This window comes from Stegostoma tigrinum, chromosome 34 (assembly GCF_030684315.1).
Source record: "Stegostoma tigrinum isolate sSteTig4 chromosome 34, sSteTig4.hap1, whole genome shotgun sequence".
Classification (NCBI taxonomy): Eukaryota; Metazoa; Chordata; class Chondrichthyes; order Orectolobiformes; family Stegostomatidae; genus Stegostoma; species Stegostoma tigrinum.
This window is the reverse complement of record NC_081387.1, coordinates 5,638,666-5,756,659: the sequence shown is the minus strand read 5'-3', so window position 1 is coordinate 5,756,659 and position 117,994 is coordinate 5,638,666. Positions and strand designations below refer to the sequence as shown.

At 42.6% G+C, this 117,994-nt stretch overlaps 1 protein-coding gene, 1 long non-coding RNA gene and 1 pseudogene across 2 annotated transcripts; all 3 read left to right on the top strand.

Moving 5' to 3' along the window:
- Positions 1-26,761: 26,761 nt before the first annotated feature.
- LOC125467708 (class I histocompatibility antigen, F10 alpha chain-like) lies at positions 26,762-34,580 on the top strand (annotated as a pseudogene).
- A 20,312-nt stretch (positions 34,581-54,892) lies between these two features.
- LOC125446358 (zinc finger protein 271-like) lies at positions 54,893-117,729 on the top strand. Its single transcript, XM_059639646.1, has 5 exons — positions 54,893-59,003; positions 64,444-65,727; positions 89,341-90,262; positions 109,762-111,833; positions 114,406-117,729. Exons 2-3 carry the CDS (start codon positions 64,777-64,779, stop codon positions 90,259-90,261), a joined length of 1,872 nt encoding a protein of 623 aa, XP_059495629.1. The 5' UTR covers positions 54,893-59,003; positions 64,444-64,776; the 3' UTR covers position 90,262; positions 109,762-111,833; positions 114,406-117,729.
- Positions 74,809-76,594, top strand: LOC125446359 (uncharacterized). Its single transcript, XR_009442921.1, has 3 exons — positions 74,809-74,844; positions 75,621-75,700; positions 76,481-76,594. It is a non-coding gene; the product is annotated as an uncharacterized LOC125446359 (long non-coding RNA).
- Positions 117,730-117,994: the final 265 nt, after the last annotated feature.

Genomic DNA, 117,994 nt, shown 5'->3' with positions numbered 1-117,994 from the left:
TACAGCCTGGTGTGTTGTCTTTTTGTTTCATTTATTATCAGATGTATTCAACATAAAATACAGCGAAAATGCTATACCATTGCCAAGCATAGGTGCCATTCCCGTTAAATTAAAATAAAATGAAAAATAAAGAAACATTTCTGAAAGAGAGTCCAACTTTTCCTTCTCCACCTCTACAGTCCCACTCCAGGCTCCACTCTTCAGCCAGAGGCCCACTCCAGCCCACACCATGTGCCACCTCCAGGCTTGGGGTGAAGAAGGAGCTCCTGCAATGTATGAGGGATAGTTTCCTTGACCAATGTGTTGACGAACCAACTGGAGAGCAAGCCATCCTAGACTGGGTATTACATAATGGGAAAGGATTAATTAGCAACATTGTCATCCAAGATCCTTTGGGGAAACATGACCATAATATGGTAGAATTCTCCGTTAAGATGGAGAGTGACACAATTAAGTCTGAAACTAGGATCCTGAGCTTTAATAAAGCTAACTTTGAAAGCATGAAGTATGCATTGGCTGGGATAAGCTGGCTGAGGATATTTAAGGGGTTGACGATAGATAGGCAATAGCAGACATTTAAAGAACACATGGATGAATGTCAACAATTGTACATCCTTGTCTGGCATAAGAGTAAACAGGGAAGGTGGCTCAACCATGTCAAACAAGGGAAAACCAGGAACAGTGTGAAAGCCAGGGAGGAGGCAAATAAACTGGCCAGAAAAAGCAGCAAACCCAAGGATAGGGAGAAGTTTAAAATTCAGCAGAGGAGGACAAAGGGAAAATAGAGTATGAAAGTAAGCTTATAGAGAACATAAAAACTGACTGCAATACTTCTATAGATCTGTGAAGAGAAGGACAAGTGAAGACAAATGTAGGTCTCTTGCAGTGAAAGAATCATTCAGTCATAGAATCATACAACACAAAAACTAACCTTTCAGTCCAACTCGTCCATGCTGACCAGATATCTTAAACTGATCAAATCCCATTTGCCAGAATTTGGCTCCATCCCTCTAAACCCTTCCTATTGATATACCCATCCAGATGACTTTTAAATGTGGTAATTGTACCAGCTTTCACCAATTCTGGCAGCTTATTGCATACACGCATGCACCACTCGCATGAAAAAGTTACCCATTAAGTCCCTTCCAATTCTGTCCCCTCTCTAAATTTGTGCCCTCTAGTTTTGGACTCTCGTACCTGAGGAAAAAGACCTTGGATATTCACCATATCTATGCCCCTCATGATTTTATAAACCTCTACGTCACACGTCAGACTCTAAATGAAAATGATCGAGCCCTTTATCCCAAGACGACATACTTGTTTTGTTGTCTCGCCAGCCCAGGGGAAGTACCCCTCGCTGTTTATCCAAGAAGGCTCACTGAGAATTTCATATGTTTCAATGAGATCACCTCCCATTATTTCTAACCTCGAGAGAATATAAGTCCGATCTCTTGAATCTAATACTGCCGCCAATTTATAGTCTGCAGATGTTCCCTTGATCCTGTCAAAGGAGTTATTTTTAAAGAAGTGATTCTGAGCTGGAGTAATTAAAAGAGAAAAAGGACAATCTGTGGTCTGCAGTTACATTCACTTGGGATCTTGGCTCTTTTTTTTAACTCTACTCTCAGATGGACCTGACTCATGGTTCACAGTGGGAGATTTTTATGTCATCCCCCATTTCCTGGCAATCTTCACCTCTCCCCATGGCTGGTGACTGCTTGAAGGGAGGATGGACAGACGTATACTGCGCTTTTTGTTGTGCAGGAGACCAAAGGGCTGTCACCACGGACCAGTTGTCAAGAATATCAAGTACCTAGGAGGGATGATCACCAACGATCTGTTCTGGTCCACACACATCGTGCGATGGTCAAGAAGGCGCAACAATGCCTCTACTTCCTCAGGAGTCTAAGGAAATTCGACATGTGCAGAAAGATTCTTACTGATTTTTAGAGATGCACCATTGCAAGCATCCTATCTGGATGCATCACAGCATGTTTTCCCAAGATGGCAAGAAACTACACTGAATTGTGAACACAGCCCAGTCCATTACACAAACCAACCTTCCATCCATTGACTCTATCTATACTTCCCGCTGCCTCGAAAATTGCAGCCAACACAATCAAAGGCCCGTCCCAGTCCAGCCAAACACTTTTTCAACTTCTTCCATTGAGCAGAAGACACAAAAGCCCAAAAACAGGTATGAACCAATTCAAGAACAGCTTCTTCCCCACCAAACAGACCTCTCAAATATTAATTCATATCTCTTTTTCTGCAACTTATCTGCAGCCATAACACTGCACTCTGCACTCCATTCTGCCACCTCAATCAACTCCTCATGGTATGAAATGCCAGCACAGTATGCAAAACACTCCTCACTCTCTCTCTCTCTCTCTCTCTCTCTCTCACACACTCACTCACTCTCTCCCTCCTCTCCACTCAACATCTCTCTTTCTCCCTTCTTTGTCTCATGAGCTCCAGTCATTTCCCCTTCCACCCCTGTGTTAGAACACAGCACAGAATCTATCAGATCCCTCACTTTCCATTTCTTTTGCTCACTCCTCTCTCTCCATCTCTCTTCCTCCCTATTGCTGGACTTTTTCTCTCTAATCTCTTTCCATCTCCCCACCGCCCCATCTTTCTTTTTCTCTCAATCTCTATCTCACTTGAGCCATTTCCTCTTTCCCCCGTAGCCACTCTTATTCTCTATCCTCTTCTTTCCATAAGAACATAAGAAATAGGAGCAGGAGTAGGCCATCTGGCCTATTCAGCCTGCTCCGCCATTACATAAGATCTTTTTCTGGACTCAGCTGCACTTACCCGCCCTCTCACCATAACCATTAATTCTTCCATTGTCCAAAAATCTATCTTTGCCTTAAATACATTCAATGAGGTAGCCTCAATTGCCTTCACTAGGTAGGGAATTCCACAGATTCACAACCCTTTGGGTGAAGAAGTTCCTACTCAACTCATCTAAATCTGCTCCCCCTTATTTCAAGGCCATGCCCACTAGTTCAAGTTTCAACCAGTGGAAACAAGCTCCCTGCCTCTAACTTATCTATTTACTTTGTAATTTTATAGTTTCTATAATATCCCCCCAATGATTCCAAATTCAGTGAGTTTTGTCCTAGTTCACACAATCTCGCTACAAAATCTTTCTCCCTTTTGAGCGTCACCCCACTTTTCCTCTCATCAATGACCTTGCTCTGAAGTTCCATCATTTGTTGTCTCTCCTGCTCTCAAGTTGTCCCTCTCTCTCTCTCTCTCTCTCTCTCTCTAAGGCCACACACATTTGCCCTCACTATGTGCTGGATTTAGTCCCCTGGTCTATGTTGGCCACAACTGAGGCCAATGGAGACAGCCCTGGGCTGCTACTGCTGTCACGTTCCCATAGGTTTATCAGTGCCTGTGTTTGTACATCATCTCTGTGTTTGTATCTCAGCCCCTGATCAGATATCACACTCTGAGGTCCATCATTGCTGTGGACACAGACAGCACAGCTTCCTCACAAATTAAACCCTGTCAAGCCTGGCATATAAACAAAGAACAAAGAAAATTACAGCATAGGAACAGGCCCTTCAGCCCTCCAAGCCTGCAATTACATGCTGTCCATCACAACTAATAACCCCTACCCTTCCGGGGACCATATCCCTCTATTCCCATCTTACTCATGTATATGTCAAGAAACCCTTTAAAAGTCATTATAGTATCTGTTTCCACTATCTCCCCGGGCTGCAAGTTCCAGGCATCCACTACCCTCTGTAAAAAACTTGCCTCGTACATCACCTTTTAATCTTGCCCCTCGCATCTTAAACCCATGGTCCCTGGTAACTGACTCTTCCACCCTGGGAAAAAGCTTCTGACTGTCCACTCTGTCCATGCCCTTCATACTCTTGTAGACCTCTATCAGGTCACCACCTCAACCTCCATCGTTCCAGTAAGAACAGCCCTAGTTTCTCCAACCTCTCCTCACAGCTAATGCCTTCCATACCAGGCAACACCCTGATAAATCTTTTTTGTACCCTCTCCAAAGCCACCACATCATTCTGGTAATGTGGCAGCCAAAATTGAACACAATATTCTGGCCTAACTAAGGTCCTATAAAGTTGCAACATTACCTGCCAATGTTTAAACTCAATGCCCCAGCCAATGAAGGCAAGCATGCCGTATGCCTTGTTGGCTACCTTTTCCACCTGCATTGCCACTTTCAGTGACCTGTGTACACCTAGATCCCTCTGCCTGTCAGTACTCTTAAGGGTTCTGCCATTTACTCTGTAATTTTCATCTGGATTAGACATTCCAAAATGCATTACTTCACATTTTTCTGGATTAAACTCCATCTGGCATCTCTCTGTCAAAGTCACCAACCGATCTATATCTTGTTGTATCCTTTGACGGTCCTTATTGCTTTCTGCAATTCCACCAACCTTTGTGTCATCAGCAAACTTACTAATCAGACCAGTTATATTTTCCTCCAAATCATTTATATATATTACAAACAGCAAAGTCCAACATTGATTCCTGAGGAACTCCACTAGCCACGGCCCTCCATTCAGAAACGCATCCTTCCACTGCTACCCTCTGTCTCCAATTACCGAGCCAGTTTTTTTATCCATATTGCAAGCTCACATCTGACCCCGTGTGACTTTACCTTCTGTATCAGGCTGCCATGAGGGACCTTGTCAAAGGCCTCACTGAAGTCCATGTAGACAACATCCATTGCCCTACCCTCATCGATCATCTTCGTCACTTACTCAAAAACTCAACCAAGTTGGTGAGGCGTGACTTACCCTTCACAAAACAACGTTGCTTCTCACTAATATACCCAGTAATTTCCAGGTGCGAGTAAATCCTGTCTTGAAGAATCCTCTCCAATAATTTCCCTACCACTAACATAAGGCTCACAAGCCTATAATTAGCTGGATTATCTTTGCCACCATTTTTAAACAAAGGGACAACATTGGCTATTCTCCAATTCTCTGCGATCTCCCCTGTAGCCGTGAGGTTACAAAGACTTCCCTCAAGGCCCCAGCAATTTCCTCCCTTAACTCTCTCAGTATTCTGAGGTATATCACATCAGGTCCTGAGGACTTGTCTACATTAATGTTCTTCAAGGCCCCCAATACCTCCTCCCTATCTGTATTGTTTGTCCATTTTTATCTGATAAATGGCTCCTAGGAAAGACTCGGGAACATTTTCTTCTCTTAAATTAGAATCAGGTGAAATCATAATGGACAACAAGGAGTTGGCAGACCAGTTGAACAACTACTTTGGATCTGTCTTCACTAAGGAGGGCACAAATAATCTTCAAGAAAAGCTTGGGAACAGAGGGTCAAGCATGAAGGAGGAACTGAAGGAAATCTTTTGTCGTCAGGAAGTGGTATTGGGGAAATTGATGGGGTTAAAACTCAATAAGTCCCCAGGGCCTGATGCTCAGCATTTCAGAGTACTTAAGGAAGTGGCCCAAGAAATAATGGATGCATTGGTGATCATTTTCCAGCCTTCTATAATTCCAATGGACTGGAGGGTAGCTAGTGTAACTCTATTCTTTAAAAAAGGAGACAGAGAGAAAATGGGGAATTATAGGCTGGTTAGCCTGATGTCAGTGGTGGGAAAATGCTGGAGTCAATCCTTAAGGATGTAATAACTAAGCATTTTGAAAATGGTGTCAGAATTGGTCCAGGTCAGCATGAATTCGTTAAAGGGAAATAATGCTTGACAAATCTTTTGGAATTTTTGATGATATGACCTGTAGAACAGGCAAAGGTGAATCAGTAGATGGTGTGTGTCTGGACTTTGAAAATGTTTTTGACAAGGTTCCACACAAGAGATTAATAAGGAAAATTAAAGCTCATGGCATCGGAGGTAATGTATTGACATGGATAGAGAACTGGGTGGCAGACAAGAAGCAGAGATTTGCACTAAATCGGACCTTTTCAGAGGGGCAGGCAGTGATGTATGGGATACCGCAGGATTCAGTACTAGGATGAAGGAAATGAACGTAATATCTCCAAATTTGCAGATGATACTAAGCTGGGTGTCAGTGTGTGCTGTGAGGAGGATGCTAAGAGGTTATGGGGTGACTTGGACAGACTGGCTGAGTTGGTAAATACTTGGCAAATGCAATATGATTTTGATAAATGTGAGGTTATCAATGTTGCTCATAAAAACAGAATGTGGATTTTTATCTGAATGATGATAGTAGGAACTGCCGATGCTGGAGAATCTGAGATAAGGTGTAGAGCTGGATGAACGCAGCAGGCCAGGCAGCATCAGAGGAGCAGGAAATTCTGACTTCTGAAGAAGGGTCCAGACCCAAAGCTTCAACTTTCCTGCTCCTCTGATGCTGCCTGGCCTGCTGTGTTCATCTAGCTCTATATCTTGTTATCTCTATCATCTGAATGGTGGCAGTTTAGAAAAAGGTGAGATGCAACAAAAGCTGGGTGTCAAGGTGGAACAGTCACTGAAGACTGGCATGCAGGTGCAGCACGTGGTGAGGAAAGCTAATGGCATGCTGGCCTCATGGCAAGAGAATTTGAGTATCAGAGTAAGGATGTTTTGCTGCAGTTGCACAGGGCTTTTTCGAGGCCACACCTTCAGTATTCTGTGCAGTTTTGGTCTCCTAGTCTGAGGAAGGAGATTTTTGCTATTAAGGGAGTCCAATGAAGGTTCACCAGACTGATTCCTGGGATGACAGGACTGACATATGAAGAAAGTCTGGATCTGAAAGTCTGAAACTCTGGAAAGCCCAAGTCTGGGCTTGAAAGAGTTTAAAAGAATGAGGGGGAAATCTCATAGAAACATAAAGCCCTCATGGGACTGGACAGGCCAGATGCAGGAAGAATGTATCCAATGTTGGCGAATTGCAGAACTAGGAGTAACAGTCCAAGAATAAGAGGTAAGCTTTTCAGGACTGAGATGAGGAAGAATTTCTTCACTCAGAGAGTTGTGAACCTGTGGACTTCTCTCCTGCAGAAAACTGTTGGGGGCCAGTTTATTAGATACATTCAAGAGGAAGCTGGATGTGACCCTTGTGGCTAAGGGTATCAAGGGATATGGGGAGAGAGTGGGAATGGGATACTGAGATTGCATGATCAGCCATGATCCAATCTGGATGAATGGTGGTGCAGGCTCGAATGGCCGAATGGCCTATTCCTACACCTTTTTATTTTCTATGTTACCATGTTTCACAGGCTGGCCAACTCTGCAGCCATGCTGCCTGTGAAGTTACCGCTGCTCCAGATGCCATCAAAGTTGCCCATGCTGCAGAAGGGCTCTCTTTAAAAGGTTAGTTTAAGCAAAAACTTAAAAAACTAAGAAAAGTGGATTGGGAATAAAGGAAAAGCAATGAAAAAGTGTGCAAGAGAACAAGCCTAGGCACAACAGCCCAAATGCTGCCTACTCGATCACTCATACCTTGGTTTAAGTTTGATTTAACAACAAATAAATCCCCAGACAATCTGTGTAGACATTAAAGGAGTGGAGGATGTACTTCTAGATATCATCTGGAGGTTAAGCGTTTGATCCATTTTAATCTGACCTTTATTTCATAACCAGTCTATTAATGACATTTAATTATTAGAACCCCTCCCTTCCCATAGTAACTATAAATCGGGGTGTCTGTCAATGTTTCCCACCTAAAGAGAGACATTTGCCAAAGATTTCCATCTTGCACTCATCAGAACATCCAAGACATTCATATAGATTCAAGATATTTGCGGGAGACAAGAAAATGTGTTGGCAAGTTAAGTAAAATCTGGGTACAATCATCCATTTTCCAGATTTTGGCGCAAAGCCAGAAACATTATAGCTCAAGTGAATATGTTAATCCTGTTTAAATGTTATGAAAGTTTCTGGCTCAATTACACCCTCAGGCAGAGCTCCAGATTTAAATTACCCTCTGAGATGAAACAATTTCCCTTCAATTTTCCTTGTTGTCTTCCACTTATTATTTTTATTTTGTAACTCTAGTCAATGAAGTCTTTGCCCTTCACAATCTTACACATCTCAATCAGGGGCCTTCCTATCCTTTGCTGCTCAAGGAAAATAGTCCCAAACTGTCAAATTTTCCTCATGGCTCAGACACTCCAGGCCAGGCAGCATTCAGGTAAGTCTCCTCTGCACCATCTCAAGTCCAATTACATCCTTTCTATAGCATGGGGCTCAACCAGTGTTTCATGCAGTTCCAACCTACCTTTCTTACCCTTGTATGTTTCAACTCATACACTAGTATGCTATATGCTCTCTTCATTGCCTGTTCTACCTGCCCTGCTACTTTAGGGATAAACGATGTGTACAAAAAGACCCCTCTGACCTTCGGCACTTTCCAGAATCCTTCTCTTCACAGTGTATTTCTTGTACCTTATTAGTCATCTCCAAGTGCATTGCCTCACACTTTTCCATTATGTAGATCGTAAATCATAGAGCACTGCTTCTTGCTCCCTCCACTAGTTACAGTTTGTCAAAGTGAAATTAATTCTCCTGACCCTCGGTTACCTATTATTGAGGGAGTCCCATATCCATGCCAATGCATCATCTACAACATTACATGATTTCATCTTGTCTAGTAAACTTTTATGTGACACCATACTGTCACTGTTTAACAAGATGTTATGGGGCAAATGGGGGCCATTTGGTTAATCTTGACTGCACCAGCTCTGTAATGAACATTTTGACTTACTTCCATTTTCCAGTCTTTTCCCCTTCCCCTTCCAGATCTTTTCCATTTAAATAATCATCTAATGCCCTCTTAAGTGCCTCAATTGTCTCTGCCTTTGCCAAATGTTTTTTGACATTATATTCCAGGCCTGAATCCCTAGAGTTAAAAAAAAGTTTTGTTTTTCTCATACCACATTTGCTTCTTTTGCAAATCACTTTAAATCCAAGCCAATCATTCTTGATTTTTTTTTACGATTATTAACAGATATCAGAGTTGCCCAAAGATGAGAGAATTGTAGATATAAGGTCTTTTTCTTCAAAAAAATTGTAAGGAATGTCCGGCAATTATAGACTGGTCAGTTTAATTTCAGTGGCGGGAACGTTTCTAAAAGTAATTATGTGGGATAGAATTAATAGTCAGCTGGAAAATGGTGGTTGGTTAGGAAATGCATGGATTTTTGAAGGGGAAATTGTTTTTGGAGAATGTAACAGAAATGCTTGATGTGATTTATATGGACTTCTAGAAGTTGTGTGATAGAGTGCCACACAACAGACTTGTGAGGAAAGGTGTAGGTCATGACATAAAAGGGACAGTAGAAATGCAGGTACAAAATTGGCCAGTATTTGGAAACAGAGGCGAATGGTGAATGGACAGTTTGGACTGGAGAAAGGTTTGTGGTGCAGTTCCCAAGTGGCACACTTGCTTTTCCTGGTGTACACATTAATTATTTAGATCTTGGCATGCAGAGGGCAACTTAAAAGCTTGTAGACAACACAGAACTTAGAAGAACTGCAACCTAAGGAGGATGTTGGAAAATACAAAAGACACAGACAAATTCGTGTGGTTGACCGATGGGTGGCAGATAAGGTTCAGTGCGGCGAACAGAAGTGATGCATGTTGGAAGAGGAATATTGAAAAGCAATATAAAGTATGGCATACAATGCTAAAGGGGTTCAGGAGCAGAGGGACCTGGGTGTATCTGTGCACAGATCATTTTGGTAGCAGGACAGGTGCAGATTGCAGCAAGTAAAACATACAATATCCTTAGATTAATAAGGGCACACAGAACAAGAGCAAGGAAGTGATTTCGAACTTGCACAGGACACTTGTAAGATTGCATATGGAGTATTGTGTACAGTTCTGGGTTCTACATTATGGAAAGGATATGAATGTATTGGAGACGGTGCATTAACAGTTTTCAAGAATGATTCCTGGAATGAGGAACTTCAGATATGAGGATGGATTGAAGAGGTTGTGACTTTTCTTGCTGGAAATAAAAAGACAAAGAGGAGATCTGACAGAGGCTTTTTAAACTGTTAAAGTGATTTGCATAAGGGTCAAATGCAACAAAAGAAAAAGCTTTTTCACACAAATATTTAGGATTTGGAATTTATTGCCTGAAAATGTGATGTAGGCAGGTTCAATTGAAGTATTCAAGAGGGCATTGGAAAATTATTTTTCTAAAAGTAATATGGAAGGATACGGTGGGAAAGCAGAAGCTCCCTCTTTGAAGTGCTGCTGTCCATTTGGTTTGGGTGGACTCTCTATAGACTCACCTGGCACAATGCCCACCAGACACCCTATCTTTTACTTGCCTGGCGTCATACCCATCTGGCACCATATCCTTTAGTCTCCCAAACCTCACAATGAACTTACCTACTTCACTTTTGACATCAGCTGTCAAAATGGCTCTCAGTGATTCTGCATCTTTAAATTTCAGCGTATAGCAGGTGACTGCTGAAAAAAGAAGTGTAGCTGTTTATTCTACCTCCCCATGACCACACCCCAACCCCTGGCAGTTGGACCGCAAGGATCCTGTCAGAAGGGAAATAAAGTTCCACATTTCTAAAGGATCCCTGATCAGAATCCCCTGTCAGAAATGTAGAGCTCTTTCATGTTGGAAATAATGAGCCACCCCTCAGAAAATCCATCCTCAGTTCCTCAAAAAAATCCAACAGAGACCAAGGACGAAGAGTTGACCAGTATCCTTGACCAACAAAGTGAAGAACAAGATCAAGACCAACAGTGAAACCACCAAAGAGAAACAATCTGTGGATTTAGAATAGAGAGTGAAGTAGATGGTAGGAATTGAAATGGATAAATAATGCTTTGAGGATTAAAACTGGGGGAGATGTGCAGTAAATGATTAATGTGAGACAGTGATCAGTAAATCAGTCAGTGAAAGGATGTTGCCAGAGTTTGAGCTACAAGGAAAGACTGAATAGGTATTTTTCCATGGAGTATCAGATGTAGAGGGGGGTGACCTTACACTGGTTTATATAATGATAAGGGGTATAGAACATAGAATGTAGAACATAGAAAGAACTTAGAGCAGTACAGAACATTACAGGCCCTTTAGCCCACGATGTTGTGCCAAACTTTTACCCGAAACCCAAGGTCAATCTAACCTCCACTGCTACGTTATACTGTCATCCACATGCCTATCAAATAGCCGGTTAAATGCCCCTAATGAGGCCAACTCCACTACCCTCTCTGGCAATGCATACCACGCCCCTACCACTCTCTGAGTAAAGAACCTACCTCTGACGTCTCCCCTGTATCTACCTCCACTCACTTTAAAACTATGCCCCCATGTAATAGCTACCTCCACCCTAGGAAAAAATCTCTGACTGTACCGTCCAAAGGACCTCTGATCATTTTGCATGCCTCTATCAAGTTACCTCTCATCCTTCATTGTTCTAAAGAGAAAAGCCCTAGCTCTCTCAACCTTTCCTTGTAAGACCTTCCCTCCATTCCAGGCAACATCCTGGTAAATCTCCTCTGCACCTTTTCCAATGCTTCCACACCTTTCCTGCAATGAGGCAACTAGAACTGGACACAATACTTTAGGTGTGGCCGAACCAGGGTTTTGGAGAGCTGGAGCATAACTTCATGGCTCTTGAACTCGATCCATCTATTAATGAAAACTAACACACCATACGCCTTCTTAACAACTCTATCCATCTGGGTGGCAGCTTTCAGGGAACTGTGAACACGAACCCCAAGATCCCTCTGCTCCTCCACACTGCCAAGAATCTTTCCATTAACTCTGTATTCTGCTTTCAAGTTTGTCCTTCCAAAATGAATCACCCCAGACTTTTCAGGGTTAAACTCCATCTGCTACTTCTCAACCCAGCTCTGCATTCAATCAATGTCCCTTTGTAACCTAGAACAGCCTCTGCCCAATCCACAATGCAACCCACCTTCGCACCGTCCACAAACTTGCTAATCCACCCTTCCACTCCTTCATCCAAATCATTTACAAAAGCCACAAATAGAAGAAGACCCAGGGCAGATCCTTATGGTATACCACTCGTAACTGAGCACCATATTGAATATTTTCCATCCACTACCACCCTTTGTCCTCTAAGGGTCAGCCAATTCTGAATCCAATCTGCCACGTTTTCCTCTATCCCATGCCTCCTTACCTTCTGCATCAGCCTACCATGGGGGACCTTATCAATAGCCTTACTTAAGTCCATGTATACCACATCCACTGCTGTTCCTTCATCCACATGTTGGGTCACCTCTTCAAAGAATTCAATAAGGTTTGTGAGGCATGATCTACTCCTCACAAATCCTTGCTGACTGTCACAAATCAAACTGTGCTTTCCAAGTGATCATAAATCCTATCTTTCAGAGCCCTTTCTAATAATTTGCCCACCACTGATGTAAGACTAACTGGCCTGTAATTTCCGGGGTTATCCCTATTCCCTTTTTTGAACAAGGGAATGACATTTGCCTCTCTCCAATCTTCCAGCATTATACCCGTGGACAATGAGGACAAAAAGATCATAGCCAAAGGCCCTGCGATCTCTTCCCTCGCTTCCCATAGAATCCTTGGATAAATCCCATTAGGCCCGGGGTGCTTATCTATCTTCAACTTCTTCAAAATTCCTAGCACATCTTCCTTACTAACAGTGATCTCCTCTAGCCTACGAGTCTGTTTCACACTGTCCTCCTCTACAACTAGGTCCTTATCTGTTGTGAATACTGAAGAAAAGTATTCATTAATGACCTCTCCTACCTCTTTAGGCTCCGTGCACAAATTCCCTTTACAATCTTTGATCGGCCCTACCCTTTCTCTGGACATTCTCTTATTCCTCACGTACGTGTAAAAAGCCTTGGAGTTTTCCTTGATCATATCTGCCAAGGCTTTTTCCTGCCCCCTTATTGCTCTCCTAAGCTCTTTCTTCAGGTTCTTCCTGGATGACTTATATACCCCTAGAGCCTTTTCCGTTCCTTGTTTCTTAAACCTTACATAAGATTAGATTAGACTCCCTACGGTGTGGAAACAGGCCCTTTGGTCCAACAAGTCCACACCACCCCTTGGAACATCCCACCCAGACCCATCCCCCTGTGATCGAATTGTTAAAATCACATTCCCAGAACGTGAACAGGTTAGGCATCACTCTACAATTCTTTCTGGTTGACGTCTCAAGGATAGTGTAGGTCTGGTGCACATTATACAATGTTCCCCTGCAGGAAGCACTGACCCTTCAGTCCACAGACTAGATGGTGCCAGAAATTGATGAAATGGAGGATCCCAATATGGATGTGACTGGAGCCAAGCGTCATGGAGCACCTGAGGAAAGCACAACTACAGCTGTAAAAGTGGCTCAAGAGCAGCTGGAGGTCAATGGATTTGGACATTAAGAGAGAGAAAATACCTTTCTCACCCCTAAGAAATCAGAGAGAAGAGCAGCGGAGAGGGAGAGGGAAACAAGGGACATTTTAATTCAGCAGCAAATCGACTTTACAGAACATTTGTGGTAGATATTGCTGAACAATGTCAAATTCATTCACTCAGATCCAAACCTTTCAGGTAATTTGTCTTAATGAGCAGTTTTTTTACTTTGTAAACTGTTATAATGTTTGAATGTTACTTAGAGTTATAAAGTCATTCAGCACGGAAACAGAGCCTGCAGTCCAACCAGTCCACACCAAACATAATCCCAAACTAAGCTTGCCCCGCCTGCTCCTGCATCTCTAGCTCTTGGCCCATATGCCCCCAAACCTTTCCTGTTCATGTATTTAGATTGTTTTCTAAGCATTCTAACTGCCCGCATCCACCACTTCCTCAGGAAGTTTTTTCCAGACACGAACCACCCTGTGCCTAAAATATTTGCCCTTCATGTCATTTTTTAATTTTTCTCCTCTCACCTTAAATATGTGCCCTCTAGGCTTGTAATCCCCCATTCTAGTGAAAAGACATCAGTCATTAACCCTATCTACATTGCTCATGATTTTATAAACCTCCCTAAGGTCAGCCAATTATTTTGTACGATTTGAAATGATCCCAGGCCAATTTGAAAATAATACAATTGAGTCCAATGGAACAGAAACAATTTTTAACTTAGAAATAGACCTCCCCTTAAATAAGACATTCCCTCAAAGGCGAACATTGAAAACCCAATCTCTCATCAATGTCTCTGCAGTGGAAGAGTGAGAATGAGAATGAGGAAGTAGAGAGAAGGTGGGAGCACTTGCACTTGCAGAGTGAAAAATCTCATTCACCTTCTTCTAGCACTGCTGTGCCTTTATATAATTGCACAGTGTAGCACTGACTTGGGGGATTATATTAATTCAGGCTCGCTTGGTTTGATGGTATGCCCTCCTTTACCAGTCAGCATGATACAGCACTGCCCTCCTCTCCACCACCTGGTCCCCCAGCAACTCCAAGTTCCTGTCAATGTAGCTTCACCTTGCTGGGCCACATCCTCTTGGATAACATTGGATCAGAAGAGTGAGAGGACAATCTCAGGCTTGTAGCATTTGAAGTGGTGTGGCTACTGGGTGTTAAAGATGACAGAGCACCTAAAGTAGCTCAAGGCCTCTGTGTAGTGGTAATTATCTCTGGTATTGAGCATTGGAGAAAACGGCATCAAACATTAATGAACAGCAGAGCATAGAATCATGTGACACAAGTCACCATCGATCATGCTGGAAAATTCATCACCAAACTCCCTGAAATCTATACTTAGCTTAAAAATGGGAAGCTTCAGCCCTATGATCTGTCCTGAATCATCTCCACTTCCTTAACTCTGAGGCATTTACTCTAGAAATACACATTCTCCTTTCACACTGCATCCTCAATTCATATTGTCCGTTCTGTAATACAGGAGAAAACTGATCTCCCCCCCATCTTATCTATGAATAAACACTGAGACCCAGTGACATGTTAGAATTCCCCAACAACTGCCCATTCCAGCAGGATCACAACCATCTCACCTGATTCTTAATCGTTTGATCACAAACCTGTCCCCGGCTCAGGTTGTGGTAATGTGGTAATGTCCTGAGATATGTAATCCTAAGGTTTAGGTTAACATTCAGGGACAGAAGTTCAAACCTATACAAAGCAGCTGGTGAAATTTAAACTCCATTAGTAAGTAGAGATTAGAAAGCTAATCTCAGTAATGGTGACCACAGCAACTGTCATTAACTGTTGTAAAAACTTATCCTTTAGGGAAAGAAATGGCCATCCCCGCCCAACTAATGAAAATATGACTCCTGATCTACATTCTTAATGGTCCAGAAAACCATCTCATTTGAATAGTCAAGGATGAATAATAAATATTACCTTATTTGCAGAGATAATAGGAACTACAAATGCTGGAGAATCTGAGATAACAAGGTGTAGAGCTGGATGAACACTGCAAGCCAAGCAGCATCATAGGAGCAGGAAGGCTGACGTTTCAGGCCTAGACCCTTCATCAGAAATGGGGGAGGGGAAGAGGGTTCTGAAATAAATAGGGAGAGGGAAGAAGCGGATAGAAGATGGATAGAGGAGAAGATAAGTGGAAAGGAGACAGACAAGTCAAAGAGGCAGGGAATGGAGCCAGTAAAGGTAAGTGTAGATGGGGAGGTAGGGAGGAGATAGGTTAGTCCAGGGAGGACGGACAGGTCAAGGGGGAGGGATGAGGTTAGTAGGAAGGTAATGGGGGTCCAGCTTGAGGTGGGAGTTAGGGAGAGGTGAAAGGAAGAACAGGTTAGGGAGGCGGGGATGAGCTGGGCTGGTTTTGGGATGCGATAGGGGGAGGGGAGATTTTGAAGCTTGTGACATCCATATTTTTGCCATTGAGCTGCAGGGGTCCCAAGCTGAATATGAGTTGCTGTTCCTGCAACCTTCAGATGGCATTGTTGTGGCACTCCAGGAGGCCTATGATGGACATGTCGTCTGAGGAATGGGAGGGGCGTTGAAATGGTTTGTGACTGGGAGGTGCAGTTGTTTATTGCGAACCGAGCATAGGTGTTCTGCAAAGCGGTCCCCAAGCCTCCGCTTGGTTTCCCTGATGTAGAGGAGGCCACAACGGGTACAGCGGATGCAGTATCCCACATTGGCAGATGTGCACTTGAACCTCTGCTTAATATGGAAAGTTGTCTTGGGGCCTGGGATGGGGGTGAAGGAGGAGGTGTGGGGGCAGATGTAGCACTTCCTGCGGTTGCAGGGAAAAGTGCCAGATGTGGTGGGGTTGGAGGGGAGTGCGGAGCAGACAAGGTAGTTACGGAGAGAGTGGTCCCTCCAAAAAGCAAACAAGGGTGGGGAGGGAAAATTGTCTTTGGTGGTGAGGTCGGATTGTAGATGGCAGAAGTGTTGGAGGATGATGCTTTGGAGCCAGAGGTTGGTTGGGTGGTACGTGAGGACGAGGGGGATTCTTTTTTTGTTGTGATTGCAGGGACAGGGTGTGAGGGATGAGTTGCGGGAAATGCAGGCGACACAGTCGAGGGCGTTCTCAGTCACTGCGGAGGGGACGTAGCAGTCCTTGAAAAACTAGGACATCTGAGATGTACGGGAGTGTAATGCCTCATCCTGGGAGCAGCTGTGGCAGAGGTGAAGGAATTGGGAATAGGGGATGGCATTTTTGCTGGAAGGTGGGTGGGAGGAGGTGTATTCTAGGTAGCTGTGGGAGTCGGTGGGCTTGAAATGGATATCGGTTTCTAGGTGGTTGCCCGAAATGGAGACTGAGAGGTCCAGGAAGGTGAGAGAGGTATTAGAGATGGTCCAGGTGAACTCAAGTTTGGGGTGGAAGGTGTTGGTGAAGGGGATGAACTGTTAGACCTCCTCGTGGGAGCAGGAGGCGGCGCCAATACAGTCATCAATTCAACGGAGGAAAAGGTGGGGTTTAGGACAGTGTAAGTAAAGAAGAGGGATTGTTCTACAAAGAGATAGGCATAGCTTGGGCCCATGCGGGTACCCATGGCCACTCCCAATAAACAACTGCACCTCCCAGTCGCGAACCATTTCAACTCCCCCTCCCATTCCTTAGACGACATGTCCATGCTGGGCCTTCTGCAGTGCCACAATGATACCACCCGAAGGTTGCAGGAACAGCAACTCATATTCCCCTTGGGAACCCTGCAGCCCAATGGTATCAATGTGGGTTTCACAAGCTTCAAAATCTCCCCTCCCCCTACTACATCCCAAAACCAACCCAGCTCATCCCCACCTCCCTAACCTGTTCTTCCTCTCACCTATCCCCTCCTCCCACCTCAAGCCGCACCCCCATTTCCTAACTACTAACCTCTTCCCATGCATGTCAATGTTAAGAAGGAGGAGATGTTGGGCGTCTTGAAAGACATTAGGTAGACAAGTCCTCAGGGCCTGATGGGAGCTATCCCAGGATACTGAGGGAGGCAAGGGAGGAGATTGCTGGGGTCTTGAATGAGATCTTTGTGCCCTCTTTAGTCACAAGTAAGGTCCCAGAGACTAGTGAATAGCCAATGTTGTTCCATTGTTTCAGATAGGCAATGGGTATAATCCAGGAAATCATGGGCCATACAACCTTACATCAGTGGTAGGGAAATTACTGGAGAAGATTCTTAGGGACAGGATTTACTTTGGAAAAGAATAGATGAGTGAATAAAGTGATAAACAAGGTGTACAGTATGCTTGCCTTCATCAGTTAAGGCATAAAGTATAAAAGTTGACAAGTCATTTTGCAGTTGTATAAAACTTTAGTTAGGTCTCATTTGGAATACTGTGTGAAGCTCTGCTCCTGACATTATACGAAGGATGTGGAAGCTTTGGAGAGGGTTCAAAAGAGGTTTACTGGCATGTTGCTTGGATTGAAGCAGATGAGCCAAAGGGCCTTTGTTTGTGCCCTAAAACTCTGTGGCTATTCAAAAGCTGTAAGGAGAGGTTGATAAATCTAGACTGTTTTCAACAGAACATTGGAGGCTGAGGGGTGACATTCAAAATATATAAAATTATGAGAGGCATTGATGAGGTGGATAGTCGGAGTCAAATTCCCAGGGTAGTAATATCAAATACTAGGGGTCATCGGTTTAAGGTGAGAAGGGAAAAGTTTAAACAAGATGTGCAAAGAAATTTTTTTACACACATCATGACAGGTGCCTGGAACATGTTTCCAGGGGAGCTGGCAGAAGCAAATACCATAACAATGCTTAGAGGCATTTAGACATACAAAGAAACAGGCAGAGAATAGAGGGATACAGACCACATGCAGATAGATGGGTTTACTTGCAAAATAGAATCATGGTTGGTGCAGATATGGTGAGCCAAAAGACTGCACTGTTCTATATTCTATGACACAACTTTATCAATATCTTGTTCAGGATAGAGAGAAGTAATAGAATAATGCTCCCTGTGATCCTAACTCAAGATGTGTATCACACCATTTGTCAAGGATCACAATCTGCTGTAGAACAATGACTGGGTACCTGTCCGGCACTCAGCAACCAGGACAGTCAATGACAGATAGTGCAACGCTCATCTGGTTCATGTTCCCAAGGTCCGTTCATGATTGGCCTATAGCCCTGCGCATTTTTGAGAATTCCTCACTGAAAATTCTGCTATGAATTGTGGCTTAGGGATCATCTGACGGATATTTATGATGGTCATAATAATCCACTGATCATTCCAACACTACTGAAGGCAGGAAAACCTTCAATGCCAGAGACTGCCGTGTATACCATAGTGAGTGCATTAGTGTCTGTAAAATAAAACAAAGAAAGGGTCAGGTTAATAACCATTCGCACACACTACCATCTGATCTAAGTGAGCCCCATCCATACATTGACAATCTCCAATAATCGGCCACTTTATCACACCATCAGAATCTTGGCTGACAGTATAAACAGGGAGATAGACAATCTGGAGCAAGATTATCACTTCACTGGACTTTGCAATCATCCCTTTGCACACGGTAGGAGGACATTAATGAGATAAGCTGACATATTCAACCATGACAGCATCACAGATGAGCCTGGGCTAGGTTAAAAATGGATTATTTTTCTCCTGCCCTGAATATTTAGAAGACTGTCAACAAGGAATGATGAATCAGTTTTGTCCTTCCAATTGAAATTCTTATGAAAATTAATATTATTCAAAAATCAACATCATTCCATGGGATGTGGATATTGCTGACTAGGACCACAATTACTACCAATTCCTAATTGTTTTGGACGGAATCTAACCATCGCCTCTTGATATGAAGTTGAATCTCCCACTATCATCATCTGGGCTTACCAATGACCAAAAACGGAAATGGATTTGCCACATAAATACAGTGGTTGCCACAGCAGGTCAGAGGCTCGGAATACTGCACTGACTAACTCACGTCTTGACTCACCAAAGCCTGTACTTGACTCACCAAAGTCAGGAGTGGGTTGGAATACAACCCACTTGCTTGGGTAAGTGCAGCTGCAGCTCTCCAGAAGCTTGACACCAACCAGGACAAAGCAGCCCACTCGATTTACGCCACATCCACCACCTTCAACACCTACTCACTGCACCACCAGCAATGTGTACCATTTGCAAGATGCACTGCATAAATTCATCAAGGATGTTCACCTAACAAACCACAGTAAAATGAGGAGAGTGAGAGAGGGGAGTAACACTAACAATAGGAGAGTGAGGGGAGGGAGTCACACTGACATGAAGTAAGAGGAAGGAGATACATTAATGGGAGGAGAGTGAGAGGATAGAACGATACTGGCAGAAGGAGAGTGAGGAGACAGATTCACACTGACAGGAGGAGAGTGAGGGGAGGGAGTCACACTGGCAGAAGGAGAGTGAGGAGACAGATTCACACTGACAGGAGGAGAGTGAGGGGAGGGAGTCACACTGACAGGAGGAGAATGAGGGGAGGGACTCACACTGACAGGAGGAGAGTGAGGGGAGGGAGTCACATCCTGTCTGTACTCGACCCATTCCATTAACCCCCACACTGGATACTATGCTCTTGAACCACACCATGAAATCCACACAGAAACAGAAATTGTTGTAAAAATCAGCAGGTCCAGCAGCATCTATGAGGACAAAGCAGAGTTAATGTTCTGAGTCCAGGGACACTTCTTTCAACCCTTTTTTCGTATTTCCAAGGCAGAACTGTACTAGGAGAAGTCCTTCACTGTCACAGGCACTGTCTTTCAGTTGAATATGGTTTAAACTGAGGCCCTGTCTGTTCTACCAGGTGGATGTAAAAGTTCCCACAACACTATCTGGAGAAGGAGAGCCTGAACCAGTCTTCATCCCTCAGCCGTCATCACTAATGAAATAGATAATTGGTTGTTATCACATTAGTGTGGTTGGGAGTTTATGTGCTTAATAAATTGCCTGTGGAGTATTCTACATTACAAAGCTGACTATACTTCAAAACATTTGTCAATTGTTCTCATGTGCTTTGTCCTGAAGCCACAAAAAGTACTGTACAAATTGCAGGTCCTTTAGAAATAAATGAATTGCGCGCTGTTTGGTTTTTTCTCCCCCACTCAATCTCCTTTCACCACCAGATGGCAGACTCCAACACCACCTAAGTTCAGGACTACAGATCTGAAGAGCACCTGTCATTTTCTGAGATGTTTTTACCCAACTTTAAGTGTTGCTATGCTCCAAGAGGAAATTACCATTTGCCCACAGCAGTTGAGTCCCTTCTGGTGGGCAAAATAGGGCCATTATACTGTTGCTTTTTCTTGCATGAGATATAAACTGAATGCTCCGTGTGTGTCGGAATCTGGATTAACTTCCATTGATAATTAATCAGCCAGGAGGCTAAAAATCAGAATCTGGAATGCTTTTGAAATCCTTTTTAATCCATGCCTCTGAAATAACAGATTTGGTATTTAAGCGCTACTACAAAGACTAGAGCACACAACATATCCCTCATCTGATATAGTTAGAAACAGAATACCTACAGTGAGGAAGCAGTCCACACTGACCCTCCAAAGACCATCTCACCTGGACCCATCCTGTCCCTGTAGCCTTACATTCCCATGATTAACCCTACTGTCCTGCACATCCCTGGACACTATCGGCAATTTAGTATGGTTAATCCACCTAGCCTGCATATCTTTGGACTGTGGAGGGAAACCGGAGCACCCAAAGGAAACCCACTCAGCCAATGGGAGATTATGCAATCTCCGCACAGTCACCAAATGATGATATCAAACCCAGGTCTTTCAACTCCTCTCATTTTCTTCAGGTAAGAGGGGTGCCCACGGGTAGCCGCATGGGCCCTAATTACGCCTGTCTCTTCATGAGGTACATGGAACATTCCTTGTTCCAGTCTTATTCCGGCCCCACCCACAATTCTTTCTCCGATACATCGATGATATCATCAGTGCTGCTTCCTTTTCTCGTCTGGAATTGAAAAACTTCATCAATTTCGCCACCAATTTCCAACCTTCCATCACGTTTACCTGGCCTATCTCTGGCTCCTCCCCTTCCTCAACATTTCTATTTTCATTTCCGGGGTTAAATTGGCTACCAAAATCCACTATAAACGCTCTGACTCCCACAGCTGTCTGGATTATACATCTTCACACCCCACTTCCTGTAAAGACTCCACCCCATCCTTTCAGTTCCTCTGTCTCTGTCGTATATGTTCAGATGCGGCCAACTTTTACAAGAGAGTCTCCAAAATGTCCACCTTCTTCCTCAGCCGACGATTCTCCAGCTCCATTTTCGACAGGGCCCTCAATCAGGTCCGACCCATCTCCTGCACTTCTGCCCTCACCCCTTATCTTCTGTCCCACAACAGTGAAAGGGTTCCCCTTATCCTCACCTACCATCCCATCAGCATCCACACCCAGAAGATCATCAGATGCCATTTCTGCCATCTCCAATGAGATGCAACCACCAGACACATATTCCCCTCCCCTCCCTTGTCCACCTTCCACTGGGACTGTTCCCTCCGGGACTCCCTGGTCCACACCTCCTTCATGCCCAACACATCCCCACAGCCCTACCGCACCTTCCCCTGTAACCAGCAAAGGTGAAACACCTGCCCATTTATCTCCTCCCTCCCCAGTGTCTGAGGGCCCAAACATACCTTCCAGGTGATGCAACACTTCACCTGCGCTTCCCAGAAACCAGTCTACTGCATTCACTGCTCACAATGTGGTCTCACCTACATTGGGGAAACAAAGCATAGAGTTGGTGACCGCTTCGCAGAACATCTATGTTCTGCTCACAAAGAAGACCCTGAACTACCTGTTGCCTGCCACTTTAATGCACCACCCTGCTCCCTGGCCAACATCTCTGTCTTTAGCTTGCTGAAGTGCTCCAGCCAAGCCCAACGCAAGCTGGAGGAACAACATCTCATTTTCCGCTTGGGGACCCCACAGCTCTCCGGACTCAATATTGACTTCAATAATTTTAGGGCCTAAACTCTACCATGTCCCAGCGCCCCCACCCCACATACCAGGCCTTGTAACCTCAGCCTGCCATTACACACCCCCTGTTGTTGGTCACTAACAGTCTCCATTAACAACTATTCACACGCCCAGCCTAATTCCTTGGCAACTCCTTTATCCAACTGTCTTTCTCTCTCTTTGGGCTCTATCTTATCACTTACTCCCTGCCCTACCCACCTCCCTATTTTCTGCAAATAAACTGATGTTTTCCCAGCCACCATCAGTTCTGAGGAAGGGTCACTGGACCCGAAACGTTAACTCTGTCTTTTCCATCACAGATGCTGCCAGAGCCGCTGAGCTTTTCCAGCACCTTTGTTCCTGATTTACAGCATCCACAGTTCTTGCAGTTTTTAGTCAGTCTAGTGGAGTCTGCCAGTGCAGTTGGACGTGTGGGACCGGTCTGATGAGTATCCTGGTTTTCTTCCTCCCCTGGTGGTCCTTACGAGTGGGTTGCTGTTGCTGATGGTGGTGAATATTGCTGGTGTTGCCCCAGTTGGTGTTTCGTATCTCAGAATGCCTTCAGTCACCTCCAGGCATCAAGTGGAGGTTTGCAGTCAGTTGTTGGTAATGAGTGGTTGGTATAACAGAGCTGGTCTCGCAGTGCCCCACTCACAGTGCAGGATTCTCAGTACACTCACTCTCTTTCGCTCACTTCTCTTGCCTTTACTTGCTTTTCTTTTCATTGCTTGCTTTTCTTTCCTTCACTTCTGTGCTGGGGCTCAGGATCTCCAGTTACACCCAACTGCAGCACCCCACCGCACCAGCTCCCCTTGCCCCACCAATCCCCTGCCAAATCTGTGGAGCTGTTGTTCCTCCTCTCGGAGCTGAAAGGGATTCCTGAGCACTGAAGTAGTGCTTTTCAGAAGCTTTGGCAGTTTATCCCGTCTCTCTCCCTCGCTTTCAGAAGACTGTTGAGGATAATGAATGTCTTAATGTTCCCTTGACTATTTCCCACCAGTCCACTGGCAACTCAAAGATGGGCTTCATGTTTCTCCGACTTGTGTAATCTACTTTGAGCTCCTCCATGTGTTCTTTGGTCAACAGTTTCACATTCAGCTTCCACGTTCCCTAGTCAACCCACCAGTCATCCTATTGGTGACAGTCAGAGGAAGTGGTCAGAAAAGAACACTGGCTCGACATCAGCGGATCTGACCGCGAACACTCAGGGCACAAACAGGAAATCTATCCTTGAGCAGATACACCTGTCTGGTCACGAACAGGTGTATCTATGCTGCGCTGCATCTGCAAGGATGCTGAAGGTAAGTGTAACTTGGCATCTTTAACCATTTCTATCAAGAATCTAGATGTGGTGTCCAGTTTGCTATCAGCCCCTCCAGATCTCCCACCTGCATTGATGATGCAGCTGAAGTCTCCAGCCAGAATGACCAGCTTGGACATTGCCAACAGCAATGGGAGCTACTGAAGATCAGCCAGCCACTCACTCTTCACCAACAGGCCATACACATTAATTAGACTCTCAGGAACATTTCTGTACATAACATCTGCTACCAAGAGATGCCCACCCACTGCCTCCTTAACTTTGGAGATATTGAAGTTGCCTCGTTGCAGCAGAATACCCAGGCGGGAGGAACAGCAGTCATTGCCCCTGACCAAATTGAAGGCCTATGGGCCCACAAGCTTGACCATTTCTCATACCTGCCGAGGTGTGGTATCCTGTGCTCCTGCAGAAACAGCGGATCCACTTTTCAGTTGGTCAGGTAGACCAAAATGGAGATGCATTGTGTAGTCAATTTATCATTACATGTTAATCCTAGCTATTTTTAAACCTATTTAAGATTTATAGAAATTGCCAGAAACCCGACGTCTGTTTACCCAAGGTCATGTCACTGTTGGAGTCTCTGCATCCCCATGGAGTGTGTGGCCCTCTCAGGGCGGAGGGAGTCTTGTTCCTCCCACCTCTTGTATCATCTGAAAAAGTGAATTCATTCAAAATACTGCATCACTAGCCTGATGTAAGTCCTGATCACCCATTTTTATCCTTATGATTGTTGATTTAAATTAGTTCATTGCTCTCAAGCACCACCATTTTAAAATTCTTATTGTCATGTTCAAATCTATCGGTAGCTCCCCCACTATTCCTGCACCCTTCTCCAGCCTTACAACTTTTAATATATTGTTGGTCTTACAGCTCTCTAAATATTCTCTATCTTCTTTTTGGGCTCACCAATGGTGGCTACCCTGAGCTCTGGAATTTCTATCCTTAATTCTGGGTGACTTTAATCCGCATATGGATTAGACAAATCAAATAAATAATACTGCAGAAGAGGAATGCTTGGAGTGTATATGGGATGGCTTTCTGCACCATTAGATTGAGGAACTAACTAGAGAACAAGCCAGCCTAGACTTGATATTGTGCACTGAGAAAGGAATGGCTGGTAATCTAGCTGTGTGAGGCCCTTTGGTGACCATAATATAAAATAATTCTTCATGAAGGTGGAGAGTGACATAGTTGATTTTGGAGACTAAATCGAAATAGAAAAAAATACAATGGTATATGGTTGTAGTTGGCTATGATAGATTGGGAAATATTACTTAATAGTGTGACAGTGGAAAGGTGATGGCAAACATTGAAAAGGTGTAACAAGTGTTCATTCCTTTCTGCACAAAAGTAAAACAGGAAGGGTGGCCAAACTCAAGCTTACAAGGAAAATTAGTAGAAGTATTAAATCCAAGCAAGTGGCATGCAAGTTGCCCAGAAACGAATACAACAAACCTGAAAGAGGGTAGCATTGGAGGGCTGTTTGTCAGACCGGAGGCCTGTGGCCAGCAGTGTTCCACAGGGATTGGTACTGGGTCTACTCTTGTTTGTCATTTATATACACAATTTGGATGAGAATACAGGAAGCATGGTCAGTAAGTTTGCGGATGACAGCAAATTTGGTGGCATAGTAGACAGTGAGGCAAGTTATCTAAGATTACAAATGGATCTTGATCAGTTGGGCGAACAGGCCAAGGAGTGGCAGATGGAATTTAATTTAGATAAATGATTTTGGTAAGATGAATAAGGGCAGGCCTTAGAAAATTGATGGCAGGGCCCTGGGGACTGTTGGAGAACAGAAAGACCTAGAGGTTCAGATTTACAGATCATTGAAAGTTGCATTACAGATAGACAGAGTGATGAAGAAGGTGTTTGTCACCTTTGCCTTCATTGCTCAGAATGTTGAGTGAATCGGAGTTGGGATGTCATGTTATGGTTGTACAGGATGTTGGTGAGACTACTTTTGGAGGGATGAAGGCCAAACACAGGCAAATATGACTAGTTTTGTTTGGGAAACTTGGTCAGCATGGATGAGTTGGACTGAAGGGTCTGTTTCCATGCTGTATGACTCTATGACTCAATAGCTCTTCCTCAATCACCCTCTGCTCACTGATCTACAGACATTCCTGGTGAAGCAAAGCTGCATTTATAAATTCTCGTCCAATTTTTGAAACTGCTCTGTGGACTTGCCTCTCCCTATGTTTGTAATCCCCTCCAACCCCACAGCACTCTGAGATATCTGCCCTTCTCTAATACTTTAAACTTCCAGAATTATAATCACCAGACAAGGAGTTTTCAGCTACTTGGGCCCTAAGTTCTACAATTCCATCTTGACTGTGTTCCACAACCTTTGCTGCTTGGTGCACACAGGTTTCAGAGAAAATGTTTTTGTCCAACATAATACTTACCCAGCAAAATCAGAAATTGTTGGAAAAACTCAGCAAGTCGGGTAGCATCAGTGGATAGAAATTAGAGTTAACATTTCAGATCCAGTCATTCTTCTTCAAAATGCGCAAGTCACTGTTAATGGACCCAAAACATTAGTTCTCCACAGATGCAGCGATTTTCTCAGAATTTCTGTTGCTGTTTCTGATTTCCAGCATCCGCAGTTCTTTTGGTTTTTGACTTGTCCAATACTTCCTTATATAGCACATTACCATACTCCGTTTCATAAAGCCTCAGGAAGTACTTAGACTATCCTCAGACAAGTGCGCCACACAAAGGTGAGTCGCTATTATTTCTCCACCTGATAATAAATCCCTGAGTTCTTCTTCCTAGTAACTGGTGACAGCCAACCGTTTACTTTTGCTGCTTGGCCTGCTGTGTTCATCCAGCTTCACACTTTGTTATCTTGTTTACCCTTTAATTGGTCATTTGACCAAAATTAACCAATCATTCACTCTCTGGTTCTGCTGTCACGATGATCAAAGTTGAAGTTTTAACAGTGAAGCAAAGTCTTGATAATTCTTTGATAAACTTCTTTGTTTCCTTCCAGTTTTATGTACAAACAGTTCATCCGAGTTTTAGTAAAATCCAGTAAACTCTCTTGTAATCTCTCAAGTCTCCAGGGATATGTTTTTGTTTTTTTCCAGTTTACAAACAACAATTTGTTCCCCCTCAAAGTGTTTTATTCCCAGTGTCTGGTTAGAATAGGGTGAGTGGTTTCCAGAATGCTGCTAATCCTTTTCTCCATCTCCCTGTGTTTTTCCTGGGTCTCACCTGGTAAGTACAGAATTCTGTTTTCCATTCTTTCCCTCTTTCTGGGGTGAATGTGAATCTCTTGCTGAGAGTTTGAAATGGGGGACAGTTCACCAGCCGCCCGTTTTACAGCCAGCCTGGTATTTTACACACTGAAGGCAGCACAGCCTGGGAGGCTCTGGTGGGATTTGTGTCCAGGTCTCCTGACAGCAGGATGTAGAAACCCCAAGCTCACAGAAGCTTGGGAAATGGTCCACATGGACAATTTTAAATTTCACATCAATTGGGAGAAGTAAACCCATTTCATCATTCCTGGTGTAAAACCTTGTAAAGGCTGCTGGGAGGAGAATGATGCTCCGTGTTTAACCCACCCCGGGCTCATTTGTGATGCCCTCATGGTTGAATAGGTCGGATTTTCTCAGTCACCAACCCCGTATTGACCATGTATAAAGGGGTGATTAAAAAGCTCAGTGAAGGACGGTGAGGATCCTGCTCTGGATTGTCTATTCCCGTGTTTGAAAGAGAGATTGTTCACACAGTCACTGTCTGCCATGGTCTCATACTTCATCCTCCTAAATATTCTTGTTCCTCTTCATTTCAATCTGGATTCACTCCCTCCCCATCTTATCTGGTTATGTTAATAAATCATAGACCTACTCTCAGGTTAACCTGAATTTCTCACTTCGGATGTTTGCTGGTTAGGAGGGTCACTTTGGTCATGTGATAATATGTGTACATGGTTATTGACTGTCCCATTTTTGTGGTTTATATAGGCAGTTAATACCTTTACAGTATGTTTCATGGCAGTCTTTGACAATAGTGATATTGCTGAGGTTTCTGTGCTTGTTATAGTCAGTAGAGTCCAGGTTGATCATGATGATGCTTATTTTAGTGTTTGGTGACCTCCTTTATTATCTCTCTTTACTGACACTAAGACGCACACAATGATATACACAATAGTATCGGGCATTAAAGATTTTCTTGAGGTGACATCTGTAGCGATGGTCAATGGAGTCCAAGTAGGTTACCATGACAGTGTGATCCGTCGTTGCATCCCCAGGCAACAGTTCATGGTTGACTATTTCAGCATTAAATTCTGGGACCATGTCTCAAATTTCGTGAACGCAAATTCAGAGCTGACAAAAGAGAATCTGAAAGCAATGATGACAATGACAAACCAGACGTCTGGTAAGATCAAACCTATAGAGAATGCACATTGATTATCTGTTTTCACCCAGAATCATTCCACTCTCCTTAAACCCCAGAACTGACCCTTGGGTCACTCCACTCAGTCAATCTCCTGAGGTGACTGTAACTCTAATCCCCCATTTCTATCTGATGCTAGGTCCTCTCTCCCGTCTGATCAGAGACTGTGACTCTAATTCCCCATTTCTAACTGAAACCCAACCTCTTTGCCCTCTTACCAAACAACTTGCAATGTTCAATTAGAAAATCTTTTTGTTTGTTTTTCTTTGTTTGGACACCTGCAGGAATTCACATTTTTCAGTTTATAACTATTGTTGAAATCTCTGATGATAGCTCTATTAAGAGATTGATGTGAGTTGGATTTGATGGAAGGGACTATCTGAGTTTCGAGCCAGTCAGAATGAAATGGATTGCAACCAATCATAATACAGTGAAAATGAAAGAGAAATGGAATGCCGATGAAACCTGGGACAAATTTTGGAAAACACATTTGGAAGAAGTTTTTGTTCAGGACTTAAATGTACATTTCCAAGCAGGAAAGAAATATTTTGAAAGGAAAGGTATGAGTTTCAGTCTTAATCCCATGTTCTTATCTAATTTCAGAAACAGTTCTCCTATTCCAGTCAATGTGTGTCTATTTTTTGTGTTCTCACCCTTTCCCATCACAGTTCAGCCTGAAGTGTTCATCTCCAGGAGTGAGCCCAATCATCAGGACAAGCCGCTCACTCTCTCCTGCCTGGTCACTGGATTTTATCCTGTAGACATCGAGGTGACCTGGCTAAGGAATGGAGAGGTCACGTCTGAGACACAATCCTCAGGGATTCGACCGAACCACGATGGGACCCATCAGATCCAGAAAGAGATTGAAATCAGTGCTGGGGATGGTGATCAATATTCCTGTCAAATTGAACACAGCAGCATGACAGAGGCCAAGCTGTATCAGTGGGGTAAGGAATTGGCTTGTGTGTGTGTGTGTGTGTGTGTGTGTGTGTGTGAGAGATTATCAATGTATGTGTACATATATTTAATATAGAAACAGGAGCTTGCTTTTCAGCTCCTCGAGTCTATTCCACCATTAAGTGAGGTCCTAAATAAAAACCGAAAGAACTGTGGATGCTGTAAATTAGAAACAAAAACAGAAGTTGCTGGAAAAGCTCAGCAGGTCTGACAGCATCAATGAAGAAAAAAAATCAGAGTTAATGTTTCGGGTCCAGTCCAGTTCTGAGGAAGGGTCACTAGACCCGAAACAACATCTCTGACTTTTTCTTCACAGATGCTGCCAGGCCTGCTGCACTTTTCCAACAACTTGTGTTCTTATTCAGTGAAGTCTTGTCTGACTTACCTCACTACCTTTACCCACTTCCTGCTCTTTCCATACAAAAGTCTCATGATCTCAAGTCTAGAAAAATTCAATGGAACCTCAGGGCTCATAGGGAATTGAGTTCCAGAATTCCACTCCAATTTTCATGAGGAAGTGTTTCTTGATTTCAATCCTAAATTATCTCACTCTAACTTGAAGATAGTTCTCTTTTGTCCTGGATTGCAGCACTAGATTTTTACAGCTCCATCAACAGAATCTTTAATGACTTCAATGGAGAGTGTAATTGGGCATGTCAAACTAGTGTTTCAACCAATCCCATCAATTCCTAAGGGGTGGGAATCAGTTAAACATGTACCCAGCTAAAGCTCAACTGAGAATAGATCCAGGAACAGACAGCATTCTGATATTATTGAATATGTTTCAGAAATCCCAGAAAACAGTATGGAACGTTCCCATCTTGTAATTGTGATTGGATTAGTCACTGCAATGGCTTCAATATTTGGAATAATCATCTGGAAAAAGCCTTGGAGGGATAAGAATAAGATGTAAGAACTCAGGGGGCAGACTGACTGTGGGGGAACCTCCAGCACTGGGAGTACAGAGCACTGTTTTGAATGGAACTGATGAATATCCACACATGCAAGTATAAACACATTTTGTTCCCTGTCTGACGTTTCTTTGTGTGATTAGCTCAGACCAAGTCTAATATTTTTCATTAAACCCACCCCAAAACACACTCACATCCTCATCAACTAAATATCGGTTGTATGGAAGAGATTCCCTAAATCTCCATAAAATACAAGAATGTACAGGAGTGTGGGAATGGGAATTTCTTACATAATCTGTGTTACCTCACACGTTGCATCCTCACTTTCTGAGAATGGATTAGTCCCCATCCTAACAGATATTTATTTTGTCTCTGCAGATTCTCCAAGTGAGACTTACACAAGAGCCTGCAGTTAGTGACTGAGGGGACAAAGTATTGGGAATGGTATAGAAGGCATTGGAAGCTGTAGAGTTACATTCTCTGGGTGTTACTCAGGGTGACGCATGTGCCACATTCCTAACTCTCTCGTCCCTCAACCCCCAGACTCCTATCCTCCTCTTCCTCAACTCGACACACCCCAGTCACTCACCTGTCAGTCCCTCATTTTTTTAATCTCTCATTCCCCACTCCCTCACCTTTCAGTACCTCACCCTCCACACTCTGTCTCCACACTCTCACCCTCCAATCCTTCATCCTCAATTGCCTCTGTATTCTTCCATATGAGTATGGTTAGTTAATGCAAAGGGTGTCTTGTCCAAGGATCAGACCAAAATATTTGATGAGCCTGCTCCATCCAACCTCCAGTAACTGATTAGACAACTCCTGCTAGCAAATTATCACTCTAAGGCATACTTTCTTATACCCTTTCTCCACACAAGTAGCCTGCATGTTCAAACCTTGACATGATCGGTCTTCAAGAAATGATCAGTTTGACTGGCAAAAATCACAAACATGTCTAGACAGTGCAGGGTACAGGGTGGAATATCGAGCTCCCCAGCAAGAGGAATGGAAATTTGTGTATATGTCCAATAAATCCAAATTCCTCACAATCCCTCGGTGACAGCCGCAGCAGGAGAATCAAGTGCAGTACACAGCAGTGACCAAGGTGGAGTGAGAGTTCCAGTGTCACTACATGTCCTACAAGTATATCTGGTAAACCTTTAATACTCTAGCTTTACTGGTATGATCCATCACTCACCTGGGACAGTTTGACTGAGATTGGAGCTGGTTTTGATATTGTTCCATACAGGATAAAATACAGAGAAGGAAAGGTAGTTCCCTTCAGCACTGAGAATGGACAATGGGACGGAATAAAGACAACAGTGAATGCTGTCCATTCTACAGTGTGCGACTGTCTGCTGACTGTGAAGAAGAAGGTTCAAGTTAACCAAGTTAGGAGGATTTCATTAAAACAAAATCAACCAAAAAATATTGAGAACATTTTCTGCTTTCTCCCACCATTCACACAGACACTGCAACCATCTAACACATCACACTTTCACACACACTCATTGTCATCAACATTCAGAAACACGCTGTCTCTCATACACACTTATTCTGTCACAAACTGCCTCACATACAGTGTTTCGCAGACACACACGCTGTGATGTAAGGTGAGAGATTTACATATATTTTAATATCAATGGTGAGGCGCTGGCTTAGTGTTCTTGTCACTGGACTGTTAATCCAGAGACCCAGTTAACGTTCTGGGTATCCAAGTTTGAATCCCAACATGGCAGATGATGGAATTTGAATTTAATAAAATATCTAGAATTAAAATTTAATGATGACCATGAATCCATCCTTGATTGTCAGAAAAACCTGTCTGGCTCACTGATATTCTTTAGGGAAGGAAACTGTCATCATTACCTGCTCTGACCTACATGAGACTCCAGACCCACAGCAATGTGGTTGACTCTGAATTGCCCTCTGGACAGTTAGAAGCAGGCAATAAATGCTGCCTAGCCAGCACGTCCTAATCCCATTAATGAATAGGAAATTATTTTTAAGTTTGGATTTTTTAATTTTGAGCTATGGACTCTGTTTGTTTAAAGGATTTTAAAGATCAACTCAAAAATATTTTTGTAGCCACAGTAATTTATTTTAAATGTTTGAGAGAGATAACTTCCAAGTGCCATGGGTTATTGTTTACATTGAGAGATTATGAGCAAATAAGGTATTCACGTTTCCTGATTGAAAATTCTAGACTTGTTTCTTTGAACTTAGGGGAAACACCCACAGTACGAAAAAAGATAAACTTTTTAATTAGCTGGGGGTGTGGCAGGTTTCTGCAGAAGCCTTGGCTTAAGGTAGATGTCAAAATTAGTTGCTCCTGACAAAGTACAAAGATAGTTTACACTTGTTAATAGGTTCCCTTAGTGTAAGGAATTAGCAATAGTTCAAGATCAAGACTGTTTGATTATGACTCTGAAGAGACTACTTGAAGCTGAGAAAGCTTAAGCACAGGCGTATGAGGGTTCCAGGAAGAGATTGTCAGATTCTCCAGACTGGGAGTTGAAGTCAAAGTTAATTTAATTCTATAGAAGTGATAGAGCAGGAGCTTCTCTTTATGATGAGGACTGTAAAAGAGTAGTTTTGGGATTAATGGGATTTTATCTCACCATGCATTTCTAAATCTTTAAGTTAGTGTTCCACATGCATAGTTTGGTTGGTTGTATTTTATCTTCATTTCAGAAGAAGGGTCCTGACCCGAAACATCAACTTTTCTACTCCTCTGATGCTGCCTGACCTGTTGTGTTCCTCCGTCTCCTCTGTGTTGTTTCTGGAGAGTGAATACAGGTTTATGATCACTTTATTCAAATGACACATGGAGAGTCTCACCTCAGTTAAAAATTCTAAGTGAAACATTGACGCATACAGAACATTGCATATCTTTATACCATAAGCATTTCATTATCCATTTTCTAATCTATTTTGCACTGATGTTACAAAAGCCAATATTTCTTTAGCGCTATCTGTTCACAAACTTTACACAAGCCACTCTTTGTGAAAAATCAAGCATATCTCATTTGTTCAATTCAGTCCTCCTGTCTTGGTACAGGTCCACTTTTTTTAACCACACTGACTTTGCAATAATCATTACAGAATCATCGTGGCCTGTCTGATTTTGGCACCATCATGACAGGGGAGCACCTGCTGCTATGACTCAGTTCAATAATGTCATATTCTTATTTTCTTCCCTCACTTGAGTGAATATCTCCAGATTGAGTGAGTATGGGTGTTGTTTTGTAAGTAACACATCCCTCCACATTAACATGATAAGCAGCCAAAATTGGTGTTGCTGGTTTATTTTATAAATTATTCTATAATTCTGCATTAGCCTTTGTATGTCACCTGAATAGTTTTCTGGAAGATAAAACACGATGCTGTCTATAATTTAAGCACTTTCTTGTTTTCTATTTGATTGTTGGTTCATGGTTTAAATTTTTTCTACACTTTTCTCTTACTGTCTTTGCCAATGATTTCTTTTCAACATGTTAACATGACACAAACATATATCCAAGATAGGAGAAACTGCCGATGCTGGAGAATCTGAGATAACACGGTGTGAAGCTGGATGAACACAGCAGGTGAAGCAGCATCAGAGGAGCAGGACAGTTTGACATTTCGGGAGGGGAAGGGGATTTTGAAATAAATAGGGAGACAGGGGGAGGTGGATAGAAGATGGATAGAGGAGAAGAGAGGGTGAGCGGAGACAGACAGGTCAAAGAGGCGGGGTTAGAGCCAGTGAAGGTGAATGTAGATGGGGAGTTAGGATGGGCATAGGTCAGCCCAGAGAGGACAGACAGTTCAAGGAGGTGGGATGAGGTCAATGGGTAGGAGATAGGGGTGAGACTTGAGGTGGGAGGAATGGTTAGGGAGGCGATGACTAGCTGGGCTGGTTTTAGGATGTGATCAGGGGAGGGGAGATTTTGAAGCTTGTGAAGTCCACATTGATACCCTTGGGTTGCAGAGTTCCCAAGCGAAATATGAAATGCTGTTCCTGCACCTTTCGAGTGGCGTCCACATGGCAATGCAGGATGGACATGTCGTCTGAGGAGTGGACGGGGGAGTTGAAATAGTTCGCAACTGGGAGGTGCAGTTGTTTGTTGTGAACTGAGTGTAGGTGTTCCACAAAGCAGTCCCCAAGCCTCCATTTGGTTTCTCCAATGTAGAGGAGGCCATAACGTCGCTCCACCCTCCAACAATGTCACTCTGCCCATCACCAACATTGTTCTGCCCATTGCCAATATTGCTCCTCCCCTCGCTGACTTTGCTCCACCCATTGAAGACATCAATCCTGGGCTCCACCCCAAGGCCTCCTACCCTCCCTCAACCTCTTCTTCTCTAATTGTCATCGATCGCCTCAACCTCTCCACCCCCTCACCGACTCAAACTATTCCCCACAGAACATGCAGCACCCAGCTCCAATCCCAACCTCACCATAAAACCCGCGGACAAGGGAGGTGCAGTCGTAGTATGGCGCACTGACCTCTACATTGCTAAGGCCAGGCGCCAACTCTCTGACACCTCCTCCTACTGCCCCCTGGATCATGATCCTACCCCCGAGCACCAAACCATCATCTCCCAAATCATCCACAACCTCATCACCTCAGGTGACCTCCCACCCAAAGCCTCCAACCTCACCGTTCCCCAACCTCGCATTGCCTGCTTCTATCTCCTTCCCAAAATCCACAAACCTGACTGCCCTCGTTGACCCAATGTCTCCACCTGCTCCTGCCCCATCGAACTTATCTCCACCTATCTGGATTCCATTGTCTCCCTCTTGGTCCAGGAATTCCCTACATACGTCCATGACACCACCCACACCTCCACCTCCTCCAGAACTTCCAATTTCCCGGTCCCCAACACCTCATTTTTACTATGGACGTCCGGTCCCTATAAACCTGCATTCCCCATACAGAGGGCCTAAAGGCCCTCTGTTTCTTCCTGTCCCGCAGGCCCAACCAGTCCCTCTCCACCAACACCCTCATCGGCTTAGCCGAATTTGTCCTCACCCTCAATAACTTCTCTGTCAATTCCTCCCACTTCCTACAGACAAAGGGGGAGGCCATGGGTACTCACATGGGCCCAAGCTATGCCTGCCTCTTTGTAGGGTACATGGAACAATCCCTCTTCCAAAGCTACACTGGCCCTCTCCCCCATCTCTTCCTCCGTCACACTGATGACTGTTTCGGCGCCGCCTCATGTTCCAAATAGGAGCTCGAACAGTTCAACCACTTCACTGACACCTTCCACCCCAACCTTAAGTTTACCTGAACCATCACTGACACCTCTCTCTCCTTCCTGGACCACTCTGTCTCCATCTTTGGCATCCACCTGGAAACTGATATCCATTTTAAGCCTACCAACTCCCACAACTACCTAGAATATTCCTCCTCTCACCCACCCTCATGTAAAAAGGCCATCCCCTATTCCGAATTCCTTCACCTCCACCACATCTGCTCCCGAGGTGAGGCATTCCACTCTTGAACATCCCAGATGTCCTCTTTTTTCAAGAACCACACCTTCCCCTCCACAGTGATCAAAAAATGCCCTCGACCGTGTCTCCTGCATTTCCCGCAGCTCATCCCTCACACCCACTATCTGCAATAATAACCAAAATAAAATCCCCCTCGTCCTCACATACCACCCCACCAATCTCCTAATCCCACGCATCATCCTCCGATATTTCCGCCATCTGCAATCTGGCCCCACCAAAGTCATTTTTCCCTCCCCACCCTTGTCTGCTTTCAGGAGGGACCACTCTCTCCGTGATTCCCTTGCTGCTCCACACTTCCCTCCAGCGCCACTCCCCCGGCACTTTTCCCTGCAACCGAACCAAATGCTACACCTGCCCCAATACTGCCCCTCTCACCCCCATCCCAGGCCCTAAGAAGACTTTTCACATCAAACAGATGTTCACCTGCACATCTGCAAATGCAATATACTGTATCTGCTGGTCCCGTTGTGGCCTCTTCTACATCGGGGAAACCAAACCGAGACTTGGGGACGGCTTTGTGGAACACCTACACTCAGTTTGCAACAAACAACTACACCTCCCAGTCGTGAACCATTTCAACTCCCCCCAACCACCGCGCCCCACCCCCCCCCCCCCCACCCCCGACTCCTCGGACAACATGTCCATCCTGGGCCTCCTGCATTGCCACAATGACACCACCTGAAAGATGCAGGTACAGCATCTCATATTTTGCTCGGGAACCCTGTAGCCCAAGGGTATCAATGTGGACTTCACAAGCTTCAAAATCCGCCCTCTCCCAATCACATCCCCAAACCAGCCCAGCTAGTCCCCAACTCCCTAACCATTCCTCCTACTTCAAGCCCCACCCCTATCTCCTACCCATTAATCTCATCCCAACCCCTTGACGTGTCCATCCTCCCTGGACTGACCTATCCCTCTCTAACTCCCCACCTACATTCACCTTCACAGGCTCTAACCCCGCCTCTTTGACCTGTCTGTCTCCTCTCAACCTATCTTCTCCTCTATCCATCTTCTATCCGCCTCCCCCGTCTCCCTATTTATCTTAGAATCCCCTTCCCCTCCCCCATTTCTGAAGAAGGATCCCAACCCGAAACATCAAACTGTCTTGCTCCTCTGATGCTGCTTGGCCTGCTTTGTTCATTCAGCTTCACACCGTGTTATAACAAACATATATCCTATGGCCTATCTGGATGACCTATTTTGTAATTGCTGATAATAAAATGTGAGGCTGGATGAACACAGCAGGCCAAGCAAAGTGCTCCTGAGATGCTGCTTGGCCTGCTGTGTTCATCCAGCCTCACATTTTATTATCTTGGAATTCTCCAGCATCTGCAGTTCCCATTATCACTTGTAATTGCTGAATTCAGTTTTTTATTGTTTTGATAGGGTCCAGTGAACCTAATTTTTAATAGTCCACAGATACTGGCGACAATGCTAACTCATTATCTGCTGCAACACAATTTTGATCTTCAGTTTTTTGCGTTGTTTGAGATTTTCATTGTTCATTAAGCCTCCTTTAGCTTTTTTTTACCAACTCACCTGTGTTGGAGAGGTTTTCCTTGGACGTTCAAAGCACAGATTGGAAGCATAATTTCTGGCCTTTGTTTATCAACATCAATGTAATTAATTGAGTTAATGTGATTTAAACTTCTCACCTCGTGTCAATATTATATTTCAAAAGGACTAAGTCCTCTGGACTCATTAGAAGCATCCCAAATAGGAAATAATAATAAAATAATTCCTTTATTCCACCCATCAGGATATTATGGCAATAATCTCTAATCATGGGCTTTGAAGTTTGATGTCATTTTCCCAATGCACCTTGAATTGTGGGTGATAAGCAGGAGATTTAAATTGTTCTTTATGCCAGTTTTAAGAAGTGATTTTTAAGAAGTGATCCGACACATTTCCATAGAGGACCAACCAAATTCTGATGAATGGTTCTTCAAAATCGGTTATTGGAAGGTGCAGGTTTAATTAAGGAGTGGGGTTTCATCACTATCTGACATTGATTTTCAAGAAATAATGTATAGGTTAGTTTCGATGTGGTCTGTTTCATCTTACACTTTTAATTCAGAATCTGCTTCTTTCATTTCTATCAGGGAAAATGGGCCAAATGTATCAGCCTCATTCTCTTTACCCTCACCCATTTTCATTACATTTTCCAAATGTGGCATCTGATAACTAACTTTCAATATCACCACTTGTTTCCTGGATTCTTTTTCTGTTTTTCCCTAGTCAGAACGGTCGGAAAACAATGTTCCCATTGTAATAATATATCTTTTTTCCTCCATTGGTTGTCTCACCACATCTTTCCCTGCTCCTGGGGCAGCACGGTGGCTCAGTCATTAGCATTGCTGCCTCACAGCACCAGGGACCTGGGTTCAGTTCCACCCTCAGGCAACTCTCTGTGTGGAGTTTGCACATTCTACCTGTGTCTGCATGGGTTTGCTCCGGTTTCCTCCCACACTTCAAAGATGTGCAGCTTAGGTGGATTGACCATGCTAAATTGCCCATAGCGTTCAGGGATGTGTGGGTTAAAAGGGGGAATGGGTCTGGGTGGGATGCGCCAAGAGTCGGTGTGTACTTGTTGTGTGGAAGGGCCTTTCCACACTGTACAGATTCTATAATTCTTGGTGAAGCCAATATTCTTGAACCTGCCACATCAATTGTTAATATAAACCAATACCTTCTATTGGAATTTGTTTCACACAACTTTACCACTTACCAAGCCACTCGTTAATTCTATACTGTATAATTAGACCAGTTTGTAACATCCATGCATTCCTCCAATTAATATTTCTCCTTTATTAACCTAACTGGATTAGACAAATACTATCTTCAGCCAGCATCAATAACTGACTTGCTCCAGCATCTCTCAGTGTCTATACTAGTTTAGCTACTTGATTTGAAACACCTTTCGAGATAAAATGAACTTACTCACCTTGCCAATGTCCAAAAAATAATTTTTATGACTGTCCTGAGCCATCTTTCAGTCCATAGATGTGAAGCTGGAAAAGCACAGCATGTCAGACAACAGGAGGAGCAGGTCTGAAAAGCAGGAACGTTTTACGAGAAACCCTTGCATGTTCCCACTGGACCGCAGCTACACTTTTAAAACCTATTTCTTTTCCTAAGGCCACCTTGTCTGAAGGTTCCTTGGATATTCTAACTCCTGCAATCAATCTCCCTTTGAACTTGCAGCTCTCAGCTTTCGTACATCCAATTTTATTACAATGAATGCATATTGACTTTTTACATCACTTCTCAATTCAGGCCTTTCTTCTTTGTTAATGTGATGCCACTCTGCCTGTTCTGTAGAACTAGTACCTTTTCCATCTCTTCTCATTTTGTTTTGTTATGAGCTATAGGATAGTTCTCGCATGTTCTCTTATCTCCTATCTCCTAGGAGTACAGATCTTTGAATGCCATTTCATATGTTCTGAAAACTATTTTCCTCTTTTTCTCTCACCCCTCTTCTCATTAAACCCTTTTTCATTTCTGCAATTTCAAGCCTTTTCACTTTTAACAATGTTTTGTCTAATTCCAGTGGTGACATTCCAATTTCACATTCTGTTTCTTCTAATTCTATAGCTGTACAATCATTTGAAGAATCTCATCATTAAAAATATCCTGTTTTTATTTCATGACAAATGGATGATCCCAGCCTCTTCGTTAGGTCCCCCATTTCAGATATCTGTCTTCAACCAATTCAATTCACTCTACATGATACAAACTAACAGATGTTGCACTAGATATCATCAAGGTTATATGCCCCAAACAATATTGCAGCAACGGTAACAAAGACTTATGCTCCAGAACTAGCCATGCACCTAGCCAAACTGATCCAGTACAGCTACAACATTGGTGTCTACCCAAGAATACAGAAAATTGTCCAGGTATATCCTGTACAAAAAAATCCAGTCTGTCCTGTTACCACCCTATCAGTCTACTCTCAATCATTAGCAAATCTATAAAATGTGTCATTGACAGCGCCATCAAGTGGAACTTACTCCACAATAACCTGATCACTGATGCTCAGTTTGGGTTGCACTAGGCCCACTCACCCCCTAAGATCATTACAGCCTTAGTACTAAATGGACAAAAGAAAATTCAAGAGGAAAAGTAAGGATGACTGCCAATGATTTCAATGTTTTACCTGACCAAGTGTAACCTCAATGATCCCTAGTAAAACTAGTCAACAGGAATCAGGGAAAACTCCTCACTGATTGGAGACATATCTAGTGCAATAAATGATAATTATAATTGTTAACGTTCACTCAGCATATCCAGACGACATCACTGTATGCGTTCCTCAGGTTATTGTACTTGGCCCAAACATCTCCAGCTATGATCTTGCATCAAATATAAGGTCAGAGGTAGGGATATTTGCTGATGATTGCACAATATTCAACAAAATTCAAGACTTTTCATACACTGAATGCAGCAAGACCTGGACATGATCCCAACATCTGCTGTTAAGCAGCAAGTAACATTCAGCTGACACAAGTGCTAGACGATGACGATCTCCAGAAGAGAATCCAACTATCATCTCTTGTTATTCAGTGGCCTTCCCATTCTGAATCCCCCACGATCAATGTTCTGAGGGTTACCTCAGGGTCAGACATATAAATACGATACTTACAAAATCAGGTCAGTGGGGTAGAAATTTTGTGATGAACTGCCTTCTTGAACCACTGCAGTCCACCTGCTGTGGGTTGACCCACGATACTATTATAGGGAGGGAATTCCAGCATTTTGACCCAGTAACAGTGAAGGAAAGGCAATACATTTCAAAGTCAGGATTCTGAGTGGCTTGGAGGGGAACTTGAAGGTGGTGGTGTTCCCATATATCTGTTTCACTTGTTCTTCTGGTTGCGGGTTTGGAAGGTGCTGTCTGAGGATCTTTGGTGAATTTCTGCAGTGCATCTTGCAGATAGTACACACTGCTACTAGTGAGCATTGGTGGTGGAGGGAGTGGATGCTTGTGGATGTGCCAATCAAGTGTATTGCTTTGTCCATGCTGGTGTCAAGCTTCTTGGTGTTGTTGGGGCTACACTCATCCAGGCAAGTGGGGAGTATCCCATCACAGTCCTGACTTGTGCCTTATAGATAGTGAACAGACTTTGAAGAGTCAAGAGGTAAGTTATTCACCGCAGTATTCCTAGTTTTTGACCTGCTGTTGTAGTCACTCTGTTAATGTGGTGAATCCAGTTGAGTTTCAGGTCAATGGTAACCCTGAGGATATTGATAGTGGGGGATTCAGTGATGGTAACACCATTGAATGTCAAGGGGCAGTGGTTAGATTGTGCCTTGTTCGTGATGGTCACAGCTTGGCATTTGTGTGTGGTATTAACCAAATAGCAGATTATAAATGTGCTCAATTATTGGACATTATGTAATTCCTGGCAATTATATCCTTTTGTTGAATTTTACAGTTGTAATATAAAGAAACTGTTTAACATTTTGTTCTGAAAGTACTATTGCTCTGGCATGGAATGTAAATTTCATGGTAATCAAAGGCTTGAATTCTATTCAAAAGTGTTTGAAGATAATTTGATTTCTGTAAAGTTTGAATAAATGTTTCCATCTTCTATTAGTTAACTGTACTTTATCAAGCAATTGGTTTTAAAACTGTACAAAATTTAATCAGCAAATAATCGCTTAACAATAAAAAATTTAATCCAGCTTTATGTAATCTTTAATAACAATTAAATTCTTGGATAAATTTCTGCAGAGAGGAAGTGACTGGAGGAAGGGTGTCTCCCTTTACCAAGGAATATTTCATAATGCTGTTTGAGTATTATGTGTTTAATATGTTTTCAAACTCATGCTTAGTGACAAATATCACTTCATTAGTGAACATCTCATTTCCCCCACTCCACTTCGGTCACTGGCCCGTGATAGTTCCCAGTTAAATAATTTTTGCAAATTCTCATACATATTTTAAAAGCCCTCCGTGATTTCAATTCTTCCTATCTCTGTCATATCCTCAAGCCCACAACCCTTCAGGAACTCTGCACTCTTCCAATCTGGCTTCTTCAAATTGCCTCAGTTTTAATCCTGACACCAATAATGTATGTCTCCCCAACTCGTTGGACCCAAAAGTATGGAATGCCCTCCCTGAACATCTCTATCTCTTTCTGTCTTCCGTTAAGGTACCCAAAACCACTTCTTTGACTGAGCTTGCAGTCATCTGACCATTTTTGAAAATTTATTCAGGGGATGAGGGTATTACCGGGTAGGCCAGCATTTATTGCCCATTGTTAATTGCTCAGACACATTAATTGACAATGGTTTCCTGGTCATCACCTAGTAGCTGCTTAAATGATTTGGTCTTAAATTGCATTTGTTAATTATTCCTCTGAAGTACCTATTTCCTAAAAGGCACTATACAACTGCAAGATATTGTTATTGCTTAAATACATTCTAGAGAGTGTGATGGGCTGAGCATTGCTGAGACAAACAGCTGTTGTAAATCAGATGCGCTGCCCCTAAGCTTGCATGAAATGTGATGTCTTAATGTTAGGTATGCAATTTGTCACTCCACTAGTCTCCAATAATGTGGAGGATGACAGGGTGGGGGTTTTGGAACAATCACCACCACTGCCACCAGCCACCCGCCCCCCCCCAACCCCACCGCCCACCCCCCTCCCCCCCCCCAACCCCACCGCCCACCCCCCGCACCCCTCAGCCTACTGCAGGCCATCACTATGAAAGAGACCATTCCCAGGCAACTGAACTCATTAAAGGTGCAATTGACTGCGTCCACCCCTGTTTTTAGTAGCTGCATAAGAAAAACCTGGCAAGTGATTTGCAACTTATGTACACATGGGCCACAAGGGTGGGGCCATAGCCACATATAGCAGCAGCAGAATCTGCTGCTGAAAGTGAATGTGTTTGGCTGTTATAGACAGGCACTGCAGATCGGGAGACATTGAGAGAGAAGATGACCTAGAGAATGGACACTCTATCCTGGAGGATGAGGACTTCAGCTGAGGAACCAGAGCTTACGGTCCTCAAGAGGATTGTGCACTCTCAGGACAAGTCAGAGGATGAGGAGGATGTCATGGTCCAACATTCAAGGTCATCTGCGATGAGTGCCAGATTTAATCAGAATGCTAGATAAAAGGAATGCTAACAGTGTGTGTCATGTGAATATGATCAAATGGTACTTGGATAGGGAAAGAAAGCAAAAGAAGAATGTGTCACTTGTTACAACTCAAAGTGAAGAACCAAATTCAGATCATTCTGATTTTGACATTCCTTTCCTTAAATTGGACAATGGAGAAGTTCTCTAAAATTGCAACAAATTATTGATGAACTTTGAGGAAAATCAAAACAAATGAAAGAGTTATTACAACCACACAGAAAGATATGTGGAAATAAACTTGGAAGAACTAAACTGACTACGCATGACGAAATGCTGTCCTAATGAAGCAGAATCCTTATAGTCGGAGCCCTCCAAAGTTGGCATAGGTTCAAAAACAGATTGAAAGCATGCTCAGAAATGACATAATCAAAGTTAGTTGCAGTGAATAGAGCTCAAGAATAACCCAAGGTCACAACTAAAGGAGGCACTATTTCAACAGTTTAAGGCTGTGTCTAAAGAATCCAGACAACAAAGGGCATAAGATGAGAATAGAAAATCTGATTGATCATTATTACATGTAAAAGTCACCAGGGCCATCTCTATCAAAGCCGAATGAACGAAATCCCCTTTGTTTACAAGATAATATTACTGTTCTTCAGGATGACAATTCTATCCATTAATGCTATAAAGAACATTTTGAACAGCTCCTCAACCATGAGACCCCAGGGGCAGCTGATACCCTCCAGACTATCTCTCAGTAAGTCCAAGATGGCAGTGTGATAGCTGCATGTGAGCTCCTGGCCTGGGACTCGTCCACTAATGTCTGCTTTCTTGTTTTTTTTTCTTGCTTTTACTTTTGCTTTTGCTCCCATTTTTTTCTCATTGGAAACGTTTTCGACATTTTCAGCAGGGAGAGAGCAGGCCAGGCTTCCTAAGCATTTGCAGATGTCGGCTCTTCGGGGTCAGCAAGTCCAGCACGGAGGAGATTGAGCCCTCAGAGAGCTTGCAACTGCAGCATGTGTGGGCCCAGATGCAAGAGATGTCACCAGAGCTTTGACATTGGTGGGCCCAGCGCAGGAGTCAAAGCGGTGGCAGTGGCACCAGTTCTTGAGACAAAGTTGATGACAGGGCAGCCTCTGCAGTCAGCAAAGGTTGCAGCTCTGGTTGCCATCAGTCAGCTGCATCAATGCAAATTGATACTCCTGGCAGATCAGTGGGAGCAGCGGTTGCATCGGTGGTCGTGTTGTAGGCCCAGTGTGGTGCTCCTGGTGGGGCTAGTGGTGGCCCCAGAGCAGGATACCTGAATGGACTATGATGCAGACGCATTGCTGTGAGACTGTTGCTGAGCAGAGCAACAAGAAGGGAGGAAGAACTCTGCCATTAGTTATATTTTAGGTTTATCTTAAAATCTTCCTTAATTCAAAATGTTGCTGGAGTATGGCAACATATTATGGACTTTGCTGTATTTATTTGTTTACTTCAAGTGAGAATAAATCATCCAATTCAATTCAGTTCAGTGTCTGATGGTAGAATCCATGGGAGAGTCACTATTGATGAGCGTCCATTCTCTAGGTCATCTTCTCTCTCAATGTCTCCCAATCTGCAGTGCCTATCTATAACAGCCAAACACAGTTGCAACAAACAGGGACAGTAAGGTCTGCAGCCCCAATGCTATTCAGCGGATGTTTTCACAGCTGGTGAACTTTTATTGCATCCATACCTCATGCCCTAAGTCATTGATTGGTTTATTGTCATGTGTACCAAAATAGAGTGAAAAGCTTTGTTTACGAGCAGTACAGGCAGATCACAGCAAGCAAAGGATGTAAAGATCAAAAAGACTTAGAGGCATTTGGAAGGAAAACAAATTAAACACTCCCTCTCCTCAACCCAACTTCAGAAATGTGAACATCGTAACTATCTTCAAGAAAGGATAAAAATCGCACCACAGAAATATTGCGAAATTTCCTTCTTGATCCACGGCAGGGAAAATCCCGAGAGTCTGAAATCACCAACTTTCTGTGGCTGAGGAATTCCCCCAGTGGCATTGTAGTATTTGTACACATGCAAACTATTCTGTGCATTCTGACTGCTTTGTTTGGCAATTGACCACAGGTTAAAATGACCTTTTTCAAACAATTGAACTGATGGTGGGGGGCATTTGAGACAGACGCTGCTGAGACACACTGCTTTGGAATGAGAGCCCCCACTATTTGCGCAACTGAGGTAAAAAGAGCAGACAACTCTCAGTGCAATGGAAGCGGGAGACCTGTCTCCAAAACCATGTGGTGATGTCAGCGTATGGTGAGGAAGAAGGAGAAACAATATTTGTACACATTACACTGGAAGGTTTGTCCACTGTGTGGCTTCACTGATGTTCCAGGAAGGTCTGATAACTGTGGGAAAACTTTTTTCATCAGAACACCAAATATTTTTACTGTTGTGTGAGTGTGTTGATGGACAAGGAAACACATGGACTTGTGAAGCCTTATCACACACCACACAACCAAATAGGTTCAAGCCAGTGTGAGTCTGCTTTTGCAGGTGAGTGGGCAGTAGTACTTTTTTCACAACCATCACAGCAGCTGTTCCATATGAATCCTGAGTGAGTCCAAGAGATCAAGAAATCTTTTTTTGAAAAGTATACATCTGAAGGACTACTCTTCTGTGGAGCAGAAGGTTTGATGATTTTGAGACGGATTTGCTACATCTCTCACATGGGAATGGTTTCTCCGTGGTAGGAACGTAGTGACGTTGCATAAGCTTCAACGACTGTGTGAAAGCACTTCCCTTCTATGTAGATGATCTGGTGTTTCAGAAGATTGGGGGCAAAGCCATCTTACAGCCGAAGGGTTTCTCCCCTGTGTGATTTCTCTGATGCATCAAGAGATTTGATGATGTCACAAAACTGTTATCACAAACCTGACACTTAAAGAGTTTCTCTCTGGTATGGATCGTTTATGTTGCAGGAGGGTCAAGAATTGTGTGAAGACTTTGTCACACATCTCACATGTGAAAAACAGCATCTCTCCTATGTGAATATGCACATTTACATGTAGGGTTGATGATTGTGAAATAATTAGCTGCACAGCTTGCATGTAAATGCATTTTCCTCTATTGTACATCTCACAATTGAACGGTTTCTTCTCTGGGTGCACACACTTATGTCGCATGAGCTCAGATGACTGTGTGAAGGTTTGGTCTGAGTTAAATGATTGCTTTGCCATGAAGCTATCCTTAAGTTACAGGTGTCTATCCTCTCTATGTACTTTGGTGCAGTGCAATACAATCCTGTAAAACAGGAAAAGGAAATATTATTTCCGCCAACCACCCCTCTCCACATTTGCTGAAGGGGCTGACTCCTCAGTCCAAGACTATTCCACAGTGAGTCCTAGTCTGCTATTCCCCAGTGTGGAAGAGTCCTTTCTTTATCCTCACTTGATTGTCATGTACCCTCTATTTCCAGCAGACACTGGATAGCAAAGTGAGGCAGACAGCACTGCCACTTTCTTTCTTCCACACAGACCCTCACCTCCCCCAGGTAGCACAAGGGCAATGGAAAAGACAGTTGGGTAGCATGTAAAAAGGTTAACAATCAGGTTGAATTATGTTGGCAAAGATCAGTTTTGCCTGTAGAGTATGGTTCATATATTTTGATTGGAAGAACATCATTGCTGAAGTATAGATAGACAGCACAGTTGACTTGTAGGAATTGTTGGGAAGGCCTGATATCTAAAACTCTCCAAAAAAGTTCCCAATGCTCAGTCAAACTCAAAAATTTGAGGAGTTACAATTTATTTAGTCAAATAGTTACCCAGAAAATCTTAAATAACTTGCTCTAACTCTGTGATAACTAATAAACTGAACCCCAAATTTCTACCCAAATCGCAACCCCCCAAACCTGCACAGAAACAGACCCTTGCCCAGACCTAGCCCCTCTCTGATCTGATTTCCTCCTCCATCTACTCTACCCCAAGACGTGACCAGACCTGACCCGACCTAACTCTAACCTCTAACGTGGCCCAACACCCAGAACACCCTGGAAATGGCCTGGCCCTGGATCCCCACCACAACCTGAATCAACTTCTTACACCTCACACCCTAACAATCTGAGCTGCTGACTCCCCCAATCCAATCCAATCCAAACTCCACCGACCCAATTCTACAATGGGCACTCCCAATCCTATCCACAAGCAGGCTCACAACTGCCCACCTGGGCCCATTACATCCACTCCACTCTGATCACAACAGGGTCTGTCCTAAAAGGCCCCAGCCTTCTCCCGCAACCTACCACTTACCCTCACCCACTTGTCTACCATCCTACCCACCTGGTCACCTACTGTCTGTCACCGATCCATCTGCCATCCTGCCTTTTGCTTCACTCAACCAGCCTCATTCACCAGGAATTGTTAAATAACAATTTAATAAAATAAAAAAGAAAGACTAATTACACTCAGAATTGCCAAGTAACAATGATGTTAAGTTCTAAAATAAATACAAACATTACACTTACAATTGGACAATTACAATAGCATTATGTATTTTTATTGCCCTTAAAATGCGTTTCCAAGTCCTCTGGTCACTTGGGGCTGGGGCTTTGCCTTACTTATGCTGTACTGAGGTCTGGGCAGTTGGCTGCAACCAAAGCACACAGAACTAGCCAGACTCAGAACACCACAAAGAGTTAAATAGCAACTTTTAAAAAAACTAGACAGAGATGGGCTATGCGTTCAATAGATAACATATTCATCAATGGAGATGTAATGAAATTTCTCCACTTGTTGGCCAGCAAGATGGTCATGTAAGACACTCCCAGGTGTATTTGTTTATTTACTGAACATTGAGAAAGAAGAGCTCCTTCTTCTATTTTTTGCAAAGCTTCCCATTGCTGCATAAAGCAGGAGTTGCTTTCCAGGAACAGTGGAATCGAGAGACAGCCATGGGAGTTAGAGAGCTGGAGAGGGAGCGTGGAGGCCAGGTTAGTCCTTGGGTTCAGAGCATTGTAAATGAAATAGCAGCGTCACACAGCAGCAATGAAGCAAGAGACAGAAAGTTTACCAAAAACTGCTCTATTGGCAAAAACTGTACATCAGCAAAAAACTCATTGCAGGAAACTGAAGTCAACAAAATGAAATTAAAAGTTCTTATCTGAATGGCGAAGCATTTTAAATATGTTATACAGAGATGCAAATTTATGGTATTACAAAGGATATTAGGATTATCAAGAATCAGAAAGCACTTGGTGGGTGCAATTTATAGGCCTCTTTAGAGTAGTTATACCATTAAACAATAAATTACTGGAGCTTGTATCAAAGGTGACGTAAGGATTGTAAGGTACTTTAGCCCTCATACAAACTGGTAAAATCAAATTGGCAAGGGTGGTTTAGCAGATAAGATTGTAGCATGTTTACGTGACAGTTTCTTGGGGCAGAAAATTAGGAAAATGATTAGTAGCAATAAATTTAGCAGAATTACATTCAACCACAATTTTTTAACCTAATGGTCTAATATATTCCCATTCAACCATCACCATCAAGTCAGGGAATCAACTCTGGTTCAAAGAAGAGTGCAGGAAGCGCAGCACCAAGCAAACCTAAAAATGCCAACATGTTGGAGTTATAACACAGGACTACCTGGTTGTCAAACAGCAGAAGCATCACCTAGGCTAAGCATCCCACAACCAACGGATCGGATCTAAGATCTGGAGTCCTGTCAAATCATGAATGGTTGCAAAAAATTAAGTAATTAATAGAAGAAAACTCCACAAATATCCCATCCCTAATGACCGGAGCACAGCACATCAGAGCAAAGAAACAAAAAGTGTAAGATCAAGGATTCAGGCCACAGTCGCAAAACATACGTAGTTAGTAGTTATAAGTAATTTTAAAATTGTCTACTAAAATACAATGGCTTAGATTGATAGAATTGCTAATTAGACAATTGAGAGTGATTCATTGATGCTTAAGAATGAACAGATGGTTGGCACAGAATGTAATGATCTCAATACCTTGCAAAAGCAGCACTCTGCTCTTTGGGTGGATTGATGGGGTCTTTTCCGTGGGACATTCTCTATTTTTCCTGGTCTACCTTCCAGCTAAAGGAGGTAGCTGCCTGACAAACAGTCACCCAAAGAGGGAGAAGTGCCTCTGAGAACTAGTTGACATGCCATTTCTTTTCTAGGGTCTTAGGGTTTATATGTCAATCACTCACCTGAACCCTTCTATCCAGTGCATACAGGACATATACTCCAGGCAAAGTGATAGAAGGAAACATTAACAGTATAACCAAGCGGCACTTATTCAACAATAACCTGCTCATTGACACCCAATTTGGGTTCAGGAAGGGCCACTCAGTTCCTGAACTCATTACAATCTTTGTCCAAACATAAGCAAAACATCTGAATTCAAGAAATGAAATGATGACAAGGCTGAATTTGATTGAGTGTGGCAATAAGGAATCCTAGCAAAACTAGAATCAATGGGAATCAGGAGAAAAGTTAGAATCATTTCCAAGCACAAAGGACAGTGGTTCTGATTATTGAAAGTCATTCATCGCAGCCACAAGGCATCACTACAGGAGTTCCTCAGGGTAATATGCTGTGCCTAACCATTTTCAGCTGCTTCATCAATGACTTTCCATCTATCATAAGATCAAGAGTGGGGGTGTTCGCAGACAGTTACGTAACATTTGGCAGCGTTTGCAACTCCTTCAAAACTGAAGTAGTCTGTGTCCTTACATTGCAAAACTTGAACAACATCTATGCTTGGGCAGACAAGTAGCAAGTAACATGCATCATGCAAGTGCCAGTCAATGTCCATCAAATGAGAGAGAATCTACCCCTTGACATTCAATGGCATTACCATCATTGAATCTGTTATTATTAACATCTCTGAGTTGACCATTGACCAGAAACTGAATTGGACCAGCGATATAAATGCTGCTTTTAAAAGTCAAGAACGGGGGCAAGGAATTCTTGCAGCACATAATTCACAAGGGTCAAAATCTTAGAAATCTATTGCAGCAAGACAAGAAGATACTTTAAACTTAGGGACAAGGTCAAAAATCGCACAACACCAACAGGTCCAACAGGTTTATTTGAAGACACAAGCCTTCAGTCTCGCTCCTTCTTCAGTTGTTAGTGAGAGACGTGCCATCAGATACAGAATTTATAAGCAGAAGCTCAAAGCGTCATAGAACTAATGCAAATGAGTTGAGTAAACCTAAGATGGCTACTAAATCAGTAATCAGTTAGAAAGGATTGATAAGAAAATTCTAGAACTTCTTTAAAGTCACTGCCCTGAGATAACTAAAGGTTTTATCACTTCCTTCAGTACGCCAGAGGTGACACCCCAGGTCAGACAATGCATTTTGGGTGTGAGGCCTTGTTTAGAATCTGGCTGTTTATTAATTTGGAGTCAGATTGATTTTATTTCCAAAGTAGGAATTTCTAAAATGCCACGTTGTGTACAAATTGTGTGTTTTTTGAACAAAATAGAATGTATCTATAATTACAAATCTGCAAGTGAAAATTCACCCCATAAATTTATATGTGTGTGGCGGCGGTGGGGGAGAGACAGCGTGTGTGTGTGTGTGTGTGTGTGTGTGTGTGTGTGTGAGTGTGGGAGAGAGAGAGAGAGTGTGTGTGTGAGAGGGAGAGGGTCTGTGTGAGTGCATTTGTGTGAGAGAGTGTGTGTATGTGTGAGAATCTATAGCGTGGTGGGGTCACCTGTGGTATGACATGAACCCAGTATCCCAATTGAAGCCATCCTCATGGGCTATCAGCTTCTACTCGGTGACGCAGCATTGTTAAGTATCCTGAAGTCTGCCTTGGAGGACATTTACCTGAAGATCCGATGCCACATCTCCTTGACCCCGGAAGTGTTTCCCCAGTGGGAGGGAACATTTCTGTCAGACAATTGTTACACAGTGTCCATTCATCTATTTTAGTAGCATCTGCATGGTTTCACTGATACGCCATGTGCCTCATGGCATCCTTGCCTGCAACACGAAGTAGACAACATTGAGTCATATGGGTATCTGCCATGCACATGGTGGGCGGTGTTCCCCCGTGTGATAGTAGTATCCATGTCAAAAATCTGACATGTCTTGCAGATGTTGCCATGACTGGGTTGTATGGTGTTGTGGTCGATGTTGTCCTGAAGGCTGGGTTGTTTGCTGTGAACAATGGTCTGTTTAAGGCTTAGCAATTGTTTGAAGGCAAGAACTGCAGCTGTAGAAAAGATCTTGGTGAGGTGCTCATCGTCATCGATGATGTGTTGAAGGCTGTGAAGAACATGGTGTAGTTTCTCCACTCCCGGGAAGTACTGGACAATGAGGGGTACCCAATCAGTCATATCTGATGTCTGTTTTCTGAGGTGGTCATTATGGTTCTTCACTGTCAGAACTAGTGATCAATGAGTTGGGCATCATATCTCATTCATGTGATGGCATCCTTCAGGTCTCTGTTTCATTCCTCCTCTTCATCTGAACAGATTCTGTGTATGCGTAGGGCTTGTCTGCAGGGGATGGCTTTTCTAATATGTTAGGGTAGAAGCTAGACAGGTGCAGCATCACGAGGTTATCCATAGTTTTGGGATAGAATGAGGTACTGTGGTGTTCGTCATTGATAGAGATGCGTATGTCTAAGAACATTCCTGATTCTAAAGAGTAGTCCATGGTAAGTCTGATGGTGGGATGAAACTTGTTGATATCATTAAGTAATTGTTTCAGTCATTCCTTGCCGTTAGTCCAAAGGAAGAAAATGTTGTCAATGTGCCTGGTGTATAGCATTGGTCAGAGATCCTGGGCAGCAACAAAGTCTTGTTCAAACTTGTGCATAAAAATATTGGCATATTGAGGTGCAAATCTGGATTTCATGGCTGTTTTGTGTGTCTGAATGAAGAACTGACTGTCGAACGTGAAGACATTGTGGTCAAGTATGAAGCAGATAAGTTGAGGATGGTGTCGAGAAACTGATAATTGTTGATACTGAATACTGAGGCTGTTGCAGCGATGCCATTGTTTTGGGGTATGCTGGTGTAGAGTACTGAAATGTCCATTGTGTCAAAGAATGTTCCTCGTTCAATTGGCTAGTGGTTGCTGAGTTTGTGTCAGAAATCTGTGGTGTTGCAACAAAACCTGGGGGTTCCCTCAACATAGCCAGAGAGGTTCTTGCCTGATATGATAGGACTTCCAAGTGCGTTGGCTTTGTGTATCCTCAGAAGGCAGTAGAAGTCCCCTAAGCAAGAAGTACATGGGATGAGAGCGCGTAAGATACTCTGAAGGACTGGATCAAAAGTCTTGATCAGTCTGTTGAGTTCTTTGGTTGGATCGGCAGGTAGTCGTCTGTCGTGTTCTTGGTTGTTCAGTTGTCTATATGCTTCCTTGCAGTAGGCCATTCCATTCTGTATGACGATGACTCCTCCTTGTCTGCTGGTTTGATGACAATGTTGCAAATGATCTTGAGAGCATAGATGGCATCACATTGTGCTTGGGTGATGTTTTGAGCTACCTCGTGAGAGCAGCAGAAGAATTTGGCATTTACACATTCGCTGATGGCTTGAGCATTCATGTCAAGCCCGGAGCAACAACCTCCAGAGGGGCAGTGACTTGAAAGAAATTCTGGAATTTGCATATTAATCGCTTCTAACTGATTAAAGATTTAACAGCCATTTTATGTTTGTTCAACACTTTCACATCAGTTCCATGACCTTTGATTTTTTGTTAATAAATTCTGTGTCTGATGGCACCACTTTCACTGACACCTGAAGAAGGAGTGTGATTCTGAAAGTTTGTGTCTTCAATTAAACCTGTTGGACTATAACCTGGTGTTGTGTGATTTTTGACCTTGTCCACACCAGTTCAACACCGGCACCTCCACATTCAGTTAGAGAAGTTAGGGATGGGCAATAAATGCTCTCCTAGCCAATAATTTCTACAACCTGTTAATGAATAACAAAAAAAGTAGTTTTTGTAATGAAACGGCTCTACCACACTTGGATACTGAACATCACTGTGGATATTTTGAATTACAACTTGTATTAAAGCTACTCCTTCATTCAGCATCTCCTTATTTGGTTTTCACTTGCTACAAATTGTGAAGCAGCTCTAGAAACAGAGGGGCAGAAAGTGGGCAGAATTACTCGGCTCTCCAATCAACGTCTCTCACAGCCTGTCAAGAACAGAAATACATTGAAATTCCAACCACAGTCAACGTGCAAATTAATCTATTTCATCATTATATGTGTTGTGCTGAAATTGGAAGTGCGCACCAGGAAATCCAGTGACAAGAACCCAGGCCAATTTTTTAAAGCACTCAACTCTGTCTCCCCTCCTTTGCACTCCCGTACCCACCTCTTTCACCCCACTACACCCTTCACTCCCTTATTAATGCTGAAACTCCTGCCCTCGTTTTAGCTCCCATCTCATTTTAGATTGGAGATCGAAGGTGCAATGCTTCATTGTATGGTCCTCAGATCGTTTCTCTCCCTTATGCAGTTTGTGCTTGCCAGTTCTTTCCAACTGATTTTGTTTTGTCCATTGGTGAGTGGCATTTCTTTCTGAGGTTAAGGTTATACATCTCATGTTGTCAAGTTTGAAAACCTCCAAGGAAGAATGCTGAACCAACACTAGGAATTTGTGACAAACTTTGCTTTTATTCCTGCATGATATGTGGGTGTTGCTTCCCATCCTGAGTTGCCCTTGAACTGAGTGGCTCATTCAGGCATTTCATAGGGTGATTAAGAGGAAACCCAATTGTCGTGTGTCTGGAGCCACATGTCAGCTGGACCAGGTCAGGTGGCAGATTTCCTTCCCTAAAAAACATTAATGAAGAATTTATGTCAAACAAAATTGGCTGCCTGGCTGCAATTAGGCTTTTTTTTAAATTACAAATTTTCTTGAACTTTCACCATCTACCGATGTGTGGGATTGAAAGCCCGTGTCTCAGAACGTTAACTCCAGACTACTGGTCCAGACATTATCACCTCACCACTGCCTCTGGCACGACTGAAGAAACTGTACGTGAGGTTTTATTCAGGCAAGACAATGACAAGTTTAAATCTCCACCCGATCTACTGCTTAACATCACCTTCATTTTGCCTATCAGCTTCCCAAACTGCCGGAAACTCATATTGCGCCCTAAAAATTTGGATTGGCTGTGAGAGGCATCAATCACAAAGCCCCATTCTGCCCATCCTCTCCTCTTCCTCTTCTAGAACTGGTTCACTTCCCGTAGGGCCTGAAAAATCAAGTGAGATGGTGAGTGAAGGAGTAGCCTTTATTCAAATTGTATCCCATAATATCCACACCAATCTTCAGGCAGTCTGACTGTCCTGTGGGTAATCAGGGGTGGAAATGTCCCTTATGCTTGTGAGAAGATCCAGCTGAGAGAGCTGTTTACTCAGTGCTTTGTACTGAACTGTTAGACTGGAGCTGTGTGTTGGATATTGAGTGTGTTTATTGGAAGCATTTCCCTTCTGATTTCCAGGCTGAGTCTTGTCGATGGCTCATTCCTGAATATGAGAAGCTGGGGTGTCATTTTCTGGGAGGTGCAATTTCTGAGGATTTGTCCTGTTTCCAGTTGTTGAGTTCTGTGTGTATATGTGTGTGGTGGGGGTCGTCTGTCTGCCTGTATGCGTGCGTTCATGCATGTCACATCGTCCAGTCGTATAATTGAGAATTGTAAACCTTCTCTCGACCCCTCCAATGCCAGCACGTCGTTCCTTAGATTCGGAGCCCAAACCTACTCGTACTGCTCCAAATGCGGTCTGACCAGAACTTTATAGAGTTTCATTCTAATACTGTCGAAATGAATGCTAACAATGCATTTGCCTTCCTAACTACTAAGTGGGCCGTTGTGGCAGGCACGACTTATGTAAGAATTACTCATGAAGTTTGATTTTTGAGCAATTCCCATTTCACTGGACTGTCCACGAATATCTGTGTCTTTCTGACAGTCATCTGGGTAGTTATCTAGCAATTGTTAGGCTGCTGAAAAGTTGATCTAATACCAGGGTAACTAAGTAAATGACTATCCTAATGTCTCCTGCACTCCTATCCTACCCTAGCCCAGCTAAGCCCCCAGCCATCCAAAAACGACTGACCTGATTAACTACCCCCCCCCCAACAAAACTTTCCAGGCACTCCCCTAGCCACCAAACTCCTAGCTAAACTGATCTAGATAACCCTCCTGGCTGGATCCCTGACCCAATCATGCATGGTACTCTTAACCACCTCATTCACTGATCCACAAAACCTTCTGCTTCTCCGACAGTGCCTTCCAAACCTGTGATGTCTACCATTAAGGACAAGGCAGATACACGGGAACAACACCTGCAAGTTCCCTTCTAAGTAAGGCACCATCCTTACTTGGAAATATATCATTACAGCTTATCGATACAGTGCGGAGCTGCAGGAAACCAGCAGGTCAGGCAACATCAGAGGAGTAGGAGAGTCGACGTTTCGGGCCTAGACCCTTCTTCATTCCTTCACTGGTGCTAACTCAAAATCCTGGAACTGTCTTCCTATCGGCACTCTGAGTGTTCCTACACTCTGCAGTGCATAGGAAGTGTGCAGAAGACCGCAGCATTTCAAGGGGACAGCTCACCAGCAACTTCTCAAGAGTACTTCAACATAAGCAAATCAATGGTGGCCCAGTCAGCAAAGTCTATGCCCCATGAATGAATTTTAAAAAGCCGCACCCACTTTCCCACCTCAGTCACCAATCTCACCCACTTATCAACTTTCCCAAGTAGCTATCTGTTCATTATATAAGACCAGAAGATAGAGGAACAGAATAAGGCTATTTGGCCCATCAAGTCTGCTCTGCCATGTTTTTCAACCTCATTCTCCTGTCTTCTCCTGAAATTCTTAAACCCCTTACCAATCAAGAATCTCTGTCTTAAATACACTCTGACTTTGCCTTTACAACCTTCTGCAGCGATGAGTTCCACAGATTCTCCACCCTCTGGCTGAAGAAATTCCTCCTTGCATCAGTTCTGAAGGGTTGTCCCTTCACTCTGAAGCTGTGTCCGCCCTCTCCTCCCAGTTGAAACATCTTCTCCACATCCACTCTATACAGGCTTCTCAGTATTCTGTAGGTTTCAACCAGATCCCCCGCTAATTCTTCTAAATTCTATCAAGTACAGACCCACAGTTCGCAACTGCTTCTCATATGACAAGCCCTTCATCCCTGGGATCATACTTGTAAATCCCCTCCAAAGCCAGCACATCATTCCTTAACCTAAAACTGCTCATACTCTTCCAAATGCAGTCTGACCAGAACCTTATAGTGTTCCAGTGGAACAGCTCTACTGTTTTATTCTAGCCCTCTTGAAATGAATACTAACAATGCATTTGCTTCCTAACTGCTAACTGAACCTGCATGTTAACCTTAAGAGAATCTTGATCTAGGACTCCCAAGTCCCTTATAGCTTCAGATTTCCAAAACCTGTACCTGTTTAGAAAATAGTTTACACTTCTAATTTTCTAACCAAATCACATAACCTCGCAGTCACCCATGTTGTATTCTGTCTGCCACTTTGCCCACTCTCCTAGCCTATGCAAATCCTTCTGCAGCCTCCCTGTTTTTCTGTGTCCCTCCACCTATCTATGTGTCATCTGCAAACTTGGTAACAATGCTCTCAGTTCTTTTGTCTGTTTCATTAATGTATAACATGAATAGTAGTGGTCCCAATAGCGACCCCTGTGGAACACCACTTATCACTGGCTACCATCCCGAAATGAAACCCTTTATCCCTACTTCCTGCTTTCTGCCATTCAGCCAATCCTCTATCCATGCCAGTAGCTTTTCCCTAACACCATGGACTCTAATCTGAATTTGTGGCCTCCTGTACAGCATCTTGTTAAAGGCCTTTTGAAAATCCAAATAGATCATGTCCACTGGCTCAGTGTTGTTTAATTCAATTGTTACCTCCTCAAAGAATTTTAACAGATTTGTCAGGCATGACCTCCCTTTGATAAAGTCTTGCTAACCGTGCCCTATTTTACTAAGTACTTCCAGGTACTCATTCTCAATAATAGACTCTAAAATCTTACTAACGACCAATGTCAAGCTGACCAGCCTACAGTTTCCAGTCTTCTGCCTCCTTCCCTTCTTAAACAGGGGTGTTACATTAATAATTTTACGGTCCTCTGGGATCCTCTCTGACTCCAGTGATTCCTCTACAATTTCCTCAGCTAACTTCTTCAGAACTCTGGGTTGTAGTCCATCTGGTCTGGGTGATTTATCCACCTTCAGACCTTTCACCCTCCCCCCACGCCTTCTCCTTCGTGATTGCCACTATCCTCACCTCCACCCCCTGACTCTTTTAAAGTTCTGGAATGCTGCTGGTGTCTTCCGCTGTGAAAACTGATGTAAGATACCTATACGGTTCCTCCATCATTTCTTTGTTCACCATTACTACTTCTGCAGCCTCATTTTCCAGCAGTCCAAAGTCCACTCTTGCTTATGTCTTACCTTTTGAATATATAAAAAAAGCTCGTGCAATCTTCTTTTATATTTTTGGCTAGCTTACTCTCATATATCATCTTCTCCCATTTATCGCATTTTCAGTTATCCTCTGCCGATTTTAAAGGCTTCCCAATCCTCTAGCTTCCCACCCACCTTCACCACATCATATACTTTATCTTTTGCTTTTATGCTGTCCTTCACTTCCCTTGTCAGCGTCCCCCTAGTATGTTTCTTCATCCTTTGGATGAACTTCTGCTGTGCCTCCTACATTACCCACAGAAACTCCTGCCATTGCTGCTCCACCATCTTTCCTGCCAGATTCTACTTCCAGTCAGCTCTGAACAGCTCCTCCCTCATGTCTTTACTCATTTGTGATACTTTTACAACTGATTCCAGCTTCTCTCAAACAACAAGGTGAACTCTATCATATTATGGCTGTAGTCCCCCAGGGTTTCCTTCGCCTTCAGCTCCCTAATCATATCTGTCTAACAACACGTCACTAAATCTAGAATTGCCTGTTCCCCAGTGGGCTGTTCACAAGCAACTCCAAAAAAAATCTCAGACATTCTATGAATTCCTTTTCTTGAGATCAATTACCAATCTGATTTTCCCAGTCTGTCTGTGTTGACATCACTCATCATTATTGTAGTAGGGCCTTTCTTATGTGCCTTTTCTATTTCCTGATTTCTTTCCTTCTCCACTGCTGCTAGGAAGCCCAAAAATAACTTCCATCAGGATTTTCTGAAGAAGGGTCCCAACCCAAAACATCAGCTTTCCTGTTCCTTTGATGCTGCCTGGCCTGCTGTGTTCCTTCAGCTCCACACTTTGTTATCCCATCAGGAGTTTTTCCGTTTTTCCTTTTCCTTTTTTCCTTTGCAGTTCATCAACTCTACCCAGACAGATTCCATACCTTCCGACTGTGTATCACTTCTTGCTATCGATTTAATTTCTTACAAACAAGGCAATCTCACTCCCTCTGCCCATCTGCCTGTCTTTTTGATAGGACATGTATCTTTGGTTGTTTAGTTCCCAGCCCTGATCACCTTTCAGCCATGCTTCTGTGATACCCACATTACACCTGCCAATTTCAATCTGCTGGTTCATTGACCTTGTTTTGTGTACTGTGTGCATTTAAGTACAGTACCTCAGCTCTTTGTTGACTGCCCCTGTTCTTTTAGTTACCCCCTTACCTGCTGCACCTGAAGTTAGATTCCTGACTCTTCCCATACTCTCTCTCTCCTATTATTTGTTCCAGAAATGTTAATAGCCTCTACTGGGCCATCACCCTCTTTAAATTTTCCCATAATTTTCCATACAACTGAACCCACACCTCCACTATTTAATTGAAAACCATAGCTCTAGTTCATGTGATTTGCCAGGACTCTTGTCCCAGCACGATTCAGTGCAGTCCACCCTATCAGAACAGCTCCCTCCTTCACCAGTTCTGATGCCAATGACCCATGAATTCAAAGCTGTTTGTCCCACAACAATCTTTGAGCCGCAGCACTTACCTGTAATCTTATTTAGCCTGTGACAATTTGCTTGTAGTTCAGACAGTAATCCAGATTATCACCTTTTTGATTCTGCCTTTTAATTTAGCCCCCAGCTGTTCATATTCCCTCAACTGAAGCACTTTCCTCTTTCTATTTTATCATTGGTACCCACATGGACCATGACAACTGGATCTTTCCCCGCCCACTCCAAGTTTCCTGACAGCCCAGTTGAGATATCCCAAAACTGAGTACGCAGCAGTTAACACAGCCTCCAGAACTGTTGATGCTGTCCACAAACATCAGTATTTATTCTCTTGATTATACTGTCTCCAATTATGAATACATTTCTGTTTTCCTCCCCTTCTTGAATGGCTCCCTGTACCAGGGAGCTATGGTTAGTTTGCTACAGCCCACATCCACAAAAGGAACAACAATCTCAAATCTTTTAGATAAGCTCAAGGGGTGAAGCTCTTCAGCAGTACCTTTTGGATGCCTCTACCTGCCTCCTGTCCCTGACCACTGACCAAATTAGTGCAATTTAATCTAAGGAGTGTGACTGTCTCCTGAAACACAACATCCAGGTAACTCTTTCCCCCACCTACTCTCAGCCAGAGTTCCTGAAGCAATCAATATCTTGAACCACATTGGAGTCCACCAGCTCCCACATCGTGCAGTTACAACATGTTGTCTGGCCCAGCATTTCTATTTTAATTCCTTAGTTCTTAATTTGATTATTCAAATTTTGTACTGGTCTTTTAATTTCTAACCTGTAAATATTTCCTCCTATTGACCTTCTGTCTGAAAGTAATCTAAAAGAGATAGCTATTAATTTGACTATCACCAACCAAAGAACTTACTGTTTACCCGTAATGTCATTCTTTTGTTCTGGGCCTCTGATCCTGGGCTTCAATTTATCTTCTCAAAAAAAACCTTACAAAGTCCAGGGGTTCTGCTATATCGCAATACTTGTGTTCCAGCGCAACATCACATGATAGGAAATCTTGCTGTAGCAATAATGGGGTCTATGGGAAAAGTGGGGTCGGGGCAGACCACCAAAAAATATCACTCAAAATCATTTAAAAGTCACTCAGAAATATTACACAAAGGACAAAGTGAGCTCACAAAATGAGAGGAGGAAAGTTTAAGGGAGATATGCGTGGAAAGTTCTTTACACAGAGGGTGGTGGGTGCCTGAAACACATTGCCAGTGGAGATGGTAGACGCAGACACGTTAGCGTCTTTTAAGATATACTTGGATAGATACATGGATGGGCAGGAAGCAAATGGACATAGACCGTTAGAAAGTAGCTGACAGGTTAGATAGAGGATCTTGATCGGCGCAGGCTTGGAGGGCTGAAGGGTGTTCCTGTGCTGTAATTTTCTTTGTTCTTTGACACAACAATTATATTTTCCAAAATTCTTCCTCACCTGTGTAGCTTCATTCTTATAACTACAGTTATAATTACAGTTTATCAGAGAAGTGATGCTGCAAAGAGGCAATACATTCATGAATCTGACATAGTATTTGCAATGAAGTGACAGCTGGGCTTCCTCTCTGATGAAGGGTCTAGGCCCGAAACATCAGCTTTTGTGCTCCTAAGATGCTGCTTGGCCTGCTGTGTTCATCCAGCCTCACACTTTGTTATCTTGGATTCTCCAGCATCTGCAGTTCCCATCATCTCTGGGCTTTAGATAGAGTTCTGTCACTGGAAATGCCAGCAGTGGTCAGTACTGCCTCTGGCGAATGCATGACAGTGCGAGCATGATTCAAAAGAGATGAACAATGCAAAATTGTGCAAGATAGAGCTCACAGCCAGCAACCCTCCATGAAACTTCCCCAAAATTGACACATGGGAATTTTACTAAAAATTGCCATCGATTTAAATGCAGATCTGACCTGACATTCCTTCGGCACAGACTTCTGGATAGATTTTCAAATAGGTGAAGCAAAGGAATCTGACCTTCCTTTCCTATGTAGCCCATTGGCATTGAAGTTAATTGCAGGATTAAAATGCATTTAAACCTGAGTAACATTGTATTCAAAATCGTGCTGGAAAAGAACATTTCGTAACAGACAACATTTGATATAAATGATTTACACAAACAAGTTCAATAGTTCTTACAAATGTAACAAAATCTAGGCAAAAATACTACACACAAAGGTGCATACTTCAACAGCACTCATTATTTTAAACTATATTTCATTTTTTACTTATACTGTTAATTTAGCATTTAAATAATGCTGATGCAGTTAGTGTGTTCAGCATAACTCTTTAATGTAAGACTCCACATATTTTTCTAATAAGGCAGTTGTTCTCTCGATGATATATTTGAGGTTTATGGCATACAATCCAATCACATTTTTCACATGAACTCATTATGACTTAGTGTGAACATTTACACCGTCTGCAATGATCAAAAGAAAGAAATTTTCCTTTGACAAAGCCTGTGATGTCGATACATGGTTGATGGAATTGCATTACAGCCAACACAATGCTTTACAAACAGCATTCCCCTGTTCATCAATCACATTATAGCCAAATCGCAATGCCTGAATATGTTATAACACCACACACCACCACCAACCCCCACCCCCAGTGTAAGCCAAAAATGGTTAACAAAAAGCACCTCATTCCCCAAACTGTGTAATCACTCTGGATGTGATCTCTCCTTCTTGACTGCACAAAGCTTCCTGACACATTCAGACTAAACTTTTAAACATAACATGTGACAGCAAGTGAGTAAAAGGGATTGTGGTTTATGGACCAATCCACTTCCCAGTACTCTGTTTAGCTTTCTGCATGAGGCAGTTCTTCAGGGTCCTGTGTCACAAGTACTTTTGGCATGCGGTCCCTGTTGTAATGTATCAAATGCGGCAGCCACTATGTGCACAGCAAGCTCCCACAAACCACTGCTTTTTGGGGATGTTGATCAAAAGATTAATGTCAGCCTGCAGACCATGATTAATTTCCTGATTCTTCTTCAAAATTGTGACAATACTCTCACGTTTCTTAGAGCAGAAAGGGCCTTGGTTTAACATTTCATCTGAAAAATGGGACCTGGGACAGTTCAGTACTTCCTTGATGATGCACTGTATTGTCACTTTCTTTACTCACATCCTGGAGAGGACCTTGATGACATAACTTGCTGACTCAGAGATGAAAGTATTACCTGTTGAGCAAAGGTGTTCTACAACCCTTTAAGATCTCTGCTCCCCTGCGATTTTATTCACCATTGATGACAGAGCCTTCAGCCCCCTAAGCCCTAAGATCTGAAATACCCTCACTAAACCTCCATACCTCTCTGCACTTCTTTAAGACATTTCTTCAAATGTTCCTCCCAGATCAAGCTTTTGGCAATCTGTCCTCATAATCGCCTTATGTTGCTTGCTGTCAAACATAGTCTGACAATATAATTTGAAGCATTTAGGGATATTTTACAATGATAAAGGTGCTATAGAAATCCAAGTTGTTCCTGGTGGAATATGGGGGACATTGAGGTCTGAAGTACTTGTTTCGATATATGAATATCTATAAACTGAGTTCCCATCAAATCAACATTAATTAAATGAAGATTCAAAGCAATTTTTGCAAGTCCTCGATTGTGGAGATTTGATCTTTACATGTATTGTTTAACAGATCAGTGTGGAAAAATAATGAGTCCGAGATTAAGAGATAAAAAGGTGTAGAGCTGGGTGAAGACAGCAGGTCAAGCAGCATCAGAGGAGCAGGAAAACTGACATTTCAGGCCTAGACCCTTCTTCAGAAATCAGAAATTTCGGAAACTTCAGATTCTCCAGCATCTGCAGTTCCTACTGTCTCGAGTTCAAGATTGATGTTGATGACACAACAAATGGTTTTAATCAAGCAGAAAGCTCTTAGTCAAAAACCTAACTTCAGCACAAATGCTTCTGGGATCTGATTGATCTCTCAATCTAGACTTCAAGATAATGTGACAGTGAGCTCCATAAAGCTCCATTAATCTTTTTGTAATCAACCAGGAGCCTGTCATCAACCAAACACTGACATTGGCTCACATAAGAATAATATTTTCACAGATTAGCAAAAAGAAATTGGGAAATGAGCTTGGAGGGTCTTGGACAAAGGTGAGATGGAAGGTGTTGGGAAGGAATTCCAGCGATTAAGGCCATGGCAGTTGAAGATACAACCAACAATAATGAAATGATTTAAATTGGGAAATGTTTAAGAAGCCAAAATTAAAGAGTATAGAGATCTCAAGATGTTCTAGAGTTAGAGGAAATTACAAAGTTATGCAGAGTGAAGCCATGAAAGGGATTTGAAAACAAGAATGTGAATTTTAAAAGCAAGGCATTGCTTGACCAAGAGTAGTATAAATCAGCAAGCATGACCGTTATGAGTGAATCATACTGGGTGTGAGTCAGGAAATAGGCAGCAGATTTAGAAAAACTTTGGATAGTATCATACTCTCTGAAAGATGAGGCTGTGATAGAGTCATAGAGACATACAGCATGGAAACAGACCTTTCAGCCCAACTTGTCCATGCTGTCCAGATTTCCTAAACTGAACAAGTCCCACTTGCCTGCATTTGGCCTGTTAATTCTCTAAACCTTTACAGTCCTTGTCCAAAGGTCTTATAAATGCTGTAATTGTACTCACCTCTACGACTTCCATATACACACCACCCTCTGAGTGAAACAGTTGCTCCTCAGGTCCCTTTTAAATCTTTTTCCTTTAACCTTCAAGCAATGCCCTCTAATTTTGGACTCCCCTAACCTGGGGAAATGCCTTGGCTATTCACCTTATCTGTGCCTGTCATGATTTTATAAATGGCTACCCCTCAGCCTCCTGCGTTCCAGGAGAAAAAAAGTCCCAGCATATCCAGCCTCTCCTTATAACTCAAACCCTTCAGTCTCATTAACATGCTTGTAAATCTTCCTTGCACTCTTTCAAGTTTAATAACATCTTTCCTATATCATGGTGAACAGAACTGTATGCAGTACCCCAAATCTGGCCTTACCAATGTTTTGTACAGCTGTAATACAACATCCCAAGTTACAGATACAATGCCGTTCTTCTTTCTCACTTGACTGTCAGACATCTAACGCCAATCTTCTGCACTCAATCTTCTGACTAATGAAGGCAAACAGTGCCAAACATCTTCTTCACTACCTTGTCTACCTGTGACACCAGTCTCAAGGAACTATGTACCAGCTCTTGATCCACAACACTCCCCATTAACTGTGTAAGTTGTGTCTTGGTTTGTCTTACCAAAATACAGCTCCTCGCATTTATCTAAATTAAGCTTGGTCTGCCTATCCTTTGGCCACTGGCCAAGCTGATCAAGATCCCATTGTACTCTTAGATAACCTTTTTCACTATCCACTGGACCACCAATTTTTGTGTCATGTGGCATTTGCACATGTAGCAATTTTGATGGTGATAGGCACAGTTTCAATTTAAGATTCCAGGTTGAGCCTCACCCAGTGCAAGTGGACATTCCCGTGCTCCCTGAGGACCATATTGTATATCATTTCGAGGGTAAAATTGTATAATTACTAGCAAGGTTTAGTGCCAGATTCTTCCTTTTTCTGCCAGTTACCTCCACTGTTGAAGCTGGATTGAAGTACAGATTTTGCTATTGTTTGTTGGTCCCTTCGTAAGTTATATATCTCAGGAACAAATTAACAGATTTAAGCACAGGACATGGACCAAGAAAGCACTGATTTGCCTTCAACAAAGATGTAGATCCAGATCTTTAAAAAAGACTTTTTTCACAGCTTTATAGTTAAAAATATTATTTGCTGTAACAATACTGAGATGGTGAAAAACGCTGATTGTAAATTTTATTGGCGTGTATTATAGGATAAAAATCTGGCGTTAGATGTCTGACAGTCAAGTGAGAAAGAAGAACGGCATTGTATCTGATTTCCTCCACACAGGGGAATATCAGACTAGCACTTAATGTGGAACACTCTCTAACTGAGGAGCAAGTATAGAAGAGAACATTGGAAGAAATCATGTTTTATTTTTCTGTCTTGCAGAAGGATTGCACCATACTATACAAGAGAATGCAGAAAGGACAGACACCACAGATAGATCCTCACTCACCCATGAACAACTGTACAACAGTGGGAAGTCCCTTCACAGCATTGGCGAACACAGAGAAGGTTGGGCAGTGAAACCATCATCTGGAAATCGGTCAGCTGTGGGTGATCGATCAGGGTGATACTGGGAAGAAGTGTAGTGGTTCCTAGTGTGGTGAGAGCTTCAGTCATTCATCAAAATGTATGAACTACTGACTCATGAAAGAGTCAGTTGAGAGGCAATTCAAGTGTCAAGTTCATTAGATCCCAGACTAACACAAGGACAGCCAGATGGAAGAGAAACAATTCAAGCAGGAGGTATGTGACCAAGACTTCACACAGTCATCAACACTGATAGATCATCAAAGCACTCACACTGGGGAGAAGTTGTTCATTTGTGAGGTCTGTCAGAAAGCATTTCCCCGATCCTGCGATCTTCTGAAACATCAAAGGATCCACACAGGAGAAAAACCATTCAAGTGTGAGGTGTGCGACCAGGCCTTCACACTATCATCAACACTTGTGAATCATCGACGCATTCACACTGGGGAGAAGCCATTCAAGTGTGAGGTGTGCAGCGAGGGTTTTGCACAGGCATCAACCCTTTTGTATCACAGACGCATTCACACAGGGGAGAAGCCATTCACGTGTGAAGTCTGCAACAAATCATTCTCACACTCATCTTCCTTCCGAAAACACCAGCGCATTCACACAGGGGAGAGGCCATTTAAGTGTGAGATATGCGACAAAGCATTCACCAGCTCAACATCATTCCTGATGCACCAAAGGAACCACACAGCAGAGAAACCCTTCAAGTGTGAGGATTGTGACATGGCTTTCACGCAATCCTCTGATCTCCTGAGGCACCAGAGGGTCCACACAGGGGAGAAACCCTTCAAGTGTGAGATGTGTGACAAGGCTTTCACACGTTCAGCAACACTTGTGAGACACCGACGCATGCACACTGGGGAGAAACCATTCACATGTGAGGTTTGTGAGATGGCTTTCACCCAATCCTCTGAACTCCTGATGCATCAAAGGATTCACACTGGACAGAAACCCTTCAAGTGTGATCTGTGTGACCAAGCTTTCACACGGTCAGCAACACTTGTGAATCACCGACGCATTCACACTGGGGAGAAGCCATTCAGGTGTGAGCTGTGCAACCAAGCCTTTGCACGGTCATCAACACTTGTGAATCACCGACGTGTTCACACTGGAGCAAAGTTATTTGTCTGTGAGGTGTGTAATGAGGGTTTTACACAATCATTGGCACTAGTCAGTCATCAGCGCAATCACACAGGAGAAAGTATTCCAATGTGAGTTGTGTCCTCTGAGCCATTGGTATCTTTGTGCACAGTAACATATTCACACAAGTGGAAACTGTTCATTTCTAAGCCATACCACAAAACTTTATAAAAACATCATATCTCATGCTCCATCACAGAATCCACATGTGAGTAAGTCTGTAAGTATGAGGTTTGCAATAAGACATTTGTTTTTAACCCTCCTGATGTGCAATGTTTGTGAAACAGTATTCACCCACTTCTTCAATCTGACAAAGCACCAGTTAATCCGCACCAATGAAAAATCATTCAAGTCTTACTAGACCTTGCCACAGGAAAGTTTTGTAAGAAAAATCATGTTCAATAATTAATCTGCAGTCTCAATACATGTAATGATTAAGTAATCAATGTATTTGAGTCAACCTAATGTTCTATATGTTTTGATTGTAATCAGCGTCACTGTTTCTACGATGACTGCACCTGTTGTCTGTGAAGATGCAACTGCAACCTGACAAGTGAAATCTCCTACATGACACAAACCTACGTGCTATGACTTATGCATTTTAATTTATTGGTATAGCCGTTGCTGTGAACTCAATCAACGTTGAATGGACCACAGAGTGCAGCCATAAACCTCTCAGCAATGTCCATTTATCAGTCATACTCAAGATGCAGAGGGATGTTGAAAATGTCCCTTTGTGTGAGAAAGCAGCTGTGAATTTCGAAGTTTTCAGTTCTGCATCCTGAATTACATCAGTCTTTTAATGTAGCATTAACTTGTAATGCCTAAAAGAAAAACACTTACTTTCCTTCAAATTATATAATAGCTGTGGTTCTGGAAGCTTACAAATGAAGTATTTAAGTAATTAGCATTGTGCAATTTTTGCTCTAGTTACTTATAAACATGTGGCAGTTTTTGTCAGTGAATCTTCTGACATCCTTACACACTGTAACTCTGCACTGACTTCTGCATGCTATGTATAACTTTTATGTATGAAATAAGTTGGTGGCTTTTCTATGAGTCTTAAAGCTGTGTGTGTTGTTGTAACTTTTGTTAAATTTCATTAAACCGTGACAAGTAGTATCAGTTGCTGTTGAACCCTACGTCAGTGAAACAGTACTTTAGGCCAGAACTCTATTAAAGGCTTATCTCAATGAGAATTGTAAAGGATCTGCAGGATTAAGACTTTTGCATCAATTAAACATTCAATTAAACATGAGGGGCGGCACGGTGGCTCAGTGCTTAGCACTGCAGTCTTACAGCGCCAGGGACCCAAGTTCGATTCCAGCCTCGGCTAACTGTCTGTGGGGTGTTTGCACATTCTCCCCGTGTCTGTGTGGGTTTCCTCTGGGTGCTCCGGTTTCCTCCCACAGTCCAAAGATGTGCAGGCTAGGTGGATCGGCCATGCTAAATTGCCCGTTGTATTCAGGGGCATGTGGGTTATAGGGGGGTGGGGTTGGGTCTGGGTGGGATGCACCCACACTGTAGGGAATCTAATCTAATCATTGAAAAATTCTGACAATGAGCATAGAGTCTATGATTAGCACCAGAAAGCACCAGCTCCCCCTTATCACAAAAAATGTTCAAGGAGACGATCATAAGATGTCTCATTTTTTGGGTAGAAAGATTGAATTAAAGAATAAATACATTGTAATGAGAGGAACAACTTGTGACTGGCATCGGAGGGAAATAGTCGGCACTAAACAGGCAGTGACATCAGTAGTGGCTCTTTGCTTCATAAATGTATCAGAGACTGATCAAACACTGCCTGACCCGATCAGAGACTGGTCACACATTGTTTAAACACCAGTCTTAATAATCGTCAGGCAATGCATTAAAAGCCAGTGGCTTTCTGTTGTAAAGATGCAGAGATTGAATTTGAGAACTCATACAGACTGGAAATTGTACACAGCTTTGAACAGGTGGTGTAATGACATGAGGGAGAAACATTTCAACTGACTCCCAAGGCTTAATCAAGTAGCAAGGCCTGTGCTAAGCCACAAAAGTCACAGTCTAACTTAAACTATTAACCTTTGTACTGAATAAATATTTCCTGAATTTATGAAATGGTAGATTATCTCATTATCTGCATCATCAAAGTCTTAAAAGGATAAATTAAGTGAATAAAGACTCAGAACTAGTGTTATAATGCCTAAAACGAACAGGTTTTTGCAGTGCATCAACATATTCACACAGGAAACACTATTGGTTTAAGTTCCATGATAAAGCCTTCACTCAGTTTTCAGATCTGGAACATCAGTGAACCTAAACAGGAGACAAAACCTAACATTCTGTTGATTGCTCACTCTTTCCATCTCACCACAGACTGATTTTTCCAGATGAACATGGAGCCAGGTTGACAGCGGCTGCTACGCTGAGAGTTATCTGTGTTGTCTTCACACAAGAGTATTGTTCCAAATCACTATCTCTCCCACCATCAGTCCAATAATTTCAAGGTCAATTTAATCTTTAATCTGATCATTATACATATTTAAGCTTCTGTGTAAACTCAGCATCCTTTTAGTGCAGCGTCAGGTACAAGTCACTCACCGACTCTCATTCTGACCAAAAAGACAATCAATTACTCTGTGGTTAGGAAGACTTCAGATTCTGATCTACTAGCACAAGCACCTGGCAGAGAAGCCATTCTTCAGGTAGCAATGGAGGTACTTCAGTTAGCCTCAGTGTCTCTGGTTTGTGCAGGGTGAGAATCAGCCCAGAATCCCATTCCTCACCAGCAAGTCCATCTGGAAAGTCAGGGTGAGGGCAGGGAAAACATCAGTTTATAAGTAGGACAAATATATACATATAAACTGACGTTTTCCCAACCACCATCAGTTCTGAGGAAGGGTCACCAGACCCAAAACATTAACCCTGTTTTTTTCTTCACATATGCTGCCAGACTCGCTGGGCTTTTCCAGCAACTTTGTTTTTGTTCCTGATTCACAGCATCCGCAGTTCTTTCGGTCTTTATTGAGGGCAAGAGGTGTCGGCTGTGACAGTCTCCTTTGTCTTACAACATTCACTGTCCATCTCTCCACATGCTGAATGGCCAATTTGAAAAGAGCACTAGAGGCTGGTCAATGTCAGCAGTTTGACTTCCACTCATACCTTGAGGACTGAAGGGAATGTGAAAGGACAATAATTCAATTTATTAGAGTGCCTTAAAGTATTAAAACATCCCAAAGTGTTTCCTAGAGATGTAACCTGACAAAAATTAAAACTGACAGAGAAGGAGATGTTAGGAGGAAATGATCGAAACTATATCAGAGGTGGGACTTAAGGAAGGTCCTAAAGGAGATAATAAATGTAAATATACTGAGATTTAAAGAGGGAATTGTAAAACATGGAACCTGCAAGGCATGGTTATCAATAGCTGAACAAAGGGAGTTGACTGGGTATATACAAAAGACCAGTTTGGAGGAAATCCCATGCAGATATCGAAGGGAGGTGGGACTGAAAGTGACAGGGAGAAGGAGAGTGAAAGACCAAAGAGTAATTTGTCTTGATAATGAGAATTTTAAATTGGAGGCACTGAGCAATTGAGAACTAGTGTAGGTGAGTGAGCACAGCATTGATAGATGATTGAAAGGACAGTTTTAGCGAAGATGATATTTATGGAGGGTGGATCCTGGAAAGATAGACAGGAGTGCATTGGCATCATTCAGTCTAGTCTAGAAGCAACAAAAACATGGATGAATATTTCAACAGAAAGTGGACTATTGTAGGGAGAGTTGGAATATTACGGAGAGTAGTCAGTGATATTTGTGATGGAAAGGATATGGGGTCAGAAACTCAGTTGGAGGTTGAAGAGAGTAGTACCAACTAACTGTTGTTGGAGCTTAGTGTGGAGAGTGCAATTGAGAAAAATTAAAGGATTGTAGGAACTGAAGTAGTCCTGTGAGCATGTCACATCATTAAGTTAGATCATGGCTCATCTGTGTCTTAGCATTATTGACCCGTCTTGACTATTATTGACCCGTCTTGACTATGTAACCCCCTTGTCTAACAATTACTCTAGCAATCTCAATTTTGAAATTTTCAATTGGCCATTGCATAGGTTTTTTAGGGGTGGGAGGTCGAGATTTCTTTTTTGTGAAGAAGTGTTTATTGAATGATCCTTCAACGGCCACACTGTAATTTTAGTGCTCTACCCCTTGTTCTGGACTCCACCACCAGAGGATTCATTTCTCTCGAACAACTCTATCAACTCATTTAGTCATTTAAAATACATCAAGTACGTAGTCCGCTCTTCTGGAAATATTGCCTTATGTGATGTGAGGTTAAAAACACAGCACCAACACTGAGTGTACATTGAAATTCAAAGTGACTGGCTGTTCTTGTTTCTTTTTGTGAATATCTGTAACCTGAGCTCCAAAAGCTGAAGAATAACTCAAAGCAATATTGGCAAGTTCCAAAGCACTTGATATTACATGTTCTGTTTAGTATCTCAGGCGTATCTTTGAACAATGTTTAAACAACTAAAATGGGAAATGCTCAGTAGAAAATTGGAAAGTTACAGAGATCTTGGAGGGTTGTAGTGCTGGTGCTGCTTACATAGGTAGGGAAGAACAAAATCACAGATAGATTTGAGAATGAAGATGAAACTTTTAAAAAGTGAGGTGCTGCCAGACTGAGAGCAGCTGCTTGGATGAGTGAGGATCTGGCCAACAGTGTTTTGGAAAATTCCATGATGTGTCAGTCTTCAAGAAAGATTTAACTTGCTGAATTTAATATGGCACCATATTGTGGCCCATGATTAAAATGTAAACATTGGTTGGATACCTATCCACCAAAACTTAGATGTCCTGCATCTGTTTTACATTAATTAGATCAAGTGAGTCTTTTGTTACCATCTGATGGACAGCTCTGTGGTCTCAGTACCAGGTTCAGGTTGTGACTGCTGAGATGACAGGTAGCTACCAAAGAAGGTAGTCTAGAATTCGGGATAATCTGGGTTATTGGTGGGCCCTTGTTGGCAGACCTCAGCTAAGTGGGGTGGGAGATCAGGTTTGAAAGACTAGTTATCAGGAAGGGGATGGTTGACTAAAGGTGGGGAGCTGTATGACGTTGTGGGAAATGCCTCCAGTAGATACAAGGGATCACAAAAGGAGGTTTTCCCTGTCTTGCCAGACATTGGGACACCCAAGAAAGGGAGCTGGGGCTGGTACTGCCCCTGCCATGAATAAATTAGACCATTAATTGGTCTTTTGAGGTCCTCAAAGAGCTCAATGGCAAGTAGGCTGCCTGGCTCTTCCACCTTCCTCTGCAAAATGAAAGAATAGTCAAGAGCTCAAAGGGTTGAATGGCATACTCCTACTCCTTGTTTATATATTGAGAGAGACAGGAGCCCAGTGTCTACAAACAATCTGGCAGGGAGAGAGAAGGGTAAAATTCAGCCTGCGGTTGTAGTCCTCACACATGCAGCAATCTTCCTGAAATAACTGCACAGAGGCCAGTATCCATCAAGTCACCCTTGATTTACACACGAACAGTCCTCATCTTTAGTACTGCCCCATTAAGAGCAATGTATCAAAGTATCTCTGACACTCACCCTTTTTATATGTCAGCCAGGGCTCCCTGACCAGATTAACAGTCCCAGAGAAGAAACTCATATTCTATGAGATCTGGGTCACTAACCATGATATAATCACTACATCCCTCTCCTTTGGAATCCGCAGACATAGGCAGGTCCCTTATCCTGGAGAGTTTCTGTGGCGTTGTAGCACTGGGTCAGGTACAGGCACCATGTAACATATAGGAACTCATCTCATGTGCTAGAAACAGCTCGGTAGAATTTCATTCTTTTCTTCCAGGGGCTAAATCCATCACGTCCAGCTCCGATTTTGAGGACTCAGTAACATCTGACAGAGAGTGAACACATGGCTTTCAGCAACTTTTCTGATGTTCCAAGGGACAGGGTATGTTTTTCTCTCACACCATTGGTGAGCTTGTAGCTTTCACACAGTCTATGTGCCTGTTCAGGAGTGTTGGATCCACCCAAACTTTATACATCACTGGTCCTGACTTTGTGTCAATCATGTCTCTTACCCATGCAGGTCTTTTTCCATGATTTTTACATCAAATTTTGTCACATGTATTAAACAATGTCACTTGGTGGACTCTTGTGTCCAGTATTGGCATTTCTGGTGCCATTTCACCCTCCTGCCCAGGAGTGGGAAGATCACACTTAACCTGGTATGGAGTCTTCCCCCCATTAGCACCTCTGCTGGTAGTTGCATGTGAGGTGGTTCTATAATCAAATAAGAACTGTGACAGCTTGGTATCTAGCACTATCTACCTGACCGTTTCTTCAAACCAGCCTTCCAAAGTTTGAACTGCTCTTACTTCTAGGTCATTGGATGTTGGGTGGGATGGAGCTGTCAAATGTCAAATCCCATTCGACTTTAAGAAATACCCAAATTCCCAGCTCGTAAACAATGGTCTGTTATCTGTGACCAACACTTCCCGGACTCTGTGTGTTGAAAGCGTTGTGCACATCTTTTCTATCATCGTCTCCATATTTGACGAATAGACCCTATGCACTTCCACTCACATTGAGTGCAGGTCTACAATGACTAAAGACATTGAACCTATGAAAGGACTTGCATTGTTGACATGTAACCAAATCCAAAGTTTACCCGGCCATTCCCACAGATGTGGGGAACCTGCTGGTGGTAAATTTTGTCCTTGCTGGCACTCTAGACACATCCATCAACACGGCTATTTCTGCAAACAAACTTGGCCACCAGACATAATTTCTTGCCAACATCTTCATTTTGGAGGCCCAAGAATGGCCCTGGTGGGATTCAGCCAATATTTGATGATGATCTTTGCTCAGGACAATTATCCATGCTCCCTATAACAATATGCCATCCTCTACTGTGAGTTGGTCTCTCTGGCTCCAAAAAGTTCTAGTTGTGAGGGCCGTTTGGTTTCAGCCATTAATACCAGTTGTTTTGGTTTTGAAAGGATTGGATCTTTGTGTGTCCAAAGGCTGATATTGTCAACTGTAACTGGGAGCATGTCTATAAAACTTAATATCGTTAGAGAATCTTCCACTGGGGGCACCACTTGTGGTGTAACTGCTATTGGGAAGCGGCTTAATGCGTCCGAATTCATAATTTGGCCTCCCAGACAGTATTCCAACTTGTAATTACAAGGACTTAGTATTAGACCCCACTGCTGAATGCAGCCTGAAGCGATGGGTGGCACTGCCTTGTCCTCTTTAAGCACAACAAATAGGGATTTGTATTCGGTGACTATCACAAATTTTCACCACTAAAAATATTAGTCAAACTTCCTGACTCCAAATACGGCAGCTTCTTTTTCTGTCTGGGCATATTTGCGCTTGGCATTAGCCTAAGTCTTGGGTGCATATGCTCTTGTGCATTTCTCTCCATCAGGCCACCTATGATCTAATACCACCCTGATACGTTATGGGGAGGCATCACACATCAATACCAGATCTTTTTTGGATCATGGTGTACTAACATCTAAGAGGATGATAGCTGTTTACTGACTTCATTGAAAGCTATGGCAGGTCTGTGCAACCATTTCCAAGACTAACCGTTTTTTTTAGGAGTTGATGCAAAGGTAGCAGGATAGATGCCAGGTTAGGTATGAGCTTTCCATAATAATATACCAGCCAAAGAATTGACCTAAGCTCCTGGACAGACATGGGAGCCATGGCACATTTGCTTTATATTAGTACAAGCTCATACAGCTATTAATTGTAGCATACTTCTGGGAGTCTTCATCTAAACACAACTGCAAGTAAGTGTGGTTCATGTCCAGTTGCATTAAGAACAGCACCCCCCCCCCCCCCCCGACATAAATCCTCTACCAAGGGATTGGATATTTATCCAGCTGCAAAAAATGGGTTATTGTTTGTTTAACAAAGCATCAGGCTTCAAAATATGCAGAGTTTGCACATTCTCCGTGTCTGCGTGGGTTTCCTCTGGGTGCTCCGGATTCCTCCCACAGTCCAAAGATGTGCAGGCTAGGTGGATCGGCCATGCTAAATTTCCCGTAGTGTTCAGGGGTGTGTGGGTTATAGGGGGTTGGGGATGGGTCTGGGTGGGATGCTCCAAGGGGCGGTGTGGACTTGTTGGGCCAAAGGGCCTGTTTCCACACTGTAGGAAATGTAATCTAATCTAAAAACCGTACAACTAGTGCTGCCCATTCTGCAAAGTGGACTGGCTTGATGATTCCTTCACTTTCCAGCCTTCTGATTTCTGCTTCTACCGTTGCCCCAAGGCAAATGGCACTGGGCGGGTCTTGCAGGATCATGGAATTGCTTCCTGGTTAACATTCAAAGTGGCCTTGGCTCCTCTGATAGTCCCTAGACCTTCCGGGTATTTAATTAGGACTTCAGTCAGACAGCTATTTTCTAACTGAAAAATGTTGAGCCAGTTTAGGTGAACCTCTCTCAACCAATTTTCTCCCATTAAGTACAGGCCCAATCTTTTTACTACAATCGCTGGTAAGTCACCTACCTGCTTTTCACAACAGACCGGAACTGAAATTGTATACTTAGTCTGTAACCCTGGTATAGGTTCTCAGCCTAGCTGAGATCTTGGACAATGTTGATGACTGGAGTCCAGAGTTAATGATGAGGAATTCAGGAGAATGATGAGAATATGGAACTTGTTCCAACAGAAACAGTTGAGGCAAATAATTTTGACGTATTTGATAGGAAGCCAGGTAATGCAAGGTTACGTGTACCACACTTGTCTGTTTGAGAATCTCCCAAGGTTGTACAATGCCGTTCCCACACAGAAATCTCTGTAAAATGAGCTGGGATAGAAGCTGCAATAATTGAGATTTTATTCCATTGAGGCAATGGGAAGTTTAAATCTTCGTCTGATCTACTTACTTTTCAGTCACCTACATTTCGCCTATCAAGTTGACAAGTTTCAGGAAACTCATTTCGTTCAGGCAGTTAGATTGGATGCGAAAGACGTCAATCAGAAATCTCTCTCTCACACACACACACACACGAGTACATTCCCACCTTTTCCTTTTCCAGAGCTGGTTCACTTCCTATAAGAAAAACTAAGTGAGGAGATGGTGAGTAAAGGATCAGCTGCAATGCAAATTGTGTCCCATTATATCCACATCAATCTTCAGGCGGTCTGACTATTCCTGTGGACATTCAGAGGTGGAAATGTCCCTTATGATATGTGAGAAGATCCAGATGAGAGAGAGAGCAGTTTACTGGGTGCTTTGTGCTGGACGAGCTATGTGTTGGATATTTGACTGTGTTTATTGGAAGCATTTTCCCTTCCGGTTTGCAGACTGAGTTTTGTTGATGGCTTATTCCGGAGTATGAGAAGTTAAGGTGTAATTCTCTGGGAGGAGCAGAGTGTCTGAGGATTGTTACTGATTTCCTATTATTGAGTTCTATCTATTTGCGGGGAAGTCGATCCTCTAGTCTTGGGATAGTCAGAGGCCGGAAATATGACTGAGATAGATGTTGAGATCTTATGGAAATCCTGATGCTCTTACATGCCGACCTCCGTCGGAATTGTCCATTAGGTTTGATCTCCCGATGAGAATTTCCCTCACTTCCCAGGACCTGACCCTGACCTACGCGGTACATACCTTTGATAGCTTCCACGGGAATGTTAGACAGATTAAGACCTACGTATCACCTGGACATTTTCAAAACTGACACCTCAATTACCGCTGACTCACCCAGTTTATCCACCTGACGAGGACGCATCACCACCCTGAGCACCCAACTACCTTCCCCTATCTAATTGTCCCTTTAATTGCCCGACTGCCCAGCTAACTCACCTCCTCTTCGTCCACTCGTTCAATAACGCGTGCATTTCCCATTGTAGGCGATGTGTCTTCTCCACTGATTCCCTTCACAGACTCTGCATGGATTACTATGCTGGGAGAGGTTTTCAGAATGCTGAAGGTCAGACCCTTTTAAACATAAGATATTAGAAGCCAATGTCGTATTGCAAGCTGTTAATACCCTGTGGGCTGAATGGTTAATTCTGTCTGTCGACTGGGATCTGCATATTGTCTGTATTTTAGAATTCATTTCTGTAGCTTTCTCAGAGAAAAAAAATAATGATATGCATTTAAATACTTTCACAATTATCTGATGTCATGGTGAACTTTAGAGCTAACAAAGTACTTTTGAAGTGTGGTCATTGTTCTGATGTAGGAAATGTGGCAACCATGACATGCACAGCAAGCCTCCACAAACAGCAATGTAATAATGACCAGATAATCTGTTTCTTTCACTCGTGTTGACTTACGGTCTAATGTTGATCAGGAGACTGGGATAACTCTTCCTCTCTTCTTCAAAATAGTTTCATGGGATTTTTTTACACCCACCTTAGAGAGAGGGGGGAGAGCAGAACAGGTGTTAGTTAACATCTCAGTTGAAAGACAGGGCAGTGGTCCTTAGTTCTACACTGGAGTGTCAGCCTCAATGTTAAGTCTCCGGAGTAGGCATAAACACACTACCTTGGACTCAGTGGTGAGTGAATGTTCTCAGGCAAGGTTAGTAATCACCACAGCTCCACGCCTGTCTGAGATCCCTACGCTCTTCCAATTTTTGTCGCTTGAGCTACTTTGATTGTAATCGTTCCACCATTGGTGGCCAAGCCTTCATCTGCCTAGACGCTAAGCTCTGGAATTCCATCAATAAACTGTTCTATTACTCTATCTCTCTCCTGTTTTTCAGATGCTTCTTGAAACCTATTTTTATGATCAAGTTATTCATCATCTCCCCTACTATCACCTTCTGTATTTCTTGTTATAAAGCAGATGTTGACTCCCCCATAATCTGCAAAAGGAGTGTGAAACGTGGTGTAACCTGCCTTTCAGCAACTTCCAGAGGTTAAATAAAATAAATCCCTGACAGTCATTTCAAAATCAACAAGTGACAATTTATTTATTTAACTCTAATAGTGATCAAATTAACTGAACTATTAACAAAATGAATACATCTCTCCTGACTACTATCTATTCTGGAATAAATCTCTCTCTCTCTCTCTCTCTCACACGCACGCGCACACAAATTAAATCTGGTCTTTATAAATTACAGCCAGGTGATGTTTTCTGGAACGTTGTGTCTTCTGTGTCGATTTTTCTGTCAAGGATGCCTTCTCCATTGATTCTTCTGTTGGGAATATTGACTAGTTGTGCCATTGGTACCATTGCAATTTAGATGGTGCTTTCTCTAAAACGTAGAGGAGGCTGTGAGAGCCAGCGATTCTCTCTTGATAGCTGAGGGCTGCTAGCTCTGGCAGATGGCAGTTAGCTCTGGAACTTTGTCCGACCCCCCCCCCCACTTCTTTTATACCCTTGATGACATATCAATATTTCCCATTTTGGTATTTTCATGACTGGCGACATGTGCAATCTGTAAAATGCTTGCAACATGAGCTTGGTCCTTTATTGTCAAAATCATCAGATTTCAATTTAACTGATTTTTGGTATCGAAGTGCCTGTTTCAAATTAATTGGCTAAATTCAAAACTTGTCTTGGTAAAAACTGTGCTTGGCCTGCTAACTACAACAGCCATTTGATACAAATGTTTCAATTTGAATGCTGTCTGTATGCTTGCAAACTTTCACGCTGCTGCTCACAGACATCGATTTTAAATCTTACCGTTTCTAATTTATGTAAACATTTTCTTTTAAACTCATGATAAAGCATCCACAGTAGTATTTTCATGACTGGCAACATGTACAATCTGTAAAATGCTTGCAACATGAGACCCCAATTAAAATATCTGGTATTCCTGTCCATAAATCTTTCCAGAAATGTCAAAGGATTATGATCTGTATACACAATTATCTCTGATGTATTGTTTGCAACATAAACATTAAAATGTTGTAAGGCCATTACCAAACACAATAACTTTTTCAATGGTTGGATTTTTTTCCTCGTGGGTATTGAGTTTTTTTTGAAAAATAACCAATTGATCTTTCAGTTCCACAATTATCCTCCTGTTACAACACAGTTCCAACACCTACATCGCTTGTGTTAATGGTGACTTCGAAGTGTTTCAAAAAATTTGGTGTGGCTAAAACTGGTGTGGTTGTTAACATTGCTTTTAAATTCTCAAATGTCTCCTGGAATTGTTCTGTCCACCAAAATTTCATGTTCTTTTTTAACAAATCTGTCAACTGTGCTACTAGATACTAATGTTTGGTACAAATCTCCTGTAGAATCTGCTCAGCCCTAAAAATCATAGCACTTCCTTGTTCTAGGATGATCTTGGAAATTTCTTGATAGCCTTCACCTTCACATTCCTCAGTATCATCCATCCATGTCTGATGTTTTTCTCCAAGCATGTCACTTCCGCCTTTGCAAACTCTGTATTTCCCAAGTTTATGACCAACTTTGACTTCATTGTCTCTCAAAGAGGTCTGTCAAATGCTCCATGTGATCTTTCCACAAATGGCTAAAGATCACCAAGTTATCTATGTAGACGGCACAATTAGTTAATCCTCCAACAATCATGATCATAAGCCTTTGAAAAGTTGCTGGTGCATTTTTTTTCATTCCAAAGGGCATTACTTTAAATTTACACAGCCCATTTGGGCTTGCAAAAGCAAAAACTTCTTTTTTCTCTTTCCAACAAAGGTACTTGCCAGTAATCGTGAAGCCCAACTTCATGATGTAAGTGGCTTGTCCTACTTTTTTCTACACAATCCTCCAGGCTTGGAATTGGTTATGAGTCAGATTTGGTTACTGCGGTGATCTTCTGATAATCTATGCAGAATTATTGAGTACCATCAGGTTTGTGAATCAATATGATCAGCAAACCTCACTCGCTTTTACTTGTCTCGATGATGTCTTCTTTGAGCGTCGCTTCCATTTCCTTCTGAACCTGCTCTGCTTTGAGACTATTAAGCCAGTAGGGGTGTTGTTTTATCAGAACACCATTCCCTACATCAACCTCATGTACTACAGCATTTGTCCTTCCCATTCAATTTCTACAGAGGTCTTTCAAGTAACAAGTCTTTCAATTTGGTTTTTTTTTGACATATAACTCATTACCCTAACCCATTCCTTAAGGACTTCCTCATTATTCAATTTATTCTGAGGTACATCAAAATTCAAATCATCTGGATTTGACTCTTCAATGTTCCTCTGGTTCCCTTTCCTTGTCGTAGTAAGGTTTCAACACGTTCACATAACATGCTCGATAATTTTTTTCCTATCTGGCATCTTTACCAGATAATTCATCTGACTTAATTTCTTCTCAATCTGTTAGGGACCACTAAACCTTGCTTTGAAGGGATCTCCTACCACTGGAAACGGCACCAATACCTTATCCCAATGGCAAATGTGCAAATTTTAGATTTCTTATCTGCTTCTTTCTTCATTAGGTGCTGTGCTACCTTCAAATGTTGTCTGGCTGATTCACCTACTCCGGTTAATGTTTCTGTCACATCAGATACATAATTCAACTATGTGATTTCTGAATTTGGACCTATCAACTTTTCCTTAATTAATTTTAAAGGCCCTCTTAATTTGTGTCTAAATATCAACTCAAATGGAGTAAACTGTGCTGATTCATTTAGAGCATCTCTAATACAAATTATATAAATGGGATACCTTTATCCCAATCATTTGGGTAATCGAGACAATAAACTCTCAACATTGTCCTTAGGATCTGATGCCTTATTTTCAATGCTTCCTGGAATTCAAGGTGGTATGCATTTGATTTAAAGTGTTTGATGCCTAAACAATCCATGACTTCCTTAAATAATTCAGCAGTAAAATTTGACCCTTGGTCTGTCTGAATCTCCCTGGGTAGTACATAACAGGTGAAGAAAGCAAGCAATTCCTCTACAACCTTTTTTCCCTAACATTCTGTAATGGAATTGCCTCCAAAAACCTGACAGACACATCCATTAAGGTTAGCAAATACTGATTCCCACTTTTGGTTTTAGGGAGGGGATCTACACAATCAATTATACCGTAGGTAAGAGGATCCTCAAATACAGGAATTGGCATCAAAGATGCTGGTTTTATTACTGCCTGTGGCCTTCCTTCTATCTGACAGGTACGACTGGTACGGCAAAATTCACCCACATTTTTATGTAATTCAGTTCAATAAAATGTTTCTGTATCTTAGCCTAAGCCTTCCCTTACTGCAAGATGACCTCCTAGAAGTAATTTGTGTGCTACCACAATATTTACTGTATGTATTCTACTGGCAACACAATCTGGTGAACTTCCACACATTTCTCATTTGCACTAACCTGCCAAGGTCTCCATTTCTGCCTTGATATTTTATCCTGAAAGCAATCGCATTCTGGAATACTCTCTGATTCCATTTCTGAGTAGGCTTTTTAATATAAACCCTTCAGTGTCTCATCTTTTTACTGTAACTCCACTAGTATTTCAGAACTAAACACCTCTATCTGATCTTCTACCTGCTTAGGTTTTTCCTTTACCATCTCATCAAACAGAGTGTCAGCTAAATGGACCTCAAATCCTTGATCTTTCCCTTTTGTTTTCCCTTCTTCTTTTAACTTATGGCTGTGGGATCTTGTCATCACACAGTCTAGAAAAATTCCAGAGTATTTTCCTTTTAACTCCTCAGTTCCCTGGTTTTCTTTTCCTTTTGCACTACCATGGGTATCACTCCCACTTGTGATCCAGCTATATCATTTCCAAGAGTAAACTGAATTCCTGGAATAGCCAATTTTTCCGTTACTTCCATTATCACTTATCCAGTCTTAACTAGACTTTCTGGCCTTATCTTACACAGGGGAATACTACCCTGCTTTCCATTTATTCCACAGGTTACCACTTTCTCAGCAATATTTCAGAAAGAGTGCAAATATTTTCATCTCTTACTATTAGAGACTAACTAGTTCCTATGTCTCTCAATATTTTAACTTCTTTACCTACTCCCCCTGTTCTACCTGAGCAAATCTTACCCAGACAGGTGAAGTCTTTGAAAATATCAGGTGCCATCTTACTATCTAGTCTGTGACTAGGCTGTGCACTCTGCTGCAGCTTCTGTTGGGATTTCCTTCACCACCTTAAATAATCCCACTGGTTTTAGCACACCTTTTTCTCAGTGTCTTTCTTAACCTACCAGCACTGTAACTTTGTGTATCCTACCTTTTTCGCAATGAAAATACCTGAGGTCTTTCACTTCTTTTATACCCTGTTGGGTTTCTTCTTTCACATGTAGTAAACTGTTCCCAGTGTGATCAACTTATTTTTCATTGAAGATTCTCACTATCTCCCAATTTCTATCCCTCAAAGAATTAAACTACTGTTGGAAATTAGATTTTGATTTATGCACTAAGGTGTAATGATCTACCATCTCTGTGGCACTTCTCACTGTTTTAACTTTTTGCTCCTCAACATGAATTCTTATCACTTCTGGAATTGAGTTTTTAAACTCCTCCACCAGAATAATATCTCTAAGAGATATGTCTTTTCTATCATTAATGCCCTCATCTGTCCATTGAAGTTGTTCTGTTTAATTTTTTCAAACTCGATTTAAGTCTGACCTGGTTACTTTCTTACATTTATGAACCATTTTGTGTTTTGTGTGTCAATTTGTGGGCACTCAAAATAGCCTGTTTTACTTTTTCATATTCTCTCACACATTGTGAGGCAAATACCTCACTGGCCCTGCCTATCAACTTGGTCTGAACTGACATTACTAGCACAGTCTCTGGCCAGTTCATCTGCTTTGCCAATTTCACAAAGGAAATGAAAAAGACTTCTACATCATTTTCATCAAATTTTGGCAAGGTTTTGACATGTTTATATATATCCCTACCAGGCCTTTGGCTACCATTGATTTGCTCATCATCACTATCATCCTCACTAAGCCTACCTTCATCTCCATCCTTTTAAATTGACTTTCCTGTCTAATTGCCAACTTCTTTAGTTCAAACTCTCTCTTTTTTTTCCCTTACCTCTCTCTCCTTTTCTCTTAACTGTAGTTCAAACTGTTCCAGTCCCCTTTCCCTTTCTTTGTCTTCCAAATCCTGTTGTCTCATTTGCAATTAATTTTCTCTAACTCCACTGCACTTGACTGTTTCTCAGATATATCTATATGCTCAGCTAACTTTGTTACAATTTCAGCTTTCTTATTATCCCTAGTTAAACCCCATTTTAGCCTGTCTGCTAATTCTAAAAGTGTCATCTTTTTCTGTCTTTCTAAACCTCCTTGGAAATTTGGGAAGTATCTTCTCCCCCAAAACCTCTTTAGCAATGTTAAGAGCCATTTTCCCACTTTTGGTCTAACCACCAACAAGCAACTGAAATTGAACGGATTTTCCACTTCTCACTTAAGTTTTATTTAAAGGACTAGGACACTAGTCACCAAGTTTGTTTAACTTCGCTGGGACCTTTTGTACCTTAAATCTGTTCAAATATGTCCAGATCTGTCCAAATTTGATCAGATCTATCCAAATCCCAGATGATGAGCCCCTGACCTATTATAAAGCAAAGGTTGACCCCCACCCCCCCACCACCGAGAACTAAAACCAAAACTACTAAAGCGGAGCACTTCATCTTATAATCTGTAAAACGAAAGTGAAAAGTGGTTAAATAAAATAAAGTGAGTATTTATTTTGTTATATTGTTTTAAAATTAACAAATAACAATTTATTTATCTAACTCTTAATAGTGAACAAATTAATTAAACTATTAACAAACCAAATAAATCTCTACTAACTATTCCTGAATAAAACAAGGTTCTAATGGTATCCTATCTCAATAATTACAAGTCCTACTTAGATTTTTAAAAAAATTGAACTTAGTCTCTCAAAATTACAGCCAGATGACGTCTTCTGGAATGCTCTGTGACTTCTCTGTTAATACTTCTGTCAGGAATTCCTGGTAAAGTGTTGGTAAAGTGTTGGAAAAGGTTATAAGGGATAGGATTTATAATCATCTAGAAAAGAATAAATTGATTAGGGATAGTCAGCACGGTTTTGTGAAGGGAAGGTCGTGTTTCACAAACCTTATTGAGTTCTTTGAGAAGGTGACCAAACAGGTAGATGAGAGTAAACCGGTTGATGTGGTGTATATGGATTTCAGCAAAGCATTCGATAAGTTTCCCCACAATGGGCTATTGTACAAAATCCAGAGGAATGGAATTGTGGGAGATATAGCAGTTTGGATCAGAAATTGGCTTGCTGAAAGAAGACAGAGGGTGGTGGTTGATGGGAAATGTTCATCCTGGAGACCAGTTACTAGTGGTGTACCGCAAGGGTCGGTGTTGGGTCCACTGCTGTTTGTCATTTTTATCAATGACCTGGATGAGGGCGTAGAAGGATGGGTTAGTAAATTTGCAGATGACACTAAGGTCGGTGGAGTTGTGGATAGTGACGAAGGATGCTGTAGGTTGCAGAGAGACATAGATAAGCTGCAGAGCTGGGCTGAGAGGTGGCAAATGGAGTTTAATGCAGACAAGTGTGAGGTGATGCACTTTGGTAGGAGTAACCAGAAGGCAAAGTACAGGGCTAATGGTAAGATTCTTAGCAGTGTAGATGAGCAGAGAGATCTCGGTGTCCATGTACACAGATCCTTGAAAGTTGCCACCCAGGTTGACAGGGCTGTTAAGAAGGCATACAGTGTTTTAGCTTTTATTAATAGAGGGATCGAGTTCCAGAACCAAGAGGTTATGGTGAAGCTGTACAAAACTCTGGTGCAGCCGCACTTGGAGTATTGTGTACAGTTCTGGTCACCGCATTATAAGAAGGATGTGGAAGCTTTGGAAAGGGTGCAGAGGAGATTTACTAGGACGTTGCCTGGTATGGAGGGAAGGGCTCACAAGGAAAGGCTGAGGGACTCAAGGCTGTTTTCATTAGAGAGAAGAAGGTTGAGAGGTGACTTAATTGAAACATATAAAATAATCAGACGGTTAGATCGGATGGATAGGGAGAGCCTTTTTCCTAGGATGGTGACGGCGAGCACAAGGGGGCATAGCTTTAAATTGAGGGGTGAAAGATATAGGACAGATGTCAAAGGTAGTTTCTTTACTCAGAGTAGTAAGGGAATGGAACGCTTTGCCTGCAACGGTAGTAGATTCGCCAACTTTAGGTACATTAAAGTCGTCACTGGACAAGCATATGGACGTACATGGAATAGTGTAGGTTAGATGGGCTTGAGATCGGCATGACAGGTCGGCACAACATCGAGGGCCAAAGGGCCTGTACTGTGCTGTAATGTTCTATGTTCTATGTTCTCTGTCAATTCTTCTATTAGGAATATCAACTAGTTGTACTGTTGGTACCATTAGTATTTAGACCGTGTTTCTGTAAGACATAGAGGAGGCTATGAGTACCAGCAGTTCTCTCTTGACCTAAGGGCTGCTAGCTCTGGAGAACGGCCATTAGCTCTGGGGCTTTGTCCAATTGCCCCCTTCTTTTATACCCTTGATGATGTATCAACATTTCTTACGAGAGAATTTGTCCTATGTTGTCAAAACCATCAGATTTAAATTTAATTCATTTTTGGTATCTAAGTGCCTTGTTCAAATTGATTGGCTAAATTCAAAACTTGATGTCGAGGTAAAATGTACAGCCTTTTGATACAAATATTTCATAGTGTACGCTCTCCACATACTTGCAAACTTTCAAACTGCATCTCACAGACATCCATTTTAAATCTCTAACAATAGAAAAAGCGCGTCATCTTTTGAAACATACAAACACCAAATTCTAACTTGGTGCCTTCCAATCCACCAGTGCTCGACTCAACATTACAATATGCTTGAAATGTTATCTAATGGTGCACACTGAAGTGTGTTGGGATCTTTACCATATTAAAGTTTTACAATAGAACATAGAACAGTACAGCACAGCACAGGCCACAAGTTGTGCCGACCTATTATCCTACTAAGATCAATCTACTCTGTATACCCTACATTTTACTATCATCCATGTGCCTCTCCAAGAGTCGCTTAAAAGTCGTTAAAGTATCTGACTCCACTACCACTGCTGGCAGCGCATTCCACATGCCCACCACTCTCTGTGAAAAGAACTTACCTCTGATATCTCCCCTATACCTTCCTCCAATCACCTTAAAATGATACCTCCTCATAATAGTCATTTCCACCCTGGGAAAATGTCTCTGATTATCCACTCTATCTATGCCTCTCATCATCTCGTAAACCTCTGTCGTCACCTCTCATCCTTCTTCGCTCCAATCAGAAAAGCCCTAGCTTCCTCAACCTTTCTTCATAAGATCTGCCCTCCTGTCCAGGCAACATCCTGGTAAGTCTAAGACAACAAAATGTGAGGCTGGATGAACACAGCAGGCCAAGCAGCATCTCAGGAGCACAAAAGCTGACGTTTCGGGCCTAGACCCTTCATCAGAGAGGGGGATGGGGTGAGGGTTCTGGAATAAATAGGGAGAGGGGGGAGGCGGACCGAAGATGGAGAGAAAAGAATATAGGTAGGGAGGGGATAGGTCAGTCCAGGGAAGATGGACAGGTCAAGGAGGTGGCATGAGGTTAGTAGGTAGATGGGGGTGCGGCTTGGGGTGGGAGGAAGGGATGGGTGAGAGGAAGAACAGGTTAGGGAGGCAGAGACAGGTTGGACTGGTTTTGGGATGCAGTGGGTGGAGGGGAAGAGCTGGGCTGGTTGTGTGGTGCAGTGGGGGGAGGGGACGAACTGGGCTGGTTTAGGGACGCGGTGGGGGAAGCCCCGCATCCCTAAACCAGCCCAGTTCGTCCCCTCCCCCCACTGCACCACACAGCCAGCCCAGCTCTTCCCCTCCACCCACTGCATCCCAAAACCAGTCCAACCTGTCTCTGCCTCCCTAACCTGTTCTTCCTCTCACCCATCCCTTCCTCCCACCCCAAGCCGCATCCCCATCTACCTACTAACCTCATGCCACCTCCCTTGACCTGTCCGTCTTCCCTGAACTGACCTATCCCCTCCCTACCTCTCCACCTATCTTCTTTTCTCTCCATCTTCGGTCCGCCTCCCCCTCTCTCGCTATTTATTCCAGAACCCTCACCCCATCCCCCTCTCTGAAGAGTCTAGGCCCGAAACGTCAGCTTTTGTGCTCCTGAGATGCTGCTTGGCCTGCTGTGTTCATCCAGCCTCACATTTTGTTGTCTTGGATTCTCCAGCATCTGCAGTTCCCATTATCTCTGATCCTGGTAAGTCTCTTCTGCACCCTCTCTAAAGCTTCCACATCTTTCCTATAATGAGGTGAACAGAACTGAACACAATATTCCAAGTGTGATCTAACCTGAGTTTTATTAAGCTGCAACATAACCTCACAGCTGTTAAACTCAATTCCCCTGCCAACGAAAGCCAACACACCATACACCTTCTGTACAACCCGATCAACAATGTGAAGCAATTCCTCCTGAGGGGCAACCTCGCTGTAAAAGGAAATAGGGCTATACCTCAAACAAGCAGCACAGCAGGGTAGAAATGACTGCATGAATTCAAAGTCATTTTATCCAGGAGCACTGGAGGATGCTCCTTCAGACTACAGTTCCTATCCCTGCATGGAAAGTGTGGGGTTGAGGCTAATTTCTAATTTCAGCCCAGATAGAGAGGAAACAGTAGGCAGAGAGGGACCAGAAATCTCCAGGAGATGTTGATCATTTTGACCAATCTGGTCTTGAGAAATGTGAGCTCTATCCGATCTCATGTATTTTTTAAATTGTCCGTAGACCAATGTTTACATTATCTGCTGCTTTTGCTAAACACTCTCTTTTATGTGATGTGAGATCAGCTGATGATTATTTCACTGAAAACTTTTAAATCTTTTCTCATACAAACTTAGGAATCTATTCTTCTCTTCTTCAAAAATATACTATGATTCTGCTTCTTACTCTCACTGGGTGCAGAGATTTCCAAGAAATCAAGTTTCTTTCTTTTTTTTCATTCATGAGATGTGGGTATCCCTGGTCTGGCCAGCATTTATTATTCCTTCCTAATTACCCGAAAGGCAGTTTAGGGTCAACCGCATTGCTGACGGTCCAGAGTCACATATAGGCCAGACAAATTAAGGATGGCAGTTTCCTTCCCCACAGGACATTAGTACGCCAGATGTTTTTTTCCTGACAATTAGCAATGGCTTCATGGTTACTATTAGACGCCTGATGGTTCCTCTAAGAGAAAAGAATTTCTCTTACATCCATCTTAAAGTGATGAGCTCTTATTTTTAAATTGTATCCCTGAGTCCTAGTCCCTCCTACAAAGAAAACATTTTTGCAGCACAATCCCAGTAAGTCCCTTCAGGACCTTACATGTTTCAATAAGATCACCAATTCTAAACTCCAACCTTTCTGCAGAAGATAAGCTTTACATTCCCAGGAATCAGTCATAATCCTTCACATTTGAGTCTTGCAGAATGAACATAGGAATGGGTGTAGGCCATTCAGCCCATTGAGCCTACTCAGCTATTAAAGACAATCGTGTCTGATCAACCAACATAAGGAGACATTGGGTCAGATCATCAAAAACAGCACCACTTGCTCATACCATCTCCTTATCTCTAGACATCATTAGTCTCCAGAAATAACACTACAGGTTTCCTTCTAGTAAATCTGCACTGCACTCTAAACCAATTTTTCGTTCCTATATCATAGGATGAGGGATTTGCCAGACTGTGAGCGTATGGTTGATATAATCCTACTGCCGATGCTGACTCACTCTACCTCATCAATACCTAGTTTTGAAATCTGTCCTTAGTCTACTTATCTAGTCCTGAACATGATAAAGAATTCATTCATCAGTTGGGAACGAAGTGGTAGCTTTTCTTGAACTTGTTTGATCTGAAACCATGAGACTCCATAGACCTCCCAACCTGCCAGAGGGATAGGAAATACACAGGGAGAGTAACAGAAGAATCTGGGATGTTTCCAGATTGATATGATTGAGTCAGTATTACTGCTACTTGACCAGTCTATGGGACAGCTGTCCTCATTTGGAGACATGTCCTTACACCTTGGTAAAAGAAAGTTTACAAATTTCACTAGGCTTATTCTTTTAATCATATTCTGACATAATGCCAGCTTGTCCAGATCAATCTGATTTTACTCATTGTTGGAATTTAGAGTGGGTTATTAATCATTGATTGCTTGTCCACTTCGGGCAGCTCAGAGCCATGTTGTGCAGGACATGGCAGTTGTAGCACATTCCATTCAGTGAAGGACAGTATTTGAATTTTTAGGACAAGCTGGAATTGTTCATGGAAATTTTTATTCTATTCTGCAAATTAAATCTTGCAGGAAGCGATTTAATTAAGGATAAATGAAGATGAAATGAACAAGGGTGAGAAGAACTGAAATGAAACATAGGACCAATTGCCCTGTTTCTGTACCGTCATACTACATATACTGATTCTTAACAGCAGGATAGCTAGTTGGCTTCATACCTGAAAATACTGATTCAAGTATCTTTTAATGCTTTCTTTATCTGAAGGCCGCAGCTTCAGTTTGGATTTGGTATTTTGCCAAAGGACTGGCTGATAGCTGAATTTGCAATCTGACTTAGTGCAATATTACACAGGATAAACCAGAACCGTTCAGTCAATTGCTACAAAGCAACATCTTCCTTAGCTTCTTGCATTTACTGACCAGTGTGTTTATGTCAAATATTTTTGGAAAACAAGTAGAGAAATGCCATTGTCCCGTTTGACTGAATAATTCTGCAGAGTTTTGTTTTATACTAAACACTTGCTCTAACGATATAACTGGTCTTCACCAGAATGACTTACTCACATTGTGAATTGATAGCCTGTTTCACACTGTGTCCACCTGTCTTTTTCTTTGTCCTCAGGGAGTATAGGGGGCTGGAGGGAGCAAAGAAAGTAGCCACGTTTTCTGCTCCTCGTCACTATCCAGTGCCCCTACTAGAAACGAAAGGTGTGTGATGGTTAAATGAGGAAAAAGATGGAGTTGTATCTGATCCCCCACATAGGTGATTAGCAGACTGGCACTCACTGTGAAACACTAACTAAGGAGTTAGCCCCTTCAGCCGTGGAGAGGGTGTTGAAGGAAATCAAGTTTTCTTTTCTTGTTTTACAGAAGGATTGCACCTTACTAAACCAGAGAATACAGAGGATAGACACCACAGATACTTCCTGACTACTACCCAAGAAACAAATGCACAACCATGGGAAGACATCCAGTCCTTTGCGGCATTTCTCAACAGAGAAGGTTGGACAGTGAAACTGCCGTATGGAAATTGATCAAGTCGAGGGAGTTTAAACATATCAGATCTGAAATTGCTTGTTGCTTGTGGCCTGGCATCAGAATCAACCTTGCCGAATGTTTAGTTGTGGGTGATCAGTCAGGGTGAGGCTGGAAAGAAGTCAATGGGCTCCATGTGTGGTAAGAGACTCAATCATTAAGTGAGCCTCACGAACCACAAGTGAGAGGGTATTCAAGATTTAGGCATGACAGGAAGGCATGATAGGACACACAAAGTGCGTCTCTGACACTGCTGCTAATACAAGGACAGCCAGATGGAAGAGAAACAATTCAAGCAAGAGGTATGTGGCCAAGTCTTCACAGAGACATCGGCGTCCATGGATCATCAAAACAATCACAGTGGAGAGAAGTCATTCATTTGCGAGGTTTGTCAGAAGGCTTTTCCCCGATCCTGTGATCTCTTGAAACATCAGAGGATCCACACAGGAGAGAAACCATTCAAGTGTGAGGTGTGCGACCAGGCCTTCACACTATCATCAACACTTGTGAATCATCGACGCATTCACACTGGGGAGAAGCCATTCAAGTGTGAGGTGTGCAGCGAGGGTTTTGCACAGGCATCAACCCTTTTGTATCACAGACGCATTCACACAGGGGAGAAGCCATTCACGTGTGAAGTCTGCAACAAATCATTCTCACATTCATCTTCCTTCCGAAAACACCAGCGCATTCACACAGGGGAGAGGCCATTTAAGTGTGAGATCTGCAACAAAGCCTTCACCAGCTCAACATCATTCCTGATGCACCAGAGGAACCACACAGCAGAGAAACCCTTCAAGTGTGAGGATTGTGACATGGCTTTCATGCAATCCTCTGATCTCCTGAGGCACCAGAGGGTCCACACAGGGGAGAAGCCCTTCCAATGTGAGATGTGTGACAAGGCTTTCACACGTTCAGCAACACTTGTGAGACACCGACGCATGCACACTGGGGAGAAACCATTCACATGTGAGGTTTGTGAGATGGCTTTCACCCAATCCTCTGAACTCCTGATGCACCAGAGGATTCACACAGGGCTGAAACCTTTCAAGTGTGATCTGTGTGACCAAGCTTTCACACGGTCAGCAACACTTGTGAACCACCGACGCATTCACACTGGGGAGAAGCCATTCAGGTGTGAGCTGTGCAACCAAGCCTTTGGACGGTCGTCAACACTTGTGAATCACCGACGTGTTCACACTGGTGAAAAGTTATTTGTCTGTGAGGTGTGTAATGAGGGTTTTACACAATCATTGGCACTGGTGAACCATCAGCGCATTCACACAGGCAAAACTAATCCTATGTGAGGTGAGTTCTCTGAGCCATCAGTCCCTTTTTGTACACAGGCACATTCACACAATTGAAAGCCATTCAATTGTGAGATGTACAACAAAATAATCATTTCTCCCACTTTAACAGAGACTCCTAACAGTGAGTTACACTTCAAGTGTGAGATTTGCAGGAAAACTTTTGTGATGTTTTTGACCTTCCTGAGGCAACAAAGGATTGACACAGAAGAGAGGCATTTCAAAGTGTGATGTTTGTGAGGTAGCATTCAACCACTCCTATAATCTCATGAAGCATCAGTGGATCCACCCTAGTGAAAAATCATTTAGGTGTGAAGTTTGTGTTGAGACTTTTCTATAGTAACTGTATCAGAAAAAATCATATTTACCAATTAATTTGTAGTCTATGACAAATGATCAAATAATATAAGGATTTTAGCCAATGTAAGGTCATTTTCACGTGACTTAGGAAGAGTAATGGAATGTTGGTCCATATTTCAAAAGGTTCTGAAGATGGATCACTGGACCTGAAATATTAACTCTGATTTCTCTCCGCAGATGCTGCCAGACCTGCTGAGCTTTTCCAGCAATTTCTGTTTTATTCTCTTATTTCAAGGGGGTTGGGGTATAAAAGTAGGAAGTCTTACTGCAATTGTACGAGGTGCTAGTGAGACCACAACTGGAGTACTGTGATTAGATTTGTCTCCCTTATTTAAGGAAAGATATTATTTCATTGGAGACAGCTCAGAGTGAGGATAATCTCCAGAATGGACGGATTGTCATATGAGCAAAGGCTAAACAATTAGGATTCTACTTACTGGGGTTTGTATAGAATGAGAGGAGATTTCATTGAAATGTATAGGATTCTTTAGGGGCTTGACAGGATAAATGCTGAGAGGGTGTTTCTCCTCATGAGAGAGTCTAGGACCAGAGGGCATATTCTCAGAATAAAGGGGTGCAAATTAAGACTGTGATAAGGAGGAATTTCATCTTCCAGAGGGTTGTGAATTTTTGTAACATCTTGCCACAGAGAACCTTGGGGGAAGAGTCCTTGTGTGTATTTAAGACTGCAATAGAAAGATTTTTGATCAGTAGGGGAATCAAGGCTTATGGGGAAAGGGCAAGAAAATGGACATGAGGAATGTTGGATCAGACATGCTGTTATTTGAATGGCAGAGCAGGCCCAAAGTGCCAAATGGCCTACTCCTGTTGCTATTTCTTACGGTCTTATGGTCCATGCTTTTTGTGTGAATCTGCAACTGCATCGTGACATGAGTAGTCTCCCAAATGCTCTGAGCCTGTGTGTAAAGCTGGGCTTTCATGCATTATAGTTTAATGGTATAACTGTTGCTGTGAAGTCAGTCAAGATTGAAGGATTGTATCTATAGCTATTCACCCCTTGGAATTACAACTTATCCGCTGCATTCAATATGTAAGATACAAGGATCCTTGTGTGAGAAAACACCTGACGAGGTTTCAAGCCTTCAGTTCTGTTTCTTGAGTTGAATTCTTCTTCAATATAGCACTGGTTTGTCTGCAATCTCAAGAATTAAGTTGTATGTAATTTTTGCCCTTTCACAAATGCCCATCTATCAACTGAATGGCCCAGATCTTCTGAATTCTCAGTGGATGAAGACCAAACGTAACATAAGAGATGCGTGTTAAGGTTCCTCAAAGGTCCTGATGAAATGATTATGTTGGATATTTAACTTCCAATGGACAGTCAGCCAGCAGCTGGGATATTTGGAAAACTCTCCAGTGCTGAGTTAGAGTTGCAGACTTTGGAGATATTCAATTTATCTACCCTAGTACTTAGCCAGGAAGGTCAGATGAATCAAAACCTGTTTGAATTCCTGGCTAAGTAGATAAATGACCACCAATCACTTGCATTGATGCCAACCTCAACAGCCAATGCCTTCCTCAACCACATGCAGCGCCCTCACCAAAACATGAAAAGCCTCCCAAAGGTCATCAGAAGTATGGAGTATCTGAAACACTCCATTCCCTCTCACAGTCACATGATGCCTATCCTAAATCTGCCACTACCACTTGACCCTGCTATCCATTCATCCTCCTAGCCTCTTCAAACCACCCCCCCATTACCCATTAACCACCTGTCACAATAACCCAACTGCCTCACTAATCCCTCACCCACCATCCACCGTATCCTCTCACCCACTTAACATCATTCATATGCTGTGAGAGTGGCTTTGTAATCTTCAAGTTGTGTTAACTTACTAGAATGCAGCAACTACTGCCATTGAAAGGGGGAATTGCTCCTGCAAAGATTCACTCTGCAACTGCCTCTGGGTTTGTTGGACTGTATCCATAGGAAACAAACACTGTAAGCGGTCATGAAATTCAGCAGATCTGGCAGAATGTCTTGCTGAATATCTGTAGTGTTGGATCCTACATTAGATGATGGATCCAAAAGTTCTGGGAAGGGTAAAGATCAGGGATTCCCAAATAGGGATTCTGACCCAGCTGGAACATGTGTGCAATTATATCCTGCTGTCATCTGCAAATGTATATCTTTGCTTTATGTATGCTCACTAATTGCCTTTAGCTGCTGACTTTCTGCATGCTATTAGTTAATTTTAAGCGTCAAGCAACTGTGATTTTTGTAAAAACCGAAAGAACCACAGATGCTGTAAATCAGGAACAAAAACAAAAGTTGCTGGGAAAGCTCAGCAGGTCTGGCAGCATCTGTGAAGAGAAAACAGTTAACGTTTCGGGTCCAGCAACCCTTCCTCAGAACGGTCCTGAGGAAGGATCACCAGATCTGAAACATTAACTCTGATTTTCTCTTCACAGATGCTGCCAGGCCTGCTGAGCTTTTCCAGCAACTTCTGTTTTAATTTGTGATTTTTGTAACTTTTGTTAAACTGAATTAACTCACGTCAAGCAGTAGCAGTCCACATCAGTGAAATAGTACTTTAGGTTTGACACCACTAAACATCCATCTCAATCAGAATTGTACAGGACATGCAGGATTGAGACTTTCTACATCAGTTAAACATTCAAGGACAATGAGTCTCAAGTTCATCATTCAGCACTTGACATCACCAGCTCCCCCTTATCGCAAAAGATAGGCAATCTTAAGTGTAGTGACTGGAATGAGACCAGCCAGGTGGACCTCATAGAATATGAATTCCCCAACTGGGGCTGTCCAAACTGGTCCAATCATGAGTCCTGGAGTCTCTGGCTGACAGAAGTGTCAGGGAGCCGTGAGCTAGCTGGGTCAGTGTCATGTCCCGTGCACGTGTGAATAAAGGGTGACTTGTAACGTGATAGTCGCCTTTGCATAATGCAGTACGCACATGGAAATAAATAGTGACCTTGGTGACGGGATACCAGCCTTCGTGGAGTTATTTCAGTGGCGACAAGAGAGAAATCTGCCCCAAAGAGATTTGCTGTCAACAGTCACCTTTGAATTCGGGTAAGCATTTCGTGCAATATGCCACAATTTGGAAAGTTGACTTGTTCGATTCTGCTGTCAAAGAATGGGCCCAGTATGTGGAAAGAATGCATTTTTTTTTCTGGGAAAATGACATCAGGGCAGATGAAAAGCAATGAGTAATTCTCCTGACAGCATGTGCCCTCCACCCCCCCAGCTATTTTGGTTATTAGGAACCTAACTTTCACTGAGGCACCAGATCTGAAAATCTTTCAAGAGTTGATAGATTTAACTAAGGACTATTACAACCCCAAGCCTCCTTTAATTCTGATACGCTAACAGTTTTACACAGCAGTTCAAGAACCAGGGGAATCTGTATTTGACAAGGTTAAGAGGAGTAGCAGAGGCATGTAACTTTGGTTTAAGTGAAATGATGAGAGACTGTTTGGTATCTGGGATTAATGGTGTAATCATGCAAAAGCAGCTACTAGCTGAAGCCCAACTGGACTTCAAATAGTGCCACAACCATATTTGTCATTAGAAAATAAAGCAAGTGGTGGATATGAGTCACAGGGCACGCTTATGAAATTAGACACCTTCACCAGGACAACTGAGCTTGGGGAACACCACTCGTGTGAAGACAATTGTATAGCCTCTCTCAGGACATATCCAGGACAGGGACTCTAGGTCAGCTCACAGCAAAATTCTGAACAAAGCCTAGCATCAGCCAAATGATTATACTGTTTTGGAGGATCCAGGCTGGCAGGCAATTGTAGTTGCTGCTGGTATGCAGATTCGAGACAGCAAGAGATTCCCACTCCGCCTGAATTGAATAAGAGAACTCATAAACTGGTATCCAGATTTACCCTAACCCTAACCCTGTAAAGTTCACCTAAGTTGGCTTGGAACTATATTGGCTTAAATAAATCAAAAACAACAAAAGTACTTTAGGTTTGACACCACTAAACATCCATCTCAAAATCAAAAACAACAAAATAAATATCTGATTAAATAGACACCAAGTTCTAATAGAGGTCGATACCAGCATGGCTGTATCAGTGTTTGCAGAATGAGTCTTTATCAAAATTCACTCTGCACTCTAACCCTTAAATTTACGTAAGACCTTGGCTAGGCTTAGAACCTATACCAGAGAACTCCTACGGATACAACTTTGATTCCGGCTGGTTCAGTTACCATTGATTGTATTAAAATGCTTGGGCCTAAGCTTGATGGGGTGAATTTGCTTTGAGAAAGATCCAGTTTCATTGGCTGAACATTTTTGGATTAGAAACTGACTATCTGAGTGACGTCCTAACTGAATACCAAAAAGTTTTTCAGGAAGGTCAAGGGGCCAAGGCCACCTTGCTTTGGTGAGCAAGAATCAATTCCGTGACTCTGCAAGGCCCACCGGTGCCATTTAGCTTGTGTGCAAAATTAGAGGCAAAAATCAGAAGGCTGGAAAGCGAAGGAATCATCAAACCAGTACAGTTTGTAGAATGGGCAGCACTGGTTGTAACGATTGTGAAACCCAATGGGTCAGTTCACCTTTGTGGGGATTTCAAACTGTAAACTGCTTTTCACAGCTAGGTACATACCAAATCCCTTGCACAGAGGGCTTATACGCAAAACTTGGGGGGATGGAGGGGTGGTGGTGTGTGTGGGGAGGGCTGTCTTTCATGAAGCTAGACATGAGCCACGCCTATCTGCAATTGTGATTAGATGACAATTCCAAGAAGTATGTTACAATTAAGAATTTGTACCAATATATGAGACTGCCTTTTGGAATATCATCAGCCTGTGCCATTTTCCAGTGGACAATGGCAAACCTTTTATAATGTTTACTCCAGGACGCTCCTTATCTAGGTGACATGCTAATAACCAGGAAGACCAGTAAATAGCATTTAGAGAACTTAGACACAGTGCTTAAACATTTCTCCAAGGTAGGTGTACACCTTAGGGTGGAAAATCTGTGTTCCAGGCACCCCACCTGGGCTGTAGAGTAGACAAGATCGGTTATGCCCATTGGAAGACAAAGTGAGGGCGATCAAAGATGCCCCAGTTCCCATTGGTATCCAGGAGAGTGCACATCTGGTAAAGTCCATCTAAGCTGGCTTGGAACTAAGATAATAAAGTGTGAAGCTGGATGAACACAGCAGGCCAAGCAGCATCTCAGGAGCACAAAGGCTGACGTTTCAGGCCTAGACCCTTCATCAGAGAGGGTCTAAGTTGGCTTAAATTGCTCAGCAACATCAAAATTAAAACCACTTAGATCTGGGGTTGGTGATTTATTAAGGAAAATTCATTTGTAACCTGACATCCGTCCTGGCACCCTACGTTTGCTATTGAAAAAGGGTCAGCCTTGGAAATGGTCTCATAGCCAAAATGTAGCCTTTAGGGTAGAGAAGCAGCTATTGTCATCTAAAGTGTTGACACACTATGATCCCAAACTAGATGTGATGCTGAGCTGCAATGCCTCCCGTATGGTACAGGGGTAGAGTTGGCTCACGTGGCTTAGCAGAGAGGAACGCCCAATAACGTATGCTTTCAGGACACTGGCTGGTGCTGAAAAAAGATACACCCTGATAGGGAAGAAAGATGGGCAGTCATCTTTGGGGCGAGAAAGTTCCACCAATACCTTTACAACGTAAATTTGTAATAGCAAGAAACCCCTGCTAGGGCAATATAAAGAGAATAGTGCCGTGCCGCACATAGCTTCAGGTCAGATTCAGCAGTGGGTTCTTATTTGAAGTGTGTACAATTACAAGTTGGAACTGTCTGGGCGGGCAAATGTGGATGCATTGAGCTGCCTCCCACAGGTAGATACACCAGAGGTCATGCTGCCACTAGAAGACCCCATTCAGTCTTAAACTTTCAGGACACTCTTTTTGTCACCACTGACAATATGAGACTGTTGACACACCCTTCCTGGCAAAACTAAAACAGCTGGTGGTGATTGGGAAAACTAAAGGGCCATCACAACCTGAATTGAAACCTTTTTTGACCTGGCGAGACCAAATCACCATATCATGGGGAGCAAGAGTGATTCTCCTGAGCAAAGGTCACTACCAGATAACAGTTGAACTCTACTTCTCGCTGACGTCTTCATTTTCAAAACCCCTAGATGGACCTGGTAATGTCTGGTGGCATGGACTGAATGCCAACATAGTGGTAGGCACTTTGGGTACTGCCCTGCAAGTACAAAATTATCACCAGCAGGTTCCCAGATTTGTGGGAACAGCCAGGTAAACCCTGGACTCGCTTACATGTCAATTATGCCAGTCCTTTCACGGGCTCTATGGACACCCTTTCAAAGTGGTTCAACAAGCATACAGTCATTCAGCAAACACACAGACAATGATTGAAAAATTGCAAGCATCTTTTGCAATACACAGACTCCCAAAAGTGTTGGTCACAGACAATGGGCCATCATTTACCAGCAGGGAATTCAAGTATTTCATAAAGTGAAATGTCATTTGCCATGTAAGGACAGCACCATATCATTGGATGGCTCAGTGGTTAGCATGGCTGCCTCACAGCCTGGTTTGATTCCAGCCTCAAGTGATGTTTGTGTAAAGATTCAATGGTCTCCCCATGTCTGCGTGGGTTTCTGCTGGGTGCTCCAGTTTCCTTCCACAGGCCAAGTTAGGTAGATTGGCCATGGGAAATACAGGGTAGGGGGAATGGGTCTGGGTGGGATGCCCTTCGGAGGGTCGGTGTGGACCTGTTGGACTGAATGCTTGTTTCCACACTGTGGGAGTTCTATGATTGTATGATTCCAAAAATGTTTAGGTTAGGTGGATTTGTCTTGTTAAATTCCCCATAGTGTCCAGGGATGTGTAAGTTAGGTGGATTAGCCACGGGAAATATAGGGTTACAGGGTGAGGGTAGGGTGGGGTTGGTGTCTATGGTGTGGACTTGTTGGGGTGAATGGCCTGTCTCCACACTGTAGGGATCCTGTGACTCCATGATTCTGTCCCACCATCTGGTCTGGAGGCAACAGCAGTCCAAATTTTGAAGACAGGTTTAAGAAAACAGAGTACAGCTTCACTTGATATCAAACTATCCCGGTTCCTGTTTGATGAAAGAACCACCCCTCATGCAAGTACTGGGACAGCTCCAGCTGGGTTGCTAATGGGGAGAAGATTCCACACCAGTTTAAATGGACTGGTTGGGGGAGGGAGGGTGAAATGGCATCAGGAATTCCAATACTGGACACAAGACTCCTCTAAGTGAGAGAGGCAGTTTATTTGAGGTGACAAAGTTTAATGTTGAAATCATGGGAAAGACCATGCATGGGTAAGATGTGTGGTTGATACAAGGTCAGATCCCATGACGTACAAAGTACCAGTTGGAGAGGCTTTCCTGAACAAGCATGTGGACCACATAAAAGCTGCAGCCTCGTAAATGAGGTAAGAGCAAAACATACCGAGTCCTTCAGAGCATCTGACAAGGATGTCAAAACCTATGGGTTCTCCCCCTTCATCTGGCATCAAAGAAACCTCTGAGGATGAGATGTACATGTACATGTTGCAGCCTCAATGCCACTTGAAGATGATGATGAATTTCGGCTGAGACAGTCCAGGCGCAAGAGGTGGGCCGCGGTCCACAACACAATATCAGTATCCAAAACAGTCAGATGAAGTACACCTGGTTTGAACATACCCCGAAGAGAAGCTACAGGAAAATAATTGGGTCTATGTTTCCACAACTTAGAGGTGGAGTGATTGAATGAGATCAGCCAGGTGGACCTCAAAGAATATCAGATCCCTGACTGGACCTGTTAACCTGGTTCAATCAGGGAGTCCTGGCTGACAGATATAAACAGAAGTGTTGGGGGTTCTGTTCACTCCAACAGTCAGCTCTGTGCTGGTTGGGTCAGTGTCATGTACTATGTACATGGGTGCATAGGTGACATGGTGACAGGATACTGGCCTTAACGGAATTATTTCAATAAGGTGACTCATTATTCTAGTGGAAAGCCATTGGATGTAATGATAGAATAGATATACTGTAATGAGAGGGATTGCTCGACATGTGACTGACACTTGAGGGAAACAGTCAGCAGTTAACAATGAGTGACATGAGTCATGATTGCCATCATTAATAATCTGATCAAAGATTCATCCCACACTGACTGAACCAATCAGCGACTGATCATACACTAAATCCCAGAGACTGAACACATTCTGTCTGAACCAATCACAAGCTGAGTAGATGCGACTTGAATCAATCACCAAATGATCACAATCTGCCTAACCCAGAGACTGAATACAAACTGGCTGATCAGGTACTATGTGAAGCAATCAGGGATTGATCAAGGAATCATTTCTCTGAAGCTATTCTGTCAACTCATTTAAGTATTTTAAACCTCTCAATCAGATTGCCCCTTAATCTTTCACAATCAACCCAGTCTGCACAATCTGCTGTCACAAATTAACCCTTTTAGTCCAAGAACATTGTAGTTAATTTCTGCTTCACTCCCTTCAAATGCAATATAACCTTCCTGAGTGGCAGTGCCCACAATTGATCAGTTCTCCACACTTGGGAGTTGGTTAGCTCAGTTTTTGATTTCCAAGAGTCATACCAATAGCTTAGGTTCAATTCCTGTATGTTGGAGGTCACCATGAAGTCTAGCTACCATCCCTCAATTTTGCTCTTCGCCCGAGCCATGGAGACCCTCTGGATAAACTGGTCTGCCAGTCATCTCTCTACAACTTCTGTAAATGTGATGACTTCCTTTACAGAATTCTTTATAGCTGGAACACAACTTTCACTGGCTTTGGGATAGAAATATTGTTGGCTATATTTTCTTGTCAGGGTGGTCCTGGAGAAATGAACAGTTTGACAGGAAAGGAGGATCACTAATATTTAATGTGGTCTGGTCAGACCTGGTAATGGATGCCTAAATCAGTTGTGGACCAAATATACTCAAATTTTCGTCCTGTGGACTTGAACAGCAGGAGGTTGACCAAAGGTAAATGTAATGTTCGAAGCAAGAATGTACAAGCTGGGTTTGAGGGAGTGGATAAACCAAATTGCCAGTTATAGGGCCACCATAGTGGTGAATGGAGGGTCAAAGGATTAGAAATTCCAAAATGTTGTTCAGTTCACCTGGGGGATGAGCATCTTGCAACAGTGATAACCAATTGCTCTATGGGCTATACAGGCTCCAATTAATGGGTTTGTATGATGAAAACAAGCTCCTTGATGTATTGCTAAGGTTTGATGTCACTTTGGACCATCAGGATTGGGAGACATACAGAAACATACATTTTTTTGGAAAGGTCTATTGTATTTGAAATGATTTTTCTCTGAAATTGATGACTGGGTCATGGTAAAGTGTTCTGAGGAGTTTGGGTGAGATTCCACCCTTAAAGATATTTTTAAAAGTCTGCATTATTTATTTACTCAAGATATTTTTTCAGTGATGTGGATTATAGATAGATCCTTTTCGAATGATGGGTCAATACCAAGTATTATTTGTACAGTGCTGTCTGGGAGAATCTTAAGTATGATGAGGCAGCAGGAGTGAGTATCTACAGACTTGAGTTCCTACAATCCATCACACCAACATGTTGACCTTCAGAGATAGTAAGAACTGCCGATGCTGGAGTCGGAGATAACAAAGTGTGGAGCTGGAGGAACACAGCAGGCCAGGCAGCATCAGAGGAGCAGGAAAGTTGATGTTTTGGGTGGAGACCCTTCTGCAGAAAATGAACTCAGAATAGAACTCAGAGGACGTGTCACCAGCCCCAAAACGTTAACTCTGATGTTTTATTCTCAACTGCTGCCAGCTTGCTGAGCTTTTCCAGCAACTCTTGTTTTTGTTCCTGCTTTACAGCATCCGCAGTTCCTTCGGTTTTTACCTCATTTGTTAGTGTTTTGTTGTCCCATTCACTGAAACATTCAGAATCCGACAGTAAGATTTCTGCACTCAATATATTTTGTGAAGTGAAACCTAAATCCACAAACCTCTTACTTTAGAAGTAATATGGTTAACTAAACAATGGCTGACAACAACTTAAAATTTCTGTTGTTTTGGGTTTGGTTTTCACGGGGTTAAATCTCAAGTTGTGTACAAAATACCCGCTACCATAAACTGACAACTTTTGATTTGAGTTTGAGTTTGATCAACAAGTTTGAGTTAAAGTGGTAACTAGTTAGAGGTGCAGGTCATAGAGTCATAAAGTACAGAAATGGACCCTTCAGTCCAATTCGTCCATGCCGCCCAGATAGCCTCAGCTGATCAAGTCCCATTTGCTGGCATTTGGCCCATGTCCCTGTAAACTCTTCCTGTTCATGTACAAATCCAAATGTCTTTAAAATGTTGAAATTGGACCCAGCTCCACCACTTCCTCTGGCAACTCATTCTATTAGAAACACACACACACACACACATATATACCTCTGGTCCCTTTTAAATTTTTCCTCTCTCACCTTAAACCTATGCCTTCTAATTTTGGACCCCCCTACCCTGGGGAAAAAAAGATCTTGGCTATTCACCCTATCCATACCCTCATGATTTGATAAATCTCTGTACCGTCATTCCAGGGAAAAAGCTCCAGCTTATTCAGTGTCTCCCTACAGCTCAAACATTCCAAGTCCTGGCAACATTCTTATAAAACCTTTTCTGAACCATTTCAAGTTTAACAGCATCCTTCCTGTAGCAGGGCATCCAGAATTGTACGCAGTATTCTAAAAGTGGCCTGGCCAAAGTCTTGTACAGCCACAAGATGATGTCTCAACTTCTATACTCAGTGCATTAACCAATGAAAGCAAGCATGCCAAACATCATCTTCACCACTCTACCTGTGACTCCACTTTCAAGCACCCTCATCCCTAGGTCTCTTTGTTCAGCAAAACTCCCAGGGTTGTCTTTGGGTCTGGGTTCCTGAGGGTGTGAAAGATGGTAAAGTCCCTGGTGTCAGCTAGGATGAACATCTGGAAGGATTATTTTCAATCAGTACTGCTGATGAACTATTACGCTTTCCTTCACTCGGGTAGTTCAGTTGTTTAGACACAGTTCTGACAGTGTCAGAAATAAAACTCAAGATAAAACTCATTCCAAGTTAGCTCAGTGCTGGCTTTCATGCCATCTTAAATTTATTCTTAATTCTTCCCTTGGCTTTGCCCCTCCCTATTGCTAATCTCTTCAATGCCTCAGTAATATTCTGGAGTACAAGACAGTATATTTTACGCTTAAATCTTGGATTGGCCTCCGACACTGAGAAGAACTTTGTAGGTTGTGAATTCTAATCCAACTCCAGATGGATTATTTCATGAACATGGATTAAAGATGTTGCTGGGGTCACATGCATAATTCCTCAGGCCCTGGGTTCCCTGTAGAACCTGCCCTCTTGCGCCTTTCATTGAGAAACGCACATGTTGTAAAATGAATGAAGACATTATCCTGTAGATGCTCACACACTGCGTCGATCATGAAGCCAATCAGAAAATAATATACCGTCTCCAAATAAAACTACTTCAGTTGAACATATCCCAATTTTTAAAAATATTTGCTCCTTGACAGCATGGTCACAAGTGCTCAGGTTGCAACCAAAGGTTTACACTAGATTTTGTCAGCTTTATCATTGTAATCAAGCTGAAATTGTCACATCAAGTATAAATTCAACTTACACGATCTTCAAAACTGATTTATTAAACATCATGCAGAAGTTGGTACCAACTGTAGAAATGACTCTAGACTGTAATAATGGGAGTGGCAAGTTTCTGTTGATTGAGCGTGTTTTGAGGCAGTTCTTCAAATCATGCTTTCGATTTGGGGTGTTCAGACACCAACCGTCAGTCATATTCCTGACTCCAGAATACAAGCTGTGGCAGCAATTATTTCAGAAAAATATAAGCCCACAGATAATATATCTTTTCAATTGTGTCACATAAACAGGAGAACCTTTTGAAACAAATTGTTACAGGTCTACAATCCAAAATCTGCATTGTCAAGCAGGAAACCATGCCAGGTTTTGGATTTTCCTGGATTTTGATTATGGAACCTGTAAAATGCACAATGCTGCTGGATATCCCTAGGGAGGTTCAGTGATGAGTAATTCAGGTCACTGTGACTCTTGGTAGATATCAGAGACAGGGGTGGCCTGCAGATGTGGTTCAAAGACCAGGAAATATGAGAATATAACAATCAGAAATGGGAGTGACCAGAGGCCAACAGCAGCCCATGTTTCTAATTGACACCTTCCCTTCCTGGCTTTGTGTTCAAGCAAATGTTTTTTCTTCTTCTGGTAGAGGCTAATGATGGCCTCCTTAAAGGCTGTTGCTTAAGCTGTGTGTCATCTTAGCTGCTGCATTCCGGGCAAACCAATTGCCCAAATGGAGCACAATATGGGCATGAAGTCTTAATTTGGAATATGCAGAGACATTCATTCCTATTTGTGGCACAGCCCTGGGAGGCTTCTTTTGAGTTTTAGGTCAATATGGCATGTAGATGTCTGCCTCTGAATGTCTTGGCACTGCCCTCTGTTGGCAGATGCATAGATATTAATTACAGACAAGAAAAACTGTAGATGCTGGAATTCAAGCTAGACAAACAGGAAGCTGGAAGAACACAGCAAGCCAGGCAGTGTCTGGAGAAAAGGAGAAGCTAGGACTGGATATGGGGGTCGGGGGAGCTGCAGATTAAAGCGGGGGGTAGCAGAATAGTGGTGTTAGATGGACATTGGTAGCCGGTGTGACTTGGTTGGTCAATGAGAGGGATGAATCCAGTCGGTGGCTGAAAGGGAGGGTCAGAAGATGACTTGGATGGGAGGCTGGAAAGGGAGCCTGGGATGGGTGGGAAGATTATTTGAAATTGGGGAACTCAATGTCAAGTCCTTTGGGTGTGGGATGCCCAGCCAGAAGATAAGGTGTTGTTCTTCAAAATTGCATTCTGAATTGCAGCAATACTTGAGGAGGCCCAGGATGAACATTTCAGAGACAGAATTGGTGGGAGAGGGGGGAGTTGAATTGGGCGATGACTGGGAGGTTAGGCTGGTCATTGTGGGCCAGACGAAGATGCTCAGCGAAACAGTCACTTAGTCTATGTTTGGTCTCACCAAAGTAGAGAAGACCACTTCCGGAGCACCAGATGCAATAGACCATGTTGGAGGAGATGCAGGTAAAGCTCTGTTTTATCTGGAAGGACTGTTTAGTGCCCTGGATGGAGGTGAGGGAGGTGGTGTGTAGCAGGTGTTGCATCTCTTACAATCCAGAGGAAGGTATTGGTGGGTTGGAATGGTTGTTGGGGATTGTGACGTGAACTAGGGAGATATTAATTCCTGTTTGTGGCATTGCTCTTTTGTAGTCTAGGTAATAATGGCAAGTGGAAGTCTGCCTCAGCTGAAGACAACAAATGTTGGACTTCACAGCAGGTCAAACAGCATCCATGGAGGGACAGCAAGCTAATGCTTCTCATCTAAACAACACTTCATCAGAGCTGAAGTTCAGAGGGCTCAGCATTTATGCAATAGTTGGGGAGGGGTGTGCAGGTGGTGAAGTATGGAGTGCTGGGGATGAAAAGATATTGATAGTTCAGATAAGTGATTGGAATGTGAGAATGGCAGAATAATAATGTGTCTAACTGCCAGGCTAGAAAGAACGAACAGTCGCACTGGGGTGGGAGGGAAGGTTGACCTTCAATTGCACAAGGGCGCTGTGTATCAGTCCCAGCATCTTAGACAAGCAGCTAGTCCATAAAAGCCCCATGAGCTCTGAGACTATTCTCTGAATGTTGTCTTAAATTTAATTATGTGATTTACTCTGCAGAGTAATTTACCCTCATCTTCACCAGTAATTCCTCATCTCAATTACCCTTATTTATTCTCTTTCTAATTCTTATCTCTCTGCCATTCCTCTCTCATCTCCATCTTCTAAAGATGAGGATAGGGAGAACATTCAATGTTTTAGGTGAAAAAGACTATGCAGAATCGCCACGTTAGTGAAGTCATCCAAAGTATGGCTATCTGAAAACCAGAACTGTTAGAAAACTGGACATTTTTGATATTCTGATCAATTGGAGAAGGCTCATCTGTTTTGCAGGCATCCAACACAGAGGGCAGTGCAAACAGGTTCAGAGACAGACATCCATAGGAGCAGATTACTGCAGATGCTGTAATGTATGCTGAAAAAAACAAATGTGAGATCACAGCAGGTCAGACAGCATCTGTGGAGAGACCGCAAGCTAATATTTTGAGTCTAGATGAGTCTTCAGCAGAGCTGAAGTGAAGTGTGGAAGGGGCAGCATTTATGCTATAGTTTGGGGGTGGTGGAGTGTACGGTGCCAGTGAAGAAAAGATGTTGATAGTGCAGATTAAGTGATCGGAATGTGAAAATGGCAGAACAATGATATGTCCAACTGCCAGACTGGATAGAACAGACAGTCCCACTGGAATGGGAGTGGCAGAAACAGGACATAGTGTGACAATGCTGTCATTTAGTTATTTTGTCCTGGGTTTTGTTGAAGAGAGGTTGTAAAGGCAGAGGCGCCAAAGTGGCTATGGGAGGAGGCCTAAGTCAATAGGTTGAGAGGCCTTTTTTTTAAAAAAAAGCAGTTGTAACAGTGGAAGAGGAATGGCTAGTTCTCCCAGATCGGGCTGTCTAGCTTTGTTTTCAGCTGTAGCAGTGAGAACTGTTGCGATCACAGAAGAGTTGAAGCTTCAATAAATGATTCATAACTGTGACATTCTCTGAAATCTGTCTTGATGTTGAACGGCATGTAAGAATCTGTGTCTGAATTTACCTTTTTGCCAAGGGGTGTATTTATGGGAAGTTACTGTATTGGAACAGTTATTTAGTAACAGGTACTATGTTATTATTCAGTTAAGTTTTCCAATGGTAATGTTATTCTAAATTGCTATTTATTTTGTTTGTATTTTAGCTATACTGTTTAAATACATTGTGTTTTGCTTAACATCAAGTAGGTTGACCAGTGCATCATATCTAGAGTACACATGTCACATCTATCTTTAAAATAAGAAAAAGTTAGGGTCTAGGCTACCTTCTTAAAATATTTTGAGGGGGTCTGGTCATAACAATAGTGACAGAGAATGTAAGAAGTAAAGCTAAAAGAAAGGGAAGAAATGGGAGAATGTAACAAGTAAAGCTAAAAGGGAAGAAATGGGAGTTGGTTCACAATTTGAAGGTGTGGAACTCAGCGTTAAGTTGAGAAGGCTGTAAAGTGCCTAGTCCAAAGATGAGATGTTGTTCCTCCAGCTCACTCTGTGATTCACTGGAGCACTGCAGCATGCAGATGACAGACAAGTGGGTATGCAAGCAGGTCACTGTGTTAAAATGACCAGCTACGGGCAAGTCAGGGTCATGCTTGCGCACAGACTGTAGGTATTCTGCAAAACGGTGACCCAGTCTGTGTTTGAGGTCTCCAATGTAGAGAAAGCCACATTGGGTGCATTGGATATAACTCATAAGATTGGAGGAGGTACAGGTCAATGACTGTTTTACCTGGAAAGACTGTTTAGGTCCTTGGCTGGTGAACAGGGAGGAGGTGAAGGGGCAGGTGTTACACCTTCTGTGATTCTATGAGAAGGTGCCATTGAAAGGGGCAGTGGTATTGGTGATTATGAAATGGACCAGTGTGTCCCAAAAGGAATGATCCCTGTGAAATGCAGTCAGGCGGAGTGTTGGGAAGCGTGGTGGTGGCATTCTGCTGGAGTTGACTGAAATGGGGAGAATGATCTGTTGAATGTGAAGGCAGGTGGGATGAAAAGTGAGGACAAGGGGGAGCCAATCAAGCTGTTGTGAGTGATAGGAAGGGACGAGGATTGAAGCATAGGTGATAGGTCAGATGCAATTGAGGGCCCTGTTAACCACAGTGGGTGGGAAACTACAGTTATGGAAGAAGCAAACCATGTTAGCAGCACTGTTTTGGAAGGTAGCATCATCTGAACAGTTGGAACATAGGCAAAGGAACTGGGAGAATGGGAAGGAGTCCTTGGAGTCATGGGGTGTGCACAGCTGTAGTGAAAGTAGCAATAGCAGTCAGGAGCATTGTAGTACATTTCAGTTGTCATTGGATAAGCATATGGACGTACATGGAATAGTGTAGGTTAGATGGGCTTCAGATCGGTATGACAGGACGGCACAACATGGAGGGCCAAAGGGCCTGTACTGTGCTGTAATGTTCTATGTTCTATGTTAGTGGATGGCAGTGGACAGTGTATTCCCTGAAATAATGACAGAGGTCAAGAAAAGGAAAGAAGTGTTGGAAATGGACAATGTGAAATTTATAGAAGGGTGGAAATTGGAGGCAAAATGAACAAATTTTTCTAGGTTCTGGCAGGAGTATGAAGTAGCATCAAAGAAGTCATTGGTGTACCTGAAAAAAAAAGTTGGGGAGATGCCAGTGTAGAACTGGAACAAGGTTTGTTCCACATCCCCCATAAAGAGGCAGGTGTAACTGGGACCCACACAGGTGCCATAGCTACTCCTTTGACTTGGCAGAAGTGAGATGCATTACAGGAGAAATTGTTCAGTTACAGAATAAGCTCAGCCAGTCAGAGGAGAATGTTGATGGACAGGGAGTGTTCAGGTCTGTAGTCGGGGAAGAAACTGTGAGCTGCCAAACCATCCTGGTGGGAATGGAGGTGTAGAGGGATTGGACATCCATTGTGAACATGAGACACTTAGGGTCAGGGAACTGGAAATAATCAATTTGATGGAGGGCATCAGAGGCGTCACGGATATGGGTGGCAGGGTCTAGACCAGTTGAGAGAGGATGGAGTCAAGGTAGGAGGAAATTAGAATGGTGGGGCAGGAACAGTCTGATATGATGGGCCTACCCGGGCAGTCTGGTTTGTGGGTTTTGGGAAGGAGGTATAAGCTGGCTGTCTGGGGTTGGGATAGTACAGGATTGAAGGCAGTGTGTGGGAGGGCAGGATCTCCAAAGGTAATGAGGTCAGAGACAGTCCTGGCAATAATGGCTTGATGTTCGGATGTGCGGTCCTGGTTCAGGGGACATTGGAAAAAAAGTGCCCAAAAGTTGGCATTGAGCTTCCCCTCACACACATGCAAACCAATGTGACAAATGAAGGGATAAATGTCCTTTCTGTATGTTACGAAGATGCTTCAAATCTAATTTCATGGCAAAACTATGGCTTTAAGAGGTATGTTTTGTTCTTTTGTTTTATGTAGAGAGGAGGAGACAGAGGTTCCAAGCCAATAAACAGGTTGTGAGGCCTGAGTTTTTTTAAAATTGGAATAACAGAAGCAGCATGAAGGGATGGGGTCAAACTCACACAGAACCAGGATTTTGGTCTACTCCATGACAATATTACTTGGAGAACTAAAGTTTTGAATGCTTGTGGAAAAAAGTTTATTTCAAGTTTTGTGTTTTTCTTTGGAATTTCACTGTGGATATTGGAGTTTTTTTTAAACAGTCTCCTGAAAATCACATAGCTTTTTGCTCTGCTGTGATCCTCCTGGGATGTCAGTGGCTTGGAGAGATCCTTGTTTAATTTTGCTCAGTTTAAGATAAGCCTGGTCAAATAAGCTTTCCAGCTGCTTTCTCCCAATTCTGAAAAGAAAGCTGTCTGCAACAATTCAGAGTAAAACCTATTTGTTCTTTTGAAAGAACATTTTCAAGATTCTACTTCCTGACCAAACTGTCCCCAAGACTTCAGAGACAACTCTGTATGATTCAGAACTCTGCCAAATGTGCCAGAACATCAGAGCAATAGACTCCGCAAAATCCCACATTTCGTCTTTTGTTTTCAAGAACAACCCACTGGCCAATGTGATTTTTTTTTTCCCCAGAAAGTGGAGGGTTACATGGGGGTATGACTTGGAAGGGAATGCCTCCAGTGGACACAGGGAGCCCCTGATAAGATATTTATCCTTACCTGGCACCAGCTTTCAAAGGAAGACGTGCAGGCCCACCTCTGGTCAGATGGGGTTGGGCCTTTAGTTCCAGTTAAAGGCATCAGTAGCCCATGAGTGAATGGGTCATCCAACTCTTCCACTGCCCCTGTAAAACAGGAGAGGCAAGGCTACATGCTGCATTCAACAAGGTCCCCTGCCTATCAACACCCAACAGCAAGGTTGTAACTTTCGTACATGCAATGACCTTCCTGATGAGGGAAGTTTTGCCAATCACAGACTCTTGGATACTGGGTGAGGATGTGTTCTCCCCTTTAATTTGATGGGTATGATTAGATAATTGGTATCTAGGTTTAACTCCCTGATTCCTTACATTTGCCCTTTAACCTTAATTCGTTTAGCCTTCTGGGAACAGAGGACTTGATTTATATAATTCCTCTGAGGGAAAATTGGCCTGTTAAAGTGGCACAACTGAGACAATGAGAGAAGAAAAAGAGCTGTCTCCCTGAAGGAGCTAATGTGAGTGGTGTCAGGAGAAGTGCAGAGTTTGCTTCCATTCCAGTAGGGTTGAATCAGGTGGGGAGAGGTTGGTGGGTCAGGTTTGTGGGGAGGCTCGGGTCATGGTGGTGTTGAGAAGGTTGGCTGTCAGGTCCATAAGGTGTCAAGGAAGTGTAGTTTGGGACAGGGAAGGTGAGCCAGATTTTCAGTTTAATAGTTAGTCAGAAGTTAGAGTAGGTTTCTAATTTCCTCAGCAGCTATTAAGAACAAAGAACAATACAGCACAGGAACAGGCCCTTTGGCCTTCCAAGCTTGTGCCAACACATTTTGTTCAACTGAGCTGAAGTGAGTCAGAAGCCTCAGAATTGAAGCCTCTGACTTCTCTGCCTTTAAGGGACTTTTTGGGATGCTTCTGGATGCAGGGGTTGCCCATCAGAATTTTCAGTTTCCCTGGCACTTCCCTTGCAGTATTTTTAACATTAAACATCAAATGTCAGGGTAAAACTGGTAATTGCCAATCCAGCATGACCTTAGAATGAATTGGTGAAATGATCGTTTATTTTACACACTGCCCAAATGGGAAGACTGGGGCTGAGCGAAGGAGAGATATCATGTTGTATGTTCCTGGTCGCTATTGGGAACAGTAAATTGAGGTGGGGGGAAAACCATTGCTTCTGGTCCTCAAAAAGAACAGCAAACTGGCAGTCACTCCAAACTAGAAATCAGTCCCTGCAGCAAAGGGGAAAAGGCATTTAGAAGAAGTCATGTTATCCTTTCCTGTTTTACAGAATAATTGCACCATTCAACACCAAAGAGGAGAAACACTACAGAGAGATCCTGACCATCACCCAAAGAACAACAGTAGGAAGACACTAGCCCCCATGCAGCATTGTTGAACACTGATAAAGTTGGACAGTAAAATGATCATCTAGAAAATGACTGAGTTGGGGAGCTCTGACATACCATAAGACCTGAAACCAGTCATGGTGTGGAACCTTCCATCAGGACTAAGATTTGAGAAGAAGTGTGAGTGGTTTCAACTGTGGTGAGAACTTCAATCATTTAAGTCACATGAACCACAAATTCTTTCCTCCTTGTGAGAGACTATTCAGTGTGAGATATCTAAGGAGGCCTCCACATTGCTCATAAGATCAACAAACATGCAAGGTCCATCTGCTGTCCAACCTTGACAAGCAGTCACATGGAACAGAAATTATTGAAGTGTGAGGTGTGTGATAAAACCTTCAAACACTCATCAACTCTCATAAAATACCGACACATTCACACTGAGGAGAAGCCCTTCAAGTGTGAGGTGTGTAACAAGAACTTTGTAGAATCAGCAGCCCTGGTAAAACACTGCCACATTGACAGGGAAAATGGAGAAAAACCATTCATGTGTAATATGCACCAAATCATTTTCACAGGCAGACCTCTGCAGGCACTAGCGCATTGTCACTGGGAAGAAGTGCTTCAAATGTGAAACATGTAACAAAGGGTTTACAGAATCCTCAGACTTACTGAAACATTGGCACATTCATACCGGCAAAAAGCCATTTACGTGCAAGTTGTACGACAAATCATTTTTGTGGTTATCGTCCCTCTGTGTACACCAACACATTCACACAAGGGAGAAACCATGAATGTACGAGGTCTGTGATAAATCATTCTCCCTGTCATCAGATGTCTGCAGATATCAACATGCTCGTATAGGGGAGAAGCCGTTCATGTGTGAGGTGTGTGACAAATCATTCTGGAGTCATTGGACCCCCACAGACGCCAACTCATTCACACTGGGGAAAAGCTGTTTAAGTTGTGAAGCCTGTTACAAATCGTTATTGTGGTCATCAGCCCTGCTCAGACACCAATGCCTTAATACGAGGGAGAAACCATTTACTTGCGAAGCATGTGACAAATCATTCTCAAACTCATCATCCCTCTGTGTACATCAAAGCAGTCACACTGGGGAGAAACCATTCAAATGCACAGTCTGCAACAAATTATTTTCATGGTCATCAGCCCTCCAGGAACACCAACACATTCACACAGGACAAACACTATTCTGATGAGAGGTGTGTGACAAATCATTGTCTGATTCATGGTCCCTCTGTGCACACAAATGTTCACAAAGGAGAGAAACTATTCACATGCAAAGTGTGTGACAAATCATTCCCACAGTTATGAGCTCTCCGTATACACCAACGTATTCACACAAGTGCGAAACCATTCAGATGTGAAATATGAGAGAGGGCTTTCACCCAATCCTCGATCTCCTGAGGCATCAGAGGATCTACGTAGGAGAAAAATCCTTCAGTGTGAAGTGTATGATGGAGCCTTCACACAGGCATCGACACTCATGCAACACAAACACATTCACACTGATGAGAAAACGTGTGTGCAAGGTGTGACAAACCCTTTACAAATCTTCATACCTCCAGCCCCATCAGCTGATTCACACCGGAGAAAAACTATTCATGTGTAAAGAATGTGGAAAATCATTCTCTGGGTCATCAGATCTCCATGTACACATTCACACAGGCGAGAAACCATACAAATGTGAGATATGTAACAAAACATTCTCAAACTCAACCACCCTCCATATACACAGATACATTCACACAGGGGAGAAGCCATGTAAGCTGTGTGACAAATCATTCTTGCTGTCATCAAAACTTCTACTCTATCAAATAATTCACATAGGGGAATAAACCTTCAAGCGAGAGTTTTATGATCACATTTGAATCTTCTACCCTCCAAGGACACCAGAGAATTGACAAAGAGAGGAAATTCTTCAGATGTAATGTTTCTGACAAGGCTTTCTGTCACATGTTTAATCTTCTGAAGCAATAACAGCCAAATAGTGGTGAGAAATCATTCAAGTGTGAACTGTGTAAAAAAAGATTTGATATAGTCAGTGTATCTCTCAGTCCATTAATGCACTCACACAGCATGAGTTTTGTAATATAACCCCAGAACATTTATTGACCCTCCTAGAACATCAATAAACTCATTTCAGATATGAATCATTCCAGTGTGAAGGGTGCCAAGATTGTTTCCTCTAGTCCTCCACTCCCACCATACTGCAATGTCTTCACATGAATTTGGAGCCAGGTCACCCAATCCGGTGAACTGAGAGTTATCCATCTTGTTTATCCTCCAATGCTCACACAGGAGCAGATGTCATTCCAGTGAACTGCCTGTCTCAAACCTCTCCAAACAGCAGTTATTTCAAGAAGGCAAATTTAACCTTTGATCAGATTGTCATACATCACCAAAAAAAAATCAATATGCAAAAAAGCTCCTGCTTGTACACAGATGCTACTGTGTCTGCGAGGAGCTTTTTTTCCTTCCAAATCTGTGGGAGAAAATATGACATGACAAGGGCTAGCTTTGAAGACTTCATCTCGGAATGATGTGGAGGTGCTGGTGTTGGACGGGGGTGGATAGGGTCAAAACTCACACAACACCACGTTATAGTCCAACAGGTTTATTTGAAGATACAAGCTTTCATTGTCTCGCTCCTTCTTCAGGTGTCAGTGAGACAGGTGGCATTAGGCACAGAATTAATAGTTAAAAGATCAAAGGGTCATAGAAGTGAGTGAATACATTGAACAAACCTAAGATGGCTGTTAAATCTTTTATCAGTTAGAAAGGATTAATATGCAAATCCCAAAATTTATTTCAAGTCACTTCTTTGAGATAACTAAAGGTTTTATCAATATACCAGAGGTGACATCTCAGGTCAGACAATGCATTTTAGGTGCGAAGTCATGTTTAGAATCTGGCAGTGTATTAATTTGGAGTCAGACTTGTTTTAGTTCCAAAATAGGAATTTATAAAATACCAAATTGACTGTCAACAAATTGTGTGCTTTTTGAACAAAACGTTTCCTCCATATACCACGCCTTGGAGCATTCCTGCCCAGCAGCATTTAATAGACAACATTGTCTGAGAATCTTTCATGCATATGGTGGGTGGCATTCCCACTTGTGATGGTAGTATCTATGTCAATGATCTGATATGTCTTGCAGAAGCTGACATGACAAGGTTGTACGGTATTGTGGTTGATATCCTGAAGGCTGCGTAGTTTGCTGCAAACAATGGTCTGTTTAAGGTTCAGCAATTGCTTGAAGGCGAGAAGTGGAGTCAAAGGGAAGATCTTTGTGAGGTGGTCATCATCAATAACGTGGCGAAGGCTGCAACGAACATGGCGTGGTTTCTCCACTCCTAGGAAGTAGTGGACGACGAAAGTACCCATGAGGGTGGCCTCAACAGGGATGCTGGGTTCATGTCACACTACAGGTGACCCCACCACACTATACACACTCAAACTCACACACACATTCTGTCACACAAACACACAGACCCTCTCTCATTTACACATGCATTCTCTCACCCACACTCACTCATAGATCATAGACTCCCTACAGTGTGGAAACAGGCCCTTCAGCCCAAAAAGTTCACACCGAGCCTCAGAGCATCCAACCCAGACTCATTCCCCTGTAAACCACCTAATCTACACATCCCTGAACACTATGGGCAACTGAGCATGGCCAATTCACCTAACCTGCACATCTTTGGACTGTGGGAGGAAACCGGAGCACCCGGAGGAAACAGATAGTCACCCAAGGGTGGAATCAACTCAGATTGCTGGCGCTGTGAGGCAGCAGTGCTAACCATTAAGACACCATGCTGCCACTCACACACACTATCTCTCTAGCATGCGTGCACATATACGCACGCATACACACACACACACACACACACATAAATCTATGAGATGAATTTGCATTTGTAGATTTGTAATCTGTTGTAATTTGTAGATACATCCTATTTTATTTAAAAAGCACACAATTTTTAGATAGTCAGTGTGGTATTTTATAAATTCCTACTTTGGAAATAAAACCAGTCTGACTCCAAATTAATACACAGCCAGATTCTAACAAGGCCTCACACCTAAAATGCATTGTCTGACCTAAGATGTCACCTCTGGTATATTGATAAAACCTTTAGTTGTCTCACGGCAGTGACTTGAAAGAAATTCTGGGATTTGCATATTAATCCTTTCTAACCAATTAAAGATTTAACAGCCATCTTAGGTTTGTTCAGTGCATTCACATCAGTTCTATCACCCTTTGATCTCTTGCTTCTTAGTTCTCTGTCTAATGCCACTTCTCTCACTGACACCTGAAGAAGAAGCAAGACTCCCAAAGCTTGTGTCTTCAAATAAACCTGTTGGACTATAACTTGCTGTCGTGTGATTTTTGATCCTGTTCATCTCGGAATACCAGCTTTTTTTTTAAAATCAATTTGATTGCTTATTGAGGAGTTGTTAAACATTTTCTTTCCAACATTAATGGATGGAATTGATATTATTAAAATGTTAAAAACTATCCAGCTTGAAATGGAATGGATCGATACTGTTTATTTTCCAGATAACTGAAGATACCGAAGGCTTTTGCCAATGGCTTCAAAGTTCTGAATCTGTTTGCAGACTTTCAACACCACAATACAGTGATGGATGAAGAACTCTCAATCTATCAAGCCACTTATTACCAACACATGTCAGCATTGGAGAAATACTGTGAAAAAACATTAAATGTATTGAGTAGCAGGAATTTTAAAACCACCAAGCCTGGATAAATTTAAGCATATTGTGCTTTTAAAAAATGACATTAAGACTCACATGACCTGTCATTCTAAAACATTTAGAGGGAATAGTTACCTGAAAATTGAAAATGATTCTGGAAAATGATGAAATGCAAGTACGCAGTCTGAGTGGTTTCGGTGCACACAAAAATTGTTGGTGAATGAGAGAGTAAACAGAATATTGAATTTGGATAAATTTGCATAGAACTATAGCAAATGACTAGAATGTGTTATCAAGTAACTTTTTTTTAAAATGGAGGTCATCCCAGAGAAAGAACAATCAAGTACATTTTTGAATCAAACAGAAATGTCTGACTTCTGTTTTAAAATATTATAAAATTATGATATGTTACATTGGACTACCAATCTCTTCAGCACTCTGGAATCAGATAGTACAGTAACAGTTAAATTGCAAAATTCAATGAGGAAGTAATTAAGGGTTGAGAGTGGTGACTGAAGACAAAAAAAATAGAATAATGGGCTGTAACAGCAATTGAGGTTAAAACTGGGCAGCACGGTGGCTCAGTGATTAGCACTGCTGCCTCACAGTACCAGTGCCCTGGGTTTGATTACAACCTCAGGTGACTTCCTGTATGGAATTTGCACATTCTCCCCGTGTCTGCGTGGGCTTCTGCTGGGTGCTCCAGTTTACTTCCACAGCCCAAAGATGTGCAATTTACGTGGGTTGGCCATACAAAATTGCCCATGGTGTTCAGGGATATGTGGTTAGGTGAATTAGCCACAGAAAATGCAGGGTTACAGGGACAGAGTAGGGGAATGGCTCACAGTGGGATACTTTTCGGAGGTATGGACTTGTGGGGCCAAATGGCCTGTTTCCACACAGTGGGAATTCTATGAAATGAAAACACATTTTAGTGTAAGGGAAGTTAAAATGAGAGCACTAAACTGATAAGTTTCTCTTAGTGATGTTCATGTTCTTATCTTTCCTTTTAAGAGAACTGAATTTGATGACCCAGCCCACTACCTGAGGCATTGAGAGCATATATGGAGAAATAAATAAAAACTCAGATCTTTGATAAGATCAAACAAGGATCAGAAATGTATGATATGATCTTGGGATACTGATGTAAGTGTACAAATGTGATTGTTACCTTGGACTGCGTGGTGGAAAAATGTTGTAAACAGTGGGTCTAAGACATGTACTTGACAAAAGGATTAATGTGCCTGGAACAGCACAAAAACAGTGTAAACCATAAATCACTGACTCTTGATCCATAGAGAAGCTGACTTTAAAACAATGGAAATAGTATTAGTGAAAGAGGTGAAAGAAAAATCAAACCAATAGATGTGATTGGCTATTTTGTCAAAATGTTCCAGAAATGAAAGAATGTAGACTCTGGGAGGAGTGGCAATGAGTTGAGTGAAGAGGCCCTTCAGATGACACACAGATACCCTGGGGAGAAAAGGGGGAAATCACAAGCAGAAGGTAAAGCCTGATGAACACTCTGTAAGTTGTTAGAGCTATATGTTTAATGCCATGTGCATTGCAGCTCTGATACAATCATTCATAAAACTGGCAAGGAAGGGAGCATATTAAAGAAGTATCCTCAAGACATATACAGTTGAAGAGAGCTAGGGAAATTTTAAGTATAATATTTTACTGTTATTGTGTGAGGTGATCTGTGGACTGAGAACTGGAGGATTAAAAAATACTAATTAAGGAGCATGAAATCTGAATTTATAAAATTCAGAGCTTACAGAATTTGAATAAAATGCATTTTAGACAAGTTATGCAAGTAGATTAACTGAAAGTAAACCAGATGTAGACAATTTGAGAAGATCATTAAACTCAAAGACCAAGGTAAGAACGACAATGGAAAAGGTTTATGAGACAAGGGTAAGAAAGAGATCATATCCCGCAATGGCCAGACTTCACCAATGCAATTGTGCCACATGGGCAGGTGAGGTGTCCAAACCCCTGATGAGAAAATTAATTTGAGATTAAGAGCAGTGTTGCAAAGTTGGGTAGAGTATTCATGAATTGGAAGGCAGGAAGTTAGAATTTGTTGGTAAAAATGATAGTGGTGAAAAGCAGTGCATAGTCCCTTTAAAAGATGGTGATTTTTCAGTGCTTGGAGTTAAAATGGATGTCTGACCAGCAATTTGAAGTGCAGGTGCACACAGAGATTGCCTGAATGGAAACATGTTGTATCGAACAGCCAAGCAGGATTTTTACCAAGACAACAAGTCTTTTCAAATTTAGCAATCAATTTAAACCAAATCCTTAGATAGAAAATTTTAAATCTGATGGTGTTGACACCAAAACCAATGTAAGAATTTGATGTATAATAGTGGATATGTAAAACAGGTTTTCTGAAGATCAGGGGAGAGCCAACTGCCAAGAGACAACACCTTTTAGTTTGCTGTCAGAGAAAACACCATCTAATTAAACCAGTACCATGGTATTTCTAGCTAAAAGTCTTCACAGAAGCAGTTACAGAGAAAAACATCCCTGACAGTAGAATCAGCGGCAGAAAGACAATTGTGACGCGAGATCAACAGAAGAAAGGCTGGAGAAAGCCGAGTGTTCCAGAAGACCGTCTGTGCAAACTTGGAGAGATTAAGTTTTAATTTATTGTTGTCTTATTAATTGGGTTTATACAAGTAGGACTTGTGTTTAACAGCATTCCAGTAGAATCTAGTTCAGTTAGGGAGTAGTTAGTAGTCTAAGGGGGAATTGTTCAATTCATTAGTAATTCTGTTAATTTGTTCATTGTTAGGATTAAATAAATAAATTGTTCCTTGTAAAGTGGAGATCAGGGATTTTCTTTCTTAAGATCATTCTTTCAACAGATTATGAGGGGAAAGGCAAGCTTCTCTGCATGCTTTGGGGCCAATTATTAGAGGGGAACCTCTACTCCTGTCATAGCAGATTAGGGCTTGTGTTTTGGTTTAACTTTCAGGAGGGTTCTGCCATTCCCTCTCCATAACAGCAGTATCAGACGTCCACAGGGCTAAATGAGAGTCTGTGCTGCTCCCTATCCCTAAACATATTCAAGAAGTTAAAGTAGTAAACCCAACAGGACTGATGGTGAGGGAAGGGAATGAGCACGAGTGCATGACAGAAGTCAGTGAAGGAAAGAGAGTATCTTGGGGTCTGTCTCTGAAGTTATTGGTAGATGGATTAAGCAATATTATAAGGGAACGCCTTGCACTGCATGGGCAGTGGTAGATGAAAAAGAAACATAATAGATTCCTGCGAAATTTTCAGCCTAAGTAGACCAAAAGGATAAATGAGTAAGTGGGGAGGCCCTCTGACGAGTTAATTGTATGTCTGTTTTCCCCCTGCTTCAACCACACTACACGCTCTTCTCTCTCCTACAACATGAAGAGAATAGAAATGCCCAGTCTTGA

Coding starts and splice junctions, on each gene's coding strand:
- LOC125446358 (XM_059639646.1), top strand. CDS start 64,777: ATGGAAGAGAAACAATTCAAGCAGGAGGTATGTGACCAAGACTTCACA. Junction 65,728..89,340: donor CAAAGTTATTTGTCTGTGAG/GTGTGTAATGAG, acceptor TTCATTTGCGAG/GTTTGTCAGAAGGCTTTTCC.